Source organism: Cygnus olor, chromosome 16 (assembly GCF_009769625.2).
Source record: "Cygnus olor isolate bCygOlo1 chromosome 16, bCygOlo1.pri.v2, whole genome shotgun sequence".
Lineage (NCBI taxonomy): Eukaryota > Metazoa > Chordata > Aves > Anseriformes > Anatidae > Cygnus > Cygnus olor.
In genome coordinates this window covers 15,134,771-15,249,349 of record NC_049184.1, presented here as the reverse complement: position 1 = coordinate 15,249,349, position 114,579 = coordinate 15,134,771, and the positions used below count along the sequence as shown (strand labels likewise).

Here is a 114,579-nt window from a genome sequence, read left to right as displayed (position 1 = left end):
TGGGCTTGGGGCTAATCCGTACAAGCCATTGAGATGAGGCTGTGCAACAGCCCCTTGGCATCGCCTCATCTCCCAAGGCACAAGGGGGAGATGCAAAACCTCCTTCCCTCAGTCCCAGGCCCTTTTCCTGGTATAAAGCACCCGAATTACCCCAGCGAGGGGGCTGGAGGGGGCCAGGGCACTGCCCCTGCTCCGCTGCTCCTGGCAGGGGTCAGCACTGGGGGGGGCAGCACGGGGTCGGGGGCCAGGACAGGGCTGGCGCTCAGCCCGTGCGTCAGAGCCGCCAGTGGAAATCCCCTGCTCGCTGGCGCAGAGACCAGCACGGCTTCCTGCGCTGCTCGGCATCCCCTCCCCGGGTCCCCGAAACGCTGGCCTGGCCGGAGCAGCACCGAGCAGGACGGCTGCATGCTGCCGGGGCCAGTGGGTCCTACCTGCTGCCCCAGCCCCCTCCCCAAACCGCAACCCGCAGCGCTCAGCACCGCTGCCTCCTCCGGGGTGCAGGCAGGGCCCGGGTTAGCCACAGCCCCGAGCACACAGGCAGGGCAGGCAGGGCAGGCAGGCCTCGCTCTGCGGTGGGGAGGCCAAGGGCAGGCTCAGTGAGCAGAACAACCCCTGCCAGCGTGGCCGGCTCACGCACCCTGCGTGGCCCCACGTGCTCTGCGCCATGGGGCCGTGTCCCCGTCCCCGCGCCGTGCGGGAAAGCCCGGGGCTGGGCTCAGGCAGCAGGGGGAGGCCAGAGCCTGGCACTGTGTCACCGCTTATTCATTTCAAGGATTTCAAGCTCAGAGCAGCCTGCTGGCTCTCGGGAGCCTTGTCTGCTTCCTAGCCAAGAGGCAACTTTCTCTTACTCAGAACTGGAAAGGAAACCCACCAGGGCAGCGGTGATGGAGGAGCTACAGAGGCAGCCGCAGCACCGGGCACGCTGCCCCCCACCCTGCCCACACAGCCGTCACACTGGGGTGGGCCAGGGGAGGCTGGGGGCAAAGCGGGGTGAGATCCCCCTTAGAGGAGGCTGAAGGAATTTTAGTAGATAAGATAGGCTAATGAACATGTGAGAGGAAGCCAAAGGAATTTTAGTAAATAAGACAGGCTAAGGGACAGGTACTGTATCTTCCCCTACCTACTGTGCAAAGAAACTGAAACAGGAAATTCTGAGATTTCTCACAAAAAAACAGTTCCTGATAGAAACAGGAAACACATTTCCAGAACCAACTGAAACCGAATCTGCAGTTTAAGCAGAAGCTGAGAAGCTTATGAGTCTGCGTTGAGACGAGAGGTCAACCAGTGGTGGCGAGGAAGACTCACTAATCCTCATCCCCACGACCCCCGGCGACCACTACCAGAAAACACTGCGCAAGCGTGGATAGGAGGAATCTATGAAAATGACTCCCTGGAACTAATTTTAATACAAAGCGGGGATAGGTCATGCATCTGTACAGGCATCTCGAGAAGCTTCATGCACGTGTAGCATATAACCAAGCACATAACCAAGGCAAGTGCCGCGTTGGGGCGCGCACGACTTTGGTGGGACTACCCCTGTGCTACCCAGCGCTGAATAAACGTACCTACTTTACAATTTAACCGATTGTGGAGTTTGCTTTCCGCACGTCACCCCTTCCCCTTCCCGTGGGACGGCCGAGACGGGCTCCTCGCCGCAGGGAGGGACAGGCCCTACTACGGGCAGCGGGGAAAAATGCTCGGGAGCCAGCCGGGAGCGAAGGGGCCGCCTGGGGCCACGTGCCCCCACTCATCTCACCCGCACAAGCACCCGCACGAGAGCCAAAGCCCCCGCGAGGCTGCACGAGCACAGGAGCTGCTGCCCGGCGTGCGGGAAGAGGCACCGCGGCCACGAGCAATGCGCCCACCCGCGGGGCCGCCGGTGCCAGGAACCCCCGGGGAACCGGGCAGGCAGCGTGGGCGCGGGACGGGCCAGGCCCTTCCAACCCGGTTCCCGTCCTGCTTCCCCCCGGTTCCCCCCGGTTCCGCCCGGTCCCCCCCGGCTCAGCCCCGGGCCGGGGGGGCAGAGGTGGACGCGGCAACCGGGAGAGGGGCGACCCCGGGGGCGGCGGGGGGAGCGCCGGGGGGGCGCGGGGAGGCGCCCCGGTGCCCAGGGCAGCAGCAGGGGGCGGCGGGCAGGGCTCCCCGCAGCCCGGAGCCCCCGGGCACGGCCCCCGCGGGGGGTCCCCGGTGCTCTCCGGTGTCCCCGGTGCCGCCCCCCCGGCCGGGATCCCGGCGCTGCGGCGAACCGAAAGCGGCGGCCGGGAAAACGAAAGCGAAAGTCCCCGGCCCGCCTTCGCTTTCGCCTCCCCGGCGCGCTCCCGAGGGCACCGCGGGGCCGGGCCGGGCGCGGGGCGCGATGGCGGAGCCGGGGTCGCCCATGCGGCTGAAGGAGTGGCTGATCGCCCAGATCGACAGCGGCCGCTACCCGGGGCTGCGCTGGGAGGACGGCCGCAGGACGCTGTTCCGCATCCCCTGGAAGCACGCGGCCAAGCAGGACTACCGGCAGCAGCAGGACGCGGCGCTCTTCAGGGTACGACCCCCGCAGCCCCCGCGCGCCCCCCCCGGGCACCCCCTGCCCCGCGCCCCCCGGGGCTCCCCCGGCTCCCCGCCGCCCCCTGGCCCACGGCCGCGACCCCCCCACCCCGGCCGCCCAGCCCAGCCCCGTGGGCTCCCCACGCGTGGGCTCCCCCCTCCCCGGCCACCCTCCGGTCCCCGTCCCCCCCCCCGTCCCGGTGAGCGGAGGGCTGGGGTCCGGGCAGCCCCCGCAGCACCGAGCCCCCCCCCCCACCCCCCCCCGCAGGCTTGGGCCGTGTACAAGGGGAAGTACCACGAGGGCACGGACAAGGCCGACCCGTCCACCTGGAAGACGCGGCTCCGCTGCGCGCTCAACAAGAGCACCGACTTCCAGGAGGTGCCCGAGCGGAGCCAGCTCGACATCTCCGAGCCCTACAAGGTGTACCAGATCGTCTCCGACGGCGCCCGCGACGCAGGTACTGCCCTGCCACCCGCCGCCCGCTCAGGCTCGGGGCTCACGCCCGTGCCGTTCCCCTGCCAGCCCCGTATCCCTCAGGCATCGCCCCCCCGGGGCCCTTCCTCCCCGCTCCTCTTCCTCAGCGGTGCCCTGGGCTGCGCTCAGGCAAAGCCCTTCCCAAGACTGCGCCCTGGCCGCCCGCTGCGGGTCAGGGCTGGGTTTGCTTTCCCTGGGGAGCCAGCGCCTCCCCGGGGGCCGTTCCCGCTGTTTGTGGGGCTCAGTGGTTTTTTTTCCTCGCTCCTCACAGAGAACGATGGTGGCCCGCAGCCCCTAGCCGGCGAGGACCTGCAGGTGAGCCAGCCCTCACCTAAAAGTGTGCTGGGGGGGCGTCCGGAGCCGGCTCAGGTGCCCCCGCTGCCGGCCTGGCCCTCACCACCGCCGCTCTCATCCCCAGGGCCGTGCCGCAGGGAGCCCGGCCGAGGAGGGTGTGCGGGGCGCCGGGGGGTCCTGCCACGGGTCTGCGCTCCCCCTGCTCTCTGCCCACCCGGCTGAGCGAGGTGAGAAAAGAGCCCTGGGGGTGGGGGGGGTCACGCAGGATGGGGCTGGGGCAGGAGGGCATCGCTGCCCCGCTGGAGGCACCCCATTTTCCAGAGCCTTGTGCCCATGGGAATGGAGACCGGGGCTGGGGCTCCCCTCCTTTGAGTCCCAAAGCGAAGCTGCCTGGTCGTGCACTGACGGCTTTAACGAGGTGCAGCAACGAGCAGCAGCTGTGGGAAGCACCCGCCAGCCCTGGGGGCTGGGGCTGGGACAGGACCCCCGGGGACAGCTGCCCACATCCCTCTGCCATCTCCGTCCTGACCCAGGGTACCACATACGGGGAGTCTTCTACGGCTGGAACCCAACCCACGGCCACTTCCTCCCCAGGCCCCCGTCCTACCTCCCCGTCGAGGACGTCAACCACTCAGGTAGGAGCTGCTCTGGCCGGGCTGCAGCCCCTGGTGACCCCCAACCCCACGCTAACCCCCTCTTCACCGCAGACTGCTGGCTCCACGTCCGCCTCTACTACTGCGATGTGCTGGTGAAGGAGCTCACCACCCGCACGGCCGAGGGCTGCCGCATCGCCTCCCGCGCCGAGCCGGCCGACAGCGAGCGCCTCTACGGCCCCTCGTGCATGGAGCAGATCGAGTTCCCCCCGCCGCGGGCGCTCGGCGGCAGCAGCCGGGTGGCCGGCGTGACCGAGGTGCTGGAGCGGCTCCTGCCCCACCTGGAACGCGGGGTCCTGCTGTGGGTGGCCCCCGAGGGGGTCTTCATGAAGCGCCAGTGCCAGGGCAGGGTGTACTGGAACGGGCCGCTGGCCCCGCACCGTGACTGGCCCAACAAGCTGGAGCGGGAGAAGACCTACAAGCTGCTGGACACGCAGCAGTTCCTGCAGCGTAAGTGCCCGCCTGTGCCACGGGCACACAGGGTCCTCCGGCCCCTGCCCCGGAGCCCCTGCCACCCCTCGGGGTCCCCAGGGTGCTGGGGACAGGTCCCATCCCCGGCACGGTGTCTTGCAGAGCTGCGGAGGTACCTGAGCCAGGGGCAGCCAGCGCCGCAGTACCAGATCCACCTGTGCTTCGGCGAGGAGTACCCCACCAGCGCCAGCCACCACTTCCAGAAGCTCATCATGGCCCACGTGAGTACGCGCGGGGCTGGCGCTCACCACGGCTGCGAGCGGGGGGCCGGGGCGCCCCGGTCCCGGGCGCAGACCCCGTCCTCCCGGCGGCTCTGTGCCTCCGCAGGTGGAGCCGGTGTTCGCGCGGGAGCTCTTCCATCACGCCCAGCGCATCGGCCCCACGCTGCTGCACGACTGCCCCCAGCCCTGTGCCCCCGGCGCTCCCGGCCACATCGTCCACGTCCTCCAGCAGCTCTGCCAGCCCTGAGCGGGGCAGCCGAGGCGCGACGAAGCCTCGACCGTGCTCACCGCTGCGGAGCAAGGTGCTCAGCCTCCCCGCGGCTGCGCTCCGGCCCTGGGGACAAGCGGCCTCCCAGCAGCGATGCCGCAAGCTGCCGTGCGCGGGGCACTTGGCGCAGCGGGGACGGAGGTGGGTGGATGCTGGCCGGAGCAGGAGCTGTGTTTCTTCCCGAGAACCGCTGGGAACCATCCGGGGGGTGGCTGGGTGCTTGTTTGGTGCGCAGGGCAGCGGTCCAGGCTGGCGGGGGACAGCCAGCTCCGTCCTTGTGCTTTGCACCGCGGGGACTCGCTGGTTGTGGTATGTAGGAATAAAGGTTGTGTTTCATACTGCAGGCTGCAGCGTGGGGCTGGGGCCGTGCCAGCAGCACCGCGGGGTGCCAGGACGAGGCGGGTGCAGGCGGCCGGGGGAGCTGAGCCAGTCAGAGCCTCGTGCCGCAGGGCAGCGGGAGCTGAGCACCCTGCTGGGAGCCACGCTAGCTCAACACCCGTCCTGCCCTCTGGTTCTGGCCTCTTGGTGGGGCTGCAAGCAGAGGCAAGGTGCCTGTGAGCTGCCCTTGCAATGTGGCACCGTGCCCCAAAAGCACTCACTGCCCGTCCCTCAGTTTCCTCTGGTGACGGGTGAGGAGGGGGGGGGTCGTGGCGCACCCTGGAGGCGATGTCCCCAACCAGCTGGGCACGGTGCAGGGACACGGCGCGGCACGGGGATCTGGTGCACAGCGGGGATCCAGCACACTGCAGGGATCCAGCACCACCCCAGGGGCAGGGGGCAGCCGGGGAACCGAGGTGCAGGACAGCCCCATCCTGCACGCTGCAGCCCCCGCACCCTGCCAGCATCACCCGGGGCTCCCGGGGGATCATTGACCGGGCAGGATGAGACCCAGGCCCTGGGAACCTCCCGTGGGAAGAAGGGCTGGGGCAGCGGGGCCGTGCCCTGGGGAGGCCGTGGCGGTGCCAACCCATGGCCGCTGGCTCCCGGCCGCAGGGCTGGCCCTGGCGGCGCGTCCGGCTGCAGGGACCGGCGCTGGACGATGGGGCCCCCGCTCCGCCCTGGGCGGCCCCGCGGTCCCGGAGAGGAGGGGCCCGCCGCCCCCTCGCCGGCGGGGCGCGGGAGGCTGGGCCGCCGCGGGGTTTTAATGGGCTTGGCCGGAGCCGGACGGCAGAGCAGGAGCAGCAGCAGCGGAGCAGGACGGCTGCGGCCGGGCAGGAGGATGCAGCCGGACATCCCCGTCGGCAGCGCGGCTCTGCGCGGCCGGCCGGCCCCCGACAGCCCCTTCCCCGGCCCCTCTCCGCCAGCCGTCCCCGAGGCCACCAAGCCGCCCTACAGCTACATCGCCCTCATCACCATGGCCATCCAGAGCACGCCGGAGAAGCGCATCACGCTCAGCGGCATCTACCGCTACATCATGGGCCGCTTCACCTTCTACCGCGAGAACAAGCAGGGCTGGCAGAACAGCATCCGCCACAACCTCTCGCTCAACGAGTGCTTCGTCAAGGTGCCCCGCGACGACAAGAAGCCGGGCAAGGGCAACTACTGGACGCTGGACCCCGACTGCTACAACATGTTCGAGAACGGCAGCTTCTTGCGCCGCCGCCGGCGCTTCACCAGGAAGAGGGGCCTCCGGGACGCGCCGGGCGCCGAGGGGGACGAGGGGCGCAGAAAGCCCCCCAAGCCCCGCTCACGGGGGCCGCCCGCTGCCCTGCCAGCTGAGGAGGGGAAGGCGGAGGGCGGCTTCGCCCCGCCGGTGGCCGCCAGACGCATGCTGGGCCCCCCCGAGCTGGCCGACGATGCCGGCGGAGGGGTGTCGGGGTGCCCCGAGCCCTGCGCCCGGCGGCCCCCCCCTGGGGCCAGGCAGCCCTGCCTGTACCTGCCGGACGCGCCGCAGCCCAAGGGGCCGTTCTTCGCCAAGGAGCCGTGCTGCCCGCCGCATGGGGCCCCCCCGGAGAGCCGGCCACCGGCCCCCCCCCAGCCCAAGGAGACTGCCTTTGGGGGGCTCCCGGCGGCTCTGCAGCTGCCCCGGCCAGGTCAGTACCCGGTGCCCGGCGAGCGCCCGGCGCAGCACCGTGCCCTGCTGCCCGCCGAGCCCAGGGACCCCGCGCAGGACTCCCCGGCCCCCACCGCGTCCCCACGGGGCGAGCTGGAGTGCAAGGAGTCGGCGGCCCCCACCTTGGGGCTGGGCCAGCCCTTCGGGCAGGTGCCCCCCATGTTCCCCAGCGCCCTCCTGGGTGCGGGCAAGCCCCCCCGCGCCCTGCTTCCTTGACGGCGATGGCTACAAGCAGCCGCCCGTGCCCGTTTTCGGCTCCTTCGGCCGCTCGGGGCCCGAGGCGCTGGGCGGCAGCTACCAGTGCCGGGTGCAGGCGCTGAGCTTCTGCGTGAACGAGCGGCCCTGCGGCGCGGCGCTGGAGCATCTCCTGGCTGCGGCCCCCGCTGCGGCCCCCCCTGCCCCCCGCCAGACACCGTTCGGGGCCGCGGGGCCACGGGCAGGCGAGCAGAAGGAGTCGTGGGGCGCGGGGGGAGCGATCCCGCTGCAGGGGGGCAGCGGCTACCCCTTGGGGCTGCCCCACTGCCTCTACCGGACACCCGGCATGTTCTTCTTCGAGTGACGGACTGGTTCCCCCCCCCCCCCCCCAGCCCCCGGCACCGTGCGGGGCCCCAGCGGCGGAATAAAGCACGTTCGCCCACGCTGCCTCTGTCATCTCTGCGCCCTGCTCGGGATGGGGAGCGGGCAGGGGCGCAGCGGGGGCTGCTCTGTTCCCACCCGGGCGCTGGCTGTGGGACACGTGTCCTCGAGGCCACCCACCACGGCTCCCACCACGATGGTGCTGCCGTTGGATGGTGAGGCCACGGGGGCCAGGGTACGGGGAGGGGGTGCCCCCGTCACCCGCCTCCAGGTCCTGCATCCCTGGGAGATGCTGGGGATGAGGCCCCTCTGCGATAAAGCTCCAGGAGCCCCCAAAGCCCCATCCTGGGGGGGGGACCTCAGCCATGAGGGGCAGGGGGATGTGCTGCGCCCCAAGAGTGATCCCCGTGGCCCCTCATACCCCGCACTGCTCACTTGTGCCCGGCTTCACCCCGTGCTGGTGCCGGATATGGTGGGGGCTCCACCTGGAGAGCTGCTGGGGGGGGGGTGTAGGGGCTCTGTGGGATGGGGCGCAGGTGCTTGGCATGGTGCTGGGGGGGGGGGGGACGGGGGTCCCTGCTTGGGGCCATCCCACTGCCAGGTCCCGCAGCTCCCCGAGCAGGGGGCCCTGCAGCGCCAGGCTGTGCCAGGGCTGCCCGTGGGCACGTCTGCGGCTGCAGTGGGAACCACCGAGGAAAGCGGCTGCGTCTCGGCAGGATTCCTCCGACCTGAATCATCCCGGGCGGCTGCCGGTGAGGAGGCACCGGCTGAGTCACTGCTCCCACCAACAGGCTGGGCACGGGCTGGGCTCTGCTGGGGTGGGGTGGGGTGGGGTGGGATGGGGTCCCCACGCAGCCCTGGGCCAGGATGTGGCCACCAGCCCCTTCCCGTGGGCTGGGGCTGGCATCTCCACCACGCCGGAATGGAGCCGTCCCACTGCCTTCGCAGCCCTGAGCTGGTCCAGAGCGATGCTGGCAAAGTGGGGACCTGTGCCTGTGCCCCCACCCCCCTGCCCCTGGGAAAGGACCCCCGGGGGGGGGGGGGGCAGTGCCCCCGGGCTGGGGGATGCAGGTGCACAGGGCTGCCCCGGCTGATCCCGCTCCACCTTGGTGGGGCTGTGGGGCACAGCCAGTGCCCGTGGTGGGCACGGGAGGAGGATGCTGAGTCGCTGGGGGGGGGGGCTCTGTGATGTGTGGGGGCTGGCTGTGTGGCCAAGCCCCCGGCTCCCCAAGGCCAGCGGGACGCAGCTTGGCCAGGCCCCGGGGTCTCTGTGAGGGCTGGTGCTGGCGTCACTCGGGGACCGGGAGCACCGCCACCGCGTCAGCCCCGTTATCGGCCCAGACGGCCGCTGCCGGGCCATGGCCGCGTCCCAGCCGCGGGCAGGGCAGGAGGGGCTGCTGTTCGTCATCGCTGCAGCAGCGACGGTCACTCGTCCCTGGGCTTTGCTTTTTCTCCCTTTTTTTTTTTTTTTTTTCTCCCTCCCCTGTGGAAAACAATATTTGAGCGCCTAGATCATGCTGGCGTCTCCGGAGCCGTCTGCAGAGAGCGCGGCTGACCTCAGCCCCCTCCTTCACGCGGTCCCCGGGGGCGCGGGAGGAAGCGAGCGCCGCGGAGCCGTGCCCAGGGGCCGTCTGGTTCCCACACAGCGCGGCCGGGCCGCTCGCCCGCCCGGGCTCCCAGCCTCCGCCTGGGAACGCGCGGCCACGGCCCTGGGCAGAGCCGGGCGCGGGGCCCAGCGCCGGGAGCATGGTGGGACCCAGCCCATCGCTGCCCCCCAGGGCACAGCCCCCGGGATGGGGACCCCTCCCCGACGGACATGGGGTGCGGAGGTGCCCGGTTCAGGGCAGGGAGCTGGGGCTGCAGCAGGACGGGTGCCCCCGTGCAGGACGCACCGGGGCTGGAGCTGGGGCTGTGCGGGGGCCTGGGAGCGTGGCCCCAAGGGGAGCGGAGCCCCAGCTCTGCTGGCTGCAGCCCTCGGCATCGCCGGTCCCTGAGCTCACCAGGGTGGGACTGGGCAGAGCCCAGCCGCCTCCTCTGCCATGCGGGCCACCCGCCTCCAGGGCTCCCTTTGCCCATACCGGCCCCGCTCCCCACCACCAGCCCTGGCTCTGGCCGTGGGCCCGCTCCTCTCCCTGCCCTTCCTCCTCCCCGGCTCGCTGCCGGCTCACGGTGGGTGGCCTGGCCCCCCAGCCCGCTCACCCGCTCCCAGCGTGGGCCATGCCGTGGCTGGGGACCGCGCCGCAACGGGTGCTGGTGCAGGAGCCCGAGCCCCCAGCTCTGGGAGAGGTCCCAGTGCCGGCGGTGGTGGGCGCTGGTGTGCGGCATCGCCCGCTCGCCGTCTCTCCCCTGGGGCTCAGCCCTGCGCTGCTGGTGGGGCCACGGGGACGAGGAACCCCACGTGAGGAATGGCACCGGCTGCCGTGGGCGCGTGCTGGACTGGGACCAGCCCCATCACCATGCCCACTGCAACGATGGAGGCATGAAGGGGACCCACATGGGGTCCTTGGTTGGAGATGGGGCCGGGGAAGCCAAAGCAGGCTGCAGGGCGGGGTCCCCATCACTTCGGCCTAGGGGTGCCAGTGCCTGCATGCCCCCGTACAGCACCGTGCCCCCAGAGCGGCCACCCCGCACGGTCCCACCCCGGGGCAGCCGTGGCTCAGCCGTGCTCCCAGCCAGGCGCTGCCGCGGTGGGCTCGCTGCCCGGCTCCTGCGGGGCTGCGGCTGGGAACCGGCACCGGCACCGGGGCCGCCCTGCACTGGGCTCTGCAGCCCCCGCGGCCCAGGGCAACGCTCGGCTCCTGGGGCCCAGACAGGAAGGAGACGTCACCGCCGCGGAGCGTAACTCAAACCAGATGGGGCCGCGCTGTTTTCCAGGACCGCAGGGTGGTCACCGGCAGGAACTGGTCAAAGGCTGCCGGCAGGAAGCGGGCTGGGAGGGACGCCCTGGGCCGAGCGGTGACCCTGCCTGCGCAGCCTTAACCGCTTCGGGGCCAGCCGCGGCCGGAGGGGCACGGGACCCCGGCGGTGGACCCCACGTGCGTGGGGCTGGGGGCTCCGTGTGCAGGCTCAGCCGCTGCGGGGGCAGCGGGACCCCCCAAGCCTTTGCCTGGGCACAGAGCCTTGGGCAGTGCTGAAGCCGTGAGGACACCTCTGTCCTTCTGTCCGTCCACCCATCCGCTCCTCCATCCACCCGCCCGCCCGATCCCCCTTTCCTCCAGCTTCCCATCCCCATGTTTAGCTGCAGACCTCAGCTCCTGGCTGCCGGCCGTGCACCCCCAGGGGTTTAATGCCCCCCCCCAGCTGGTGCCCAGGACGCGGGGCTGCTCTCAGACCTGTACATTTATTTACAAGAAGCCGAGCGCGCAGGCGGCTCTCCCGCATCGGGCAGGGCCCTGCAAGCCATGCTGCTAGCCCGGGCAGGGGCCGGGGTGCCGAGCCCAAAGCCACATCCACCTGCTGCCGCCAGCGGGGCTGGGGGGCCGCTGCCTGCCCCTGTCTCTGCCCCGGGCCAAGCAGCAAGGGCTCTGCAGCAGCCACAGAGGGCACAGGCAGCCCCGGAGCGTGCACAGCCCTCACTCCATGGCAAAAAACAAAGCTGGGGGGGATCCCGGTGCCAGCCAGCACTGTGCAAGGCTGGAGGCTGCAAAGCTGGGGGCCGCCGTCCCCTGGGCGTGCTGCGAGGAGGGGGCTCACGGGAATGGAAGAGCCACGGGGAGAGGGGGCGAGGGCTGGGCGAGGAGCGGGCGCAGCACCCGCTGCCCCGGCACGGCGGCCCCGGCACGGCCCCGCTGGCGGCGGGGGGACGCTGGCGGCCGGCAGTTCCTGTGTGTTGGTGGTCAGGGCTGAAGCAATCCTTCCAGGAGCCGGGGGGGGGGAAGAGCGCGGCCCAGCTGGTCTGCATTAGGACGCCTCGCTCGCCTTTATCTGGACGGGGCGGGGGGGGGGGGGAAACGCGTGAAGGAGAGGCTGCGCTTCTCCCCCGCTGGCAGAGCGGAGGGCAGGGGTGAGGAGGAACACAAAGCCTCCTTCTTCGCTCTCTGGCTCCCAGCTGGGGACGCTCCTGGAAACGTGCTCGGCGCTTCCTCCCTTCCTGTGCGCGCCGCCCTCCCGGCGCGAGCAGCAGCGCGGGGCCGGCTCCAGCTTCCGCGCGGCGGGGAGGCGATGCCGCGGCCCCGGCTCCTGCGCCAAGTCCCCAGGGTGCGGGTCCGCACCTGCCTTCCGCCACCCCTGTGCCACAAACCCGCTCCCCACCGCGGGAGCAGAGCCCGGCACCGCACGGGGCAGGCGGGCACCTCGGGGTCCGAGAGCTATCATGCGGCAGGGCCGCGGCGTTTACGAGCGGAGTGTGCAAACCTTGTGCCCATGTGGTGGTGAGCGTGCAGGGCTGGCAGCAGCGCCGGCGTCGGGCTGCTGCGAAGTCCCAGGAAAGCAGCGCGAGCGGGGAGCGCTGCTGCAGGCCGGGGAGCGCTGCTGCGTGGTGCTGCCGTGCCAGGAACGAGCGTGGAAACCACCTCGCGGTCCATGGAAATGCAGGCGGGAGCATCGGCTCGCTGGGGACAGGGGTGGCTCAAGCCCCGAGAGCCCAGGAAGGGCGGCTGCGGGTGAGGAGCCCGCGGGGTCCAGGCCCCAAGCAACCCCGCGGTGCCCGGTGCCGGGGCAGGGCAGCGGCCGCAGGGGACGCGGCGGGGCAGGAGCGAGGCGGTGGCTTCGTGGCGAGGCGCAGCGGGGGCTGAAGCAGCCGGCTGACACAAGCAGAGCTGGGGCTGCGCGGTGCCTGCGGGGCCGCCCCTGCCCAGATCCTGCTCCTGTCCAGGGGTGAGGCCCGGGCACGGCCCCGGGATGGGGCTCGGCAGCCCCCGAGCCCTCTCTCCGAGCGGTTCCTCTGGGCTCACGGTGCTCAGCCCCCGGCCCACGCTCAGACGCCCAGCGCCGTCAGCGACCCCGAGCTGGTGATCTTCTTGAACCGGTTGGCAGCACACACCCCGATGAAGTTTTTCTGTAAAAGGGAAGAGGAGAGGCACGAGTCCAGCTGCAGGCCTCGAGGCTGAGCCCAGCGGCACTCCCAGGGCTGGTTCGGGAGCTGGGCCGGGGAGCTGGCAGCCGCCCAGGCGCTGCCTGCACCAGGTTTCACGGGAGAGACGTGCAGGGCTAACGCCAGCCCCAGGAGCTTCCCTCCCCTCCATCCATCCTGACGCCACTTCTGCCACTAAAATGTGCTCTTGGGAAGGGTTCAGGGGAGTCAAAAAGGCACCTGTGTTTGGGGAGATCCCACCCTGGGGGCACCCAAGCTCCCCCAGACAGCAGAGCGGGGTGGTGTTGACCCCCGTCCCATCCCGTCCCGTCCCGTCCCCACGCACCTTCCAGCGCCGCCGCATGACGTATTTCTTGAGCAGCACCTGGGACTTGAGGCGGCGGTTGCAGCGCTTCGCCTTCTCTGCCAGGTTGTTGAGCCAGGGATGCTTCAGGCACTGCCCTGCGCTCATCCGGCCGCTGGCGGCAAGAGGCAAGCGGGTCACCCCAGGTCCCCCGAAGCCCCTTTCCCCCATCTGACCCCTTCTTGTGCCATCCAAGAGCCCCCCATCTGTGCCCTGGCCATCAGCCCAGGGACCGGTGGGACAAGGAGGGACCGTGAGCGGTCCAGCGCGTCTAGGTTGTGGCCAGTGGCCCTGCAGGGACAGGGGCCCTGCCTGGGGACAGCCAGCATCCAGGGCAGGGCTTTGGGGACACGGCTGGCCCCGGCACAGGGGGCTGCACGCGGAATGCACGGGCTGGGCAGAGCCGAGAGCATGCAGATGGAAGGTGCCCACCCTGGGGCCACCACGGCCTCCCCCAGCATCGCACCTTTTCTCTTTGATGATGAGGTTTGAGACGAAGTCCTTGGCCTCGTCGGAGATGCCCTCGAAGGCCTCCTCGTCGAAGTACCAGTTGGCAGCCAGGACGTTGTTCAGCGTCTCGGTGTCGTTGTCGCCCAAGAAGGGGGAGAGGCCGCTGAGGCTGGGGGAGCGGAGAGGGACGGATGAGCAGGGGGTGCCCAAACTCCCCCTGCACGGGGCAAACCCAGCTTGGGGACTGCCCTGTGCCGGGGGGAGCAGCGGGGTCTCAGCCCCAGCCCCCAGAAGGGTGCTGCGAGCCCCCCGGGACCCTGACGTACAGCATGTAGGTGATGACGCCCATGCTCCACATGTCCGTGGAGTAGGAGACCTGCTCGTAGTTGACCACCTCGGGGGAGAGGAACTCGGGGGTGCCAAAGTTCACTTTCAGCTTCTCCTGGGGGTTGTACCTGTGGCCGGGGCGGGGGTTCAGCAGCAGGGTGACAGGCTGGCCGCCACCACGAGCAGCCGGCCCCGTGCTCCCCGCACCGCCCCTCATGCAGAAGTGAAGGTGGGAGCGGGAACAGCAGGAGGACGAAGCCGATGGGGACAGGGGGAGCACGGCACCTTCGAGCCAGCCCGAAGTCGATGATCTTCACCATGTGCCCGGTGGCAGCGACGCAGAGGATGTTCTCGGGCTGTGGGGACAGGGACCCCCCCAGTCAGAGCCCGGCTCCCAGGGCAAGGGCCCAGAGGGGACGTCCCAGCCACGAGGACGCGAGGAGCTGCAGTGGATCGGGAGCCACCAGCACCCCGGCCCCGCACCTTGAGGTCGAGGTGGAGGACGCGCATGTGGTGCATGAAGCGGATGCCCTCGCAGATCTGCCGGACGAACACCATGCAGTCCACCTCCGTCAGGTGGTAGTCGTCGTCGACGATCCGCTCGAAGAGCTCGCCGCCCTCAATGCTGCACGGGCATGGACGGGTCCCCGGGTCACCCGGGGTTCCCTCCCCACGCCATCCTCCTGCAGAGCCCCCGGCCCTCGGCCCAGCCTCACCGCAGGGAGGCCGCCGCGGAGGCTGCCTCGGAACAGCCACGGCAGAGCCATGGTGGGACGTGGACACAATGGGGTCGGACACCCCAGCTCCCCTCTGGGATCGCGGAGCAGAGCAGCCCCGGCCTGCCCAGGCGGGGGGAGCGGGGGCCACATGGGAAGGACCCGGTCAACCCCAGCCTCAACACAGACATGGCTGAGCAGATGCTGCCCCAGCCATAGAGAAAGACCAGGAGGTGCCCGAGGGGACGAGCAAGGCTGGGGGCATTCCCCGGGGCCAGCCACCTCTGCTCGGCCAGGGGCTGAGGCATCTGCCCCACGGCCGGAGACGGGCGCAGCCCCCCGCGATGGTGCCCCTCGCCTGGGCACTGAGCCCCGCGCAGCGCAGCCCCGGCACTCACAACTCCATGAAGAGGATGATCTCCCGGGGCGTCTCGATGGCGTCGTAGAGCTGGATGAGGTTCCGGTGGTTCAGCTGGTTCATCACGTCGATCTCCAGCAGCACCATCTCCTGCGGCAGCAGCCCCGCCGGGGGGCTGGTGTCAGACCCAGCCGAGCCACCGGCACAGGGCCGGGCTGGGTCACAGCCCCGGTGGGGGGGCGGGACAGCAGCCACCAGGCACACATGAGAGCCCGATGCTGCCACACACGTGGCCACGAGGAGCCCCCCCAGCTTGGCACCCTCAAGATCCCCCGCTCCCGCACCCATCGGTCAGACCTTGTCCTTGGCGCCCTGCTTCTTGATGACTTTGGCGGCCAGCTTGAGCCCCGTCTGCTTCTCGGTGCACGTGTGGACTTCGCCAAACTTGCCCCTGTGGAACGGGAGAGGCGTCGATGGCATCACGGCCGCCTGGGGACCCCAGCACCCACGGCAGCAGCTCCCCGCTCCCCCCACACCCATCCTGCACCAGCCCCTCCGCAGCCAGAGGGTCCTGCTGCAGGCAGGGGCATTGCTCCGAGCCGGGCGCTGGAGGCTCCCCAGGGACCCCTTCACTGCTCAGAGCTGGGGGAGAGCCAGGCATCCTCGGCCCTCCCGCAGCCCAGGACCCCTCCTTACCCCCCCAGGATCTCCTTGGAGCTGAGGCTGAACTGGGAGCTGACGCTGGCCGACCGCAGCGTGACGATGCGGTGCGCAAAGGGCGCGGGCGGCGGGGGGACGTCGTCTGCCGAGAGAGGAGGGGGTGAGAAGGGAGCTGCCCGCCGGGGTCCCCCCTGCCGGGACCCTGGGGTGCCCCGTGCTGGGAGCTCACCCAGTGCCTCCTGCAGGTCAGGGGCCCCCAGCAGCTGCCCGGCACCCCCAGCACTGCCCGCAGCATCGCCCTGCCTTGTGTCACCCTGACGTGTGTCGCCCTGCCGCGTGTCCGCTCGCCACCCGTGGGCCACCAACACGCGTGTCAAGCTCGCCCTTTCCAGGCCACGCTGCTGCGTGTCTCCCTCCGTGGCCACCATCCCGCTTGGCACACTCACCCCTCCTTGCCACCCTGCTGCACGTTTCGCTCGCTCCCTCCGTGCCACCCCCTCCGTGCCACCACGTCCTGCTCGCCCACCCAGGACAGACCCACTCCGGGGCACCCCACGCACCCGCGCTCCCCACCTCGGCAGGAGCTGGCCCTTGCGGGGACCCCCCCCAGCACCCTCCGCTCGAAGGCTTGGCGCAGCCACCCCGCCGTGCCCCCAAGGACGGCGGCGCAGGACACGGGACACGCTGTCCCTCGCCAGCGGCCAGGCGGCGGCTGTCACTCCCGCGGCAGGACAGGCTCCTCGTCCCGCCGGGCAGCCCCGGGCAGCGCCACGCGTGCCAGGCTCGGCTGGGAGAAGCCTGGGGAGGGGACACGCCGCATTTAGCCCTGTTTACAGTGAAACCGGAGCTCGAAGGCTGCCGGCGGGCGACGAGCCAGGAGCATGAGCTGGCATCCCGGGAGGGCAGCGGCGGAGACATGGCAGACCCCTGGGCTGCTTCCCCGTGCAGGGTCCCGGGGTGCCACCGCCACCGGGCTGAGGAAAAAGCACAGAGCACAGGGCTGGGGGGAGGCGCAGCCTTACCCAGTATCTCAAAAGGGTCTTCCTTCCCAAAATCGGGGGTGAGGTAGGGGCTGGGGGGTGGCTCTCCCTCCGTCGAGGACGGCTGCCCCGCGGCACCGGGGCCAGGCTGCTCCGCGTCCCCGGGAGGCTCCGAAGCGGGCTGGGGCTGCCCTGCGGCACCGGGCAACGTCCTCTCCTGCGGGATGCCAGCGCTGCCCGCGGGGTCAGGCTGCTTGGGGGGCCGCAGGTCCCCCTGGGCCAGGGCGGGCTCCACCAGACCTTCTGTTGCTGCTGCCACCGCGGTCTCCTCTGGTATCATCTCCATCGCAGCCACCTCCGCCCCGGGCCGCTCCTCCCTGGAAGCAGGAGCAGGAGGTGAGCAGCGCCCCGAGCCCCACGCCCGGCCCCCACCTCTGCCCCGTGGGACCCCAGGGAGGGGACCCCCTCCTCGGAGGGCAGCAGCTCGCTGGGCAGCCCCAGGGGGATGCTTCCCCGGGTACCTTTGGCAGGCGGCTGGGCAGCTCAGGCTCTGCAGCAGAGCCGGGCGCGCGGGCTCGGGGCCCCTCGGTGGCTGCTGCTTGCTCGTCACCTCCGCACCGGCCGCTTTCTCCCCTTCAGGCTGAGCCTCTGCAGCGGCTGGGGCCTCCTCTTTCGTGGGCTCCTTGCCCCCATCCTGGGCCGTTGCTGTTGCTGGGGCCTTTTCCTCCTTTGTGTCTTTCTTCTCTCCATCCCGAGCCTTTGCAGCAGCTGCTGTGGCTTCCTCCTTCGCAGCAGCTGTGGCTTCTTCCTTCGGAGGCTCTCCTTTGCCTCCATCCTGAGCCTTTGTCACAGCTGCGCTTTTTTCCACCTTTGCGGGAGCTGCTGTGGCTTTCTCCTTCACAGGAGCTTCTTTGCCTCCATCCTGAGTCGTCTTTGCAGCTGAGGTTTTCTCCACCTTTTCTGCTGTCTTCTCCCCATCCTGTGCCTTTGCCGCAGCTGGGGCCTTCTCCTTTGTGGGCTCTTCTTTGCCCCTGTCTTGAGCCTTTTTTGCAGCTGGGTCTTTTTCTGCCTTTGCTGCCTTCTTCTCTCCATCCTGAGCCTTTACAGCAGCAGGGGCCTTCTCCTTTGCAGGCTTTTTTGCAGCTGGGGTCTTCTCTGCCTTTGCAGCTTTCTTCCCTCCCTCCTGAGCCTTTGCAGCAGCGGGCGCCTTCTCCTTCACAGGCTCTTCCCCCGCTCCATCCCGAGCCTGTGCTGTCCCCTCTGCGGGCTCTGCCTTCCCTCCTTCAGCCTTCACCACAGCTGGAGCCTTCCCTTCCGCGGGCTCTGTTTTTCCTCCACCCTCAGCCTCTGGAACACCTCCGGCTTTCTCCGTGGTCTCTTCCTTGCCTCCATCCTGAGCCCCTGCTCCAGCCGGGCCCTTCTCCTGTGCAGGTTGTGCTGCATTCCCTGCCTGGGGCTCTGCTGCAGCCTCAGCCTTCTTGGGGGGCTCTCCCTTCCCTGCACCCCGAGCCTGGGCAGCAGCCGGCACCTTCCCCTCTGCGGGCTCTGCCGTTCCTCCTTGGGGCTCTCCCTCAGGCAGGGCTTTCCCCTTCACGGGCTCTTCCTTTCCTCCGTCCCGAGCCCCAGCAGCAGCCGGGCCCTTCTCCGAGGGCTCTGCCTCCCCTCCCTTGGGCTCCTCCTTGGCAGGCTCCTTTCTCCCCGCATCCCGAGCCTCAGCAGCCGCAGCCTTCTCCTTCCTGGGCTCTTCCTGCCCTGCACCCTGAGCCTGGGCAGCAGCCGGCCCCTTCCCCTCTGCGGGCTCTGCGTCTGGGGGGGCACGCGGGGTTGTGCTGGCCTCTGCTCCGGGGGGGGCCGTGCTCCCAGCCCCCCCGGCATCGGCCGCGCCGCCCGCCACGCCGTCCTGCTCCATGGGCACTCAGCGGCCGGAGGCGGCTGCCCCGGGTCGGCGAGGCTCCTGCGGGAGAGAAGAGGCGAGCTGGCGGCTCCGGGCACGGCGAGGCTCCCGGGGGGGCTCCTCTCCCGCAGCCCCAAGGGTTCCCTCGCTGGTGGCACGGGGACAGGCCCCGTGCGGCCCCCCCCCGGTCCCTGCACCGTCCCGTTGTGCCCCGATATTTGCTGTGCAGTGACTGATCGATGGCCTGACACCGGCACCTGTCGCCGCCACGGCGCCGCGCAGGCAGCCGGCAGGGCCGGGGTGCCAAACGAAGGCTGCGTCCCCCCGTGGGGGGCAGGGGACGCCGGGTGCCCACACGGGGGGGGGGCGAGGGGAGCATCCCCAGGAGCTGCCGGCAGAGCACGGCCCCGTCTGCTGGGGGTCCCGGCAGCTCCCACCCAAGTGGTCCCACGCCGAGGGGCTGTAGGGGGTTAGGCAGCACCCGTGGGTGCCCGTGTGCCAGCAGAGCTGCCAGGCCGGCAGCACCAGCCCCCAGCCCAGCACCGCGGCTCTGCCCTGGCCCCTGCAATCCTGACCCTGGTGGGAATAAACCCGCCGGCAACCGTTCTGGCAGTGGGGCAGCCGCTTACTGGTTTTACTGGGCTCGGAGCTGCGGGCCGCTGGCAGGGAGCAGCGTGAGGCTGAGCTGTCCCCACTCCCCGCAGCCTCGGCTCCCTGGCTTCAGGGCTTGGCTGTCCCCAGGGCCACCCCACTGCCCCTGGCACGGGACCGGTGGCTACAGGGACCCCGTTGCCCACCCGCACAGCCCCTCCTGGCCCCTTTACCTGGGGTCCCCGGGGCAGAGGGCAGTCAGGAGAGCAGCATCGGCGCTGTGGCAGCGCCTGGCCGGAGCACCCCCTTCTATACTGGGTGTAACGGAGCTGGATTAGTGCGGGCAGAGAGGAGTATCCTTTACACCAGCAGGAGCCGTCCCGCGTCGCCTTTCCCAGCACCTGTCGCTGCTGGAGCCCGTTCAAAGGACACGCCACTCTTCGTGCTCCCGCCGGCCGGCAGCGCGCACAAGCAGCGAGCGGTGCCGGAGCTGCCCGGGCACGGCTCACCGCTCACCGCCCCACCAGCACGGCAGGGAGGGCACGAGGCAGCCCCACACGGGCACCCCCAGCTCTGCGCAGGGTCCCACGCCGCTGGGGACAGCCCCTGGGGCAGCGGCTCCAGGGGACCTTCGGCTCCCCCAGCGCCACGCGGTGCCCGCGGGCACGGCCAGCACCGGGCAGCGCTGCCGGGGGCCCAAAGCAAAAGGGACGTCAGCAGGGAGCCGCAGCACCAGCCCCTGTCGCTGCTGCAGCTGCCTTTGGGAACCAGCTGAGAGGCAGTAATGGGAATCTAAATGAACATTTTGGAGGATCAGGAAGAGAAAAAAAGGACCCGGGGGTGCTGCTGGACGGGTCGGGCTGTGTGCAGGCGCACGGGCACCGAGAGCCCCTGCCAGAGGTGCAGAGCAGGGCTTTGGGGCCTGAAGATGGTTCAGTCCCAAAGGCTGCACCAGGTTTTCACCTCACTCCCCCAGCCAGCAGAGCCTTGTTTACTTTAAATCTTTGAAACTTAAGGTGAGGAAAGCATTGCTCAAGGGCACGCAGACTCTGTCTCTCGGGTTTCTGCTGGGGGTGGAGGTGGTCATTTGAGGTTTGCAGGAGGAACCCCAGGGTAACTGGACCCAGCCCTCCCCTGCCAGCCCTGCTGGGTGAAAGCACTCCAGTAATACCAACTATTAAAAACCCAGCACACCGATTTATCACACAGCGGCCGCAGGAATGCCAGGGCAGCCTGGAGGAGGAAGGGCTCAGCCCTCTCCGCCTGCATCTGTTGCTCCTTTGAGGGGGGACAGCAGAGGTCTCGGCTTGGTGACGGGCAATAAAACAGCGAGAGCAGCTCGCAGCAGGACAACAGAGATGCCCCAGGGCACCCAGGGTCAGGCATCTGCTCTCGGAGCTGCCCGGGGCTCCTGGCCGCCCTGCAGCTGCTCGGCTCCTCGCCTCCCCTGCCAGGGAGCCCCGCTCCTGAGGGGCACCATCCCACAGCACGGGGCCGGCCGAGCGCTGGCCTCACTGCCCCGCGGGCAGGCTCAGGGCCAAGAGCACCGCAGGGATCCCCTGCCACGGCCAAACGCCTCCCCCTGAGCTCCACAGCAGGGGCATCACCAAGGCTCGGGTCCTGCCGACGCCAGACCCCGGCTGCTCCGCACAGGGCTCGGCGCAGCACGGTGCGGGGATGGAGCTGGGCTGAGGCCCCCACGGGGTGACCAGGAGCCGTGCTCATCTCGTCCAGGGCACCCCAGAGAGGATGCAAGGAGTCCCTGCAGAGCACAAGGCACAGCAGGGGGAAGGGGTTTGGGTGATGATGGGGGGCAACACGAGGGGACGGTGCTTCTGCTAAGCTCTGCCTCCTGTGGGAAGGGGCCTCAGCCGCATGGGGGTTTGTGATTGTTGCACAAACCCCACTGCCAAATAAAAGCCTTAAAGCAAACCTGGACGGGGAAAGCTCCAGGATCAGCCTTGTAAAGGACCTGGCCCATCCTCTTTCCTAATCAGCTGCAGTGGAAAACAAGAGGTGACGCACGACCTGCCCACCCACCCCGCTGCCAGCTGACCCTGTGCCCTGCTTCTTAATGGAGGAACCGGGGGCCAGGCTGGAGCCCCGGGGCCGTTTCTCTTCCCGCTACACCCAGCCCTGGAGGGGGATGCGGAGCTCCGGGTAGGGCAGAGAGGTGCCCGAGGTGCCTCCCCACGTTGTCCCCAGCCGGTGTGGTCGTGGGCTGGGGTGAAGCCGGGCTGCCGTGGCCCTGCTCCAGCAGCTGCACGACCCCAGCAAGGTGCTCAGCTGGGAGGCAGCCTCCTGGCAGCAGCCTAAGGAAGTGATTATCTAGAAGAACAAACCTGGAGGGCTGGGGCTGTTGCTATTTCTGCATCCAAACTGGCCCTGCTGTCAGGGCTGGGCCCTGGGAACGCTCCTGGCAGGGCCCCATCCGAGCTCGGCCGTAACCTTTTCCTTTGTGCTCCGGCTATGAGCAGAACCAGCTGGTTTGTACAATGGAGACTTCTTTTTAAACTATTACCTACCTCCATCATGTGAGCAGCACACCCAGGGCTGCAACTGCAGCACAGGGACTCGGAAAGGGAAGAGCAGCCCCGTGCTCCCTGGAGGCAGCCCCGCTGGGAAGCCTCCCCCAGCAGCACCCAAAGCCCGAGGCTGGGCGCGCATCCTGCATGGGAGAGACGTGGCACTTGCTGGGGGCTGCAGCTGGAAAGCCTCAGGAAGGGGCTGGTGCTGCCATGCCCTGCCCCAGCTGTGGTGCTGGATAAGCCCCTTTCCACCCGCTCCCAAGGGATTTTCCACCCTGCTCCCCCTAGGAGCAGCCACAGCCCCTGCAGGGGCTCAGTCCGGTCACACAAGGAGCTCAGGGTGAGGTTTAAGCCAAGGAGAAAATGAAACGTGGGGGAAACATGGGGCTGGAGCTACTTCCCCACGGAGCCTGCCTGGTTCTGAAGGCAAACGCGGCAGCTGCTCAGCAGCAGCAGCTCAGGCAGATCCGTCAGGATCACACCACAAAAAAGCAGGGGTTGCTCTGAAGGATGCAGCGTGGGGCTCCTGAACAGCCCCTGGGCATCCCCTGCCCCCTGCAGCTCAGATCCGTGGCCTCAGCAAGCCTGGCTCAGCTCTCACCGGTCTCTGCAGCCATCAAAGGCAGGGGCAGGCATTTAGCAGAGAACCAACAGGGGTCACAAAGGAGCGGATAAGCCGCTTCCACCACCCCACAAAGTGGTGACTGGGGTGCTGGTGCAGCCGTGTACGTAGGGGTGGAGGTTGGAGAACCGCAGGTATGCGGGGCAATCAGGGAAGGGCTCCTTCACACCACGGCTGCCAGGCACCCGGAGGCCACCTCTCCATCATTTCACCACCTCTTTGCCAGCCTTCTCCTCCCTGCCCTCACGGTAAGAAAGCGCCTCCAGCCCTCGGTGAGAGAGAAGCAGCCCACATGCCACAGCCCGTAGCTCGGCAGGCCTCTGGGAGCAGCGGGTGCTGTAAGCCCTGGGAGTGACAAAAGCCACCAAGAGCACCCCCTGGAGCCCAGCGGGCTTTTCTCTGGCACTTCCAGTCTTAGACTCTTGTAAGAAGCCGCCTGAGGATGAGGTGAGGAAGCAGAGCTCCAAGAGCAGGCACAGCAGAGCTGGGAAGCCATGAGAGGGTTCTTCTAAAGGAGGGTGAAGGAAGAGGCAGTTTGGTGCTATTAGGGGAAAACATTTGCAGGCGAAGGGAAACGAGCTGGACGAAGTCAGTCCTCTCACAAGAGCTGTAGCACTGCAGGAAGGCAGCAGCTGCCCACACACCGGGATTTGGGACACGCTGGCTCAAAAAGCCCCCAGATGACCAGCCCAGAGCTCCAGGTCCCTGGGGAGCATGGAAGCAAACCAGCCCCCACAGAGGTTACTCAGGCTGTGGGGTGTTTTCCCTCCCCATTCAGCAGCTTGAGCCAGAGCCTGCGTTGCCTGCAGCTGGAAAACAGGCTGTCCTGGGGCGATCTGGCACAGCATCAAGCACGCCCGTTCCCTAGCTACGCGGTTGTCACAACTCCGGCAGCACACTTTAACCTTTACGCTCTTCATGGGTAAGGAAGGTTCTGCGCTGGGCCAAGGCCCGTCCGTTCTCCAGGAAACTCTACACCTCGGCTAAATCGAGCAGATGGGGGCCAGGCGAGAGCGACGTCCCCACCTGAGCCCCGGCCACAGGCTGTAACACAAGCCGGGCGCCCCGGCCCCACAGGGCCAACCCAGACACACAGTCAACGGCTTAACTGCTTCCATCAGCACTCCGGACTTCCCTGGGCAAGCTGTGATCCTGGGTGACAAGTCCAATCAAGGTGATGGGGAAAAGTCCTAGCAGTTAAAAGAAAACCTTCCCGGAGCAACGCAGCAGCTCGAGAGCTGGCGCTGCCCACAGCATCCCAGCCAGCAGCAGCACCAGGACATAACGAGCACAGACCCATGGAGATGGAAAGAGCAGGAATGAGTCCTGCGGCCACTCTGCCCCTGGGCACGGAGGCAGAGACAGGGTGCTTGGTGCCTGCAGAGGGCCAGCCACCAGGCCAGTGCCGACAGCCGATGAGTTACCCCGCGGAGAAGTGAATGAGAACTGAGGCTGAGGTTGAGAGTGTAATCAAGCCTTTTAATAACAATCCCGTTCACCAGCTAACAGCTTCCAGTTCTCAGCTACCCTTCAAGATGAAGTCCAGGAAATACTGCGGCTTAATTCCTGTTCTAGTCCGAGTTCAGCAAATTACTTCACAGAAACAGAACTTAGAAGAACAGCAGAGAGTTTATATTAGAAGTGAAGCTGGGCAGGGTAAAGTTCTATTTGACTATACCTGGTCCCATTCATCAGCTTTATGAGCATGCCTTGGTGACAAGTTTTGAACATATTTAAAAAACAAAAATATTTAAAAAACAAATATCACAAAATACACACAGAAAGAACACAGATTTTACATCACTTTGTCAACCTACCCCAACTCTAAAGGCACGTGCTAAAACTTGGTTAAATCCTGATCTACTGCTCCGTTCCTGTAACTTGATTCTCCCACTTCCACTCTAGTGGGACAAGCTGTCATCTGCCCATTTCATTCCTGAAGCCTTAACCAAACCCCTTTGTGACTGACATTCAGCTCCAAGACACCCCTTATTTACACATTTCCTACATTAAAGCAGTTTTTCCAAGCATGACAATGCTTCCCTCCTAGTTAAGAGGGCAGCTTACACTAGGCACACACCACCCAGCTTGTGAGAAGCTGCAGGGTGGCTGCCACCAGCCTTGCCAGAAGCCCCATACCACACACAGCATGGCTGCTTGAGGCCATCTTTCACCAAGTTTGCAGCGTATGGGGAATATAAGAGGCCCTGGCTGCAGGAAGAGGTAATATCTTTTATTAGACTCAATGATATAGCTGGAAAAAACTGACAAGCTGTCAGGCATATGAACCCTTCCTCAAGGCTGAAGCAGGAGCCATGTAAGGCCATCACGGAAATCCAGTTGCTCCATCATTCACGGATCGATATCTGCTCCAGCTCAGCAGCCTTGTTATCTTGCTTGCCTGTACATTCTTCCACTGCTCAGCAGCATTCAGGCTTTCCTCTGCCTTGCCATGAATATTTACAGCTCCTGCTGCCCACACGCTGCCTGCTTCACAGGAACTGGCATTTAAGGCTGCAGAAGTTTCCTTGACTGCACATTCAGGGTCCCGATTTCTCTGTCTAGCAGATCAGATGGAATAGCTCCACTGAGACAGCAACAAGTTTAAGGCAGACTGAGAAAAAAATCCACACACCTTTGGTCAGATCCATGCAAATCTGAGCAGTTTCCATCAGGAAGAGGATACTTACAAGTTCTTCTTGCTCCTGTCATTCTTGTAAGCTGTATGCCAGCAGAGCTGGCAGTAGCTACTTGTGACGGCCTCTTTGGCCAGGCTGTTGACAGCATCACTCCAACAAAGCTACCCTCAGTTCAGCGACATGGGGCTACTGGCAAAGTCAGTAAAGAAAAAATGACTTAAGCCATCCTGTACAACTAAGTCGATCTTTCAGGCTCAGTTCTGTCGCATACATAAGAAAGTCCTCAGGAGAGAGGGAAAAGCTAAAGCTTAGGCTAGAAGGAGCCTTGCCTTTTAGCTCTCCGCTTTGAAGAAGCTCTGCTGCTTCACCACCACTCACTTTATAGTACTAACATGCTTATACAAAATCCCTTGTTCTTGAGTTCCTTAGTCACTCACTCTCTAACTGCACAATACTTAAAGCTACACAACCAAACAAGAATCCTCATGTCCTTACACTTTAAATTTTCTTTTCTTCCTTTTTGAGGCTGGTGTTCTTTCATAGGATATCGTAGAATGGTTTGAGTTGGAAGGGACCTTATAGATCATCTAGCTCCAATCCCCCTGCCATGGGCAGGGAAACCCTCCATTAGAAGAGCTGAAGTTTAATATACTCCTACAAAACACTTTCTCACTGCTGGCAGTAGATTGCAGCTGCTGTACCCCCCCCCCAGCATTTCACTTTTCAGGGGAAATCCTGCCAAAAAAAATCTTCAGGTACAGTAAATGTTCATCTTTCAATTTAGCTCGTAAAGGGCGTTCTGCCTTTATCATCTCTCAAGATGAGGGAAAAGCCTACACAGTCTTACGAGTCTTGAAAGCCTATTACGATGCTAAGGGAAAAAATTCTTAGTGAAGTTTAATCTAGATTTGATCACCTCTTTAACAATACTGGAAGTTTTGCCCTCTAGCACATTAGAGCATTTGACCTATATTTAGCTCTACTAGCCACACTAGACTGGCTGGGAGACAATGCATCTCTAGCCAGGATAATGGTGCTAGCATGAGCCAGGGAGGCAGTGAACAGTCATTTGCCAGTTAACTGATTCCCCAAATAGAATGACTTCAGCTGTAAAACAGCTGAAGGTTTAATGCTCTAATATACACAGGAAACTACTTTAAAGTGTGGGCAAGATTAATATTAGCATTCATCTGAACATCAACAAGACAGACCTGCAATATGCTGGCTTGTGGAAGCCTCAAGTTACTCAGCACAACTCAAACTTGATATATACACTAAATGCCTAAGGGACCAACTTGAAGTCAATACTTCAATGTACAGAGACAAGGCAGCTCTTCCAGATGTGCACATCCTTGTAGCTTCAGAGCGCCTTTTACCAAAAACTCTTTTGCAGGAAGGGGATTCAAGCTGCTATCAATAGACAGCAATCAGATTATGAATTTTTATTTAGTTCAAGTACACAATGTTTGTATACAATATCAAAACCTAGCTTACCTAGTTTAGTCTTTAGAGACCAAGGTGTCTAGATGTGAAACGAGGCCACGGAGACTGTATGGCACTCTCTGTATGCTGTGCCTCAGCCACCTGTCTCAGATGGAGTTAAACCACTCAATATAACAATAATGGAGCCAAGTGTAAGAGTTGAGACTGAGAAGTCACTAAAAACAACTGTTCCCTCTCTGCCTGTCAAGAGTGTGGAGCAGGATGTGCTCTCCCTCCTACTATCACAGGGATGCACATCAGCACCGGAACCTATCTGAAAAGTTTGGAGACTTCGGCATAGTTAGCGGCTGGTCACTGGCCTTCACTTCTACGTTGCGGTATCTGCGTATGGGGTTTGCCTTGTGGACCTGTGAAAACCAAGGACAAAATGAAACAAATGGTTGCAGTTGAGATGAAGCTGAAACATGCAGGCCAGCCATCAGTGGGATGCAGGCATACATCCATCTGCAAGACCACCACTCTGCCCCAGGCACTGGAGTCAGCCACAAGGAGCTCACAAGACACTTTGGGGTTGTAGGTTTTACTAGGATTATTCTACTCCAACAGCTATGTGTTTACAGCTGAGGCAGCCGATGATTTTCAGAGCTTTTTTTTTTTTTTTTAAAAAAGAACTGCTATGACATTAGTGAGGAGTCAGTTTGTGACAGGGAAACTTGAGAATACCATCTTAAAAGCAGCTTAACATTGACATTAGCTCACTTAGTACATTCACACATCCCTTTGGGTCCCTGTTTAGAAATAGCTCACTTACCAGTTCTTGTCTTAGCTTAGCAACTTCTTCCTTTTCACGCTCTTCTTCTCGCTGTCTGGCCTCTTCTTGAAGTCTCTCCCTTCTGGCTTCTATGTTTGCCAATCGTTTTTCAAATTCCTGTCGCTCCTTAGCTCTTCTTTCTGTTGCCAGCTCAAAACTCTCAGGAACTACAGAACCAGAAAGGCTCTCTAAGTTTAGAAATAGAGGGGATAACATTGGTGCAAAGGCAGTCAGGTAAAGCAGAGCATTACTAATATCAAATTGAAGCCTCACTCTGGAGCGCTTCACCTCGCAAGGGTGGTTAGTAGACACATTTGGGATTCATTTGGGGTTCTGGGGAAAAGAAAAGCTTACGGCCAAATGCGAGCACTGTTAATGCAGATGTTACCCCTGCCACAGGTGTCCTCATAGGAGGGAGTAAGCACACAATTGTTAGTACAAACAAGTTTTTAGCTAGTTCTATACCCTATGAAGTTTCTAGCTCCACACAAACTAAGCTGGAGATGCCTTCATCTTATTACAAATGGGAGGAAAAGACTGACAGCTGCTGCAGAAATACCATCTGTCTCTACAGGGAGCTCCTTGCATATTATATACCCTTATCGCAAGCTAGTGCGCATCAACCATTTGCCAGTTGTAGCATAGCTGTTAAATACAGCTGCTGTGTTAGTGCAGGACAGTGGGGCAGTGGAGAGGAAACTCTTCCACTCCCTGGGGATACAAGCTGTTAGGGAATTAGTTGATTAAGTGCACAGCAATATTGGCTGTGCTGATAAAGAACGGCATCAGCAACTCTAAGCACCATTTAATGACATCAGTTCCGAGTTATCAACCAAGCACTTTAACTCTACCTGATACTGGCTTATTTTCCTTTTTAGGCACAAAAGGCTCCTGGTGCACCACTACATTGGGACGAGCTTTAAAACACGCTGCCTCTTTCTGCCTTTTCAAGTCTTCTTTAAGCTGCATGAGAAGAAAAGTCATCAAGTGCCAGGCATGACAAAAACACCATCTTCCCGCACCCAGAATTCAGCTCTCCTGACACTGGAAAAGCCAGTTTGACTTCTGATCAAGTCACTTGCATAGAAAATATTACCATGAAAAATATTAAAGACAAAACAATGCATTAATTCTTGCCTGCCAGATCCTAATTAAACTCAAGCAGGACACTTGCTGCAGTTGAGCTCAACTAGCTACATTAAGTCTGTTCATACCTGTTATCTTTGTTCTCCTACCTGCTGTTTCCAGCTCTGTAGCTTAGCAGCTCCCCTTTCATCAATCTGTAGATGGAACGGTTCAGGCTGAGTTGGGGTTTTGACCTTCTTTTCTGGCAGCTTAACACGGTCAAAATAAGGCAGAGGTAGCGCCTTGAACTTCGGCACCTGAAATAAAGAGCTTGAAAAATTCCTTGCCATTTCCTCAAAGGCACAAAGCTTTGGGTGTTTAACAGCCAACAGCAGAAGGCAAGTCCTGCAACACCCTTTTCACTTAAGGAGTGGAATACAAGGTAATTTTTAGCTCTTACCTCTTCCTTCTGCAATTCCTCTATTTTTTTCTCTTTTTGTATTAGCCGCTCTCTGTCACGGGAATCAAAAGAGAAAGGGCAAACTTCCACATGCCTCTGTTCTGGCATTTTAGGTTTGAAGGGCACTCCGTAATGTGGCATAGGGTTAGCTTTGATCACAGGCACCACTTCCTTTTCCTAAACAGATATTAGTGTTAGGATCTGAGACACACAGCACTAGACTTTGTATTTTTGCAGAAAAAGACTACAATTCCTACCACAAAGGCTAGAATTCCTGTAAAATAATCACAACAGCATCAATAAAACACTATCTTCTTGCAGTATCCAACCAAGTACCAATAATTTATAGGCATCCTGAACCAGAGGCAAGATTTTTCTCTTTCTAAAGAGCTACTACTTCTAGTAGTCAACCAAAATTAGACTAATTTTTAGCCTCGTCTTCACAAGAGGGAAGGGAAGAAAAGCATGAAGTATTCTGAATCCTGCACCCTACCTCTAGGGTGCTAGAGTGACTGAGGTAAGAAAGGTCACGCGCAATGTCTGCCCTTCTCAGCAACAAACGGAGGGCCAATGTCCTTTTATCATCTAGAAACCTAAGCAGGGTTTACTTCCCTCATTTGCAGCAGCAACACCTCAGCTTGGTCAGTGGCCTCATGTTTAAAAAAGTTACTTTATAAGAGAATTCATTTTTGCAAAGCAAGTAGCAGCAGCTAAGTCTTTAGCAGGGAACTGCACAGAGAAAGGTGACCACTGGGGAACTGCCCAACAGGAGGGCAGGGGCTAGCCAACCCAGAGCATCGCACCCAACTGGCAAATGCAGGACCGGCTGAGGCAGTCACCACGGTGGGAGAGGAAGGCTTGACTACAGCACACTCACAATTACCTTCTCTTCATCTCTGCTAGACATTCGGGTTCTGCTTTTCAAGGCAAAGACAGGAGACTTGGGGACTGTAACTGGAAGCACCTTCTTCTCTGGAACACCCTGTTCAGAGAAGTCAGTAAGTGGCCACCCAAGTCAACAAGAAGTGCAACAGAGAAACCATCTGATATGGCACTAGGTACAAACTGCAGTTCTTACCCGATGACAGACAACATTTACTGAAAGTTAAATGCATAATGCAACATAGCTAAGGACATTTTGAAGCTAATTGCCACCTCAGTCTGAATTCCCGGGCTGGGGTATTACTAAGCTTCTTACCACAACGTCCTCCAGGATTTTAGTTGGACACGGCCTGGAATGGAATTCGAAGTGCTCTTCTTCCTGCTGCTTCTTACTCTCACGCTCCTGAATCCTTTTCTCTATTTCCAAATCAAAGCCGACAGGCTGCGTGAGTTCCTTCACAGGGGGTTTCTTGGGCAGGACTGGTCCACCCTCTAAGATTTTGTGATCAAGCTCCCGTGCTTTGAATTTGTACCTACACAGGAATAATAGAGAGTCACCTAAGCGTTTTCGTTTTATGTGAAAAGATGCAGCTTCTAGCTACTGGCTTCTCAGTATAGGACAGCAGTAGTCAGGTACAGAAGCAGTTGTGTTGCACTGCGTCCAGCTCTTGTTAGTAACTCCTTTGCTTTTGAAACAGAAAGACTTAAGGACCACCTTACAGGTTGCTTTCTTAGAAATCCAAAACTTTGGCTACAGGAGAGTTGAGTTGTACACAGGCTGTGCTACTATACTGGGTTTGCTTTACTAATCATAAACTAAGCTCAAAGATCAGCTTCTCGTTTTTAAGACTACCTTCTGCAAAACTGGCTACCTTTACACCCCTACATTCATTGCCACAGGCTTATGCACAAAAAACCATGTTCCTCAGAAGCAGCATTACAGATGTTATTTACAGTGCAGTACAATTCTTAGAAGACTACAGTCAACCTTTACTTACTGTTGAATTTTCTCTATTTCCTCTGCTTCCAACTCCACTGCACTCTTGCAGGTGACAGGTCTGAAGCGATGCTTTGTTTGAAGCAGCGGTGTTTTAGGGTTTGTAAGCCGAGCCTTCACTGGCTTTCCTGAGACTGGGCCTAGAAATTCAAGGTACAAAGATGAGCAGTTAATGGCAAGGCCTGCAACAGACAGATTATTTGCTCAGCACAGTAACCGAAGCATCTTTTTCTACTACCACCTCTGCAGATAGCGTCCTGGCTGGACATAGCTGAGACTGCTCACCTTCATCAGATTTCCTGCTCCTCAAATGGTAACGAGAGGGTGTGCGTTTCTGGAATGCTTCGACCTGCTCAGCAAGGGACACATATTCTGACGTGGTTTCTTCAAGTTTTCTTTTGTTTCCCTGGGACAGATTGAAGGGTTTGGGGATAGTGGGTCCCTTTGGCAGTCGCACCTGGAAACAAAAAAAGTCATTATGGCCATTTAACAGAAGGATGCTTCCATAACACTTCCTTACCTCTCTGATACACAATATCTGTCCCTTCACTATAAAAAAAGAAGGCAATGCTTCACATTAGACAGACATGACTCAACTGTCTGAACTTGCACGTGACTAGTCATATCAAGAAACTGTATGAGGTAGAAGACTAAAGCATATGTGGTGACCAGTAGATCTGACATTAAAGGGACTTTTTTTTCCCCAAAAGTGTCCTTTAGTATCTTGTGGCAGTGCAGACATGCAGTAAACTAACAGTTACATATGCACAACGCTTGCCTCTATGTATCTACCAGCTAAGAGGGTTACCAGCAGCATGTGCTAAAGGAGAAAGGTGGTGGTGTGAAGAATCAGTCAGCTGACTGCTGGCAATACTGGTTCTTACCGGAGAAGGAGGATGCTTCCTCAGTACTGCTGCAAAATCCACTTCCTTGTACTCATTCTCAGGCTGGCTTTCCCCGTGTTGTTTAATTCTACTATCCGTGCAGAAGTGAAAGTCAATTGGCTTTGTTACTTGACCAACAGTTCTCTTCACAGGTTGTCCTAAGGAAGGAAGAATATGTAAGGTCTGGAAGCCTTTTAGGGTAGGATCAGGGGAGGACTTTGCAGAAGAGAGGCATTTATTTCTAATAACTTGAGCAGTTTTTGGAGAACTCATCTATTACATTTTAAGACACGACAAAATAAGACTACTCCCAGGCAGTTTAGGGGCAGGTCTACATTGAAAGCTTCCTAAATCCTAATATGTAGTACAAAGCCTGAAAGGTTTTCTTTTCAGAGGTACTTGTACAGCTCCACGCAGCACTCTCCTTGTGTTCCTGTGTACATGAGCCCAGTACAGCTTCAGCTTGCAGTTCAGCTAGAGCTCACCTGCTCCAGCAATAGCTGCTTTCAGGGACTCCTCGTTCTTCTTCCGCAGCTCCATAACCTCTCGCTGCAACTGCTGCATCTTTTCCAACTCCTGCTCTTCTGTACTCTTCAGCTTGCCAGCAAGATTAGTCCTCCTGCAGAAGCACATTGAAGACTGAGATGCGCCTTCCCGCTTCACTGGTTATTGGCATATAGGAACATGCTTATTTCTGACTTCACTGCAGAAGCACCACTCTTTATAAAAAATATATTCTTCAGAAAAGAGCTGCTGGGATTTTGTTTCCTCGGGGAAGCTGGCAGTAATGGCCATCCTACATATCCAGTTGTTGTATGCATGCTTAGTCGTTAGAGAGGAGAACTTTTTCCTCAAGTCAAGAGGAAAAGTTTTTCTTTGCACAAGAAAAGTCAAAGTGCATTTCATCCTAATATTGTTGCCTTGATTTAGTGTTTACTAAATGCAATACCATCACATGCTAAATTGACATTGAGAACATTCTAGCCAGGGCTGTCAGCTAAAGCGCCCATCATTAGCAAAGACAAGCTTCAGTCACAAAAAAGGTACGTACTTCAACATCGTTGGTGTGGAGGGCATGGTCAGTTTGCTTTTTCCTCTTCCTGGGGAATGGTCAGGATGATGCAACGGCTCTTCCTTTGGAGATACTTCTGTCAGCTTCTCTTTGCTGCCAGACCTAAGGTATTAAATCACAACAAACCACTCAAATTAACTGCTGTGCTCTAAGTGAAAAATCACCTGCAGCTCTCACCACCACCATGCATAACATCCCAACACCTGGTGAGTTCTAAGGTATGCCAGACTGGCCTTACCTCACCAAGGGCCCAGGTAAGGATCGTCTAGCTTTCCCTGGTACTCTAAGGCTGTAGAAGGGAAGATTAATTACTGAGTTTGGGAACTTCAGCTTTTTCCTCAGAGAGGGTAGGAATACTGTAGTTCATCCATGTACAACAGTATTTGAAAGATTGCCTTTTTTCATAAAATTCCTGACCTTAAGCTTGTCACCGTACAGTATCTTAGTGGTTAAGCTAATTTGAGAAATGTTTCAGCTGCAACTCCTTCATAGCTTATGACTGCCTGATGACCTCCTGATGGACAAGTTAAGCCTGATTTAAGCTAGCTGACAGACACCAAGTATGTAATAAGAAGCTTCAGAAACCCAAGCCTGTTCCATTCACACCTCCACACAGAGCACTGCCTTCACGTCTTACAGCCACTCTCTCTCGTTTATGAAACCAGTATCTGGAATCAGGTTGAGGTCACCTGCCTCTAAACCTTCTGCACTGTTCTCTGTGAGAACCCTTCAGCAAAATGAAAATCCTTTCAAAAGAAAGGGTTGTATCCCCCTTCTCAGTCCCCAACAGAAGGGCTCTGACATACATTCTCATTTTTTTCAGGGGTGGAACCTCTTCCTTGTTAGCCAATGCAGGAGCATTTTTGTCCGCTTTGACTCGTGCTGGCTGTTTGCGCTGTTGTGTTTTTCTCTGCTTCATAACCGGTCTTCTGCCCGCTCTAGAGTGGAACAGAAAAATGGAGGTTTAGCCTTCCCACGGGGTCTGAGAGTACACAATCAGTGTAACACTGTCAGAGCATTATCCAACCCCAACATGCTCTATGCGAGCTGTGTGCTTAACCTAAAGATCCAAATGCAGCACGAATTACTTCAGCTTTACAATCCACAAGCTTAATATTCTTTGGTGTATGAGTGTAGAGAGCCCCTTGCATTCATATCAAGAATGAGTTCTGCCCAACTCAGATATAAACAAAGAAACTTTATAAGCCGCTTCAGTTTCAGATATCCTCACATTCCAGAAGCTCCCAGTGCTACCAAGTCTCATTTGAGAAGTATGTGAGACGCTGCATTACATTTCCACCCCTAGAGATTGCCCCTCGTGACCAGCAAGCAGCTCAGCTATACCAATACATGATCTGTGCTGGAGAGCTCCAGTCCCTTAGGATGGCCCCAGAACAGCTAGAACTGCAAATGCTGAGAGCGAGGACCTGCTTAGTTACGCCACCAACCTGCACACAAAGTGAACACAAGTATTTCACCTTTGAGATGCCTCTGCAGGAGCAGCAGCTCTCCAGCTTGTCAGGGACCCAACAATATTCTGAGGAACCACGTTGGACTGCACATTTTCTGCTTTACCATCCTCTTCACCACAGTTTTCAGCTGAAAAGTGACAAAGGTCAGCTCATATATACGCAAAGACGTGCTAACGTGAAGCCGCAAGGGACCTTGCTAGACAACAGTATAAGAAGATGGTCCCAAAAGAGCCAGACTGAGGCCTTTTCACTACCCTAGTGAAAGACAAGTAAAGTTTACCCCCTCCTACCCATCCCATGCCAGCTTACCTATTGTTATTTCTTGTGATGTGGCAGAAGAACAAACAGTATCAGGCTTCGAAAAAGCAGGGCTGTTCTGCAAGATCTTGGCCTGATTTTCTGCAGGAGGGACATTCTCCAGATTTGCTTGTTGGTCTGCGAGGAAAGAGGCTTTCACTATACAGCCCACATTAGGGGTTTATAACATCGTAATGGTATCCAGAGGTATTGTTAACAAAGTCATCCATCAAATTACAGATGACAAAGTTTAAATACAGAAACAAAACAAAAACCAAGCATGATGAATGATGCAGTCAACAATTTGACTAATCCACTGGCACAGAAGCCAAGCCCTCATCCAAAGAGAAGTCAAATCAAGGAGCAGCAAACAACTTACCAAACCAGGAGTCTGCATTGTACACGTCATCATCGCTCAAAGTCGCAAAGTTGAGGCAAGGGTTCGGGACATCGAAGGAATAGCGAGATTCTGGGTGAGACATCTTTGCCTCCACGCTGTCCCTGGGAATCCTCCACTCGCACCGTTACAGTCCTTCAGAGAACAAGCATTGGTGAGCTGCTACAGCAAATCCCAGCAGAGGTGTCACCTACCCACCCCATTCTCCACCTCTTTCCCTCTTCATTGTTTCTAGAGACAGATACAGAGACCGTCTTTGGCACGTTCTCCTGTACCAAGACTCACAGCCTTTGGACAGAAGGGCTCACGAGCAATGCAGGTTCAAAACCCTCAGAAAGGCCATACGTTGGAGGTTTTCTTTGTACCTGTAGGTACTAGAAGTATATTTTCAGCAGGAAGCAAAATACAAAGCTTTTCCAAGTGACTGATTTGCCCTTCCCTCCCTGAGGGCACGCAGCCAAGAGGAGTCCTTACTGTTACAGAGCGCAGATTTATAGAGCAAGCGCCTGACAACGAGGTGGATTCCAGAGCACCGCAAAGCTCCGTCTTTCTCTCCCTCAAAGGGCTACAAACAAGAACTAATAACACAAGTGTGCTCTTCTGCAGAGAATATCGACTTCCAAAACAGAAGAGTTCTGCGTAGCATTGTTACCGCAAGAAGTAGGAAGGCAGCAGCACGGGGTCCTTGGTGAGTCCCCGGGCACTGCCCTGAGAGGCTGGCCAGGCTATAAACAAGCCGCGTACTACGAGAGTGTCAAGAACAGTCCCTGCAGTTAATTAGTGGAGCACTGACAGCAGAAGGAATCCCGATGTCAACAGGTGTTTTTAAACACGAGGGAACAGGAACAAAGCCAGCAGCTACGTTATAAATCTGCAATCTGCAACAAAAGCTTTCTGCAAAGGTGTTTCCACGATGCCTCACGCAGCCGCGAGGCAGAGCCCAGGAGGACATTATACAGCCCTCCTAAATGAGATCACCTGAACGCTGCTTTTTTGAGTCTGAACAATTGTAAAGCAGCACATTTGTGATGCACGAAGTCTTAGACCTCTGCCATTGGGCTAGCAGAGCATGCATGGTTCAGCTTGGACGCCATGCTCCGTAAATAAGAACACGTTTAGGAGTAAATCCGAGCAGCGTTTGGGAGGCACCGCTGCTGGTTGCAGCCGTCAGCCCTACCTCCTGAAGGTGGCCGCACAGAGAAGCCCCCAGAGCCCCAGCCCAGCAGCGCTGCTGGTAGGGGGAAGAACGCCACCACAGAAGCATCATCCGCACGGCTGAAGATGGCAGGGTAAGACCCAAAGAAGGCAAACGGAAGAATCAGAGCCAAAACCAACTGTAACCGAGCTCAAGACATGGCTGGAATCGAATGCTTTCCTACCACCCTCAATCAAGATAAGGTTTCTGTCAACACTACCCACTTTTTTAAAATCAAATGCGTCATCTGCATTCTGCCCTCGCCCTGCCCAGTCGGGCCACCGAGCCGGGGCTCCGGGCATCGTGTTTCACAGCGACTCGTGTCGCTGCCGGACTGCTGCAGAGCCGGAACGCTTCGCGTCAGCCAAATCACTTCCAACTCGTCACCGTGTAAAGTCCCTGTCCTGCCCTGGCGTGGGCAGCCCAGGTGGGACGCCTGTCGCTGAGCCCCTCGGACTGAGCCGAGGAGGCGGCCACGAGAACAGCAGGAGCGCATCGAGACCACGCTTCCACACACCACGTTTCTTGTGGGACGGTAGAAGTTATTCCGAATGAACCCCAGAGCCCGTTTCAGCCAGACGAACTCGCGGCATCCCCTCTGCAACTCCTTACCTGTCCCCCAGGTCCTGCGCTGAAGGGGAGCGGCTGGGAGGCAGCTCAGTGCTCAGCCATCGGCTGCCTGGGACAGGGCTGCCACGGGTTGGGAGAGCCCAGCGATTTGTTGCTGATACACTCGCTGCTGCGGAGCCCGAAATCAAAACGGGCTCAGCCAAGCTCAGCTGCACGCTCCCTTAACACAGTCTAAAACACCCGACCGCAGTTTGATGGCGGAATCACCGTCGTCTCGGTCCCTGCTTTGAAGACAGGAGGCAAAACTCTGCTCCCCTGTGGCACTCTTCCACAGGAGGCGAGGTGCAAGCATTTCTCCTCGTTAATAGGTATTTCACCTCATTAGCAGGCACAGACCGCGGTTACCAGACGATGGCTGCAGGCACGCTGTAATCCCGCGTTAAACCATGCCGTAACGAAGGGAACCCTGCTCCCCCCATCCCTCACCTCCCGCAGCGACACCGGCGCTCGCAGAGCGGGGAGCCCACGGCCCCCTCCTGCGGCGGGCTCAGCAGGATCAGCTCCCAGCCGGGTCGCAGCTGGCTCAAGAGGAGCACGGAGGAAGGAGCATCGAGTCCCCTCGCTTTGAAGAGCGGCCCAAATTAACGTGATGAAGGCAACCGCAGGGCTAACACCTTAGTTCTCCTCACCGAGCCAGGCAGGCCGCAGACACGGCCCCTTCGGCAGCGCCCAGCCCAGGGCTCCCCGCACACCGAGTTTCCTTTGAGTAACTCCAGCGGCACGTTCCAGAAGAGTGCCTTGGCCTGGTTTAGGTCAGTTGGCTTTGAGAAAGGATTGAGCTGAACTGGAACAAGCATTCCTATCCCAGAATAAGACTGATCCAACAGCAAGCGCAGGAGGTATTTTGGAATAACTTCGCACCTCGCTCCACTCCAAACGGGCTTTAAAACACTGACGTGATTCCACCCAGATCTGCTCGGCCTCTTTGTTTCGTTGTAGTAGCCAATTTCCTGCCAAAAACGTTTCGGCTGGACAAGGCCCGAGAGGAATAACTCCAACAAGACCTAGCACAGTCCTGGCCTAGCTGCAACACGTGAAACTCAGCACCGAGCATGTGGCGAGGGAACGCTTCAGCATAAATGTGATCTGATCAAAAGAGCCTCTTATTTTAGATCATCAGCCCAGCGGTCATCGAGCAACAGTGACAGCACCGCTGCGTGGGACAAAGGAGCCTCCCAGCCCTCGTGTCGCAGAGGGGAAGCGGAGCTGCGGGGGGAAGAAAACTGATGTCTGAAGGAGAGGGTGCGGAGGAGATCGGCGTTGGGGGAACAGCAAGGGACTGAGGGAAGATCTGCTCTTTCTTGCAATGTAGTCGGACGTGCCCCTGGTCAACCACCGTACCACCATGTCCTGCAGAAGCTCCATAAACTACGGATGTTACTTCCTTTAAGACCCTACCAGGTTTGGAAAGGGGAAAAGAATAGCACCAGATGCACAAAAAGGACATCCTGAGTTCCATCAGGAGACGGATCCGAAGCCAGGGGAATCGTGTGCCTGAAGACCCACGAGGGACGAGCAGGAGCGAGCAAGAGAAGACCTCCCTGGTGCTGAGGGAGCCGCACGGCGCCCTGCTGCAGTAATTCCAGTGCCTCCTGCCGCTGCCCTCAGCGCTGGCTGCCGTGTGAGCAAGGAACGCCGCAGCAACAAGGCGGCTCGTTTAGTTCAGCCCAGCAGCTTCTTCATCCTCCTGCAGCAGGGGCTTTCCTCCCCTCTTACAGAGGGGATGATCCGAAGTTCCCAGACGCTTTCCACTGGCTAATATATGAAGAGGACTGACTGCTATGAAGGGCTGCAGGCTGCCTCTCCAGAGACACGGCCCTGCCAAAGCCTCATAGAAGCTATCCCACCCCGAAGCTGCCACGTGAGCTTCTCCCGCATGACGCCAGCGGCATCCTCGCTTTTTCCCCCGCTGGGGTTAAGCGAACGCCCGTAACCATTCTGCGTCCGCAGCTTCTCTTTCTTCTCTGGTTCTCCTCTCCCAGTGCTCAAACACAAGCTTCTGCAGCGCAGAACCGATGCTAATTCATCGCCTGAGACGCAGCAAAGCTCCCACCGCACCGTGTGATGCCCAAACCCAGGCTGTCAGACTGCCCACAGCCAGGCAAGAGAGGAGCACGCAGAGCTCCCCGCACCACCCCGACCCACCAGCGTTTTCCTACGCCGGACGAGGAGCGAGGTGAGGAGCGAGGTGCCTGCGGCGCAGCCCCCCACGAGCGGCCTTTGTCCTGCGGAGCGGCCCCCAGAGCTGCCAGCCCGGAACAAAGAGCCCCGACACCTCGCCGAGCGCGCCGAGCTCCGGAAGGCGCGGGGACGGCGGGGGCTAAGAACGGCGGCGGGGGGCACCGCGGGCTGCTTGGAGCTGGTGCAGCCTCGGCTCGTTATTACCGAAATCGGCGCTCCTCTCGTCCAGCCAAGCGCCGCGTAGCACCGGTGAGCCCGGCGGCCTTGCCGTTCCCCCGGTTACCTTCCCCCGTCCCTTCCGTCCTCGGGGCGCTCGGTAGGAGCACGGGGCCTGCTCCCCGCAGCCCGGCCCGCCGCGAAGCCCCGGCCCACCGGGAGTCGCCCGCAGCCCCGGGGCCCCGCTCCGCGCTCGCCCCAGGCCTCCGTCCACGGTCCCGGGGCTGGCTTCGACTCCCCAGGCCCAGCTCCAGGACCCGACGGGCAACCACCGGGCCGGACCGCGGCCGGAACGGCGCGCACCGGGGCTCCCGGCCCCGTTCCTCCCGCACCACCGGGGCGCTCCCGGTCCCGCTACGGCCGGCGGCGGGGGAGAAGCTGGGGCCGGGGCCGCGTTACCGAGGCCCGAGCTCGGAACAGGGCCCAGGACTCGGGGCCAGAAGGGAGCAGCGACCTGTGAACGGGTACCGGAGACGGCACCGGGAAGCGGGGAGAGCCAAGGGAAGGCTGGGAGAGCCCCGGTCCGAGGTGCCGCGGCCGCCCCAGCCCCGCCGAGCCCCGCGGCCGCCACTCACCTCAGCGCCGCGGCCGCCCTGCGCGGCGCCCCCGCCCGCCGCCGTTAACGGATTTCAAACGGGGCTCGGCCGTCCGAACCAGCCAATCAGCGCCCGCCGCACGCCCTCGCCGCGCGCCGATTGGGCAATCCGCCGCCAGGCCGCGGGGAACCCGGATGTGCCGGCCCGCCGCGCGGAGGGTGACGGGAAGCGCAGGGCCCAAGCGCACGGCGTTGCAGGCAGGAGGCGGGAAGCAAACTACAACCCCCATAATGCACAGGGAGAGAGGAGTTTAACCAATCCGAAGGGGCGGCGCTTTGAGTGATGTCCCGAGGCAGCCTATCAGCTGCCTGGGGGCGGGCCTCCCCGCCAGGCCCCGCTCGGGGCCCGCGGCCGCCCCCTGCGGGCTCGGCAGGGTCCGGGGCGCCCGCCCGGCGGCACCGAGGACCCAGGGCGCCCCGTTGTGAGCCCAGCTCTGCCCGCAGAGCTGCCGGGACAGAGCCAGCTCCTTGCCCCGAGTGCCCCAGCTGCCGGTACCGGGGCTGCACGGCCGCGATCTCCCAACGCCCGGCTCCGGGCTCGGGGCAGACACCCGCCGGCCTCCCGCTACGGAGCCTGGCGGCGCTTCCTCCTGCTCTGCCCACGGCCGCTCATCCTTGACGAGGCGATCGGCTCGTTGGAGCGCCTGAGCGAGGCAGAAAGCTGCTGTCACCCAGCCCACTGCCTCCCGAGCCAAGGCAGGCAGGCCTCCCGCCTGTGAGGAGCCGAGCCAGGCCTCCGGCCCCCCGGGGAGAGCCCCTTCGGATCCCTCACGCACTTCAGAGCCACGGGCCCACCCGTGGCTGCAGCCCTACAGAGGCCACGCAGCAGGCAGCGGGGCGTCGAGGACCCGCAGGGCCACGCCGCCTCCTCCCGCCGCCTACGGCCCGCACGGCCCTCAGCTGGTCAGGGGCACGGGGGCCACCTCGGGCCACGTTAGGGCCCGAACGGTTGCTCGGGGGGGGGGGGGGCACGGGAGAGGCGCTGCGGGGCTGCGGGAGGGCCGGGGCTGGATCCCGGTACACCGGCACCGCGGCCCTGCTGCCACCAGGGGGCGCTCCCGCCCCGCCCTCCCGCGGCCCCGTCGCGCCTGCGCAGCGCCGCGCCCGCCCCGCCCCTCCCGCCCCCTCCCCCTCGGCGCATGCGCGCTGCTCCGCACCGGGCTCCGCGCCGCCGCGCGCATGCGCACCGCCCCCGCCCACCCCCTCCCGCCCCGTCGCACCCCCCCGGAGCGCGGCGGCCGCTGGGCGGTGATGCGGAGCGGGGCCGGGCTCTGTTGAGCGGGCCGAGGCCCGGCGGGGCTCCGGCGGCTCCCCGCGTCGCTGCCGGCCGGCCGACCCGCGGGGCTGGGGGGGGGGGGGAGGGGGCGCTACCGGCCCGGAGCCTCCGGCGAGCGCTGAGGTGAGGGGCGGAGCGGGGCGGGCCGTGAGCGACAAGCGGCTCAGCCAATGGGAGCGGCCGGGCGCTGGCCACGCCCACGCGGCGCGATCCCGGCGGGTGATTGGCTGCGGGGGGGTGGGCAGGGGGCGGGACTAGTGGCCGGCCTCGTGCGGGGGCCCCGTGCTCGCCGCCCCGCCCCGGCACCGGGGGGACTGCGGGGGGAGGGGGGGGGGGACACGGAGAGGGCTGGGCCGGGCCGGGCCCCGGGGCCCTCGTTGTAGTCTCGGGCCCCCGGGGGGTCCCCATCGCCACCCCCCCGGGCCCGTGCCACCGGCTCGTTACTGGCCCGGTGCCCACCGGAGCCGCTCCCGAGGCCGGGCCCGGCCCCGCCGTGTGCCCAGGGCTCGCCCCGGGCCCTCCGTTCACCCCCCGGTGTCGCTGCCCCCGGTGCTTGGCCCTCCCCCCAGGGCCCCGGTGACCCCGGGCTCGTTCGTCCCGGTGAATCCGGGAGTCCCGGGACCGGAACCCGGCCGCGTCCGGTTTTCAGCTGGCACCGGGGCCGAGCCGCCCGGTGACGCTCCCGGCCCCACGCACCGGGCGTTACCCGCGGCCGAGCCCTGCCCGGCGCTGAGTCACGGCCCCGGTTTGGGCAGCAAGGCCCCAGGCCTCACGCAGACGCCGTTTGCCCGGCGCACAAAGCACCGGGCGCTGCGCACGGCGCCGCTGCCAGCAGAGGAGCGGCTCCCGGCTCCTTCGTAGCCCCCCGCGTCTCGTCGTAGCCGTCCTCGGAGACACAAACCGAGTCCCGGCACGGGGATCCGCCGTGAAGCCGGGCCCCGGGGAAGGCTGACGGGACTTGGCGGAGCTCGGGGGGCACCGGAGCGGGGCACGGAGCCGCCTGGAAGCCCCGAGCAGGGTGGGCGGCCGCGGGCAGGGGCTGGGAGAAGGGCGAGGGTGGGGTGGGAGCGCCGTGGGAGGGCCGGGAGTCGCCTCCTGGCAGCGTCACGCTGCTCTAACCCAAACTCTCTCGAACGCAGCTGGTCCCGGAGCCGAGGCGAGCTGAGATTTGCCAGCCCTGAGCTTTTTTCTTTTTCTTTTTTTCTTTTTTTCTCTCTCTCCGCAGCTCTCCTCCGGGGGTGAGTACAGCAGCACCGCCGCGCTCTCCCTGCAGCCCGCGTCCTGCCCGTGGTTGGGATCCCTGCGAGAGGGGAGGCTGGGGGGGAGTGGAGCCGGGGGAAGCTGACTCCTGGTAAAAACGAGCACAGAATAAACGCCCGGAACGGAGGGTGCTGGGGCACGCGTGGGTCCTGTCGGTGGCTGAAATAGCTGGTGCCTTCGTGGGCAGAGGGAGGGCTGGCTGGGGCCTTTGCTTAAGGAGCAGAACGTTCAAAACGTGACTGTGGAGACCTCTGGCAATTTAAATAACGTTACAAATCTTATTTCCACAGCAGCGGCGGTTTCGTCTGCGCGTAGTAGCAGGAAGCATTTAAAAGACCTTTCCGGGGGTTGTTTCTGTTCCTGCCTTATTACTAGGTAGGCGTTTCAGGCTGCGCTGAAAGCCCCGCAGCGTGGCCCCGGCCCGTAACCCCCTGCGTTCCTCCTCCCCCTGCAGCCGCAGCGCCGGAGCTCCCCGGGAGGCTCCCGCTTCTCACCTGCGGCTTTTAAGGGACGCTTTGAGCCCTTTCCCCCTGCCCCTTCCCTTTGCGGGGGCAGAGGGACGCTGCCCTTTGGGGGCCTGGCAGGGGGACGGGGACGGGGACCGGGGGGGGGCTGCCCCGCGCCCCGCTCGAGCCGCTGCGGCCGTTGGGCGGCTTCCGCCGGGCCCGTTGGGCAATCCCGGGAGGGGGGGGGTAGGGGGGGCGGGGGCAAAGAACCGGGCCCTTTAACGGGCGGGGCCGGGGGCGGCGCTGCCTCCGCCTCCGCGGCGCTCCGGGACTGGCGGAGCGGGGCCGGGGCCTCCCGCAGCTCCCGAACAGCCGCGGCCGCCCGCAGCCGGTGAGCCCCCGGGGCTGCGGGGAGCGGGGGCCGGGGGAGGGCCCCCGGGGAGTGGGGGGGGCGCCGCGGTGGGATCGGGGCGGCTCTGGGGCTGGGCGGGGAGCTGAGCGGCGAGAATAAGCTGTTGATGCGGGGGGGGGGGGGGGCCGCAGCGTTAACCGTTTCTGTGCCTCCTTCCCCCGGCGTTTGTCCGTGCAAAGGTCGGATGCTCTCGCCACCCTGAGGGAGCGCGGAGGCAGGAGCTGCCGAGGGGGCTGATCTGCTTGTGCTCCGGACCATGGACTCATTGAGGGCGGCCCAGGTGTGAAAATGTCCAGCAGCAACCGGGACTTGGTGATTGACTTTGTCTCCTACAAGCTGGCGCAGAAGGGCTACAGCTGGAGCCAGCTGGAGGAAGAGGATGAGAACAGGACTGACCTCGCGGCGGAGGCCGACACGGACGGGGTGCTCAACGGGAGCCCGTCCTGGCACCCGCCCGCCAGCCAGGTAGTGAACGGCGCCGCCGTGCACCGGAGCGGCCTCGAGGTCCACGAAATCGTTCGGTCAGCCGCCGTGAGGCAGGCGCTGCGAGAGGCGGGGGACGAGTTTGAGCTGAGGTACCGCCGGGCCTTCAGCGACCTCACCTCCCAGCTCCACATCACCCCCGGCACGGCGTACCAGAGCTTCGAGCAGGTGGTGAACGAACTCTTCCGCGATGGAGTGAACTGGGGGCGCATCGTGGCTTTCTTCTCCTTCGGAGGGGCGCTGTGCGTGGAGAGCGTCGACAAGGAGATGCGGGTACTGGTGGGGCGCATTGTGGCGTGGATGACCACGTACTTGACCGACCATCTAGACCCCTGGATCCAGGAGAACGGCGGATGGGTAAGAGCTGCTCTCCGCGGGGGGGTTGGCTCCCTGCGGCCCCCTAGCTCAAGGCCGGGCGGCGTTGGTCGAACCCAGCTCCCTGTGGTGTTTGCGTTAGCGCCTGCCCGAGGCCTTGCAGGGTGACAAATGGGTGCGCGGCCTCTCCCTCTGTGTTCTTAGCGCTCTGCCGCGAGAGCGCCAGCCCGCCGCGATGAAACAAAGAGTTTGTGCTCAGATCCGTCCTTCCTCACCCTTTTTTTCCCCTCCTTCTCCCTGCCTGTTACGTAAGAGACCCATTTTCCGAGAGCCTTTGGAAACGTCGTGTCACCCAAGCTCGTTCTTCAAGCGGCAGCCCTTGCTCTCGGCACGTTCCTCGTGTCATTTAGCAGCGGGGAGCGGCGCTTCCTCCTCCTCCTCCTCCTCCCTGAGCTGCTGCTCGGGGCTGGCCTTGCGGCCTGCTGGGGTAACAGCCGCTTCTGCGTTCTGGAGACGGGACGTTCCTCCTCCTCCGCTGCGGTCGCGGTGAGGCGAATCCTCCGGCAGGTCCCCGGGGGCGGCGCCGGGGGCAGCTCCACCCGAGCCGGTGGGGTTGCGAGGCACAGCCCCGTGCCCTGCCCGGGAGCTGCCGCGTCCTCAGCTGCTTCTCGCCCGGCTCGGAGCGATGCTCCCGGCTGCCCCCGCAGCGCTTTCGGCAGTGAGGCGTTCAGGTGGATGAGCGCTTCTCCAGGAAGCGTTCCTGAGATGCCTGCTCTGGCTGCGCGCGCGGGGCTGCCGGCGGGAGGCTTAGGGCCCGCAGATGTTGGGAGCTGTCTCTCTGCTTCCACTTCTGCGTCTTAGGGGTTCCCCGCGGGGGCGACCGTTACTGGTGCCCGCTGGGAAGAGCTCCCGCTGTCAGCCGTTAGCGTCCAAACGGCGGGGAATCGGTGGGGAATCGCCCCCCGAGCGCTGGGAGCTGAGGCCTTTCAGCCCCTTTCATCCCTGCAGCCCACCCCTGCGCTGCGAGGAGGGGGCAGGAGCCCCGGAGCACCCCTTCGGCGTTGGGGAACCCCAGGAGCCCCTCGGGGCTCCCCAGCTCCCTGTGCCGGACCCCCGGGAGCACCCAGGGCGGAGCGGGAGCACCCAGGGCTCAGGAATTCCTGGAATGTGGCCGGCCTGGGGCACTGCCTGGGTGGGGCTGCTCAGGCAGCCTCGGAGGTTTCGATTCCTAACCTGGGACCCGCCGGCCGCTGGATCTGGCCCATTAGCGCTCCGTGGTCGCGCAGATAACCCCTGGCCAAACGCTGCCGAGTTCCTTCCCCGCCCCCCCCCCCCCCCTCCGGCTTTGGCTTTTAAAAAGCCCCAGATTAGTCTTGGAATTGAGTGATCAAATTGAGGTTTCCAAGCGAGCGTGGCTGTTGCTGTTAGTGACGGGTTGGGTTGTATCCTGGAGACCTAGGCGATAATGCAACCCGATTTTTTGTAAATGAACTCTCGGGGGGGGGGGGGGGGATTTAGATTAAATCACTGGTGGAAAATCACTGGTCCCTGCTTGCGGGGAATGCAATACCTCCTCCTGCCCTTCCCCACCCCCAACCAGCTATCGCAGTTAAGACTCCGCATTTTTTTTGTGCGCGCGCGCGTCTGCCTCTAAATTCATTGTTTGTAGCAAACATTTGCTCAACAGATTGCGGGAGGGTCAGGACTGCTCCCTCGCCAACCCGCCCACCCGCTCGGGCTTTGAAGATCTCCGTGAGCTGCGCTTCCCTCCCCGGGGGAGCAGCCCTGCTCCCGGCCTTGAGCGGGGCTCCTGGCTTCGCTGCCCGGGCCGTGCCGTGGCCGAAGCGGAGCCGGGTGCCGCAGCGGGGGGGGGGGGGGATTGGATCCAAACGGGGCGGGCGGCGTGGCTGCCGCCAGCCTGCTGCAATCCCTGCGCCCCCAGCCTGCTGCTTTCTGACAGCCCGGCTGCAGCGTTCGGCCGTGCTCCTTTCGGTGGGGCTCCAGGCGCAGGGGTGACGCGTCCCGGGGACGCTCCGCTTGGCTCTCGCGGGACTCCAGCTGCAGGGACAAGCCGTGGTTTGGGAGCGCGGCCGCCCTGCGCCTCCTGGGCAGCGCGTGTGGTGGGGAAGGAGCGCGGCTCCATCGCAGGTGGCGCCCAGGCGGCACGCGGAGGAAGCTCGGTTTCGTCCTGCACCGGCGGAACAGAGGAGAGCGCAGCGTGGCCGTGGGGGCGCCGGCTTGCCTTTGGGGAGGGCAGAACTGGAGAAACCATTTTGTGAGGGAGGAGGAGCGGTGAATCTCACGGCGCGGTATTAACGTGGGTATATCTCGTCGCGTCGTCTGGCCCTGCCTTGCTTTCCCCCTTCTCTCCACAGTCTGCCGCCGAGAAAGCGAAGAGGAGAGGAGCCTGAGGGGGGTTTAATGATCAGCCCTGGGCTGAAGGGAGCTGCTGCCCCGTGAGCTATCAAAACCAAGTAGGACGCTTTCTGGAGGCGGATACTTTGGCCTGGACCGAGTCCCACCGGCTGTAAACTTTAAACAGGAAGGCCAGCGGCGACCGGAGGCGTCACGGGGCGTGGAGAGCCCCGGGGAGAGGGAACGCAGGAGGCGGAAACCCGAGGTGCACGGGAGAGCGCGTGGCAGGCGGAGGTGTGCTGCCCGCGCGTCGTGTGCTCGAGGAAGGGAACCGGGCAGGGGTCCTCGCCCGGCTGTGACAGCCCTGGGTGTGCTCCTGCCTTTCCCTCCAGGCTGCGCCTGCCTTCAGAGCGGGGCTAAAAGCCGGCGGCCTGGGGCCTTGGGGCAGGTCTGTGAACGTAGAGGCGAGGGCTTTCCTCTGTGCAGAGAGGAAGAGCGAAGGCTTTGTATCGGGCCAGGACTGAAAGCGTGCAGGACCCCAGCGGGCAGCCTGCAAGGCCTGAATCCCGGCGGTCTGGGCTGGCCGAGGGGCAGGGACCCGTCAGGGGGTCCCCGGGGCTGGCCGAGGGGCAGGGACCCCTCAGGGGGTCCCCGGGGCTGGCCGAGGGGCAGGGACCGTCCCCAGGGCTGGCCCTGGGAGCCGCAGGCTGCCGGTGGTCCCGCGTGCCGGGACGGACGTGTCGCGTTGCTCTGCGGCGAGCTGGAAGCTTGCGGTTCTGTTTGGGGAAAACCCTTCGAAGATGTCAATACAGCAAACCCCTTTAGTATCTTTTTAATTTTTTTTTCGTGAATGGTAGGAAATGACTCAGCCTGTGTCATATGACAGAACGCAGCTGGGATTTCGTCCTCTGCTCTGGCTCCAGCCGTCTCAATGGTTTCAGGTTGAGAGCTAGACTTCAGCCTCCAGCTCCTGAGAAGAGCTTTCTGGCCTTGCGCGGCTTGCCCAGGTACATGGCACGCGCCTCCCCCTGCAGCCACCTCGCTCTGCTGAGCCTGGCCGCCCCGAGATCCTCGCCAGCCCGAGCTCGTCGGGCTGTGCGCGTGTAAGTCTGAATCGTGCCGCTGCGCGCAGGCGTGGCGAGGAGCCCTGGCACGAGGCGCGCACAGCACGCGTGGCGGAGGCTCAGCTGCGCCTTGTGCTCCGTGGGGGACGCGGCCGCCTCCGGCTGACGGCTGCCTCCAAAGCCCTGCTCCCCTGCCGCCGCCCGAGTGTTCACACACGGCTCTCGGGGGGGCCAGGCACTGCCGCGGCCCCGTGAGCTCTCGGCCGGCCGTCAGCGCCCCGTGTCGGCCAGCGCCTGGCGAAACTGGCTGCGGGAGGGGACTGGGGGCAGCCGGAGATGCTCTTTGCTTTCCGCTTTGTCCCGCGATTATTTTCACGGTCCGGACCCCTTGCTGCTGGCACCGTGCCCCCGTTGCCACCACCCGCCTTGGGGTGGCAAAGCGCTCTGCCCGTGTCCCTCGCCCCGTTACCGGCTGCCCGGGGGGGGGGAGGACAGCCCGGTGCGCCCCGGCGTCCCCACCAGCTGCTGGAGGTCCCTGCGGATCGCTGGCAGCTCCTCAAGCTGGCTGGGAACCGGGAGGCTTTTCTGCAGCCCTCCAGGAAATGCCATCGGAATGACTTCCACGGCCGCTTCCCGCCCGGCCGCGGCAGCGTTCCTGCCGCTAGGCCACGGGGGCCGGAAGGACGCCTGTCCAGAGCTCTGCCTCTCGCCCCCTTTGCTTGCTTCTCCTTCGGCAGGGCCCGGGCTGTTTTCCCCGCTACCCCTGGGGGCGCGTGGTGGGCTTTGCTCAGGCTCCTCGGGTCTGCGATTAGAGCTGCCGGGAGGCAGCGCTGAGCTCTGGGGCTGGCGCCGGCTGTGACCCCGAGCGCTGCAGCGCTGGGGGGGGGGGTGGGGGGGTGGCGTTTCCTCCCCCTCCCAGGGGAGGCTGTGGGAACTGGGGCTCGTAAAGCACTCCGAGATGCTTTAATCCCAAGAGCTGCGGTGCTTAAAAGACACCTGTGAAAGTCCTAACGAGCTGGTTCTCGCCGCTCTGCCTTCCCGGCCGCTCTGGGCGGCGTTCGTCCTGGTCGTCCTGCTCCCCTCCAGAAGGGAGCCGGCTCCCTCCCCGAGCGCCGCCGGGGCCCCGTCCCGTTTTGGCTGCCGTGCGGCGTCCCGGAGGGGGAGCGGGGGGGCGGCAGCGGCGGGCTCTTGGCCCTGCGGAGCTGCAGCTTTCTGTGTCTGGGTGCTGGTGTCTGGGTGAAAAGGCCGCGCGGCTCCTGCCTGTGCGTGCGGTGATACGCGCGCAGCCCGCCCGCGCCCGGCGTTCGCCCGGTCGATGCTTCGAGGCCTCCGCTCCTCGATTTTTTTTTACCGAGCCGCTGGAGGCCGGCAGTGCGGTCCCCAGCGCAAGGAGCGTGTCCCCAGCCGCTCTTTATCCCACCAGCTGCGAGCCGGAGCAGTCCCAGGAGGAGCCGGGAGAAGGGGAGGGATGGGTCTCGGCTGTGGGAGCGCAGCGGGCCGGCTGAGCACGGAGCCAGGGGACCGGCGGTGCTTTCTGCCACGGTGCTTTCTGACGGGGAAGGGAATCACAGAATCACAGAACTGTAGGGGTCGGAAGGGGCAGGGGGAGGCGGCTCTCTGCCTGCTGACCCCGCAGCGGGCGAGGGCGATTCCCTCCCGGCTGACTCAGGGCGAAGGCACGCGCCCCGCTCCCCGCTCCCCGCTCCCTGCTCCGGGCCGCGGTCTCCTCCGCCCTCCCGCAGGGATGTCGCCCTCAGACGCCGTTGTTCCCAGTGACTAAAGGCGACCGATAAGAGAGGCATGAAAGGGAAGCGGTGTCCCTCTGTGCCGGGGCACTCCTTGGCCGGCTGCTCCGGCCTTGGACGGGGGAAACCCAGCTCCTCCTCGCCGTCCCCACCTGCGGGGCCCTGCGGAGAGGCGGCTGCTGCTGCAGGAGCTCCGAGGCCGTGCTGCTGAACGCCCTGGGGATGCCCAGGACTGGGGTTTGGGGACGCACTCGTAGCCGCGTGTGAGAGCTTCCCCTCCGGGGGGGCTGCGGGGTGGCCCCGGGGGGTTGTTGGGGGCGCTCGGCCGGGGAGAGGGGTCACGCTCCGTGGCACGGGGCGAGGGCACGGGGGGCTGGCGGAGGCAGAGCCGTTAGCAGATGGCTCCAGCTGGGGTTACGGGGAGCAGGTGCGGGTTTCGGGAGGCGGCGTTTTAAGAGCGATGTTCAGTTGTGAACCCAGGAGGCTGAGCCGCGGCTCGCGTGCTGGGGAGCCGTGACCTAGTTGCGCTGTCAAAGCGCTCGTTTTTATTTATTTTTAGGTATTTTGCTTATTTTATCCTCGTGTTTAATTTGGCCAGCAAATAAAAATAAAGACGCGGGGGCTGAGCGGTGCCGGGAAGGACTGCCTCCAGGCGCGAACGCCCGACGTGCAGCCCCTCGGTGCAGCCCGCACCCCTCCGGCACCATCCCCTCGGACACGTGCTCCCGTGTACCGGCCCCGCGCCGTCTCCCAGGACCTCTGTAAGGGACACCCAGCGCGCTCAGCTGCCTGCCTGCGGGGCAGCCGGGGCGGGAGGAGCGGACGCGATGCGGAGCATTAAGCAGAGAGCTCCCCGCGGCCGCTGGGACCGCGGGAAGGCCGTGCCGTGCCCTGCCGAGGGGAGCTGGGGGAGCAGGGGGTTGAATCTTGTGTCGGCTCTGCAGCAGGAGCCGTGCTGGTCGCTGTCCCGGCAGCCGTTTGCCCGGCGTGCCCGCGGCAGGGCGATCCAGCTGCGTTTTGAGCAGGGCGAAGTTTCGGGGGGGCCGTGCGATTCCCCCGGGGAGAGCTGCTCGAGCTCATCGCGTTACCCTCCTTCCTGCTCAAGCCTGCGCCTCGGCTGTGCCTGCAGACGCAGCCCCTGCTTTAAGCAGATCCAATTAGCGGCAGGCTGCTGGCAGCAGCTCGCGGAGGTCGCCCCTGGGAACGGGGAGCCCTGGGGCAGGGAGGGCGGGCGGGCGGGCTCCCCCCGCGCCCTGGGCTGCCTGACCCGGGGTGGGGTCCCACTGGCTGCTGCCGGCCCCGCGCTCCCAGGGCTGACATCAAAAACTCCAAAGTGTGGCCGCTTGGCAGCACGCGGGGGCTCCGAGAGCCTTGCAGGGCCGAGGCAGGGGGTGCTGCAGGGCCGCGTGCCCACGTGGAGGCAGCCGCTGGAGCTGGCGTCGACCTGGTGGCTGCTCCCCGAAGGAGAACGGAGGGATTTGGGGGATTTCTCCCCCCCTCTGGAGGGCAGAGGGCTCCGTGGATGGCCACGAGGCTGCCCTGGTCTGGTCCGTACGCAGCTGGCGCTGCATTTCGTCCGTTCTCCGAGGCGATGCTGGTCCCAGCTGCACGTCGCTGGGCTTCTCTCACGACTTGGGCTGCCGAAGGCTGGGGCCCTACGAGCGCCGTGTGCGGCTGCTGCACGTGCCACTCGTGGCCAGCTGGCTCGCGGCCTGGGCCGGGACCGGGAAGTGGGGGGTGGCCCGGGGCAGTTCCTGGGCGATGCCTGAGTTGGGTGTTGAGAAAATGAGGGGGTGCTGCCTCTAAGTCAGCGACCGCAGCAGCGCCGTAAGCGCTTCCGTCCGGTAATGCTGCGGCTCGCGAGCGTATTACGCTCGCCGCAGAGCTAATGTCTTTTATTAGAGCAACCGACCTCACTTAGAAGCTGCCAGCGCACCAGCCAGTGATTGTTTCGCGCGGCAGCACGGATGGAGGAGCCCAGAGCAGAACACAAAGTCCCCTTCTCCCGCTGCGCTGCTCCGAGCCGTTTGCTGCGTCAGCTCCCTCCTCTCCTCCTTCCCCTCGAGTCAGCAAGGATTTGGCTACCAGTGACTTCAGGGCCAGAACCATTTGAGATTTCACGTGGGCTAACGGGAAGTGAAAACGGAATGAGCACATCTTCCTCCCCTTCCTGCCCCTCCGCCCTTTCCCCTTTTTCATTCAAGGGCCGTGTAAATTGCTGCAGCCTGGCGAGGCTCCGGGGCCGAAGCGGGGAGCGGGGGCCTTGGTCGGCGTTCGCCGGGGGGCTGGGGACGGGCGGCTCCCGAGGCAGAGAACCGGGGACCCGACGCCCCAGGGAGCGATCCCGCTCCTGGCCCTGCTCGTCAGGGGAGCAATCCTGCTCCCTGCCCCGCTCAGAAGAGGTCCGGTAACGCCTGCCGTGCCCCGGGAGGTGCTTCGGAGTAGGGCTCGGTGCGGTTAAAGGCTGAGGAGGGCTGTGAGGGCCGCGCTCAGCCCTGGCTAGGAGCGTGGCTGTGCGCCCGGGCACGTGTGAGCGCAGAGCGTCGTCCCCTCGGCGCAGGTTTCCCCGTGCCTACACAGGTGCTGCGACGTTCAGGAGGAGCAGTGACGAGGCGGAAGGGAGCTTTGCTCCCAGGGCGCTGCGGGACCCCGCGGAGGTCTCGGAACCGCTCGGGCTCCCGGCGGCGCAGGCGGCCGACGACCGTGAAATTGCAGCGAGAGCTTCCCCTGCCCCCGCCGAGCGCGCCCCCCGCACAAAAGGCAGGCAGGCTGCGCCGCCCGCGGGGGCTCAGACACCATCTGTCCGCTGGGGAGAAGCATCAGAGAGACCGTCTTTCCTCGGCCTCTTCCCCTTAATGCCCTTCGGAAAACGATCCCGTTCCCAGCAGGTGCTAATCCCTCGAGCGGACCCGGCTCTGCCCACGCGCTCGGGGCTGCGCCTTTGTGCCGGGAGCTCGCCGCCGGCCGCGGTCCCTGGTGGGGGACCCGGTGCGGGCCTGGGCTGCGGCACCTCTGGGAGCCCCCGGCCCGGTTCTGGGAGCGGCTCTGATGAAAGCCGGCCGCAAGCAGATCCGTCCTTCGCGCCGTCTCCTGCCTCGGTACCCACGAATGTTTCAGCAGGTTCGGGAAGCAGCGCGGTTCCCCTCTCCCCGCCTCTTGCTGCACGCAGCAGTCTCCGGGGGCGCGGAGAGGGGCCACAGCTGCCTTCCGAGCCCCTTCCGTGTGTTTGGAAAGCGCTGAAATGGTGCTGAACGGTGCTGGCTTCTCGCAGGCTCCCCGGCGCTGCTGATGGAGCCGGGGTGACAGGAGGCTGCCCTGCTGGCGAGGGTTTCCGGGCTGCAAGGAGGTGGCTGCAGCCCTCACGTACGCCGCAGCCCTGCGGGGTTTGTCAGGCTGCGGGCTAACCCCGGGGCAGCTCGGTGTGGGGCCGGGCAGGGGGGAGAGGCAGGGACGGGCCTGTTTAATGACCCCTTTGGAGTTTAACGACCCCTTTGGAGCTTACGGCCGCATCCGGGAGAGGCAGGTTGTGCCTGGGCAGCGGCAGCACCCAGGGGAGCAGAGCCGGGGTGAGGCAGGCCCGGCCTTTGTCACGGGGATGTGCCGCTGCCTCCCCGCCGGTCCCCGTTAGCGTAACAGAGCTGGGTCCCTGCGGCACCCAGCTGCGGCGCTGCGGGTCCCCGCTGCCCCTTCCCCGCCCCGATGGCCCCATCTGCCATCCCGATGGCCCCGCGTCCCGTCCCCAGCCTGCCCAGGGCTGCTGGCAGGGACCAGCACGGCCTCAGCACCAAAGCCGGGGGCTGCAGAAGCTCGGAGAGCGGCGCGGGTCCCTGCCCCGGACGGCACGGCTCCTCGGCGAGGTGAGCCTGGGTCGGGGCTCCCGCTGAGCTCCAGCCGCAGGGCCCCAGGCTCTCAGGGCTGTCGCTGCTGCCCTCCCGAGGGTCCTGGCTTGAGACCCCGCGCGGTCAGGGCCACCCACACGCGCAGCAGCCCGGGGTTGTGCTCCCGGGGGGAGCAGGGCACGGGGGGCGATTCGGAGCTGCGCGGGGTCCCGCCGGGCCGTGGGCACGGGATCCCAGCGGCAGCCTTTGGCAGCGCTCATGTTTTCAGTTCTTCTGAAAGCTCTCGGCTCTGCCTTTCCCCCCCCACCCCCCCCGACCCCGCGCTTCCTTCACCTGCGGGTTTGCACATGCCAGCGCCGTGTGGGGAGCTGGCAGCCCGCAGGGGCCCCGGGAACAGGCTGCTGCCGGCGCGCGGCTTTGTTCTGCTCGGCGCTGAGCTGCTGCCGGGCTTTCTGCGTGCCTCCCCCTCCCGGCGCAGCACCCGGCCCCGCAGCTCCCCGACAAACGCCTGCCTGCCTGTCCTGATGACTCTGCTCCCGGCCGGTGGTGGTGTTGGGCCTCTCAGCTGTGACACAGCTGTACTCACAGCTCAGGTAAACCGGGAGCGGCGAGCTTTGTTTTTGAGTGAGACATCGCCTCGTGACGAGGACGCGTGGACGGGGAGCCAGGTGCTGTGGCTCACGCTGCGGGCAGGCCACGTAACCCCGCCGCACGTCTGGGAACGGCGCGGCCTTGTCCCCAGGGAGGCTCTGGGGAGCCGGCTCCTTTTTCTGGTGGAGCGCGACAAGATTCTGGGGTGGGAGGCGAAAGCCTTTCGTACGTGCCGAGCTGCTCGCGTGGGTGCCGTGTCTCCAAAGGCGCTCGCTCCCGGAGGACAGCGCGCTCCCCGAGCGGCGCGCAGGTGGCGGAGGTGGCGTGGGGCCGGGGCGCTCGGCAGCGGGGTCTGCTCTCCTCCCCGCACACACGTCCCTGGCTCGCGGTGAGCAGGCCGCAGGCAGAGCCCCGCTCGTCTCCGCTGGCCTCCCGAGCCTCGTGCCGGCGTCCCGGTGCCTCCCGCGCAAGGGACACCCGGGGTGCCCAAACCGCTGCCGCCCCCCAGCTGCCTGTCGGGAGAGCAGATGGGGATTAGCCGCTCGCATCTGCTCCCTTCACCCGCCTTGGGGCCCGGCGTTGCTCACTGAATCCTCTTTCCCAAAGCCTCGCAGCTTATCGTGAAAGAGGAACCCGCTCTGCTCCGCCTGCCCCGAGCGGGATGCGGCGGCTCGGCCGGGGTCCGGGCGGTGCCGCTGAGCGGAGGCAGCTGGCCCGGGGCAGGGGGCTCAAACGTCGGCTCTTCCCCTTCCCGCTTTCAGGCCAGGCCACGAGGCGCCGTCTGCAGCCGGACCTCGCGGCCGCTTAACCTTGCTCTCATCCCGCCGAGACGGCGAGCCACCCCGAAACGCCTCGGGTCGGCCCTCGGCGTGCCGCGAGGCGGCCGCTCGGCGCGCGCAGGGCTGCCGCTCCCCTGGCAGGGGCTGCAGGCCGAGGCGGGCGGGTGACGGGGATGGGTCCTGGCAGCCCCGGGGCTGCTGGCACGCAGGGTCGGGGCTTGGGAGGGCCCCGGGGGTGCCCGGAGCGGGAGCCCCCAGCCTTGGGGCTGCGGCAAGGAAACCTCGCGTCCTGCCCCCGGCGCCGGGCGGGGAGAGGCGCCGCCGGGGCTTGGCCTCTGGGTAGGCGCAGCCTCCTGCCGCTTCCTCCTCGCCTCGCCAGGGCACCCTCCTCTCGGTCTGTCAGCGGGCGGGGAGGGGATGTGACGGGGCTGGGAGCGGTGGCAGAACAGCCTGTCCTCTGGGGCGGGGGCGGCCCCGGGGCGATGGAGACACCGACGTGCTGTTGCTACCATAGCCCTCCTTCGGAGCGACTCAGGAATTCCAAATATTTCCTCCCAGATAAAGGTGACCGGGGGAGGCCAGAAATATCTGGACGTGCCCGGGCAAGCCTGGGAGCCCCGAAGACGGGGCAGAACGGGGCAGAACGGGCGGAATCGGTACTCGGCGTGCTGCACGCCGGGCGCTGTGGGAACCGGCAAGCTGCCTCCCCTGACCTCCAACCCACCCCAGGCCTGGCTGCCCGCTCCCAGGGGCCACACCTGGGATCGTGCTCGTGGGGGCCCCGCTCTGGGATGGCTCCCTGCAGGGCTGCTCCCTCCCCAGGGAAGGAGAGGGGCTCCCTCCCTCCCTCCCTCCCTCGGCTCCTGCCCCGCTCCTCTCCGCCTGTAGCACCCGATAGCTCCCGGTTCACCGCCTGCGTTTATCTCTCGTTCAGCAAACGCTTACTTTTCTTAGAAACAGAGGCTCCGAACGCGCTTCTTGGAACCGCCTTTCCCCAAGCTCCGGGGCACGTACCGAAGAAGAGGTAGCGCGGAGGGACGAGGTGCTGCCCCCCCCCACCCCCCCCCCGGCCCCTCTCCTGGTGCCCACCCCACCGCGGGACCCCGGGCGGAGGCGCTGGGTGCCGGGGAGCCCCTGCTCTCCTCCGGGGACCCCCCCTGCTCAACTCCGCGTGCTCCGTGCTGCTGAGGAGCCCCGGGGGAGGCGCTGCCCCCTCCAGAAACCTCAGCCCTGTGGGGGGGATGGGGGCGCTTGGGAAGGGTCTGGCAGGAGCGGGGCTGTTTGACCCCGGCACAGCCCTCCAGGCGCAGGTGGAGGTACGGGCAAGGTGACCTTCGCCTGCCCACCCTGCTCCCTCCCCCTCTAGGAGCAAAACTCTGTGTCTCGGCTGCGTCTGGAGCAGGGGACGCCCCTGGGCTCCGCAGGGGATGCTCCTGGGCTCTGTTCCCTGCTGCCAGCGCTGCCCAGGAGCCGCCGACGCCTGCGCGGCTCCGGCCGCGCCTCGGGAGGAGCCTGCGGAGCGGGGACAGGCGGGTGCCCGGCCCTCGGCTCGGTCGGGCAGGCCCCGGGGAGCACGGAGCGACGGGGCTTTTTGCAGGGAGGACGTCGATCTCGACGTGCACGGCGTCCTTCCTCCGCCCTGAGCACGGCCACGGCATCGGGTGCTGTGGGGGCCCTGCCCGGGAGCCCCCAGCACGGGGCCGTGCTGCGGTGTGGAGCTGCTCCGCTGAGGGCGAGCCCGTGCCTCGTGTCCCGGCTCCCCCAGCCCTCCGTCCCCGCCGGCCCGCTGTCGGCTGCCTCTCGCCACGCTCTGTCACCGCGCCGCCGCTGCTCGTCACCACCTGCCAGGAGAGGGATTTCCCGTGCCCTAACTCAAAATACGGCCCCCCCCCCCCCTTGGCTTTGGGCTCTCCTCCCGCAGCGCGGCGCTGGTTATTTCTGTGGCCTTCCTCCTGGAGCGGTGGGAGCAGAGCGGGCGGCAGCGGGCAGGAGCCTCGCCTGGCCCTGCGGCCGTCACCTCTGCGTGACTGCGTGGCCGTGCTCCGCGGCTGCCTGCGCCCCAGCAACGGGGCCAGGCTGCAACGCAACGGCTCCACGGGGAGTGCGGCAGCCTTCTGCCACCCCCCGGGGCAGTTTCTGTGCCCCGGGACGAGGCTCTGGGCAGCAGCCTGCCCTGGAGCGAGCGAGCGAGCGAGGAAGGGGCCCCGTTGTCGCTGCCCCGTGGCTCTGCTGGCGTCGTCACGGTCGAGCAGCGCCTGCGGGAGGTGGAGGGCAGCCAGGGAGGCCGTGAGGTGCTGGAGGACGTTTCCTGGCAGGTCCCGAAACTCGTCGGCCCCTGCCGAGGCGCCTCGTGCCCTGCTGGGCACCTGGGGCCGTTGGCCGAGGAGGGGAGGGGAGCCAAGCCGGGCGCCTTGCTGGGCAGCGCCGCCTGTGAGCTTGCACGCGCGTGTGGCAGGGCGAGGGGGTGCCCCGCGAGCCGTGGCCACGCGGGGGTGTCCGGTGGGTTCCCCTGTGGGAGCCAGGGGACTGGGGCGGCATTCCCCGGAGGGATGGAGTGCAAGTGCCTCAAGAGCAGGGCTCGGGGCGCCCGCGGGTGCTGGGGCAGCTCCGGACCCAGCCGGGGGTGCTGCCCCTGCCCCGGGAGCCGTGGTGAGGCGTGACATCAAGGCAGCTCCAGCCTGGCTTATCTCTGCTTTCCCAGAGCAGGCGGCTTACTGGAACTGTGTCCGCTTATCAGGGAGCACGGGACCTTGCCGGGAACACGGCTCGAGGCCGGAGCCCCGCTGAAGCCGCGCTGCCGGCTCTCGAGCTGCAGGAGCTCCCCAAGGCCGGAGCTGCCGGCGCCAGCCCCCTGCAACCTTGGTGCTGCTGCCGGGCTCTGATAAACGGGGGCAGCGAAGCTCCCGGCCTCCTGCAGCCTGCCCTGGTGCTGGCCGCGGGGCCCTGCAGCGATCCTCGGGGCGGCCCGTGGCTGGGGGCGGGGGGGGGGGGGGGGGGGGGGCTAACCAGGTCCTGGGAATTCGGCTTTCCTCGTAGCTCTGTGGGGCCAGGTGTGTACGTGACACCCTTGCTGTAGGGCCAGGTGAGCTTTCTGTGCGGGACCAGCACTAAAACCTCCTGGGCCACCCGGCCGCGTTGGAAGGACGCGAAGCAGCGAGCAGCCGGCCTCGTGCTCCGCTCCCAGAGCTTGGCCCCGCAGGGCTCTGGCCGTGAGGGTCCCCTGAGGGAGCGGGGAAGCAGCACGGCACCGCGGAGCTGCTGGGGACCCTGCGGGGCTGCGCGGGGGCAGGCGGCTCTCTGAGAGCCGGCTCTGAGGCACGGAATGGTCCGGACCCGGGCTCGCTGCTCTCCTGCGGTCCAGGCCACGGCCATCTGCTGTCGAGCGGGCGAGGGGCCGGGCAGTTTGCTGCCCGCTGACGCCGTGGCAATCCGCCCGGCTCCTGCCGTTGTCGGCGGCGATGTGGGGCCGGGGAGGCCGGGCCGGGCCGGGCCGGAGCGGCTGCATTCCTGGCCGGGCTGCTGCTCGGCCCGTGTTCACCCCGGGGCAGGCTGGGGATCTCGGCCGGCGTCGCAGCGGTGACGCGAAACCCCAGCACAAAACGCAGAGCCTGCACCGGCACCGTGCGCCAGCCCTGCTGCTGCTGCTCCTTCGGACCTCGGCAGCAGGACGCGGCCCGGCCTTCCTCCTGCTGCGACGATTTCGATCGCGCTTCGATGCTAATTTTAGAGAGCCTCGAGCACGTGGTGCGCTGCCTGCCCTGCCCTCGTGGTGTTCTTCTTGCGAATCCTTTCTGGCGTCGGCTTCTCTCATGACCGGTCCCTGTGCTTCCCCCCTTGCCCTGTGTGCGTGATTCAGAGCAGGGAAGCGCCAGGCGTCTGCCGTCCGCCCTGTCCCCACCGCCACTTTCCTGCCTGCAGGAGCCCTCCCGCTCCTTCCTGCCGTCCCCTCCCCGGGCCGTGCGAAGGAAGGCGCCCAGGGAGCAGCAGCCCGGCCGTGTGGGGCTCTGCAGGGCCCCCCGGCACAGCCCCCAGGTGCTGGGAGCACCTCGCAGATCCCTGTGCACCACGTGTGGGACGTCTCGGCCCTTGCGGCCTCGTGTAGGAGAGCGTGAAGCCCCCCAGGAGGGCCTCTACCACGGGGGCAGGGGGTGGCTAGCAGAGACGAAGGAGGCCAGTGAGATTCGGGATTGAGGGGAGGGCGTTCAGGGACCGTTACTGCAGCTAGATCTGGGAGGTGAGCCCTTGTCTGCCTCTGAGCCTCGCTGCAGGCAGGGGCCATCCCCTCCTGCCCTGCTGTGCTCCCTCCGAGGAGCAGGCACGACCCGAGCACCTGCTGGGCCCGGGGGAGCAGCCCCCACCGTCCTGCTGCTTGCTGCCGGGCGCCGTGGCCCCGCTTCTCTCCCTCCCTGTGCTCACTGCTCTCCTCTCCCCCCAGGAGCGGTTTGTGGACCTCTACGGGAACGATGCTGCTGCGGAGATGAGGAAGGGCCAGGAGACCTTCAACAAATGGCTCCTGACCGGGGCGACGGTGGCCGGAGTGCTCCTGCTGGGATCCCTGCTGAGCCGCAAGTGACCCGCCGCCCCGTCCCGCCCCGTCCCGTCCCGCCCCGTCCCGCCCCGTCCGTCCCGTCCCGTCCCCAGGACGGCTGCGCCTTCACCGCCACATCCACTACACGGCTCCCGAGCGCCGCCGCTGCGGGGGCAGACCCCCCCCGCGCCTCCCGGGCAAGCGCCCTGCTCCGCGGAGCTCCCTCCCTCGCGCCGCCAGCTCCTTTTCTCGTAGCTCCTCTTATTTTACCGTTCCGTTGGGTTTGAAAGGCGCTGAGACCGATGCAGCACTTCAGCCGACAGCTCCCAGCGCTGGGGAGATCCAGGCAGCCGGGGGCGGGGGGGGGGGAGCGCTGGCTAGAAGGCGTCCCAGCCCTGCGGGGTCCTTTAGATCACTTCGAAGAGAATAAACAGACTTATTTTTGCATGTGTGAGTGCGTGCATGTGTGTAGATGTGTCACTAAGGTAAGGTTCCCCAGCCAGAGCGAGGGTCTGGGCTCCGGCCTGCGGCGTGCTCCGCTCCTGCGCCCCAGCCCTGCCCCGCTGCAGCAGCCGGGGGGGGGCACAGAGCTGAGCTTTGCCGTCCCCGCAGCGTCCCTCCCCGTCCCCTCCTCGCCCGGCGCTGCAGGAGGGCTCCTGCCCGCCGGGAGGAGGAGGAGGCTGAGGCTGAAGCCGAGGGCGAGGGGCTCCGAGCTTGCCCGCCAGCCCCCTGCTCCCCCCTGGGGGGCAGCTGCTGGGAGCTGAGGCCGCCCCGCGGGTGCTGAGGATGGTGCACCAGGCCCAGGGCTGTGCCGGGGGGAAGGGGCCTTCTCCTCCTCTGCTCCTCCTCCTCCTCCTCCTCCTCCTCCTCCTCCTCCTCCTCCTCCTCCTCCTCCTCCTCCTCCTCCTTTTCTCTCCTCTCCCTCTGCGCCGCTCGGGGTTGCTGTGTGGCACTGCATGGCCTCCCTTGTCCCCCCCCCCCCCCCCCCGTGTCCATCCCTCCCCACGCTCGCTCCGCGGCCCCGCTCTTCGCTTTGCTGTCGGATTCGGGCCAGGACGGAGGCAGGCGAGGGGGCAGAGCTCTTCCCCCGCCCGCAGGGCAGGGCAGCACGAGGGGCCGCAGCGCCCCAGCACCTTCCGGCACCTTCCAGCAAGCGCAGCAACAGAGCGGGGATGTGGAAGGGGCAGGGGGAGCAGGACCCCGCGGGGGGGCTGCCGGGACAGGACGGCGCTCCCAGCGCCGTGGCGGGGAAGGGCTGGAGCAGGCGAGGACCCGGGAGCAGCAGCCACGGGACCAACGCGGGATCCAACGCGAGGGGTGGCAGCAGGGGCAGCGCCGGGGCCGAGGGCTGGTGGCTGCTGCCCCCCCAGGTCGCTGCCGGTCCCCGCAGCGCAGGCAGAGGGGTCCCCGCCCCGCGGCGTGGCTGTGACGGGTGCGTGCGGTGCTCGAGGCGCCTGGCTTCTCCCCGCGCTGCTCCTGCCGCGGGCGTCGAGCCGCCCCGCAGGCCTCGAAGCAACCCCCGGTGCTCGGGAGACCACGGGGAGGCCCGGCTGTCCCCGCGGGCTGCTCTGTGTACATAGCGCCCGCGCTCTGCTGTACATATCCGAGTAGTTTTTATTCCTTTGTGAAGACTCTAACGCTATTTTTGTTATCTGTACGTCTGTATTTATGTGTGGTGCCGTGCTCTGCGGAGGCCCGGGCGGGCTGGGGCCGGAGGCCGGGCTCCTCCGCTAACGGAGCACCCGAGAGAGTGGGGTGAGAGCAGCGGGGGGGGGGGGGGGGCCCTTCCCCGCCCCCCCACCCCCCCCCCCCCGCCCCGGCCCCGGGGCGCTCCCCGCACGCCGCAGGGCGAGCGCCGAACGCTTCGGTTTGCAGGTGGAGGTGAGTCCACAAATAAACTCTGTCGTTGGAGCTGCTGCGGGTGCTGTGGTTTTTGGGGGCGCCGCGCTGCGGGGGTCTTCGGGGGAGGCTGAGCGGGAGCGGGACCCTCCTGTCCCCTCCCGGGGGGGGGGTCACGGCTGTCCAAGGGGGCCGGGATGGCGCTGGGCAGGGTTGGGGGCAGCCAGCTCCCCATCCCCATGGCTCCACCACGACAACCCCCTGCCCGTCCCCCTTCACTTCACGCTGGGACCGGGCTCCTGTGCCCGTCCTCGCCCCAAATCTTCGCTCCTGTGCCCGTCCCCACTTGGGGACGCGGGGACGCGGGGACAGGGCGCTGTGCCAGGCTCCGGGCTGGGGCAGGCGTTGGTTTTGGGGCCGCGGGAAGGGGACCCCCGGGGCTCAGCGGGGGCAGGGGGCTGCGGCTGGGCCGGGCGGCTGCGGAGCCCCCTCCCACAGCAGAACCCCCCCCCACCCCCCCACCCGGCACCGCCGTCCCTGGGGGGCTCATCCTGGGGAAGGGCTGGGCGCGGGGACGGGGACGGGGACGGGGACGGGGACGGGGACAGGGACAGGGACAGGGACACCCCCTCTGGGGATTCTGCAAGCCCCGGGGGTTTCGGGGGGGCTCCGAGGCCGTTCCCCGCCCGCTGCCTCCAGCTCGGGCTCCCGCTGCCGGTCCCGGGGGGCAGCGGCCGGTGCCGGCGCGGCGGAGCCGTGGCCACGGGCTCCATCCCGCGGGCGAGGCGGGAGCTGCCGCGGAACCGCAGCGGGTGCCGGGACACGGCGGGGGGGGGGGCGGCTGCGGGACCCCCGGCCCTGACACCCCCCTGCCCCCAGCCTCCAGCCCACGCAGCCCCCAGCCCGTGGGGTGGCCCCGACCCCCGGCACCGCAGAAGCCCCCCGGGGATGTCCCCGCGTGGAGCTGGGGGGGGGGAACCTCGCCTGGAGCGTGGGGACAAGGACACGGCTGCAGGGGCTGCAGGGGCTGCAGGGGCTGCAGGCTGAGCCACGGGCAGGGTGTGACCCCCGCCGGACCCCCCCCCAAAAGGGGGGATGGGGACGGGGACAGGGACGGGGTCAGGGGGTTCCCACGCAGCAGCGGGTCTCAGGGCTCGTACCGCAGGTCCGTGGCGAGGAGCATGAAGCCCTGCGTGGAAAACGGGGTGAGGGGGGGACACAGCGGCACGGGGGGGCAGGGGTGAGGAGACGGGGGTGGCACCCACCTCGTGCAGCGAGAGGCGTGGGTGCACCAGGCTGAGGCCGTGGGGGGTGGGCAGCGCGACGCCGGAACGGAGCCGCTCTGTGGGGGACAGCGGGGCCGTGAGCGGGACGGACCCGGGACAGACCCGGGACAGCCCATGGGGCAGCCGGGGTTTGGTGGAGGTGGCAAGGGGGGGGGGGCGGGGGGGGGCGCAGCACTCACTGTTTGCCCAGGGCACCCCAAAAAGCCACAGCCCGAACTTCAGCACGTTCTCCAGCTTCTTCACCTGCGGGACACGGAGCGCCCTGAGCCCAGCGGGGGGCCTTGTGCCGAGCTGTTCCCCCCCCCCCCCCCCCAGCTCCCCCAGCCCCCAGCTGTGCTGGGGTCACCCCCCCTCGCCAGCAGCCACCCCCCCCCCGTGGCCCCATCACGGCCGCTCACCTGCAGCGGGCCCACGTGCGAGGTCACCTGCGCCACGCTGAGGCTGGAGGAGAGAGCGGGGTCAGCAGCGGGCACAGGGGTGGGGGCTGTGTTCCCCCCCCCCCCAGGGCAGGGACAGGCTGAACCCGGCAGGGCTGGGAGCCCCATCCCCGCAGAGTGGCTCCAGCTGAGGACCTGGCCAGGGTCTGAGCACCAGGACGGTGGGCACGGATGAGAGCCAGTGGCAGGATGGGGACTGAGGAGGTGAAACGGCCCCAGGGAGGGAAATGGCCGGAGGTGGAGGACGGGGGCGGCTTCCCGGGGGTGTCCCAGGGGAGCGCGGACCCAGCGCGGGGCTGGGGTCTCACCTCGTCAGCCGCACGGTGCCCCCCAGCCTGTTCCCAGTGATGGTCGGCTTCCCCGTCACGTTGGCGTCCTGCAGCGAGAGGGGACGTCGGGGAGGCCGGGGCAGTGCCTGCATCACCCGGCAGGGCCCAGCACCACCCAGCAGGGCCCCAGTAAGGCCCCAGCACCCCAGTTCGGCCCCCTGGGGCCAGGCACTCACGATGTCCAGCAGGAAGGCAGGCACGCGGGTGGCGTTGGGCAGCACCACGAAGGCCTCGGCGGAGCCGAAGAGGGTCCCGTGCAGGGCGTCGGGGTGGCAGGAGAGCAGGGGCTGCTGGCGGGCCGAGAGGTGCAGCTCCATGGGCAGGTCGGGGAAGTGCTCCTGCAGCTGGAGGGGGGGGGGGGGGGGGGGCGAGGGCTGGGCTGGCACCAAGCCCCGCAGGCACCCAGCACCGCCCCGGCCAGGGCACCCCGTCACCACCCTGCCCTGGGGGGACAACGCTCCGTCCTGCCCACGTCCATCCTGCCTGCATCCGTCCTGCCCACGTCCGTCCTGCCCGTGTCCCATCCTGCCCGTGTCCCATCCTGCCCACGTCCATCCCGCCCACAATCATCCTGCCATGTCCCGTCCCACCTACGTCCCCTCCGATGTCTCCTCTGCCTCCATCTCACCCCACCCACGTCCCACCCCTCTCGTGCCCTGCCCCGTCCCATCCCACGTGCTTGACCCCCGCGTCCAAACCCTCCTGCAGCCCTCCCTGTCCCCTGTCCCTCCCCACCCCGCGCCCACCTGCGGGGAGAAGACCCCCAAGCTCTTGGTCCTCAGCTGGAGGGGGAAGCGCCGCGGGAGCTGGAAGGCAGCAGAGGGGTCGGGTGCTGGGGGAGCGGGGTAGGGGTGGGTGCAGGACCCCCCGGCCGGGGTTCTGCGGGGCAGCAGCGCCGTGCGGTGCCGGAGCCCCCCCCGTACCGCCTCGCCGGAGAAGTTCCTGCGCAGGGCCCCGGCCGTGAAGTACACGAAGGCGGCGGAGTTGGCGACGAACTCGGTGACGGCCAGCAGCAGCATGGGCTCGCGCGCCTCGGGCAGCCCCACCGGCTTGGGCGAGAAGGGGCTCTGCCAGCGCCGGTCCACCCCAAAGAACTCGCCCTGCACAGACGGACGGATGGACAGATGGACACCAGGATCAGCCTGGCCCCCCCGCCCCCCAAGCACTGCCCCCCCCCCCCGCCAGCCCCGGGCTGGCACCACCTTGAGGCTGACGTCCCCGTGCTCCGCTGTGATCGCCGGGCGGCCCAGCAAGGAGAGGTCGATGGCAGCGAAGGGGTCGAGCTGGGGGGACACTGCAGGTGGCAGGGACGTGTTGGGGACACGTTGGGGATGGGACGTCCTCCTGCCACCCCGGCCCCGCAGACATGGGGCTGAAGGGGTCCCACAGATCCCACCAGCCACCAGTCCCCAGCCCTGCTCCCCACCTCGCATGCGCTTCAGGGAGGCCTCCAGCCTGCTGATGCTCTTCTCAAGCTCGACGCAGAGCTGGAAGCGGAGCAGGGCATCAGGGAGCACCCCCAGATAGGGGGCCCCGAGCTCCTGGCTGGGCCGGGGGCACGGCGACGGGGCCGCCAGCACCAGCACCAGCAGGGCAGCGCTCACCTGCTTGTTCAGCTGCTGCCGCAGGGTTCTCTGGAGCAGCGGCACCAGGAGGTTGTAGAGCCAGCTGAGGGGCGCAGAGCGGGGTCCTCAGCTCGCCCCCCAGCCTCCCCAACCCACCACCCCCTCCCAGGGGCACGGGGGTGTCCCCGTGATGGGAGCAGGGCGCCCGGCATCACCTCTGTCCCCGGTGAAACTCCACGTGCAGGTCGGTGCCGCGGGCATCGCAGCCGGCGGCCCACACGGCGGGGCGGCCGCCCTCGTCCACGCTCAGCCCCAGCACCACCGCCACGGCCAGGTCGCCCACGCGCAGCCTCACCACGCCGCTGTCCTGGCTGGGGAACGCGGGGTGAGGACAGGGGCAGGGGCGGCCCCGTCCTCGTCCCCGCGCCCCGGCCGGGTGAGGACTCACAAGGTGCCCAGCTGCGCTCCCCAGTCGGCGCTGAGCTGGATGCGGGCGCGCTGCACCGCCAGCCGCACGCCCACGTCCTCGGCGAAGTCCACGGAGGAGTCGTTCATCTGCAGCTCGTGGATGTGGATCCTGCGCACAACGGGCAGCCGGGGCTCGTGGCTGGGCGCAGCAGGGACGGGGATGGGGACGGGGATGGGGATGGGGATGGGGATGGGGATGGGGATGGGGATGGGGACGGGGATGGGGATGGGGATGGGGATGGGGATGGGGATGGGGATGGGGATGGGGATGGGGATGGGGATGGGGATGGGGATGGGACAGGGACAGGGACGGGGACGGGGACGGGGACGGGGACGGGGATGGGGATGGGGATGGGGATGGGGATGGGGACAGGGACAGGGACGGGGACGGGGATGGGGACGGGGACGGGGATGGGGATGGGGATGGGGATGGGGACAGGGACAGGGACGGGGACGGGGATGGGGACGGGGACGGGGATGGGGATGGGGATGGGGATGGGGACAGGGACAGGGACGGGGACGGGGATGGGGACGGGGACGGGGATGGGGATGGGGACGGGGATGGGGACAGGGACGGGATGGGAATGGGGATGGGGATGGGGACGGGGATGGGATGGGGATGGGGACGGGGATGGGGATGGGGAGGGGGACAGGGACGGGGACGAGGATGGGGATGGGATGGGAATGGGGATGGGGATGGGGATGGGGATGGGGACGGGGATGGGATGGGGATGGGGATGGGGATGGGGATGGGGATGGGGACGGGGATGGGGATGGGGATGGGGATGGGGATGGGGATGGGGACGGGGATGGGGATGGGGATGGGGACGGGAATGGGGATGGGGACGGGGATGGGGATGGGGATGGGGACAGGGACGGGATGGGAATGTGGATGGGGATGGGGATGGGGATGGGATGGGGATGGGGATGGGGACGGGGACGGGGACGGGGACGGGGACGGGGATGGGATGGGGATGGAGATGAGGTCAAAGCTGGGGCTGCAGTGGTGGCTCTTACCGGGGCACGGTGTACTGGAGCTCCCCCAGGAAGGGGGGCCGGTAGGAGCCCTGCAGGTTCAGCTCGTGCTCCTTCTGCAGCAGCGACCGGAGCAGCTCCAGCCCAAAGTGCCGGCCTGGGGCAGAGCAGGGTGGCTCAGGGCTGGTGCCAGAGCATCCGGGGTGCTGCTGGGCTCAGGACATCCCTGGGATCTGGACATGGTCCCTGGGGTGCCCCACAAGCCCCCCCATCTCCCCTTCCCACCCCAGCCTGGGCAGGGGCAAGCACCCACCGTACTCCAGGGCCCTCTGGGTCACCCGGCCCTTGATGCCGGGGCTGGAGCCGGTGGCAGGCGAGCAGGCGGCCAGCAGGAGCAGGAGGCAGAGCAGCACCGGGGCTGCACCGCTCGGTGGGCGGCTGGGGGCCGAGAGCCCCTCCTCAGCCCTGGGGCAGCTGCGTGACCTGGGGGCTGGAGCAGAGGACATGGCTGAGCCCCCGACCCGCTCCCCGGCCTTATATCGGGGCGCCCCGGCTGACATCAGCCTCCCGTGCGCACGCCGGGGACACCGCGGTGCGCCGGCCGCTGAAAGCCCGACCTTGCCCAACGCGTGACTCAGAGGGGAAGCCGTTCCCCCGTTGTTCCCCGTTCGCACCCGTTCTGGGAGCGGAGGAAGGAGAGGGTCCCCCACGGCGTCACAGCCGGCCGCAGGCTGCGTGGGACCGGGGACGCCGAGCACGGCCGCGGCTCTGCCCTCGTGTCCCAGCGGGAGGGGACAGCGCGGGGCCGGCGGTACGTGGGGGGGGCTTGGTGGTGCCACAGCCCCCCCCGGGGCTCCCGCTGTGCCCAGCCTGGGGACAGCAGCGCATGGGGACAGGACGATGGCAGAGCAAGAGGATGGGACAAAGCGGAGCAGGGGGACGCGGTGGGGCTGTGTCAGGGGAGGGGGCTCAGCCCCCGTGGAGACGTTCCCACTTGGAAAGGGCTCTGGGGCCCTGTGGGGTCACACAAAGCCTCCGGGGGTAGGGGAGCGCTGGGACACGGCCAGCAGCCCCAGACCACAGGCTGACGAGAAGGCAGGGGCAGGCAGAGCAAGAGCAGAACTCTGCGGTCCCTCCAAAAGCCCCGTCCGGCGGGAAGGAGCCGTGCGGGCTGACGGCAGCCCCTGGGCTGGGGAAACCCCCAGCAGGGCCGGGCAGGGGCTGCCTGGGGAGCGGGGTCGTGGGCTGTGAGCTCAGCTGCCCGCCTGGGGACAGTCCCTGGCCAGGAGCACAGGCACGTGCCCACAGCCCTGCTCCAGGGGACGCAAGGCACCCTCCCCGGGGACCAGGGTCCCATCCCAGCACCACGGGGGACACAGGACCCACGGCCATCCCCACTGCAAGGACCACAGCCCCACACAATGAACCTTACGGACCCCTCAGGAGCAGCTGCCCACTTGCCCCAGACCCCCATGGCAGCAGCGATGTCCCCAGTGCCCAGCAGCGTCCCAAAAGCCGGCACAGCCACCAGCGCTGTCCCAGCCCCGTGCCCACCCTGACCCCTCCACCCCCGGGTGCCCCGTCCCGGGCCCAGCCTCACCGTGGCAGGCGGGTGGCGGTGTCCCCCGGCGCGGGGGACGCGGTCCCATCGCGGGTCCCGTTTCCGTCATCTCCCCCAGGGCTGCGAGTGGCAGCAGGGCCCCGTGCCGCCGATGGCCATCCCGGGGCAGACGGGCTGGTCGGACCAGAACGTCACCCAGGTCCCCGTGTCCCTAATCCCTTCCGGGATGAGTCAGGTCCCCGCCGCAGCAACCAGGGACCTGTTGGGCGCGGGTGCCCGCAGGGACCCGGCCTTCCCCGGGGCTTTCCCGCAGATGCTGGCACGGCCGCATCCGGCACACCGGCACGTGGCAGAGCTCAGCCCAGCCCCACCGGCCCCATCCTCTGCTCTCCGACCACCCCCAGTGGTGCCAGGCTCCTGCCACAGCCTCCATACACGGCCCCCCTGGGATGGAGGGCAGCGGTGCCACGTGGCGAGGGCACCGAGCTGGGGTGGGAGTAGAGATGTGGGGCAGCGGGACACGGTGCTACGCAGGGAGCCCTGCTCCCCAGGGTGCCACACACAGAGCCCAGCTCCCCAGGGTGCCACACACGGAGCCCTGCTCCCCTGGGTGCCACACACAGAGCCCTGCTCCCCTGGGTGCCACACACAGAGCCCAGCTCCCCTGGGTGCCATGCAGGGATCCCTGCTCCCCTGGGTGCCACGCACGGAGCCCTGCTCCCCTGGGGTGCCACACACAGAGCCCTGCTCCCCTGGGGTGCCACACACAGAGCCCTGCTCCCCTGGGTGCCATGCAGGGATCCCTGCTCCCCAGGGTGCCACACACAGAGCCCTGCTCCCCTGGGGTGCCACACACAGAGCCCTGCTCCCCTGGGTGCCACGCATGGAGCCCTGCTCCCCTGGGGTGCCACACACAGAGCCCTGCTCCCCTGGGTGCCACGCACGGAGCCCTGCTCCCCTGGGTGCACGCACGGAGCCCTGCTCCCCTGGGTTGCCACACACAGAGCCCTGCTCCCCGGGGTGCCACACACAGAGCCCAGCTCCCCTGGGTGCCATGCAGGATCCCTGCTCCCCTGGGTGCCACACACAGAGCCCAGCTCCCCTGGGTGCCACGCACAGAGCCCAGCTCCCCTGGGTGCCACACACAGAGCCCAGCTCCCCTGGGTGCCACGCACGGAGCCCTGCTCCCCTGGGTGCCACACACAGAGCCCTGCTCCCCTGGGTGCCATGCAGGGATCCCTGCTCCCCAGGGTGCCACGCACGGAACCCAGCTCCCCGTGGCTCCATCCCCAGGCCCCGCAACCCCCAGCGGCCCAGCCCAAGCCTGGCACGGCTGCGGCTGCTCTGCTGGAGCCCGGCACGGCCCCGCTGCCCCTTCCAGCCCCCCGGACCCCCCCGGCGAGGCCGGGCCGTGCCGTGCCCCCCCTCCCCGGGCCCGGCCGTGCAGTGCGGGCGGACACCGGGAGGGGGACCCAGCGGCACGGCCACGGCAGCGCCGCGCTCCCGGGGCTGGGACGGAGCCTGGCGGGGCTGGGGCGGCGATGGAGGGGTCCGGGGGTGCTGGGGGGGGGGTCCCGGTGGGGTGCTGGAGGGGAGCCAGGGGATGACGTGGGGGGGGGGGCGCCGGGCCGATGGATGGGTTCATCCCCAGGGGTCCGGAGCCCCCGGCACCCCCCCGGTGTGTCCCTGCTGCTGCCCCAGCCGGGACAGGGCCGGGGGGGGGCTGAGCCGGGCCGTGCCCCCACGTACCCGGCTGGGGGGGACCGGTCCGGATGGGAGCGGCGAGCACAGGCGGAGCCGTGCCCGTGCCGTGCCCGCTGGCACCGTGCAGACGCCCCCCGGGAGGGGAACCCTGCGGGACCCCCACGGCTCCCACCTCGGCCGGGAGCCCCCAGCCCGGGCAGACCCCGACCCGCTGCCACCCCCATCCCCGGGCACGCAGCACCCGGGGGGGCCGTGGCAGGAGGCCTCGGAGGCGTGCTGGCCCGGGGGGCGCAGGCAGAGCCCCCAGACCCCGCTTTGTCCCCTCGGCCCCGCGGGAAGGGCCGGGCACGGTGGCTCCGAGGAGGGCTCCTGAGTCACGGGGCAGCCTCCTGGGTGCCTCCACGGCCGCGGGGCACCCACAGCTGCGGGCTTGCACAACCCCGGCCGTGCAACTTCCTTCTGCTGCGGGCTGCTCCGTGTCCCCAGGGCCGGCACCGGCACCCCGGGGCCCTCAGGCGCTGCTGCTCTGGGCAGCCCACGGGGGGACCGTCCCGCAGGGCTGCCCACGGGGGGGGCTGTCCCACACCGTGTCCCCTGCCCAGCCGCAGCAGCGCCTGGCCGGTGGCCGTGTGCGAGTTACGGGAGGCCACGGGCAGCCCTGCGGGGAAGTGGGGCGAGGGCAGGTCCCAGAGCTGCCTCTGCGGTGGCCAGGGCTGCAGCTTGCCCCTGCACCCCCCCAGCCAGGCACGGAGCCCCACGCCCGGCCCTGTGCCCCCCCCCCCCCCCCCCCCCCTCGGCACCCACTCGTGGAGACACGTCCCAGCACCGGGTGGGAGCCAGGCGGGAAGCAGCTGCCCCCCCGTGCCTGCCCTGGGGTCCGCTCTCAGCCTCAGACCACACCGGAGCCCGGGGAGCTGGAGCTGGCTGCGCCCCCCCAGTGCCTGCTGGGGGGGCAGCAAGGGCACAGCCACCGGCTCCAGGAGCAGCCCCGTGGGCAGGGTGCTGGGACGGGGATGTGTTACCTGCGCCCCCCCCCGCCACATCGGCTCACTGCAGGGAACCCCAACCAGCCCCATCCCTGCCCCCTGAGCCCCCCAGTGCCCTACAGGGGGCGTGAGGAGACCCCCCCGGAGCCCCCAGGACCAGAGGGGAAGCACAGGGAGATGCCAGGGCATGTCCGCACCCAGGTGTGCCCCCCCCCGGGGCTCAGTGCGCACTGCCCCATCCGGGGGGGGTCACGCACACACAGCCTCTGCCCCACAGCACCCCAGTACCACCAGCACAGGGGCCGGGCCAGCCCCAGCGCTCCCTCACCGCACCCCCCCCGCCCCAGCCCAGGACGGGCTCCCACGGGACTCCTGCTGCCCGCCCAGGCTGGGGGGGGCACGCCAGGGGGATCCACCCCCCCCCCCCAAGCCCCGCACAATGCAGCCACGAAGACGACGCGTGCCTGGTAATCAGGGCTTGTTTAATAACAAAACTCCAGCTATTGTAGAACAATATTCTCCAGCATCATTGTAATATACAATACAGGGAATGCTCTCAGCAATCTGAGAAGGTTACGAGCCGCAGCCGCCGGGCCCTGGGGGGGGCCCTGGCCGCAGCCCCGCAGCCGCGGGCCCCATCCGTGCCCGGGGGTCCCATCCGGGGCGCGGCGCTGGGGGTCCGGCAGGTCCGTGGAGGTCTCAGCGGCACAGGATGCGGTCGGCAGCGGGCATGCACGGAGCCTGCGGGAAGGGGAACGAAGCGGGCGGTCAGCGCTGCTCGGGGACCGCGGCGGGGACCGGGGACGGGACAGGGGGGTGACGGGGGGGGGGCCGCCCCGGGAAGGGGGCAGCGGAGGGGGGCGGCCGGGCCGCAGCCCGGGGGGAGAAGGGGGAGAAGGGCCCGGGGCCGCCGAGGAAGGGGCGCGGGGGGCCCGGTGCAGCCCGGGGCCGGGCAGGGCTCGGAGCAGCCCCGGCGCCGCACTCACCTCGGGGGGCTCGGCGGCGGCGGGGGGCCGGGGGGGCCCGGGCTGCAGCGCGAGCTGCAGGTCCCAGATGTAGTCGATGACATGCTGCAGCAGCTCCACCTTGGAGACCCGCCGGTGCCGCGGCAGGGTGGGCACCAGCGCCCGCAGCCGCGAGTAGCAGCCCTTCATGTCGTACAGCAGCGCGGCCGCCGCCTGCTCCGCCGCGATCGCCCCCGGGCCCGGCCCCGGCCCGCAGCGGGCGGCCTCCCCGGGCCGCACCGCCTTCAGCGCCCCGCCGGGACCGGCGGGCAGCGGCGACGGGGCGACGGCGGCGACCTTCATGGCGAGGGGCGGCGGAGCGGAGAGCGGCGGGCGGCGTTAGGACCCTGCGGGCGGCCGCGGGAGCGCTGCGCCCCGCCGCGCCGCGCCGCGCCAATTATAGAGCGCCGCCGACGGGGGGCGGGGCCGCGGGGCGAGCGGCGGCCAATGGCGGCGCCGCGGGGGCGGGGCCGGCGACGCCCGTCCCATTCATGCGCCCCGAAGGGCAGAGCCTTAAAGGGGCCGCGGGGGGGAGAGCGGGCGGGAGGCTTGGGATACGGGGAGGGGGCCGGCGGGGTGCGGGGGCCGGCGGGGTGCGGGGGCGTCCGGCCCGCCGCGGATCCGCAAATGGGGTTCCCCGCAGCCCCCCGGGCTCCCCGCAGCCCCCCGGCTCCCCGCAGCCCCCGAGCTCCCCGCACCCCTCGGGGTCCCTCCACCGCCGGGCTCTCGCAGCCCAGCCGCCCCCGTTGCCCCCCCCGGGCCCTGCAGCCCCCGCAGCCCAGCTCGCCCCTCACTCCCCCCCCAGCCCTCCCAGGCCCCCCGCGCCCCCCGGCCCCGCTGCCGCCCCCGCCGCCCCCCCCCCGCCTCCCCGGCGGCTCAGACCGTTAGACGCCAGGGCCGTGACGTCACCCATTCATAAAACCCCGCGCGCTGTCAGCGCGGCGCCTCGCGGGCGGTGCCCATGGCGACGGGGGCGGGGCGGGGCGGGGGGGGGCACCTGCGGCCACCGGGGCACGGCCACGGGGCACCGGCACCCAACGGGGACACGGGGACAAGGGGACACCCCGCGGGGACCCCGCAGCCCCGGCCCTGCTCGCCAGGGCCCGGTGAGCGGCACCCTCGGGCCGCCCCCCCCCCCCCCGGACCTCCCCGGTGTGCGCGGAGCTGCGCGGCTGCGGCCCCGGGGGGGTCCCGGCTGCGAGACGGGGACGGGGACGGGGACGGGGACGGGGACGGGCAGGTCCCGCCTGGGCGGCTGCAGCCTCCGTGCGGACTCGAGCCGAAACCAAACAGGCCCTGCCCTGAAGGGCTTCCGATCCGAGCGCTAATTAGCGGTAATGATCGTTACCGGGTCCCCGCACCTGCAGGGAGGCGCAGCCGCGGCTCGGCGGGGGCCTCGGGCAGGATCCGACCCGCAGCTGCGGGCAGGGCCCCGGCGGCAGGAGCAGAGCGGCCGCGAGCGGCCTTCTGAGGCCACCTGCAGCCTCCTCGGCCACCCGCACGCTCAGGGACGTGCGTGTGTGTGTGTGTGTGTGTGTGCGTGCAGCGTGGCCACGGGCACGGGGGCACGCACGGGGGCACGCACACGTCCGTGCATGCATGCACACGCACAGGCGTGCACAAGGAAACGCACACGTGCACAGCCCCGTAGGTGCGCAGACGTGCACAAACACGGGTGCGCACAGGGGCGGTGCACGCGTGCACGCAGCGGCTGCAGAAGCAGGGCTGGACACAGGCACACCGCGGGTGTGCCCGGTGTGGGTGCACCAGGCCGTGCTCCCCCGGCCTCGTGGCAGGGATGGGCCGGGGGCCAGACCCCCCCCCATGCCTGCACCTGGCTCTGCGCAGAGCTGCAGCATCTCCCCAGGCATGGAGTGAGCCGAAGGCCTCTCCTCATCTTCCTCTGCAGGGTGGGGGCAACCCTGGAGCCCGCTGCACATGGAGGGGCTTTAACCCAACACCTCTGGGCTCTGCCCTGCCAGGGACAGCTGCATCCCTCCGTCCTCCCACCCCTCGGTCCCTCCATCCCTCTGGCTTTGTGAGCACATCCGTCCCTCTGTCCCTCCCTCTGTCCCTCTGCCCCTTCATCCCCGAGCGGTTCCCAGGGTGGGCACGGCGCTGGGGTCGCCCCCTCCATTCAGGGCCCCGCGGAGGGCCTGGTGCTGCCCGGTTCCCACCGCGGCTCTCAAAGCCGCTAATTAGCCCCCATCTGGCGGTGGCGGCCCGGCCGCGGTGGGGAGGCCGGGGACATTGTGCGCAGGAATGCCTTTCAGTGCCGCCGGCCGGCCGGGCGCCCGCCAGCTGCGCCTCCAACAATGCGCCGCGGCCGGGACGAGCCAGCCCCGCAGCCCCGAGCACCCCGGGTGGCGTGGGGACAGGGACGGGTTTCCCCCCCCCCCCCGCCCCGGTCCCGTGGGGTGCCCCAGGTTGTGGGACCCCTCCCCCCCCCCCCCCTTGGCACGTTGGGGTGCTGGAGCTGCCGGCGTGGCCCGGTGACGCTGCCCTGGCCGTAGCCGGGTGCCGGTGTCGGCCGGCAAGACGGATGGCTTCATTTCCATCTCAATTCTGGGAACGGGGAGCGCGGCGCGGTAACAGCGGCCTCGGCCATATGGCGCTGGCGGGGCGCAGCCCGGCCGGGAGAGCGGCTGCTTTGCGCCGAGCAGGGGTTGCCCAGCAGCCGAGCACATCAAAGCCCCCGGCCGTTCCCCCCCGCCCCGCACCGGCGGGACCACACAGGGCACGGCCACACCGGGCCGCCGAGGGGGCTGCCTGTGCCGTGGGGACGATGGGGACAGAGCAGGGCTGCCCTGCGTGCGTGGCTCTGCAACTCAGAGCCGGGCTGCCCAGTGGGCACTGCTGCTACGGGCATTTGGGGGGGGCTCAGGATGGGCTTTGCAGCCCCCGAAAGCAGCAGCAATGGGACGGGCTCAGCAGGACCCCGCGTCCCAGCAGCACGGAGCCAGATGCGGACGCGTGGCCGAGCGCAGGAGGGGAGCCCGTGGACCTGCAGACGCCAGGGTGCAGGCTGGGTGCCCCCCACCTGAATGGGGCCCCCCAAATTTTGTCGACTCAGCCTTGTGCATTGCCTCCCGCCCAGCCATCCCCGTGCCTATTGGGAGCCCCAACGCTGCCTGGGGCCACCAGCGCCCGTTGCACAGCTGGAGCAGGGCCGAGGCCTGAGAAAGCCCCCGCGCGTTCCCCTCCCGCCTGCTCCCTTCCCGTTCCCGGCTCCATCCGCTGCAGCCCAGACCAGCTGGAGCCAGGCGGCCCTTCCTGGGATTTATTCCAGCTTCCTGCCCCTCCTCGCCGGCAGGCCGGGGATGGGGCTGCTCTCGCCTGCTTCCTCTCCCTGCTCGCAGCCGACGGCCGGGTGCCGGCGCTCCGTGGGACCCCAGCTCTCATCAGCGGCCCCCCCACCGTGGCCGGGCGTCCCCGGCTCCAGGTGCTGCCAGCCGGGCTGGGGCACGGCACCGGGGGACAGGGCAGAAGCAGCGGGGGTGCTGCCCCCAGCACCCGTCCCTTGTGGGGAGGCTCTGCAGGGCTCCGGGGACCAGCAGTCCCCACGTGCCCCCCCCAGGCACCAGCACTTCCCACCCCACGCTCAGCGTTTGCACCCGCGGGTGCGCCCTGTGCGCCCACAGCCCACCCTACTGGGGCTGCGGGGCTGAGCTGCAGCCCCTGGCACAAGGGGAAGGTGCCCGGGGTGCCTGCGTGGCTCTCTGCGGTGCCGCAGGCAGTGCTTGGGGGGGGATCACCCCAAACCCCGCAACTGGGGCAGCGGGGATGGAGCCGTCCCCCAACCCCGCGGACGGAGGGCTCACGCTGGAGCCGGGGTGTTTTTTTCCGTGTCCCCCGCGAGCCGGAGGGGACCCCGCGGCGGGGGGAAGGTGGCCCAGACAGAGCGGAGCCGCGCTGCAGGACCCAGGTGCAGCAGGGGCAGGCGAGCCCCGGGGGCCGCCCAGGCGCTGGCTGCGCTCCCAGCTCCTTGCAGGGCCCGAGCGCTTCCTTCCTCCGGGCTCTGCCCCGCTTATCGGCCGGGCAGGGCCGGGGTGACCCCGCTCTCCCCTCTCCACGCCTTCCGCTCCCCGTGGCGCCGCCGCGGGCCCTTGGAAAGCTCCCAGCTCGCTGCCACGCTCCCGCTGCCCTGAGCTCCGCGGGCAGGAGCAGGGAGCGAGGCGGCAGAGGGCGACGCGAGGGGCACGGCTGGGGTACCGCCTGCACCCCAACACGCCGAAGGCTGAGCAGGGGGAGGCGTGAGACCCCCGTGGCTGCCCCCAGCCGAAGCTCGGGAGGACGCGGAGCCTGGCGGGACGCGGTGCCGGACCCGCAGCCTCGGGGCAGGGCGCTGCGCCCCGCGGCACCGCCCGTGTCATTTTCCATGGGGCACTGGAGCCTGGTGGAATCACATCTGGAGTCTAGACTCAGCGACTCTGTGGGCCGGGCCTGGCGGCCGCACCGTGCCCAGGCCCTGCTGCACACTGTTTGCTTAGCTGGAGGTATTTAATTGGAATTAAAGTGGCCCCTCTTGTTTTTGCGGACAGGGCTGTTGGAAAAGGAGCTGTAAGTCATAGAAAACATCTGTAGGAGACTGCGAAGGGTCATTAGATGGCAGAATGCGAGGCGCCACTTTTAGTGCTCACAGCCGACGCGGGGAATAATAGCTCAATACGGCTTTTGTGGAGGGGCTGCCAAGCCAGCAAACACTTTCTATTTATTCTGGCAGTGGGCACGGCCCGAGGGATGCGGGATCCTCCGCGCGCCTGCCCCGAGGCGGGCAGGGAGGACACTGCGGGTGCCCCGAGGCACACGGCAGACGGCCCCCAGCAGGAACCAGGAAGGGTGCTGGGGCTGCCCCTGCCCGCAGCACCCTGGCCCCAGACCCGGGCGCAGCGGCCACGGCCCTAAATCTGGGTGCTGCAGCACCGAGGCCAGCTTGGGGCTGGGCCTGGGCAAGGCAGAGCGCGGCAGGAGGGGAAGGGGACGGTCACTTGGGTGCAGAGACAAGGATCCCAGACCCCAAGGGGGGAATAAAGCTGCTGGAAGGGCCGGGACACCCACCCGTGGCTCACGCACCAGGCTCGAGCAGCCCCGATAACGCCCCGGCACGGCCCGACCCCTCCTTCCTTTGAGATGGTTTAATATGAGAGAAAGCAAATGCACAATACAAAATTTAAAAACCGGCCTGTGGTTTGCCGCCCGCCCGCTTTGCGCCCACGCAGGAGCCAAAGCGAAAAGGGAGCGCGGCTGCACGGCCCCGGGGGGCCGGCGGGAGGGGGGTGGACACGCAGCGTACATCGATGCCCCACCTGGGCGGCTGCTCCGACACACACAACACGATGCTCTGGCACAATTGTTTCGTCGTCTGTCACTTGAGGGAGGTCTGGAAGGGCCCCAGCCCAGCAGCGCCGGGCCTGGCCCACGGGCAAGGTCACTTCTCCTTCTTGTCAGCTGCTGTCGGCTCCTCTTTGGAGGCCCCCGGCGCCTCCTTGGGGGTAGAGCTCTCCTCGTAGCTGGGGACAGAGGGACAGGAGGGGCGCAATTAGCAGGGGTGAGCCCTGCTCTGGGGACAAGCACGCGCTGAGACCAGCCTGGAGCACGGGGACAGCCTGGCACGGGGGGCTAGGCCAGGTCTGTGCCTGGGAGCCCGTCCCTCCACACCGACCCTCGTTCCCAAATGCACTGCCGGGCCCCCCAGACAGCGCCGGGCTCCCCACGCGGGGCTGAGCACTGATTTGCGAGGGGGGGGGGGGGGGGGCAGGGTGCAGGAAAATCAGCAGCAACACCCCCGGGGCCCCGCTGCTCTGGCTGCAAAACCCCCACAGCACCGCCCTGGGCCCTAACGGAGGAAATCTGGGAGCACAGAGAGCAGAGACGTCAGCTCCTCGCCCCCTCCAGTCCCCCCAGAGGAGGAGAAGCCAGCGCAGAGCAGCGAGGTGAAGGCTGCTGCTGCTGCTGCTGCTCGGGGAAAGGGGAGAGCCGGGATGAGCCCCTACCTGGCCAGAGCGACAGACAAAGAAAGGGCACCGTGCGCGATTGCTACATGGCACTGGGGCTTTGCTGCCGGCGTCGGCGGGGGCAGGACAATTTCTGCTGCATGGAATCAGCAAGGCTGGCCGGCGAGCCGGACACGGTGGGGAAGTGGGTAAGTCGCGGCGTGTGCGGCAAGATTTCAGCAGAGGACTCATAGCTGCAGGAGACAGGAAGCAGGAAGGGAAAGGGGGAAGGACAGGGCAGAAGGGAGAGGGGGAGAAAGAGAGAGAGAAAGAAAAAAGCAGAAGAGTTTCCAAGTGAGGCAGCTGCAACCCCAGCACCCTGCGCAGGCAGCCCGCTGCCCCCTCCGCCGGCCCCGGCGCTGTGCCGCAGGGCAGGGGGGCGAGGGCTGAGACCCGGGGAGAAGGCAGCCCCTGGGGGCACGAGGAGGCAGCCGGCTGGAGGCCCCGGGGGAACAGAGAGTCTTTGGTGCAGCTGGAGGACAGGAGGGCCACGGCAGGTGGGAGCAGCGGAGAGGGTTTCCCACTCCCGGCAGCTGAAGGCTTTGGAGCAGCTCGGAGCCAAGGTTACAGCCCCGGGAGGCTGGGAGCCGCGGACCCGGTGGCAGCCAGCCCTGCTCCGCCAGCTCCCCATCCCCGGGCCGCAGCACTGAGCTCTGCCCACCCCGCGGCACCGAGCTGCCCGCAGACCGAAGCCCCACGTGTGCGCAGGGCCCTGCACTCGGCAGCGAGCCCAGGGAGCAACCGGGAGGAGTGGAAGCGCTGCAGAGGTGCAGGGGAGCTACACCGGGGCGGGGGGGGAATTCCTTGCAGTGAGGGACTCTGACCTGCGGGCAGGAGCCCTGCCACGTCCTGCTTCCTCCGACAGCACCTGGAGCGATCTCAAGGCGAGCCCAGGGCTCGCTGAGGGCCCCACAGCCTACCAGCCCCGCCGTTTGCTCTGGCAGAGCTCAGCTACCGGCAGCAGGCAGGACTTTGGGGGCATTTTTCCCCAGAGCCGGCTGCCAGGCTCCCCAGGGGGTGGGGATTGCTGACCCAGGGCCGGACCCGCAGCTCGTCTCCCCCCCCCCGACCCCGTGCGCTTGGTGGGGCAGGAGCAGGGAGGTGCCGCTGCGGGCGGGCGGGCGGGCGAGTGAGTCACGGCGCAGGGGAGAGCGGCTGCAGGATCCCAGGTGCGCAGGAAGGACGATCCCAGGACGCCCGGCGCCTGCAGCGGCAATCGTCAGAAGCCGACATCAAAGCAGGGGCAGGTGCTGCAGGGCTGGGGAGCCGGCCCAGCTGACAGCCCGGTGGGAACACGCATAGCTGCGGCTCCCAGGGGAGGGGAGGAGGCCAGGGCAGCCCCGCTCCCCGCTGCCCCACAGCCCGCACAGCGCTCAGGCGCTGGTTTTCCTCCGGGCAGGCTGGGGGCTCGAGCTGAGCGGCCACGGGAAGCCCAGCAGCCCCGGACGGATGCTCCCTTCCCTGCTCTGCTTCAGGTGTCCCCAGCCACGATCAGCGAACGAACGGCCCCCGGCAGCCCGGGGCTGTGCTCTGCGTGGAGCAGGAGGGGACAGCCCAGCAGGAAAAGCCTTTTTTTTTTTTTTTTTACTGCCAGCAGACAATGCCTGGAGCACGGCAGGGTGAGAAGGGCCAGAGCACAGCAAAGACTCCCTTTTCCAGCCCCCTTTTTTCCACAGCTGCAGTCCCAGGGGAGACAGCTGCAAACCGTCCCCTCTACCCCAGCGGGGAAGCCGGGATGTGCTCGAACCAGCCCCGGCTGCTCCTGCAGCTGGCTCCAGTTCCATTCTCCCCCACCCACGGGCGCTGGGACACAATGACCAAGTATCTCCGCACCAGGTGCGCGGTCCCACCCTCCCCTGCCCGCCAGCGCACGGGAAGAGCTCGTCACCCGGGCGTGCAGCGATCCCAGATGCCGCCCCGCCTGCCGGTACGGCACCGACGCTCCCAGGAGGTGGCAGGAGCCAGGGCCGGCGTGTACAAGCACAGACCCACTCCCTCCGCCTCCACACGCGCGCGTGCACGCACACCCAGGGCATGCCCAGATGAACCTGTCCCTCCAGCTGTGCCCGGGCGTGGGAACATCTGCATGCTTCGTGCGCTCCAGCGCCGTGGGCAAAACAGCTCCGACCCCCGCCGAGGCCCACCTGAACATTTCAGTTACTTCTCCCTTTGCCAGGGCCACAAGCAGCGGGAATCCGATGCACGCGGGGACCAGGTACAGCAGAGCAGGCTGCCAGCGAGAAAAACAACAGTTAAACCCGAGCACAGATCGCCCCTCGGGAGGGCACGGCCCTGTCCCCCCTGCGCCCACCACGTCGCGGCACCGCACAGAGGGGTGAAAGCCCCAGAAAGCTGCTCCGAGAGCCAAGCTGCAGCTGCAGCAGGACAAAACCCCTGCCACCAGGTCCCAAACCGGCACGCAGGCTGCCTGGCAGAGGGGTGCAAACCTCCAGGCTCGTGGTGGGGATGTGGCACCGGTGGAGGTGAGCGCTGGGGTCCCGGACAGCGCCCAACCACCACCCGTGAGCCAGGCTGCCTGCAAGGAGCAAGGGTGGCCGTGCTCACCCACGGCTCAGCGCCTTCCTGGGCACCTCCTCGAGCCCCAGGAGCATCTGGGCACCTTCTTCCCACTGCGGGCCGTGAACACGCCGAGAGCCCCCCCCCGCAGAGCGGCAACAGCGCCCGCGGCGTGCTCCTGGAGCCCCCCTGCTGTGCTCCTCGGGTGCTGAGGTGCTGCTCTTGGCCTGAAGCAGCCTCCCCCGGGCAGGGCTCAGCTCCAGCCAGACCCACGGGGCTTTGGGGGAGGGCGAGGCACAGGCAGGCACTGGGAAAGCGACGCCCAAGGAACGCAGCTGCTTTTTCCCGGCGTGCTTGGGACACTTGCGGCCAGGCCGGCGCGTCCGGCTGCGTGCCTCTGCGGGGCAGCGGGGCAGGGCTTACCTGGGCGTGCTTGAAGATGTGCATGATGAATATGGTCAGGCCCAGCCCGAAGATGTAGGCCACGAAGCTGGTGTAGAAATACGTGTGCGTGTTCTTCTTCAGGCTGCAGGGAAGGGGGCAGAGCAGACTTAGCTCGGGGTGCGGGGATGCCAGGGGCCGAAACGGAGCCGGCCCAGCTACCTGGGACATCTCCCACCAGGTCGGGGTGCGGGGAGCAGAGCTCTGCCCGGGCCCAGGGCCAGCACAGACACCGCCACCAGCGCAGCACCAGCCCCACGGGCACAGCACAGGGCCGGATGGGGTTACGCCCATGTCAGGTGGGGAAGGGGCTGTCAGATCCCGCTGCTGGGCGGCTGTGGGGTGCAGGAGTCAGCGCTGGGACCCGGGGAGAGGATCCCCCCCCCCCCCGCCCCGCTGTCCTTCCCTGGCTGCCTGCTCACTGCACGTGGTGTTCGATCGCGGGGCAGGCCGCGGGAGCTGGGATTCCCAGCAGGTGCAGGCAGGATGTGGGTGGAAACACCTGGAAGCGCTGGCACGGAGCGGAGGGGCTGTGCAACGGCGACAGGAGCGGGGCCGCGCCGCCGCAGCTGCACGAGGCGGCCCGTTCCCAGCAGCTCCCAAGCCAGAGACTGCTGGTGTGGGGCAACTGCTGGGAGCTGCGCCCTGGCAGCAGGTGCAGCCCTGCGTGGGAAGGAGCTGCCTTCCCCGACGGCCGCCCGGAGGCGGACGCACTGCCGGGCCTCCCTTGGCCTCCACGCGAGCAGCACCCCCAGGTGCCAGCACCCCAGCTCTGTCTCACGCTGTCTCCACTTCCCCTTCCCCACCACAGCAGCGCGATCCCTGCTCCTTGGGGTCAGTGAGCCTGCGAGGCCGTTAGGTGCTGCCGCCCCCTCCCAAGGCCGGCCCCTCTGCCCACGTTGCTCCCCTGAGCAACGCTCAGGAGCTCAGGACTTACCCCCGCACCCAGCCCCGCTCATCTCCGCTCTGCCAGGAGCTGCTTCTTCCAGCTGCTCTCCTGCATCCCCACCCCAAGCCCCCGATGAGAGCACGCAACCGTGCTCCTGGCTTCCCCTTCCCCTTTTTTTTTTGCCCCCCTCCAACAACTGGAGCACGCTGCAAGACCCAGCCTGTCCGGGACCCTTCCCGACCGCCCCCCTCACCTGATGTCAAAGCGCAGCAGCAAGGCGATGAAGATCCCTGCAGGGAGAAGGAGAGGATGGAGGCAGGGGAAGGCAGAGCCTCCAGCCACCCGCGGCCGTGCCTGGGCTCACAGTGCCCTCTCGTGGCACCGGGACAGCACCGGCACACGGCACCGGCCCCGCCGGGAGACCCGCGGGGCTCTGGCACCCAGCCCACGCAGCTCCCGGCCCCGGTGTGAGGCTGCGGGGCTCCGGCAGGGCCAAAAGCACAGCAGGGCGAGCGAGCCCCCTGCCTGGCACCCCACGGCTGCCTCAGACGCGGTCCTGGTGACATTCTCCCCCTTGTGTCCTCACCTGGAATGACAATGTCTCCCAGACCCAGCATGGCGAAGTTGTCGGCCTCCAGACCCTTCTCCAGCAGGTCCTGAGGGAAAACCACTGCAAGGAGAGAGAGGCAGTGAGGGGGAGCAGAGCTCAGCGCCACTGTGCCTGGTGAAATGGGACCGGAGCAAGGCAGGACCCCAGCCCCAGCCCAGGCCCCCTCCTGCTCCTTCCTGGGCCAGCCCCGGGCACCGGAGCGGGAAACCCGAGGGATTTGGGGCCAGCCCCCTGCACAGGTCTCAGCCGCAGCTCCCAGGACCCAAGCCACTGCCCGCTCCACCCCCCACAAATTCACACCTCTTTCTTTTTTTTTTTTCTTCCCCCTTTTTTTAAAGCAGCTGCAACTGCACCCCTGCTGGGGGGAGCGCGGGAGCGTCCACTCACGTTTTATCGGAGCCTCGAACGATTTGGCAACCGTCACCATCACGTTGGTGCCAAAGACCTAGGGGCAAGCAGAGGAGCGCGGGTTGACGACGGCTGCACGGGGACACGCACGCCGCAGCGTTTCCCTCCCCCGGCAGCACCCAGAGGCCACGGGCAGGGGAGCCCGGCGGTGCTCGGGGAACCCCTTGAGCACCGAGCAGGCTGCCTTCAGCCCCGGTGAGCCACCGGTACAGAGTCTGAACGGGTGCAGGGAGCTGCCTGCGGGTCCCAGGCAGCCTGAAGCGCCAGGGACGGAGCAGTTGTCAGACGGTGACGTTTGCTCCAAGGTCATCCGCGTATTGCGCTACCAGCTCCAAACACCAGCACCTCTGGGGACGGACTGTAAACACGTAGGTCAAACCCCCCTCTCTGTTCCTTTCCAGCTCCAAGCCTCCAGTCCCGGCTGCCCAGCAGAAGGCAGATCAGCCACACGCTGGTTAGCGCCTACAGCTCTCAGCTCCTTCGTTAAGAAAATCCTTAAAGCAAGCAGCTGGGCGTCAGCTCAACTCTCACGCGGTGCAGCAAGCTCTGGCCTTTGCCACGGAGCCACAACGCTCCGTGCTGGCACCAGGTGAAAGAACCCGGTACAATTTCTCCCCAAGACCACACGGGGGAACGGTACCGTCGGTGCGCCAAGCAATTCCACTTCCTTTCTGAAATTCTCCTTGGATCTCTCTGTGGTTAAATCCACGCTAAGAGCCAAGCGCCTGGTCCCTGCGGGGAGCAGCTCCACGTGGGGAAGAGCGACCTGCGGGGGAAGCCGACCTGGACGGGCAGCAGCAGAACACCAAATAGCGAGGGCTGTGTCCTGCAAAGCTCCGTGGGGACGCTCACACCCCAAACACAACGCAAGGCGCTGCGAACGCGAGGTCTGAAGGCTTGCTGCTCTCCAGCCAGGAGCACTGGAGGTGGCGCACAGACCAAAAAAGCACAGCCGAAATCCATGAAACGGGGAGCCCTGGCCAAATACAAAGACACCGCAGCCAGGCTTAAACAGGGCAGGATTCCTCAGGCATCTGCAGCGCTGCTGGACACACCTCAAGCTACACAAGCTCTAAGATACTCTGAAACAGTAATTGAGAAGGTGGAGGCAGACAGGAAAGACTGAGGAATACAGACATTACATAGGACTCAGGGGAACAGGAACCAGAGCCATTGTAGAAAGATAAGGAAAACCTCGGAATAAAGGCATCGGAGAGCTGTGCTAGCTGAGGGACAACGCCTGGAGGCGCTCCAGCATTTGGTTCTCGGTGCAGAACAGAAGGACGCTAAGGAAGCCAGCCGATGACAGAGCTGAGGCACCGATACAAGCAGGATCGGCACGGCCCAGAACAGCCTCAGCCTCCAGCCAGGCACCGGGCAGCTCCTCGGAATGCAGGTCACCAGGACGGGACGCGCTCGACACACGGGGAGCCTACAACAGCCAGGCTCCCCGACGAGATCCCCGCCAGCCCTGAGCACTCTGAGCCAGAAATTAAAAAACGCAGCCCTTTGCTGCGCCACGTTCTGCCTCCGTTTGATTCCGTCCTCATCCCCGCCGCACCCCTCTGGGCTGAGGAAGTGGAAATCCTGACTGCGAGCGTGTGTTCAGCCAGCGCGCTGCCTCCGAAGAGGCACGAGGCCACGCACATGCCTTCCGCCAACGGCTGCAACTCGCGTCCGCCCTGGGGAGCGCTCCCGTTTACCCAGAAGACGTCGTAGATGAAGAGGCCCCCAAGCAAGATGCAGCCGGTGCTGACATTGTTCAAGTGCAGCAGCTCCACCCCGTTGAGGGAAAACGCCAGCCCAAAGAGATTGTTGGCAATCCAGTGCTGAGGAGGACACAAAAGGGAGAGGTGGGTTCCACGGCACGTGCAGAGCCACACCGCAGGTGCCCGGCGAGGGAAGGGGGCCCCGGTCTGACCTAGCCCAGTCCCTGCCCCCCCCCCCCAGCAGAGCTGCGGCTCGCTCACCTTCCTCAGCAGGTACCAGACCCCGACAACACTGCTCAGGGCCAGACATACGAGGTCCTTGGTGTCGAACTCGTAATTCACTATTTCTGCAACAAAACAGAGAAGTGAGACGTGGGGCAGGCCCGGCAGCCTCCCTTCCCGCGCAGGGCGGAGGAGGGCGAGTTCACGGCGGAGCAGCACCACAGAGCACAGCGCTCGTGCCCCAGAAAGGGGAATCCTCCCGTGCAAACGGCCGTGCCCACAGCCAAACGACACGCGAGCGGCCTGCACTGCAAGCCAGACCTTCTCCTTCAGCCAGACCCCGCCACAAGGACAGCATCTGCGAGCCTTCTGTCAACAAGGAAATTGGATTCAGGCTCTCTCCTAGGGCAAGGAGGGGCAGACCTGCTCCCTCTTCCTGCACCCAGTTAACTCTTGGTGGTATCATTACAAGGTAAGGCGTTTAATACCAGCCACGAGCCCCAGTCTGTAACGCTCCGGGCGTGGGAATTCCCTGACAGGCAGGGGCAACAGGCAGGGAGAGTGCCGGTGTAAGACAACGCACGTCTGCGCGGAGCTGGCAGCGCTTACACTGGCTACGGAGGCACGGCAAGGAGCAAGAGGCAAGTCTTTGGGAAGGTTGTTCAGAAGGGCTGAAAGTCAAAACGGGTAAACGAGGAACAGAACCGTGAAGGGAGAAGACGTTCAAGAACCTAGAAGGACTGGCAGGCTAACGTACCTTCCTTGCTCTCCCCGGAGCCCTGGGTGAAGAGGAGCTGGTACTGTTTATTGGGGAAGTTTGCAGGGAAGAATCTGTTCATCATGGGGCTGGGAAAAGGGGAAAAAAAAGCTGCAGAGAAGGGCAGTTCTACAGAAACCCCACACGAGGCACTGCCCAGCACCTCCGCACGGACATCGGTCCCCTCACAGGGCAGGGAAATCCCAGGTTTTGCCACGTCAGGGACTGGACTGAGCCACAGCTCGTCACCAAGCCTGGGAGCTCGTCCTCCCCCAGGGGAGGATCCACTGGCACGTGACAGTCCCCAAAAAGCCCTAGGGCAACAGGCACAAAGCGCCTTGTATGAGAAGGGAGAACCCAGCCTTGATGCCAACACTTGCACCGCGCCCCCCCCAAAAAACCCTCTGGGCACCCAGAACTGGCCGGGCCACCAGGACACAGCTCTGCGAGGCCGAGCTGGGAGCAGGGCCGGAGCCCAGGCGGAACGGCAGCGCTGCTCTAGGGAAGGCATCTGGTCCCCAGCGCCCCGGAGCTCAGGAAACAGGAAACCAGTTTTCCTTTTCAGTTACTGAAACTGCCCGAGCTTTCAGCACCTCGCACCGACCACGAGCGCGAGGCGTTGAGGACGTTAGGGCGAGCTCCAGCCGCCCGTGCCAGCTGCTGCGGCAAGGGAACAGCGGTGCCGGGGAGCTCTGCCCTCCTCGAGGCAGTGAGGACGGCGCCAGGCCGGAGCAGCTCCTTGGGGCCGGGTGCTGGCGGCCACCTGCTGCGAGCTCGGAGCACGGGACCACCGGGACTGCGGAGCCTCGGGTCCGCCCCAGCTCCTGCAGCAGGACGGGCTCACAGCACGCCCCCGTCCTGCCTCCCCTCCAGCTCCGCCGAGGGAAAACGCCGCAGGAGCCGGGCGTTGGCTCTGCCACGCGGCGACGGTGCTTTACGCTGCCGTGCAATCAGCTCAGCACCCCGCTGCCGCTCAGCTCTCCTCCCTACCTGATGGTGTGGGACAGGGCGAGGATCCCCAGCACGAAGAAATACATGGACAGCAGGAGGTTGATGTACTCTTGAGAGAATATCTGCAAGAGAAAAACCACGGGGGGGGTCACCGCTGCGTTCCCCTCGCTGACACCGACGGGAAGCGCCTCGCTCCGTGACCGACAGCCGCCGTGGTGGTGCCCCACGGGGACGGGAAGGAGAGCTGCAATAACCCAAATTCTTGCCCTGCCGATATAAAACGCATTGGAAATAGCTGCCTGCTTGCAGAGCGGCCCTGCGAGCCGTGGCACACCCTGTGAGCTGCTCAGCTCAAAAAATAACTCCTGCGCTGCAGAAAGGAGGGCACAGCTTCCCCGCCAGGTCCCCGCAGAGCAGCCAGCGAGGCAGCAACGCCGCTCATGGGGCGGCGCCACCTCCCCCTGCCCCACGCTGGCAGCACCCGAGCGCTCCCTGCCCCTGTTCTGTGGGGTGTTATTAGAGCTCCAGCCCCGCAACGCGCACAGCTGCCCTTCGGTTCAACCCCACCCCGTGATTCAGAGCTCGCTGCACCCCTGGAGAAGTGCGCTGCCACCTCCGGAGAGCCGCGGGCCCTCGTGCTCTCCTGGGAGGAAGGACGCTGGGGCAGCAGAGCTTAGGGCGCAGCGCACATGCTAAAAAGGGAAAACCACAGACCACGGGGGCACACTGCACGTTCCTAAGCTCTTTCCTGGCACCTAAAGAGGGGGCTGGTGGATCGGGGGGCTGCCCTACTGCCCCCTCCAGCAGAGGCTTGGCAGATTTATTCCTTCGCTGCTTTCCTACCGTTAGCCTGAAGGAGGAGCTGCAAGCCCGCTACCCCACCGGCAGCTCCGGGCAGAACTCAGCTGCCAGGGGAGCAGGGTGCACCGCTGGGGAGGCCGAATCCCGCCCACCCTGCTGGCCGCTGCAGAGCCGGTCCCCGCGCAGCCTCGGTGACCTCCACGCGGGCCTTCCCCGTGGCACAGACCCGTGCACACCGGGGCACGGAGCTGCCCGGTGCGGCCGCCAGCCCGCAGAGGCTCAGGCAGGCCGGAAGCCACCTGGGCTGGCTGCTGCACGGTGCCCGCTATCAGCGGAGATAAGGCTGTAAATTCAAATATTCCCAGCTTTGCGCATTAAACCCTGCCTCCCGAGCAGCAGGCCAGGAGCAGGGCGAGGTGCCTCTCTGTGGCCCCAAACTAGCCAAAGGCTGCACAGCTCGGCGAGAACGCACGTCCCCTGCTCGGTGACACCGGGTGCCTTCTGTCCCAGCGCCAGGGAACCCAGCACCGTAAGCCAAAACGCACAGCAGCCCCGTTCCTGGAGCGTACTCACTTTAAAGAAGAGGTAGAGCCCCAGAAGGGTGCAACTGGCAACAATGGGAAATCGAGCAGCGTCTCGGCTGGTGATGGTCTCCGGCATCTCCGAGGAGTTCTGGGGAGGGAAGGAGAGGACCCGAGCGGGTTACGGTGACCTCTGCTCTGGCCTCGTACCTGGCAGACCCAACGAGGGCCCCGCAGGGCTCAGCGGCGGCACCGCGGTGGCTTCGGGGAGGAGAAGCGCAGCGGCTGGCCCCCAGTCGTCCCCAGAGGTGGGGCTGTGTCACAGGCAGAGCCCAGGATGGGAAAAGCAAACCTGCCTGCATCTGTCCTTCCTGGGCTGCTCCAACCCCCCGCGCTTTTCCCCTTGGAAAGGGAGAAGCCCTGCCTCCTGCACTGTGTTTGTCCCTCTTCTGCCCAGGGCAGAGCCGGGCACCTCGGGGCTCGTGCCCGCCCGTCTCCATCAGCCTCCCCATCTGCGCGCGCCGTATGGCGACCGCGCTCCCAGCGCCGCTGCCCTCCAATCAGCCTCTTGGTCCTCACCTCGCTCCCGGGACGCTCCTGGGGCTCGGCAGCCCCAGATTCACAAAACGTTTCATCTTCTGAAACGGCTCCGCGCAGCTCCGCCAGCCCCCTTTTAAGCCCTTTCCCAAGGGAGACCCGCAGCGCTCACCGGGACAACTGTCCCCTCCTGCTGTCGCCTCCCGCCCCAGGGCTCCCCCCGGAAGGACCGGGGGCCGCGGCCGCTCCGCCCCCAGCCCCGCTCCGTGCTCCCTGCGGGCAAACACCCGCAGGCAGCGCCGGTCGGGGCGCCCGGCCGCAGGAGCCGTTCTGCAAAGCGGCTCCACGGAGGCGCCTCGGCGAGGGCACAGCTGCTGGGAAGGGAAACCCGCAGAGGACCGCGGGGCGGCCCCGCTCACGGCCCCGGTCACCGGGCTGCTGGGAGCTCCGCGGGCACCGCCGGGAACCCCGGGGCACAGCGGCAGAGACAAATAACAGCAAGAAGCCGGGCTGGGGAAGCAGCCCCCTCCCCGAGGCGCTGCGGTGCCAGCCCCAGCTGCGGCCCGGGGCACCGGGGGGGGACCGGGAGGGGACCCGGGGCACCGGGGGAGGCACCGGGGGGGGACCGGGAGGGGACCAGGCCACCGGGCGGGGGTGGCGGCGGCAGCTCCCCGGTGCCGTCCCCGAACCCCTCGCCGCAAGGAACCGGGGCAAGGCCCCCCCCCCCGGGCCCGCCTCCCCCTCCCCGGTGCCCCCCCCCGGCGCGGGGCCGTTCCCGGGGCCGCTGCCGGTAGGCCCGCGGGTACCTTGCTCTTGGCGCAGCTGACGGAGCGCAGCGCCCCGAAGAAGATGGGCAGCAGCGCCATGAGAACGAGGCTGCCGTAGGCCAGCGCCATGCCCTCGGGGGTGGCGGGCGGCCGGGCGGGGGGGGAGGAGGCCCCGGGCCCGGCGCTGCCGTTCTGCGCCGCCGCCTCCTCCATGGCGCCCCGACACGTCCCCGTACCGGCCGGAAGTGCGTCACGCGCCGCGCGCGTCACGGGCACGGCAACCCGCCGCGCGTTGCTAGGAGGCCGGGAGCCGCCGCCTCCCCGCCCGCCATTTTTGACTCCGCCGTACCTCCGGGGGGACCTGCGAAACGCCTCCGATACAGCTCCGCGTACCTCCAAATAACTCCAGACGGACCTCCAAACTTGCCTCTAATAAACCGCCAAACTTACCTCCAAATAGCTCCGTTTTACCTCCAAATGTACCTCAAAATACACCTCCAAGCGGACCTCCAAACGCACCTCGAATACACCGAACATACCTCGAATACACCTCCAAATTTACCTCCGAATTTTTCTCCAAATGCACCTTCAATACATCTCCAAATATCCCTCCAAATACATCTCCAAATGGACCTCCAAATAACTCCAAATGGACCTCCAAACTTGCCTCTAACAAACCTCCAAATTTACCTCCAAATACTTCCAAATGTACCTCCAATACACCTCCAGATGGACCTCCAAACTTCCCTCGAATACACCTCCAAATTTATCTCCAAATGTACCTTCAATACATCTCCAAATACACCTCCAAATACATCTCCAAATGTATCTCCAAATACACCTCCAAATGGACCTCCAAACTTACCTCGAATACACCTCCAAATTTATCTCCAAATGTACCTCCAATACATCTCCGAATATACCTCCAAATACCTCAGTGTACCTCAAAATACCTCCGAATTTACTTCCAATACACCTCCAAATACACCTCCAAATACCTTCAAATGTACCTCCAAATACTTCCAAATTTACCTCCAAATACACCTCCAAATACACCTCCAAAATACCAAATACCCCAAATACACCTCCAAATGGACCTACAAACTTACTTCGAATACACCTCCAAATTTACCACCAAATTTATCTCTAAATGTACCTCCAATACATCTCCAAATATACCTCCAAATACATCTCCAGACGGACCTCCAAATACCTCCAAATGTACCTCAAAATACCTTCAAATTTACCTCCAATACACCTCCAAATACACCTCCGAATTTACCTCCAAATACCTCCATTTACCTCCTCGCTGGGGGGCAGAGGAGGCCATCGCAGCCTCTGCGGGGTGGAGGGACGGGGAGGAAGATGAGGGGCACGGGGTGGGTTGGACGCTGCGTGTGCGGGGTCCGCGGGATCCCGGGCGATGCCGGTGCCCTCCCGAGGCCGGCGGGACGGAGGGGTCGGACTCAGCCATCTCGTGGGGCCCTTCGAGCAGACAGTCCGTGATTCCGTGGCGTTTCTGGGGCTGCAGGACCCACGGCGCGAGGCGGATCCCGCTGATGGATGGCACGCGCCTGCTGGTGCTCGGACGCTGCGCTGTGTCAGCCGGGCGTTGTTTACCCCTCCGCTGAGGATCTGTGCTGACATTTTGCCTGGGAAGGGGAGAGCAGCGGTGGCTGCCTAAGTATGGACAGCATTTTTTTTGAAAGGAGAGAGAGGGACGGGACACGGGACAGAGCCGAGCAGCTCTGCAGTCCGTACCACGTGTGGCTCAGGTCTGGGGCTCGGGCTTCTCGTCCGGCCCCGGGTCTGTTGTGCTTCGTGCTTCCCGCAGAGCGCGTCCCCTGCAAGGGACTGTGCTTCTGCCCTGTTGTGCCGTCCCCTGTCCAGTCCCAGCCCACCTGCACTCAGCAAACACCCCTCCTGTAAAAATGCCTCGTAAATGAAAAAGCAAACTTTCCGCGCTGCTGGAGGGGGGCCAGGGCTCTGCTGGAAAATTGGCTGAAACGCGTGGTCCTTGTGAATATTCCTTCCCCCCAAGCTGCCGGCAGCCCGGCCGTGTCACCGAGCCTCCTCCAACTGGGTGCCCCCACGGCGGTGCTGCGCCACCGCGTCTCCTTCACCCCGTACAGGACTGTGGGAGCTGACGGCCATGTCCCGTGGTCCATCCTGGTGCCTGTGCCCATCGCCGAGGCCCCTGGCTCGCTCTGTGGATCGTGGGGCTGCTTGGGGTGGGAGAAGAGGCTGGTGCTCAGGCCTGGTACAAATGGGTTTACCTGCACGTGTCCTTTCCATCTGGCAGGAGAGGCTGCTCGGCAGCAAAGGCTAAAACACGAAGGTTAAGCGGTGCTGCCCCTGCCTTTCAGCAGGAGGAGGTCTCTCATAGTGAGTCACTGTGGGAAATGGGGTTTTACCCAGCGCAAAGCAGCAGCTCCGGGCTGCGTGCGGCAGGGTTTCACTCTTCCCGCAGCCTGTAAATTCTGTAAATTCAGCCGTTTCTGACAGTTGCATGTTTTTACGTGGTGAAATCAACCTGAACCTGCGGCGTGTCCTTGTGCCACCGCTGGGGTCCCGCCATGTCCCCACTTTCCTGCCTGCTCCCCAGGTCTCCCCTGGGGTGGCAGCAAGGGGTCCCCAGCACGGCTGGTGCAGGCATGGCCCCCCCTCGGCCAACGCCTCCGCTGGCCCGGGGACTGGCTTGGAGCCGAGCCGTGGGCAGGGGAAGGGAGCACAGCAGGGAGACAAGGCACGCTTTAACTTTTTTTTTTTAATATATTTTTCTCTTTAAAAAAAAAAAAATCTATTTCAGGACCTGGGGTGATTCATAGTTTCGTATTTCAGGCAGTGGGGAGATGAAAAGGCCTCTGGGGAGCACCGATGTGCCTTGCTCCGGGGCTGGCCTCCTGCCCGGGGTGCTGTCCTCTCGGTGTCACCGATGCTCCCACAAGGAGAAGGACGAGCACCGGGGTCAGCAGCACACAGCCACAGGGACAGTGCGCCCCGCTATGTCCCACCCTGCGGCATGGCACGGGAGGCGGTCCCCAGGTGGCCACAGCAAAGCCAGAAGCCCCCGTACCAGCCCCTCACCGATGCCTACAGGTGCCTACTCGTCCCCTAAATCAGTCCCCGCACGCCCTGGTGTCTCTCTGGGCGCTGCACGTTTTGGGGACAGCTCCCGCTGCTACCTGGAGCCCTCTGCAGGAACCCCCTCACGTCTCTCCTTCGAATCTGGTTTCTGTCAAGGAGCACAGGCAGCATCTCCACTTCTGTTCCCTGTCACCCCGGGAAGCAGTAACGTGCCCCTGCTGCTCGGATGTGTCCCCGTTGTTGAAGACTCTTTGAGCATCCCATGAGATCCCACCCAGCCAGGCACGGCCCCGGGCGCTGGTGCGGGAGGGCAGGGAGGCAAGGTGTCAAATTCTGCTCCTTTTGCACCAAACTCTGGGGATGCCTCCTTGGGGATACCCCGAGAGGAGGCAGGGAAGGTGCTGTGCCCTGTGCCCAGGAGCCCTCCGCAAGCCCCTCTTTGCAGGAAAATCTCTGCTCGTGCTATCAGATGGGCTGCGAGCTTGGTGCTGGCTCTGGGCAGGGCTGAGGTTAACGGGGGCAGCCTCTGAGCCCGGGGAGAGCCCGAACCGAAGGCTGCAGGGCCGGGAGCTGCTCCTGTCCTTCCAGCACGTTGTTAGACCAGAACCCAAAATAGCAGCAGAAATGCACTGCTGAGCCTTTTATCAAAAAAACCTTCAAAAGACCTTTACGGCCCCGCTCCAAAGCAGCCCTGAGGTTGCGAGCTTCTGCTGCGGACGCCTCAGCTCCCCGCTGGGTGCCCTCGGTCTGGTGCTGGGGCTGCAAGCGCCGGGCTCGGGGCTGGGGTCTCGGCACGGAGGCAGGGACCTGGCTGAGGGGCTGCTCCCCACGCAGCGGCCGTGGGGCTTTTCTGCACGAGCGGCTCTGGCTGGGAAAGCAGGAGGGACTTCCCAGCCGTCCTGCGGGGACCAAGGGCAGGACCTGGCCCTGTGGTGCGCGGGGAAGCGGCCGCCCTCCTCCCTTGTGCTTTTCTTGGCAGCTCCCCATGAGAAGATGCGCTGCGACACGCTCGAGCCAGCCTTTAACTCGCCCCGTGCCGGGGAGGCTGCTCCGGCCCCGGCCCCGTGGTGGCAGCAGATGGGGGCACCGGGGGGGGGGAAAAACGCTTTGGGTGCGGGCCCTTGATCCTAAAACATCCCCGGCAGCGGACCCTGGAGAAGTGGGAGATGAGCAAGAGGGCTGGTGGTCAGGCCACCGGGCACCCCGTGTGCCCCAGGGGCTGGGGACCGGCACAGGACCTGGTCCCACCGCGGCCACGTGCCGGCCACCAGCCACCGGGGTCCCCCGGCACGGGGAGGCAGCGAGCAGAGTGGCGTGCGCTGGGACGGACGGCTCTCCGGGGTGGCACCGGGGGCATGGCGCGGGGACAAACGGGGAGCAGCTCGGGCCGGGGGAGGTGGCACCGGGGACAGCGGCCATGCAGGGATGGGTGGCACCGGGACCGATGGCGCTGGGCCGGCCGGCAGGGAGGTGGCAGCCCCGAGAGTTCTTGCTGGAGGGGCCGGAGCTGCCGAGCCCTGGCAGTACCTGGCCCAGGTGGGGGCCCAGCTGGGGGCCGCAGGCAGCCCCTGGCCCCCCGCCAGCGCCTCCTTCCTTCCTTCCTCCCTTTCCCAGCTCCTCGCCGTGGCCCCCCCCTTGGCCTCTCCTCCCACCCTCCAGCGCGGCCGCATTTTTCTGGGTTTGAGCTCATTCTTTCCACTCCCCTCACTGCCGGCTGCCAACTTTCCATCCCGCAGCCCCCCCCCCCCCCTACCCCCCCCCCCCCCGCTTGCCTCCTGCTGCAGGAAATGCCGGCTGCAGCTGCAGGACGGACGGACAGGCACCGTGCAGCCCCGGAGCCCAGCATCACCCACAGCACCGCGTCCAGCAGCACCAGGGGCTGGGGCACGGGGAGCTCCAGGGCAGTGCCCGGGCAGAGGAGTCAGAGCCAGAGCAGCAGCAAGGAGAGAGCATCAGCACCGCCGTCACTGCTGGGGCGAGGAGGAGAGACAAATTTCTCACAAGCACGGGCACAGCCCCATCCTCGTGAGCCCTCGGTTCCTCCCCAGCTGCACCGTGCCCGCCACCAGCGGCTCCCCACGCTCGGGATGTGGAACGAGTGGAAACTCCTGACCCGAGCCAGGCAGGGAGGGCACCGCGGAGCCTCCCTGGCGCCGGGCCCGGGGCTGCCGAGCTGGCTCCCCCGCGGCGTCCCGGCCGCTCGCCGGCAGCGCAGCCCAAAAACAACCGGCTCCGGCGTCGCCTCCCCGGGTGCCCGGGGTCGCTCGCTGCTTGCTGCACCCCAGCACGTCCCCTCTGGTGCCTCTGCCCCTTCCCAGGGCACCGAGGGCTGCCCGGGGCCTGGCTCCCAGCCCAGGCTGTGGCTCCCGCAGGGGTTTGAATCCTGCACAGGGGCTCAAAACCTGCACCTCAGCAACGGGAGCTGGTGCTGAGCCCTTCCCAGAGGCTTTTCTGGAGCCGGCCCGGAGCAGGGAGGTGCAGGGGGCCAGGGGCTTCTGCCATTGCCGGGGGTGGTGCTGTGACCACTGGGTGAGGGACTGAGACTTGGCCAAATGGTGGCTGGAGGAAGCCTGGCCGGAGGCTGAGGCTCTCCCTGCCCCGAGCTGTTTGGGCTGACGAAGCCGGAGCTGCCCAGACCCAGCCACAGCAGCAGGCAGGGCCCCGGCCCCGGAACCGTGCTCAGCTCTGGCCACGCATCCCCAGCCCGCAGCTCCCCACGGCAGGGACCCAGCAGAGACCAGAGCGGCACATCCCAGATGGTGTTTATTCTGTGGATCCAGGGGTTTCCCCATCGCACCAGTACAAAGACAGCAGAAAAACCTCAGTCAGAAGAACGCCAGTGCTAGGGAGACGCAGCGCAAAACCCAGGCGCAGAGGGGCCGGGGGTGCCGCTGCGGTGCCCTCGCCACCCCCTGCTGCCCCACGAAGGACGGGTGCCACGACCACGACCGGCAGAGCTGCCGGCAGCCTCCAGCACGGCTCCGGCCCTGCAGGGACACGGCCTGGCCCCCCGGAGCACGGGGCAGCCGGGCTCCCACCCCCAAGGCACAGGTGCCCGTCCCACACGTGCAGCTCGGGGGACCCAGCCCCACTCAGCCCCTCTCCTGGAGGGGTAGCGGCCGGATCCAGAGCACCCCGTGTGTCCATCAGCACCAGTTAAAACAGCTCCGTGTCCTCAGCATCGCTCCGGCCCCTGCGGTCTCTCCTTGCACCCGCGGAGCTGCTGGCCACGCTGATGGCAGAGGGGAGCCCCCAGCCTCCAAGTCCGGTGGGACGGGTACGCGGCGGCTCTCAGAGCACGGACAGGTCGTGGCAGGACTTGGAGCGGACTTTGAGGGCCACCTTGCTGCTGTTCCTGGCCACCAGCCTGTCGAGGAAGCGCCGGGCCCTCTTGGTGAGGCTCTCCTTGCGCTTGTGGACAGACGCGGGGTGCGCGCCGGCCTCCTTGCCCTCGCGGCGCAGGCGCAGCTGCCGCACCACCCCCTCGAAGAGCTCGGCCACGTTGTGCTGCAGGGCCGCCGACGTCTCGATGAACTTGCAGTCGAACATCATGGCGCAGGCACGGCCCTCTGCAAGGGGAGGGCAGGGAGGGGGCACGGCCCCGCTGGCACCCCCTGGTCCGGGGACACAGTAGAAGCCGTGGCACGGGACACGGGGACGGGACAAGGGGATAGAGGTGGGACACAGAGACAGGGACGGGACACGGGGACAGGACACGGGGATAGAGGTGGGACACAGGGACGGGGACGGGACACGGGGACAGAGGTGGGATACAGGGACGGGGACGGGACACGGGGACAGGGCACGGGGATAGAGGTGGGACACAGGGACGGGGACGGGACACGGGGACAGGGCACAGGGATAGAGGTGGGACACAGGGACGGGGACGGGACACGGGGACGGGACACGCTCACCTTCAACGGAGACCTCGCGGCACCGCACCAGGTCGGATTTGTTCCCCACCAGGATGATGGGGATGTCCTCGGCCTGCCGCATGCTGCGCAGCTGGATGCGCAGCTCCGAGGCGCTCTCAAAGCTGCCGTGGTCCGTGATGGAGTAGACGATGACGTACGCGTTCCCCACCTGCAGGCAGTGGCTGCGGTGCCAGCTCTCCTCACCCTGCCACCGCATGGGGAAGGGGATGTCACCGCACTGCGGGGGCCAGTGGCATCCCCAACTGCTCTGGGGGGGCCAGCAAGGCACCCCGGCACAGATGGGGCCTGCCAGCGCACCTCAACAGCCCCCGCGTCATGGGCAGCAGACGTGTGGCCCCGTTACTAAAACAGCTTAAAAGCTCCTGGCTTTTGGGGTGGTTCAGTTTCCTCCTCTATCAGCAAGAAACTGGGGCTGTGGGCTCAGCTTGGCTCAGGGGGCTGAGGCTGCACCTCCCGGAGCTGCTTTTGGCCGCGCAATGCCAGTGTCATGGGCACAGCGCTGCGAGCCCTGCACTGGTCCTGGCTGGGCAAGCTGGGATTGAGCAACAGTGGAAATAAAAAGGCTGATCTCAGGGCGCTGTGGGGCTGGGCATCTCCGGGCAGCGCAGGCATCCACGGAAAACGCAGCCCCAGCCCACGGGGGTGCAGTGCCTGCGTGCAGCCTGGGTGCTGGCTCCCTCCCCGCTCCCAGGGACCGATCCCGACTCCTGTGGAAACCCACAGCCCCGGGGTGGCCCTCGGGGAGGAGGGCACAGGGGCGCTGGGAGGAGGCAGCGATGCTGCGCTGGGACTGCTGGCAGGGAGAAGCCTGCGCTGCGCGGGGCAGAGGGAACGCCCCGTGCCAGGCTCTCGGGGCCGCGGCTCTGCCTGCTAAGCACGTGCCCTGGCTGGCAGCGCCGCCTCACGTGGATTTGCCCGGTTGGCTCCTTCAGCCCCGCTTCCAAACCGTTTCCTTGCATTTCGCAGCGGGCTGGCACTGCGCTCCCTCCCGCAGCCCCTTCCTCCCCCCGAGGGACCCGCACGGCTCCTGCCACGCTCGGCTGCTCCTGCGCTCACGGTGCCTCACGGGAGCCCCCGGAGATGGGTGACGATGTGCTGAGCACCCTCCCAGGCCTGGGCACGGCAAGCAGAGGCAGTTAGAGGCTGTCGCTTTGGCCAGAGGGCTGACCTCAGGCTTCATCCTTCCCAGACCGAGGGGTGCCCCCATCGGGGGTCCCTTGACCCCAGCAATTTGCTTTTATGGCTGCTGACTGGGGACCCTGAGCCCCATCCTGCCCACTGGGCTTGTCCCGCTCTGCGAGCCCTGGACGCAGCCAGAGGAGCCCCAGGGAGACCTTTGCAGACCCCAGAGGCCCCGAAGCAGCAGCTGTACGCACACGGCATCCCCCACACCCTCCCCAGCCCCTCCAGCCACCCCAGCAGCAGGGGCTCGTGTGGTTCCCAGCCCGGGGAAGCGGCCCCAGCCCCGCGCACCCGCCGCTCCGGCTCCCAGGCGTCTATCACCAGCAGCGTGGTCTCCTCGCCATCCACGGACAGCGTGCGCTCGTACGCCACTTCTGCAAGACACCAGGAGAGCCGGGTCGGTGCGGAATTCCCCGGGCAGCCGAGACCCGGCGCTGGCCCCTGACCCCGCCAGGCTCCCCCGGGCCTCGCACGGGGCTCCCTCCGAGCACGGGGCGCAGCCGCACGCCGCCTCCCCTCCTCCCGGCCCCGTGGAGGGCGACCCCGCTGCAGGGGGTCCCCGCCACGCCGTGGGGCACCCACCTCCGTGCTGCTCCAGCAGGTCCCGCTCCTGGACGCCGGCGAAGGCGTTGGCCAGGCTGGTTTTGCCCACGCCGGGGTCTCCCAGCAGCACCACGCGGTACTGGGGCTCCCAGCAGCCCGACGAGCCCGAGGACTCGGAGGACCAGCTGCCCCGGGGTGCCGCAGCCCTGCCGCCCGGCTCCGACGACGAGTGGCCGAGCTGGGGGTGCCCGGGCTCGGTCCGTGGCGTCGCACCCGGTGCCCCGGGCCGCGGCAGAGGGGTGCTGGCCCTCCTCCGCAGCGGGCTCTTGCTCCCGCGCTGCGTGTTCAGGGTCATCGGCGGCGCGGGGGGCAGCGGGGTCGGGAGAGGGAGCCCCGAGGGGTCCCCGGCTCCCTGCGGTCCCCGGCAGCCCCTCTGCTCCGCCGGAGCCCCCCGGCCGTGCAGCCCCGAGGCCACGGGCACGGCCTCGCCGGTCCCGGTCTCCCGTCCCGGTCCGGTCCCAACTTTCCCCGGGCCGGGCTGACCTCCGCCGAGCTCCCGGGCACCGCCGCCCGGTCCCGGAGCGGCGAAGCTTTAAAGACCGGGAGGTGGAGCCCCCGCCGCGGCCGGTCCCTCCCCTGCCCGACCCCCCCCCGCCGCCCGCCCCGGCCCCCGCCGCCCGCACCCCCGGGGCTCTGCCCGGTCCCCGAGGCCCCCGCGGGGCTCCCGGTGCCGGAGCTCGGCGAGGTGCCCCCGGCCGCCTCCCCTCGGTCCCCGGGGAGCAGCGGGGGGAAAAGCGGCACCGGGGCTGCCCGGGAGCCCCGTCCCGTCCCGTCCCGTCCCGCCCCCGCGGCTCGGGGGCTCCGCCACGCTCCGGTCCCACCCGGGGCAGGGCCCCCCCCTGCCCCCGAGCCCCCCGCCCGGTCCCCTCCCGGCTCCATCTCGCGGCGGCCCGGGGCAGCGCACGGCCCCGCCGCTTCGCCAAGTAAGGAGCGAGCCGAGCCCGGTCCTGCCCCGGTGCCTGCCCCCCGGAGCGGGGCTGAGCCCTGCCGGGGGCTGCGGAGGCTCCGCTGCCCCTGTTTGGCAGCCGAGGCAGCGCCGTCACCCCCAGCCGGTAACGGACGGGGCCAGAGGCGTGTTTCGAACAGGGCAGCACGAGGGCTGTTTTTATTTGAACCTGAGGCAGGCCCTGGCACCCGCACCGGCGCTGGGCTGGCTCCGTGCTGGGTCCCCAGGCTGCTCCGCACCGGGATGTGCCCACCTCGGAGCACCCCAGGGCACCCCTCACGGTCGCAGCACTGGGATGGAGAGACCCCGTCTGACTTCGTCTGTGCCCCGACGGCACAGGGGGGAACCTGTCGTGCTGGGGTGTGAGGAGGGCCGGGGAGGTCTCCCGGGAAGCCGTCACCACGGGGCTTGCACCTTCCAAAAGGCCGCAGCCTGATGGTCACAACCTTGAGGTCAGGAATGATGCAGCTCCTTTCCTGAACCTTGTAACCGGGAGTCCTCGGTAAGTGGGGCTGGGATGAAGAAGCGCCGCTGGGGAAGGCTGTGCCGGCTCAGCACCGCACCCGAGCCTGGCGAGCGGCCTGCGAGCGTTAGGGGAGCGGCGCCTCCTCTGCGGGGATGCTGAGGACCACCTCGGTGTCCGGTGTGCACCTGAGCAGAGAGAGGAGAGAGTTGAGGCGCGAAGGAAAGAGCAGGAATCAGCAGCCGTGCTCCGACTGGCGTACAGGAGCCCGGCACGAGGAGGGGAAGAAGCTCCTGTGCGGCCGGGGCGAGAGGCGGGTGACTCCTCTGATGCTCTGTGCAGCCCACCCGGGGCTCAGAGGCTTCCTGCGCGCCCTACAATGGCCCCACTGTTAGAGGGCTGGAGGTGGCTGGCAGGGACGCCTGCCTGGCGTTAGCTGCGCCAGCCCTGCCCCGTGTCCCCGGGGCCCAGGACTGGTGTCAGTGGTGAGGGACCAGGTACTCGTTTGGGGACACAGCAGGACACAGCAGGCAGCTGGGGGAGCAGCGGACAAAAGCCCTTTAGCACGAGGCGAGGGTTCTGGTGCTCAGCCCGAGCTCAGCTCAAACCAGAGCGCAGCTCGACTTCCCAGCAAACGCCAGCCAGATCTTACCCTTGGGACTCTGAGAAAGAACGGAATTAGCTGCCCCTCATTGTCAGTCCTGAACGACAAACAGAAGCAGAGAAAGCCCATCAGGCAGCCAGGCACATCTGCTTTCTCGCAGAGAAAGGACAAACACAGCAAGCTGGGCTCGCTCAGAGGTGCGCTCAGCAGCCTGCGTCAGTCCGGGACAAACTGTGCGTCCGGAGCGACTCCAATGCAGGGCTCAGAGCTGCTGGTGAAATCCACCCGGGGGCCCTTGAGAAAGGAGTTTTAAAGAGGGAGAACAGAAATGCAGATACACGCGGGTGTGCAGGGGCCTCGCAGCTCCTCCGTGCTACACAGGTGCCGCGCACGGGGAGCCCAAGGAGGGCCAGCAACAACCCTGCGCTCCTGCGTGCCCTCGTACTTCCAAGCTGAGCACAGCGTACGCCTGGTTCTGCTTTCAAGAAGCCAAGGCAACGTCTGGAACCAGAGGGTTAACTGGAAAAATGAACGGCTGGTGAAGTCGTGTGAAAAGTTGCAGGGAGGTCAGTGGGAATCGGCGGGGAGATGGCGGCGAGGGCTCTGGCACAGCCTCCTGCCTGTCAGGGCGGGTAAGCACCAAATGCCTGACTTGTGATGTTACAGAAACTTTCCACTTGGGCCTTCCTGCTATTTTTAACTCCTCTCCCAGCCACCCTCAGTAACCCCAGCCCCGCCAGCTGTCGAGGCTAATTAATTCCCCTTTTTATCATTCTTTTATCGGAAAAAAATAAGTTGCGCTAATCCATCACGCAGCCACTCGCCTCCCCCACAGTCTCCTGACGCGTTCCAGGCTTTCCTCCTGCTTCGGATCACGCCTCCGCAGCGCTGCAGCCCTACCTGGCTTGCCGTTAAAACCCCTGGCAGCCCAGCACGGGAGATCCAGCCCCTTCTGCTGTTTGCAGCACCGCCGGTTTGCTGGGTGAGCATCTGCTCACGCAAGGGACTGTATTTTCACGCCACGGGAATAACCCTGTGCGCGTGTGAAGTGCGGAGAGCTGAGGGCTGGCCCACACCTGCAGCAGCGGGACCTGCTGGAAAGGAAAGCCTCCGTTAACTGATATCCGTGGGCCGTGAATAACTTGTATTTAGGCAGCTGCAGCAAATAAACGTGCATATGCACGCAGCTCCGCACAAAACTGTGGGTTTCGGGCTACACCGCACTCAAGATTTAAACATATTTGACCAACTTTTTTGTAGGTTTGTTCCCCTGGTCAGCGGACAGCTCAGGAAGCGGAGGCACCTCAGCAGCTTTAAAGCATTTGTGTTCTGGGCAGGAGCCCTCTGCCAGGGGCCTGCCGCTCGGTGGGGCGGGCTCCCCGCTGTGGGTATGGTGGAAAATAACTCGTCACAGCGGGCTGCTGGTATGCCTCAGCCTACAGACTTGGCCAGTGTGTCCCCTGTCCCTGGAGAGGAGAGCCCAGCGTTCCCGTGAGCGAGCTGGCAGGGCCTTCTCCCCATCGATGCGCGCTGGGGATTCTCCTTGCACTTCATAACGACGTCCAGTACGAGCACGGCGCGCTGGGAAGTGGGAGCGGGGATTCACCGCAACCTCTGCTCCGGGAGTCGTTAGCTACCGATGAGCTTGGGCAGAGAAAGAGTGGTAGAAAGAGAAAGTTTTGCCTTTTTGCTGCCAACCCATTCCTCTGAGGCATTTTTTTTACATATTAGGGAACTGGCTGCCCGTCTTTGTTCTCGCCGAGTGCCCGTGCCGTTTCACACAGGCAGCAAAGCAGCTTGAGACGGGTAGGACCTGCCCCGACAAGGATGCTCCACAGGAGCCTGGCCACCTCCCCTCAGTTTGGTTTCCCAGCCAGTGAGGGAAAAGAACAATAAAGTAAGACTCATCGTAGTCACAAGGGCCTTGAAAAGCTCTGCTGCTCCTGCCCCTTCCTGCAGTCGATAATTATCCCCATTTACAGGACGGACAAAAGGAAGCCCAGAAGAGAGACGTGACGTGACCGGGGCTGACAGCACACTGCTGTTAGAGAGGCTATTTCCCAGCTGCACTTAGGCAAGACCAGGAGACCTGGCAGCCATCTTCCAAGGCAGGACCCCTGTCAGCTGCGAGTTTCTATCCTGGACTGTGTGTAGGTTTGACGGTGAGATCTGCGGCAGTGCTCGGGCTGAGGTTATTAGCGCTCAGTTCCACAGACTTCTGCAGGTCAAGGCCGTAGAGAACGGCCCGTGCATGCCCGCTGACCAGCCCTACTTACTTTGGTCTGCGGAGAAAAACATCAGCAAAGATCACCTCTCTCGGGTCTCTTGCACGCTGGCGGAGCGTCTGGATGCTTCTTTGCAGCTCGCTGATCTCCTCTTCCAGGTCCTTAATAATCTGAATGAATTACATTTTTAAGTGTTCTTCATTTTGCAACAGAAGCAGTGATTAAAGTTTCTGCAACCAGCAGAGCTTGAAACCAGCCCTCATACAAGAAAGCCCCTAACAGGACACACTGAGGGCGAGCAGTCCAGCAGGCGTTTCAGGAAGCCTAACAGCTCACTGGCTCCAGTGGAAGCAGAAAGCAACATGCGCCACCGAGATGCACAAAACCCTCACTAAAGGCGAGGGCTGAGGGTGGCTGGCTCTGCTTCACCGTGGTGGTTCTCCCCCCGCCCACTCACCTCTCTTTGCCTTGTTATTTCACATCGAAGAACGTGGTTGTTTATGACCAGCTGCTTCAGGCCATCCTGGTGCAGCAACACCTCCTGTGTGGGGGAAGAGAAGAAAACCACAGTAACTGCCAGCGTGAGACCCTGCCACTGTCAGATGCCAACTCTGGTCACGTCTAGATGCATCGCTCTTCAAGGAAATAATTCCTGCTTGGATAAGGTTTTGGTTCCAGCTCATCCCATTGGGCTGATGATAGAACAAGAGAGAGGAACTCAATAAATCCAGTCGTTTCCCCGAGAAGGCTTATTAATATTGCTTGGGTTACTTATAGCACCTGTGCGTACAGATTCACCTGTAAAATTTTCTGCAGATTGAGAGCAGCCCCTGCTCTGTCGTGCTGCACACAGTTTAGTTTCCTCATGAATTTACAAACATACGTGCGTTGCCTCAGCAGTGTCACAGCTGAGCAGCTAAGTACCTACCTAAATAATGTAATAAAGCAGGGAGCATAACAGCAGGGTGAACGTTGGGTCACAGCGCACTCACCTCCACGCAGCAAGCTCTAGGAGCGAGTCTGAGAACATTTCGTCACATCAGACTAGAGCAGCAACACAGAAGTGCTTCTCGTGTACCCTTCCAGCTCGTCAGGCAGCTCCCGTTTGTCAGCCAGCGGGAGCAGCGATGCTCTGTTATTCTTTGTGTGCCGACTGCACGCTGCTGTTGCCAGTGGGCAAGAAGCCCCCGCCTTGTCCACAGCTCCCACAAACCGACTCCCCCTGCCGAGAAGTCACAGTGATTCCACGTACCTCCACGACTTTCTGCAACAGCTCCTCTCGTTCTAGCTGCGCTTTCTCTTCCAGTTCCTCCAGGACGGCCTTCCCCATTTCTTCTGTCTCGTCTATCTCATCCTGAGGGTGGCAGGAGGCAGCGCACAGAAACAGCAGGAGCATTAAGCAAGACAAACATTGCGTTCCTTCCTCCCCTGCCCTCTCCAGCCTCCCGAACAACGCTGCAGGGAAGGAGAGGTCTCAGCACCTGCTGCTGCTCCTTCAGGTTCTGGATGTCGGACAGCAGGAGGACTATCCGGAGAGCCTGTTTGGGATAATGCACGTCCGTGTAGGTCCGCAGGACGCCGAGCTCGTCCTGGAGAACCTGTACTTTTGATGTGGCTTCATCCAGCTGCTGCTGGAGCTCTGAGGGAAAGTCAAAGCAGAAAACGTCAGCCCAAGGCTTCCAGAACTTCACTTCTTAACCGAGCCGATGAGCCTGTCCTGCGTTTGGCTGAGCACACCATGTGGGAAGTGATGTGGATTACAGATCACCACGTGAGCAGTGGGAATGGCCACCCCAAATCAGACCACCTTGACCAGAACCTGCCCCAGTGGAACAGTGCAAACAGCTGCCAAGGAGGAGACTCTTCCCAGCCTCTTAGACACAGGCTGATGGGCGTCACGGGGTTCTGCCCCTCCTGACAGGAGGATTATCCCCATGCAGGAAAGGGGATTAATTTCAGAAATGGAATGGTTTGGCATTTATAACATTGACAAAATGCCTTTGACCTACCACACTGGAAAGCAAAGGTAACGCGGTTATATAGGCCACATTTCACTGTAACGACAGCAACTCACTTCCCAGATTCTTTTCCATTGCTTTTTCCATTTCCTGGAGCTCTGCCCTCGCCGTGTCCAGTCTGTTCTGACTGAAGGTCTGTGTCATTGCCTGGACCATCTGCGCAGAGAGAAATCCAGTCACTGATCAGTCTACAGAGCTCTGAAACGTCCCCCTGCAGCACCCCTAACGTTCCTCTCATGCTACTGCTTCTATTAGCAGCACAGATGAGTCCATTGCTGTGGCCGGTGCCAGCTCCTGCATGGAAGCTGCTCATGGGAATGTTTCAGTGCTTCCAGGAGCCAACTTCCCCATGGAGGGATGTATTTGGGCTGTTACAGGGGTGGCTACTGATGCGTGGGACAGTAGCCAGTCAAGAAGCTCTCGTGGCTTTAAAACACAGGCACAAAACAAGAGCACCTCACGGGGTCTTTGGGTGCCTGAGAGCTCCCCCAGCACCGGCGATGCTGCAGTGACGCTCGTTGCAGTGGAAGTGCCCACGCAGCGCCTGGCCATTCCCGAGTACTGACAGGAACAGCGGGAAGTTTTGCGTTCTGCTGGACTGGGCCTGCTAGCCAACCCTAAAACCTCACCTGAAATTGTTCGTACTGCTGCAGCAGGTCTCTGGCTTGCTCGGCAGTGCTGGCATCGGTGTGCTGGATGTCCTTCATCAGCCGGCAGTTGGCCTCTGCCAGGTGGGCGCTGCGCTGCTTCAGCTCCTCTACGGCATTTATCTTCTGCTTGGTCAGATCCTACAGCAATTTGTGGATTAAAGGGTTGCAGATTCCATCAGTCCCACCCGCCTCAAGTTTTCTCACCATCATCTGCCATTCCCAGGACGTTCCTGTCCCATGGTAACAGCACCAACAAGGCCCTGACCGTCCCAGCACCACGTACCAAGCCTCTGTCTCATTGCCAAGGCACTGACTTCCCCCCCACAGCACAGTCCTGCTCCCACACTCCTCACCACCAGCTGCATGATCGCTTGCAACCATCTTTTGCCTACTAAAAACCTGCGGTCACGTCCTCCACCTCAGCCTTCCCTTTGCTAGAATAAGAAACACTGACGTTGACAGTCTTTTCTAACGGGTCACGTTTCCTAAATCTCATTCCTCCTACTGCCACGGTCTGGGCTCTCTCTTGGTTTCTCTTCAGTTTTCTTAATAGGCAACATCAAGGTTACATTTCACCAGCACTGAGCAGAGCAGCATAATTACCTCTAGTTTATTAATAAATAAACATGTGCCATTTTGCAAGAGTGACTCAGACTGCTAGAATCTCCTCCATAAAGGCAACCTGGGTAACTGTATGGATTCGCTACCTCCATCCCAGCACCTGCTATTTGTTGCATGTACCGTGGTAATTTTGATCTCTTCCAACGTTTTAGCTAATTCAGCCTCCTTGAGCGCTGACTTCCTCTCAGTAAAACTTCTGTATTTCTCTCGGGACGACGATGTCTTCGAAGGCAAGGGTGTTTTTTTACTCAACATAAATGTAACTGGTGAAACAAAAAATAAAAAAAGCCCTGTACTTATTTCACAGTCCGGTTTCAATGCTTTCCATCTACCCTCTCCTGTTACGTGTTGCTGAGGGAAACATGAAGAACAACTGAGAGAACCGAATTCAAACCTTCTGCAGCCCCAGCACGAGCAGCGTGCAGTTACAGCCCAGGCGCAGAACCTACAAACCCTTCCCTGGTCTCTTCTAGCTCTCCCTCTTTATTCTCAGCCACCTTTCCTTTCTGCGGCTCCCAGCAGCAAGCACCGAGTTCACGCAGCAGCGGAGCCGGGGGGGCAGTGAACCAGGGGAATCTCTCCCAACCTGGCTTCTTCTTCTCCCCTTTCTTCTTGTCCTCGCTGGGGATCGGTGGCAGAGTCAGCTCGTGGGCCGCAGCTCCCCTCTCCTCCGCTTTTGCCTTGTGCCGTTTGCTGCGCCCCTGAACTCGACGTAAGGGAAAAGACTGGGGGTGAGGGAAGGTTTGTGGGCAGGGAGCTCTCCAGCCCGACCCACACCGCTCCCATCTCCGGTTCCTCCCGGGCTCTGAGGTTTCCTTTAGTGCCCTTTCCAACACCTCTGAGGGCACATTTGGGAGATGTCACGGTAACGGCCGCAGCGCCACAGCCCCGGCACCGGGCACCGGGCACGGACACGTACCGCTCCCCTCAGCTCCCCCGGGACCAGGCCCCTCGCGTCCATCCCGGGACGGGACACACGTGCCCCCAGCACGGAGGCCGGGCCCCTCGGCCCTGCCTGTCCCCGCGGGAGGCTCCGTGCCCCGCACCGGGAGCCCCGCACCGGGAGCCCCCCTCCCGTTACCGGGCCGGCTCTACGGTGCCAGCAGGCGGGGTACCGAGGCCGGGCAGCGCCCAGGCACACGGAGCGGGGCCGGTTTCACCGGGCCGGGGCAGCGGCTCCCCCCGCGGGGCTCCCCGAGCCCCCCGTGCCCGGTGCCCGGTGCCCAGCGCTCGCCCCCGGGCCAGGCCTCGGGGCTCGGGGCCGGGCCCAGGCCGCGCTCGGGCCCTGTCGCCACGGCAACTGCGGGCGGCGCCGCAGCCAATGGGATCGCGCCCTGCGGCGGGCCCGCGCCGAGGCGGCAGCCAATGGGCGCGGCCCCCGGCGGGCAGCCCGCGGTCTCCAGGGCAACAGGGCCGCGGAGCCCTGCCATTGGTGCGCGCGGCCCCGCCCCGCCCCGCCCCCGGACCGGGACCGGAACCGGGACCGGGACCGGGACCGGGTCCGGCCCGGGGCGGGTTGGGCCCCACCGGGCCTGGACGGGCCCCACCAGGCCGGGGTCCGCTGGGCCTGGCTGTGAGGGGCCGCCCCCGTGCCCCCCCTGCGGCCCGGTCCCGGTTCGGTGCCGGGCCCCGTCCCCTCCGCCGCCCCCACCGGAGGGAGGCGGCCCCGGGCCCGAGCCAGGCCCGTTGCCCTCAGCCCGTGTGGGGCGTCTCGGGCGGGGCCCGTTCACCCCTCGCTGCTGCCTCCCGCTGCCGGTGGGGCGGCTCCGGGCCCCCGGGGGTGTGTGGGGGGGTCCCGGTGTGTGTGGGGGGGGGGTCCCGGGGGGTGTAGGAGGGTCCCGGGGGTGTCCCGGGGGGCCCCGACGGGGGCTGCAGGTGGTGCCGGCAGGGCACGGGGAGGTACCGGGGGCCCGGGTTGGGGGGGCGAAAGAGCATCGGGGACCCCGGTGATCCCGGGTGGGGGTACCGGAGGGAACCGGGGATCCCGGGTGGGGCTACCGGAGGGCTGCGGGGGGCACCGGGGGCACTGGGACGCCCGTGCGGAGGCACCGGCGGTCACCGGGCAGAGCCGGGGACGTCAGCCCTGCCCATCCCGAGGCACCGGCAGGTGTCCGGGGGTGCCCGGGGGGGCACCGGGCCGTGCCCCCGGGCCGTTCTCGCCAGCAACCCCTCTCCGGTGGGCGCCCATTGGCGGCTGCCGCCGTTTCCCCCCCCGCCCCTCGGCCAATGGCCCGGGGGGGGCGGCGCCCGCCATTGACAGCACCGGCGCGGCCGTGTTTACCGGGGGCGGCGCGGGGGCGGGGCGGGGCGGCGGCGGCGGCGGCTATAAGAGCGGCACCGGGGGGCGCGGGGCGGGCGGTTCCCGGGGCTGCCCGCGCCGCCCCCGCGCACCCCCGGACCCTCCGCCGCCACCGCAGCATCACCGGAGCATCCGCGGAACCGAGCGGCGCAGCATCCCCGGTCGGCGGGGCCGGTGCGGAGCATCCCGGAGCATTCCCGGTCCGCTCCGCAGCATCCCGGAGCATCCCGGGGCCGGTCCGGAGCATCCCGGGAACCAGTGCGGAGCATCCCCGGTCGGCGGTGCCGAGCAACCGGGAGCATCCCGGGGCCGGTACGAAGCATCCCCGGCCGGTGCGGCGCCTCCCGGAGCATCCCCGAGCCGCCGCCTCCCCGTCCCGGCGCGCAGCAATTCCGGCCCCGCGGCTCCCCGGGCTCCCACCGTCTCCGGTCCCTCCCCGCCGCCCTCGCCGTGCGCCCCCGGGCCCCTCCGCGGCCCCCTGCGCCCCGCCCCGCCGCCGCCGCCCGTTCGGCACAATGGGGGCGTAGCGGCCGGCGGGGGGGCGGCGGCGGCGGCGGCGGGCGGGGAAGCAGCAGCAGCGGCGGCGGCGGCGGCGGTGGCGGAGCACCGGGGGGCCCGGTGGCGGTGCCGGTGGGCGGCATGGTGCAGCGAGCCGCGCGGGGCCGGGGAGCGGAGGGTCGGCGGGAGCCGTGCCCCCCGGTGCCCGGCGGAGCGGCGGAGCCGGGGTGGTGCAAGACGCCCAGCGGGCACATCAAGCGGCCCATGAACGCCTTCATGGTGTGGTCGCAGCACGAGCGCCGCAAGATCATGGACCAGTGGCCCGACATGCACAACGCCGAGATCTCCAAGCGCCTGGGCCGCCGCTGGCAGCTCCTGCACGACTCCGAGAAGATCCCCTTTGTCCGCGAGGCCGAGCGCCTGCGCCTCAAGCACATGGCCGACTACCCCGACTACAAGTACCGGCCACGGAAAAAGGGCAAGGTGGGCGCCGCCGCCGCTCGCCCGCGCCTCCCGGTCAAGATCAAGCCCTCGGTGCTGGGCCGCGTCCCCGCCGGGCGAAGGCAGCACGCCAAACCGGCCACCGGCCCCGAACCGGGCGCACCGCAGGAATCGGCCGCCGAGGTGCCCGCCGAGGACTGCCCCGCGGCTCCCGGCACGGCCGCCCGGCCCCCGGTGCCCGCCGGTGAGCGCAGCCCCACGGAGCCCCCCGCGCCCCCCAGCCCCGCCGCCGCGTCCGCCGCCGCCGGTCCTGAGCCGGGGACGTCCCCGGAGAGCGGGACGCCCTCGCCCATGTCGGCCGGGTCGCCGCCCTCCTCCTTCGGCTCCTCCGACGAGGAGCTGGAGGAAGAGCTGCTGGGTGTCGCGCCCGGCCGGGCCCCCGCCGGCACGGCCTGCGGCGCCCTGGACTGGTGCGGCTTCGACAAGGACCTCGACCTCTTCCCGCGGGGAGGCTCCTCGCACTTCGAGTTCCCGGACTATTGCACGCCCGAGGTGACGGAGATGATCGCGGGGGACTGGCTCATGTCCAGCATCTCGGACTTGGTCTTTACCTACTGAGTCCCGCGCTCTGCAGGTAACTCTCCTTTCCCGCCCCAACCCCCCCCCCCCCCCCCCCCCCGCCCCCGATCAGGTCGTATCAAAAAAAAAAAAAAAAAAAAAAAAAAGGAAAAAAAAAAAAAACCAACGAAACCAGCTGTTTACATGCAGGAATCAGGTATTTTGCCTTGAAGCTGCTGGAAGGCAGAGCTCCCTGCTCCCCCCATCCCCCCCCGGCACACACCCACTCCTCTTCCTCCCTCTCCTCCCTCTCCTCCTCCGCCCGCCGCGGTGCAGGGCTGCAGCCCCGCTGCTCCTCGCCCCGCGACCCCTCGCCGTGTGGCCGTGCGGCTCGCCGCCGCGTCCGCCTGCCCGCGAAAGGCGAGGGCCCGACGGGGGTTTCATTGTCAGCGGCTGCCGCGGCGCCGGCCATGGCTGCTCCCGGTGCTCCCGGCATCCCCACCTCGCTGCCCCGTCTCCCTCCCGCTCTCGGGCAGCAGGAGCACCCACGCCAGCCTCGGTCCTCCCTGCCCACCTTTCCTCGACCCCCGCCGTGCACCTCGGGGAACAGCCGATTTTTATTTTAATTTTATTTTAATTTTTTTTTTTGCTTTTTGGCTGCATTTAAAGCATGTCTTCAATTTTCTCCTCCTCCTTGTAGCGGCCCTTGGGGAGGGCTCCCGCTGGCCACGCCGCGCCCGGGGCTTTCCGGGGTGGCAGAGCCCATGCAGGGCAGGGCCCTCCCTGGGGTGCCCCGTTCCGGGGGGGTCCCCAGCTTTGGGGTTTGGGGGGGTCCCCCGGGACCGGCGCTCTCTCTGCGATTTTGCTGCGGCGCGCGCGCTCCCCGCCACTCAGTTTGGGGAAGAGCGAAGTTGCACGCACGTGATCCGCACGTGGAGCGGGGAGGCTGAGTTATTCCTCTCTCCAGACATTCGTGCGGAGGCGCCTGTGCCGCGGGGGAGCCCGTGCCCGGAGCCACCCCATGCCCTGGTGCCAGCGGCGAGCCCGGGCCGGGGCCGAGCCGTGCCCGGGGCAGCCCAGCTGGGATTTAGCACCCGTGGGGCACCCTTGGAGCCTGCAACCGTGCCAGACTCGCTCCCTGTGGCCAAGCAGAGCCGGGTCCCGCCGTGCCCAGCTGCCGTGTGCCGTGCCAGCAGGGAGCGTGCAGGCAGGGCTCTGGGAAGGGCTGCTGCAGGGGATCTGCCTTGAGCGAGCACCCGAACGGGGCCGCCGGCAGCGATGCTGGCGGGTTTGCGGGGTGCGTGCGGGCAGCGCTCCGGCACGGCGACGCTCCCCGATGCGCCCCGGTGTCGGCCATGCCGCCAGCACGGGCTTCACCGCAGAGCACCGCCGCGGAGCTTCCCAGCAGGGCAGGTCCTGCCGCAGAGGCTCCCCCAGCCGGGTTTTTCTTTGCTTTTCCTAATGGCTCCTTCTGCAGCGATCCGCCTCCTGCCGCTGCCTGCGAGCACGTGGCCGCGGTGCCGGCTGGCGGCAGGGTGGGCTGCATGGGGGGGCTGCGCGGGCAGGGGGCTGCGCTCAGGTAGGGCTGGGCTGCTCGGGGTGGCGGTGAGGGCCCCGGGCGTTCAAACCCCAGGGACAAGGGCTGGCAGCGCCCAGAGGAGCTGCACTGGGCTCAGCGCCCTGTCCCACATCGGCACGGCAGGGACCGCGGCGTGAAGCCACCTCTCGGGTCCCCAGTTCCCAAGTGGGGCTCTGGGGCGCCTGGGAGCCCCCCTGGCCCTATCCAGGCAGCGGCGTGCCAGGGGCAGTGGGGCTCCCTCCCCGTTTTGGGGCTCCCTCCCCGTTTTGGGGCTCCCTCCCCGTTTTGGGGCTCCCTCCCCGTTTTGGGGCTGCCCCTTCCTCCGGCTGTGTGCTTTGTGCCCACCCGTTGCAGCTCAGCCCCCCGGCGTCCCCCTCCATGGGGAGCGACGGGGGGCTGCTCGGAGGGGACCCCCCCCGTCCCCGGTGCCGGTGGGCACGGGCACGGCCCCGCGGCGCTGGGAGGAGCTGCAGGGAGCGCCGCGTCCCCGTCCCTGCTCAAGGGCGCCCGGTGTCCTCCAGCCCCGGTGCCCGGTGGCCGCGGGGGGCTCTGCTCCAGCCTCCTCCCGTGAGCCCGCCGGCCATCGGCATTCTCGATGTGTAGGTGTGTAGAGGTAGCCGTGCGTGTGTGTGTGTCTGGCGTCGCGTTACCCACGGTGTTTTAAGTAAGCCCCGGTGTGGGTGTGAGCCTGCCGAGGCAGGCGGGCACCGCGCACCAGCCGCGTGTTCCCCGTGTAGAGCGCGTCCCTGTCCCCCCCCCCCCCCCCCCAGCCCAGGGCACCCCCTCCAGGCCGTTCCCACCAAACCCAGTAAAGCCAAATACCGGGGGGCAGCGGTGCCACCAGCCCGCTCCTGCCCGCCCCGGGGCTCCCCGTCACGAGCCGGGTTTGGGGTTCGCGGGCGCCCGCGGCTCCGCTCAAGGGCTTCCCGGCGCACAGCTCTCGCCCAGCACCTCGCTGCCTTCTCAGGGTGCTCGTGCCCTGCCCGGAGCCCCCCCAGTGCCCCTCCCGTGGTGGAGCTGAAGCCCCCCCCCCCCGGTACCGTCAGGGCCCGAGGGCACGGTGAGGGGCTGGCATCCTGCGTCTGCTCGGCCGGGGCAGGGCGGCGGGGGCCGCGTCCCCGGGGCGCTGCCGGGCGTTTCCTCAGGAGCAGGCTCTGGCTCAGCACCGCGAGCCGGAGCCCGGCCTCAAGCACAACACCATTTGCTTCGTCCCCGTCTCCCCCTTTCCCCTGCCTCGCGGGGTGCGTCCGGCGGGGCGAGCGCGTCGTGGCCGTGGTGGATTTTTTTCTGTGCCGTGTGGTTGTAGTGCTTAGAGCCCCCGCGTCCGTCCCGCCGAGCCCCCCCGCTGCCCGGTGCTGGCTGGCGCGCGTGTGCGAGCGAGTGTGCCTGCGCCATCCCTCATCACTAGCGACAAATAATAATAATAAATTAATAATAAAAATTTAAAAAAAAAAAAAAAAAAAAAAACCAAACCTCTCTCAGGAAGAAGCCGCCTGGGCGGCGGCCGAGCGGGCCGGAGCCGCGGCGAGCGCTCGGGGTTTCCGTTGGTGCTGTGTTCGTGAGGGGTCCTGTACCTGGTGTCCTGGGGCGCCGGCCTGGCGGAGCGGGGCACGGCCCGAGCCGCGGCCGGGGCCGGTTATGTGGAAGCTCGGCTAATGGTTATCCTGGTGTTGTGACTATGGAATAAAGTGTGGTGGTCTGCTCCGCGCGCCTCCGGCTCCTGCTGCGCCGCCTCGCGCCTCCCTGCCCGCGCCGGGGGTACCGGGGGCCAGCACCCGGGTCCCGGCCCCAGCCCGGGCACGGCGGCTCCCCCAGCACCCTGTGGGATCCCCACGCGGCCCCATGGCCCCGCGCCCACCCAGGGGCCCCCAAAATGACCCCCAGCGCCCCTCTGTTCCCACCCTGACCCACCGGAGCCCACAGGCTCAGGAGCTTCACCCTGCCCGGACACAGGCAGAGGGGGAGCGTGTGTGTAGTGTGTGTGTGCACGTGTGTGTGTGTGTGCACGTGTGTGTGTGCACGTGTGTTTATGCATGTGTATGTGTGCACACGTGTGTGGTCACGCATGTGAGCGTGTGTTCACGCCTGCTCTGTGTGCGCGCTCCATGCCCCCAGCTACCCACACAACCCCCGTAGGGTCCCCACCCGTCCGGGCGGGCCCTGATCCGGCCCCAAAAGGGGTCCACGGGGGGGGGGGGGGGGCACACGGTGCTTGCGTCACCCCCCCAGCAGTTGCCATGGTAACAAGGGAGAGCCCGGAGCATCCCTGGGTACCGCCTGCCCTCCCCTCCCATCCCTGCCCATCCCCTCCCCACCCCGGGCGGATGGCAGCGGGCGGGTACCGGGGGGGGGGGGGGGGGGGGGGGGGGCCATGCTGCTGTGCCCCCCCCGACCCATGGGGCAGCACCCGCTGTGGGACTGCACCAGCACCGGGGGCCTCCAGCCGTGATCCCGGTGGCACCGGGGCCCTGGCACGGCAGCCCCTTCCCCTCCTTTCCCCCCTCCCCCCCCCCCCCCAGCCCACGGGTCCGGGTTCCTGCGTGGGGGGGTCCAGGTTCCTGCGTGGGGTCCGGGGCCAGCACAGGGGGGGAGCCGGGTGCCCGTGGGCCCGTCCTGACCTCGCCGAGCGGCCGGTGCTGCCGCGCAGCCACGTGCCCCCGCCGCCGGCCCTGCTCTGACTCACGCGGCGGTGGCGGCAGCTCCCGGCCACGCAGCAGGGACCCGTGCTCCCTGCGCCCCCCCTCCCTGACACCCCAACCCCCCCCGGGAGCTGTGCGGTGCCCGGCGCTGCCTCGAAGCCCTGGGTCCAGCTGCGGGGTCCCTGCCGGCCACGGGGACAGCAGGGCGAGCGCTGCTGGTGACGGCACCGGGACGGGGAAGGATGTGCTGAAGCCCCCCCAGAGGTAAGAGGGGAGTGGGGGGGGGGGGGGGGGTGTGGGCAGGGGTGAGGCTATGTGGGGGTGCATGGGAGGGGTGCAGGACGAGGGTAAACCCCCCCCCTCCAACCCCGGCAGCACCCCCTGCATGCACGAAGGACCCCACTGCTGCGTGGGGCGGTGGCACCAGAATGTCCCCAGCGATGGGGGCAGCCGGCCCCCCCCCCCCCCCCCCCCCCCCCCCCCAAGCCCTCTCCAGCTCAGGGCTTTGTTCAGCTCGCAGCCGGCACCGAAAGGGTCCCAGCGTCCCCCCCCACCCCACCCCTCCCCGCACACGCTGCGGGGACGCGGTGACGAAGGGCTGAGCAGGCGGTTCCCATGGCAATGCCCCATTGGGGTGGCGGGAGGGACGTGGTGGCCCGAGCGTGGTGGCCGTGTCCCTGCGAGGTGGCAGCGCTCCGGTCACCCCAAAGGGGCTGCCGTGCCTTTTGGGGGCACAGCGGTGGCCGTGTCCCCCCCCCCCCCCCCGTCCCCCCCTGCCAGCGCCCCTCCTTCCCCATCACCAGCGATTGGGTGGCTGCCGATGGCCTGACGCAGGGCCTGATCCTGCCGGCACGGGGCTGTGCCAGGGCTGGAGCCACCCCAGGACGGGGCAGGGGACAGTCATCAGTCACCCCCCCCCCCCCCCCCCACCTCCCCCCCAAACTCCATCCCTTGGGAAAGCCCCGTGGGGATAAGCGCGAGGATGCTCCCGGTACCCCCGAGGACGTGGTCTTGCAGTCCTGAGCATGGACAGGAGGCTTTTGGGGGTCCCCTCTTGGTGCTCCCCGAAATGAGCCAGGAGCACGCATCCGTCACCAGCACCCCGTCCCCTGCCCGGTGCCCCAGGTGGGGGCAGGACCTGGCTCAGCCCCGCGGGTGCTGTGGCTGCGGGGAGGGCTCTGGCTGCGGGTTGCCCCCCCCCCCCCCCCGCCTTGCCCCCCATTTGCCCCCCCCCAGGCCCGATGCCCGCCCGTGGGGCTGCCTGCAGCTGCGGCCGCGGACCCAGCGTGGCGCAGGGGCGGTGGTACGGGGTGCGCTCCTACCTCCACCTCTTCTACGAGGACTGCACCAGGGCCAGCCCGGATGGGGATGGGGCCGAGTCCTCGTCTGCCCGGCCCCCCGGCACCTGGCCCTCCATTATCTGGAAGGTAAGAGACGCCCCCACACCCCCGCATCCTCCTTCCCACCCTGTCCTGCGTGGGGTGCATCCATCCCCGGCACCCCGCGCCCTTTTGGGTGTCCCGTCCCCATCCCGCACCGACCCCGAGCCCTGTGCCCCTGTCCCCAGGTGAGCCTCTCCACGGGGACCCTGTTCCTGCTGGCGGGGGCGGCCGCCCTGGCCACCGGCTCGCTGGTGCCCCCCAGGCTGGAGGGCATCGGGGAGGAGGACTTCGTGGTGCTGGACCCGCAGGCAGCGCGCTACAACCGGGCGCTGGGCGCGTGCCGGCTGCTGGGCCTGGCGCTGTGCGCGGCCGCCGGGGTGCTGAGCGCCGTGGGGCTCCTCTCGTGCCTGCTGGGCCGTGCCGGGGGGGCCCCGCGACGCCCCCAGGAAGAGGAGCAGCAGCTCTCGCCCATCCTGCGCGACAGCCCCGTGGCCCCGGCGGTGCCGTTCGGTGTCTCCTGCGTCCACGGCGTCCAGCCCCGGCGGGAGGCGTGAGGCTGGGGTCAGCAGGGGACGCCCCCCCCCCCGTGTCCCAGCTGCTGAAGCGCCCAGTAAAGATGCTGAGAAACCCCCTCGCTCGGGTGCCGTGGCTGTGGCTGTGTCAAACCCCGGAGCAGGGGAGGGAGCGGGGAGGCTGCTTGGGGTGGGATGGGACGGGGGTGGGATGGAAGCAGCCCCCCGGCACAGACTGGATCCCGGCTGGGCCCAATCCCCGTCAGATCCCACCCTTGACCCGTGGCAGCCCCACCCTGGATCCCGGGGGCTCGCTGCGCCCAGCGCCATCCCCTGCCTGCGAGGGACCCGCGTGCCGATGGGTTGGAGCCACCTGAACCCCAGCCCCTCGCTGCTCAGCACCAGAGGGGCGCTTTTCTTTCTCTCAAAGACAAGCGAGTCCATCTCCTCCTCCGCCAGGCCGCAGTCGGGCCGGGAGCGGCCCCTCTGCAAGCACCAAGGACCGAGCCCACCGAGGGGTCCCCACCCCGGGGCCCCCAACGCGTCCCCCAAGCCCTGGGGGAAGGGGCAGCGGGGCAGCCAGCGCCGTGGGGCCTCTGCCAGCCCTTCCTCCACCAGGGCCGCGAGCACTATTAAGAAAATCGCTTCTCGAGAGGAAGTCGGAGCAAGATAAAAATAACCCCGGCC

At 66.2% G+C, this 114,579-nt stretch overlaps 14 protein-coding genes across 44 annotated transcripts; 5 read left to right on the top strand and 9 right to left on the bottom strand.

The window, feature by feature from the left end:
• Positions 1–2,151: 2,151 nt before the first annotated feature.
• Positions 2,152–5,250, top strand: LOC121079282 (interferon regulatory factor 4-like). 3 transcript variants are annotated; one of them, XM_040576323.1, is made up of 8 exons: positions 2,163–2,530; positions 2,801–2,990; positions 3,279–3,322; positions 3,426–3,528; positions 3,835–3,936; positions 4,009–4,404; positions 4,528–4,646; positions 4,753–5,250. In XM_040576323.1, exons 1-8 carry the CDS (start codon positions 2,357–2,359, stop codon positions 4,891–4,893), a joined length of 1,269 nt encoding a protein of 422 aa, XP_040432257.1. In that variant the 5' UTR covers positions 2,163–2,356; the 3' UTR covers positions 4,894–5,250. The 3 variants fall into 3 exon arrangements, with proteins under 3 accessions (XP_040432255.1, XP_040432256.1, XP_040432257.1); XM_040576321.1 differs by having other exon boundaries at positions 2,152–2,530; positions 3,426–3,936; XM_040576322.1 differs by having other exon boundaries at positions 2,157–2,530; positions 3,835–4,404.
• A 703-nt stretch (positions 5,251–5,953) lies between these two features.
• Positions 5,954–7,604, top strand: FOXS1 (forkhead box S1). The gene is given in 2 exon segments (XM_040576320.1): positions 5,954–7,171; positions 7,173–7,604. Coding segments are annotated over 2 exon segments (1,572 nt in total). The 3' UTR covers positions 7,527–7,604.
• A 4,735-nt stretch (positions 7,605–12,339) lies between these two features.
• On the bottom strand, positions 12,340–19,219 carry MYLK2 (myosin light chain kinase 2). The gene is made up of 13 exons (XM_040576319.1): positions 19,128–19,219; positions 17,509–18,363; positions 16,931–17,331; positions 16,452–16,786; positions 15,466–15,571; positions 15,127–15,220; positions 14,810–14,919; positions 14,179–14,320; positions 13,981–14,051; positions 13,695–13,823; positions 13,385–13,537; positions 12,901–13,033; positions 12,340–12,539 (listed from the first exon to the last, which is right to left on the bottom strand). The coding sequence occupies exons 2-13, from the start codon at positions 18,316–18,318 to the stop codon at positions 12,459–12,461; spliced, it is 2,565 nt and encodes an 854-aa protein (XP_040432253.1). The 5' UTR covers positions 18,319–18,363; positions 19,128–19,219; the 3' UTR covers positions 12,340–12,458.
• Positions 19,220–23,502: 4,283 nt separating this feature from the next.
• Positions 23,503–39,508, bottom strand: TPX2 (TPX2 microtubule nucleation factor). Of its 5 annotated transcripts, none has more exons than XM_040576315.1 (18): positions 39,261–39,414; positions 34,446–34,598; positions 34,079–34,204; positions 33,776–33,896; positions 33,104–33,235; positions 32,536–32,586; positions 32,277–32,399; positions 31,711–31,844; positions 31,226–31,383; positions 30,627–30,798; positions 30,343–30,481; positions 29,661–29,877; positions 29,346–29,444; positions 28,463–28,639; positions 28,173–28,319; positions 27,789–27,900; positions 26,938–27,125; positions 23,503–26,533 (listed from the first exon to the last, which is right to left on the bottom strand). In XM_040576315.1, exons 2-18 carry the CDS (start codon positions 34,546–34,548, stop codon positions 26,423–26,425), a joined length of 2,310 nt encoding a protein of 769 aa, XP_040432249.1. In that variant the 5' UTR covers positions 34,549–34,598; positions 39,261–39,414; the 3' UTR covers positions 23,503–26,422. The 5 variants fall into 5 exon arrangements, with proteins under 5 accessions (XP_040432249.1, XP_040432248.1, XP_040432250.1 ...); XM_040576314.1 differs by lacking the exon at positions 39,261–39,414 and adding an exon at positions 36,271–36,405; XM_040576316.1 differs by lacking the exon at positions 39,261–39,414 and adding an exon at positions 36,271–36,405 and having other exon boundaries at positions 26,938–27,104.
• A 972-nt stretch (positions 39,509–40,480) lies between these two features.
• BCL2L1 (BCL2 like 1) lies at positions 40,481–60,284 on the top strand. 8 transcript variants are annotated; one of them, XM_040576310.1, is made up of 5 exons: positions 40,481–40,679; positions 41,782–41,794; positions 42,107–42,191; positions 42,854–43,514; positions 58,281–60,284. In XM_040576310.1, exons 4-5 carry the CDS (start codon positions 42,963–42,965, stop codon positions 58,416–58,418), a joined length of 690 nt encoding a protein of 229 aa, XP_040432244.1. In that variant the 5' UTR covers positions 40,481–40,679; positions 41,782–41,794; positions 42,107–42,191; positions 42,854–42,962; the 3' UTR covers positions 58,419–60,284. The 8 variants fall into 8 exon arrangements, with proteins under 8 accessions (XP_040432244.1, XP_040432242.1, XP_040432241.1 ...); XM_040576308.1 differs by having other exon boundaries at positions 41,696–41,794; positions 42,110–42,191; XM_040576307.1 differs by having other exon boundaries at positions 41,696–41,794.
• Positions 58,821–59,951, bottom strand: LOC121079276 (translation initiation factor IF-2-like). Of its 3 annotated transcripts, none has more exons than XM_040576302.1 (2): positions 59,287–59,951; positions 58,821–59,256 (listed from the first exon to the last, which is right to left on the bottom strand). In XM_040576302.1, exons 1-2 carry the CDS (start codon positions 59,949–59,951, stop codon positions 58,854–58,856), a joined length of 1,068 nt encoding a protein of 355 aa, XP_040432236.1. In that variant the 3' UTR covers positions 58,821–58,853. The 3 variants fall into 3 exon arrangements, with proteins under 3 accessions (XP_040432236.1, XP_040432237.1, XP_040432238.1); XM_040576303.1 differs by having other exon boundaries at positions 58,821–59,253; XM_040576304.1 differs by having other exon boundaries at positions 58,821–59,250.
• A 486-nt stretch (positions 60,285–60,770) lies between the features above and the next one.
• LOC121079275 (bactericidal permeability-increasing protein-like) lies at positions 60,771–67,071 on the bottom strand. Its single transcript, XM_040576299.1, has 16 exons — positions 66,873–67,071; positions 65,586–65,762; positions 65,315–65,429; positions 64,278–64,406; positions 64,045–64,200; positions 63,869–63,932; positions 63,691–63,751; positions 63,467–63,558; positions 63,188–63,364; positions 63,011–63,070; positions 62,441–62,608; positions 62,244–62,311; positions 61,897–61,939; positions 61,678–61,741; positions 61,478–61,554; positions 60,771–61,401 (listed from the first exon to the last, which is right to left on the bottom strand). Exons 1-16 carry the CDS (start codon positions 66,940–66,942, stop codon positions 61,360–61,362), a joined length of 1,563 nt encoding a protein of 520 aa, XP_040432233.1. The 5' UTR covers positions 66,943–67,071; the 3' UTR covers positions 60,771–61,359.
• Positions 67,072–69,986: 2,915 nt separating this feature from the next.
• On the bottom strand, positions 69,987–70,858 carry ID1 (inhibitor of DNA binding 1, HLH protein). Its single transcript, XM_040576298.1, has 2 exons — positions 70,510–70,858; positions 69,987–70,264 (listed from the first exon to the last, which is right to left on the bottom strand). Exons 1-2 carry the CDS (start codon positions 70,828–70,830, stop codon positions 70,223–70,225), a joined length of 363 nt encoding a protein of 120 aa, XP_040432232.1. The 5' UTR covers positions 70,831–70,858; the 3' UTR covers positions 69,987–70,222.
• Positions 70,859–75,647: 4,789 nt separating this feature from the next.
• Positions 75,648–87,908, bottom strand: HM13 (histocompatibility minor 13). 4 transcript variants are annotated; one of them, XM_040576281.1, is made up of 13 exons: positions 87,690–87,903; positions 86,399–86,497; positions 85,064–85,146; positions 84,074–84,162; positions 83,356–83,441; positions 83,089–83,214; positions 81,365–81,422; positions 80,954–81,037; positions 80,621–80,657; positions 79,461–79,563; positions 78,569–78,750; positions 76,521–76,714; positions 75,648–76,037 (listed from the first exon to the last, which is right to left on the bottom strand). In XM_040576281.1, the coding sequence occupies exons 1-12, from the start codon at positions 87,861–87,863 to the stop codon at positions 76,564–76,566; spliced, it is 1,272 nt and encodes a 423-aa protein (XP_040432215.1). In that variant the 5' UTR covers positions 87,864–87,903; the 3' UTR covers positions 75,648–76,037; positions 76,521–76,563. The 4 variants fall into 4 exon arrangements, with proteins under 4 accessions (XP_040432215.1, XP_040432217.1, XP_040432218.1 ...); XM_040576283.1 differs by having other exon boundaries at positions 78,665–78,750; XM_040576284.1 differs by lacking the exon at positions 76,521–76,714 and having other exon boundaries at positions 78,665–78,750; positions 87,690–87,908.
• A 674-nt stretch (positions 87,909–88,582) lies between these two features.
• On the bottom strand, positions 88,583–92,305 carry LOC121079271 (translation initiation factor IF-2-like). The gene is made up of 2 exons (XM_040576296.1): positions 89,412–92,305; positions 88,583–89,302 (listed from the first exon to the last, which is right to left on the bottom strand). The coding sequence occupies exon 1, from the start codon at positions 92,154–92,156 to the stop codon at positions 91,248–91,250; it is 909 nt and encodes a 302-aa protein (XP_040432230.1). The 5' UTR covers positions 92,157–92,305; the 3' UTR covers positions 88,583–89,302; positions 89,412–91,247.
• Positions 92,306–93,763: 1,458 nt separating this feature from the next.
• Positions 93,764–96,925, bottom strand: REM1 (RRAD and GEM like GTPase 1). Its single transcript, XM_040576297.1, has 4 exons — positions 96,437–96,925; positions 96,146–96,228; positions 94,652–94,856; positions 93,764–94,306 (listed from the first exon to the last, which is right to left on the bottom strand). Exons 1-4 carry the CDS (start codon positions 96,750–96,752, stop codon positions 94,029–94,031), a joined length of 882 nt encoding a protein of 293 aa, XP_040432231.1. The 5' UTR covers positions 96,753–96,925; the 3' UTR covers positions 93,764–94,028.
• Positions 96,926–97,533: 608 nt separating this feature from the next.
• C16H20orf96 (chromosome 16 C20orf96 homolog) lies at positions 97,534–105,255 on the bottom strand. 13 transcript variants are annotated; one of them, XR_005824962.1, is made up of 11 exons: positions 104,904–105,255; positions 104,571–104,685; positions 104,105–104,247; positions 103,343–103,501; positions 102,770–102,869; positions 102,177–102,334; positions 101,948–102,049; positions 101,153–101,236; positions 100,782–100,865; positions 98,519–99,564; positions 97,900–98,400 (listed from the first exon to the last, which is right to left on the bottom strand). XR_005824962.1 is itself a non-coding variant. In XM_040576287.1 (11 exons), the coding sequence occupies exons 1-10, from the start codon at positions 104,943–104,945 to the stop codon at positions 99,382–99,384; spliced, it is 1,170 nt and encodes a 389-aa protein (XP_040432221.1). In that variant the 5' UTR covers positions 104,946–105,255; the 3' UTR covers positions 97,923–98,054; positions 99,371–99,381. The 13 variants fall into 13 exon arrangements, 10 of the variants coding, with proteins under 10 accessions (XP_040432219.1, XP_040432226.1, XP_040432227.1 ...); XR_005824963.1 differs by having other exon boundaries at positions 97,923–98,054; positions 99,371–99,564; positions 100,747–100,865; positions 104,904–105,254; XM_040576287.1 differs by having other exon boundaries at positions 97,923–98,054; positions 99,371–99,564.
• Positions 105,256–106,875: 1,620 nt separating this feature from the next.
• SOX12 (SRY-box transcription factor 12) lies at positions 106,876–107,863 on the top strand. Its single transcript, XM_040576280.1, has one exon. It carries the CDS (start codon positions 106,923–106,925, stop codon positions 107,838–107,840), a length of 918 nt encoding a protein of 305 aa, XP_040432214.1. The 5' UTR covers positions 106,876–106,922; the 3' UTR covers positions 107,841–107,863.
• Positions 107,864–111,711: 3,848 nt separating this feature from the next.
• On the top strand, positions 111,712–114,011 carry NRSN2 (neurensin 2). Its single transcript, XM_040576278.1, has 3 exons — positions 111,712–112,262; positions 113,235–113,425; positions 113,566–114,011. Exons 2-3 carry the CDS (start codon positions 113,240–113,242, stop codon positions 113,932–113,934), a joined length of 555 nt encoding a protein of 184 aa, XP_040432212.1. The 5' UTR covers positions 111,712–112,262; positions 113,235–113,239; the 3' UTR covers positions 113,935–114,011.
• Positions 114,012–114,579: the final 568 nt, after the last annotated feature.

Coding starts and splice junctions, on each gene's coding strand:
- C16H20orf96 (XM_040576285.1), bottom strand. CDS start 104,945: ATGGACGCGAGGGGCCTGGTCCCGGGGGAGCTGAGGGGAGCG. Junction 103,502..104,104: donor AAGAGATCAAAATTACCACG/GTACATGCAACA, acceptor AAATTGCTGTAG/GATCTGACCAAGCAGAAGAT. Junction 102,335..102,769: donor AATGGAAAAGAATCTGGGAA/GTGAGTTGCTGT, acceptor ACTTTCCCTCAG/AGCTCCAGCAGCAGCTGGAT.
- MYLK2 (XM_040576319.1), bottom strand. CDS start 18,318: ATGGAGCAGGACGGCGTGGCGGGCGGCGCGGCCGATGCCGGGGGGGCT. Junction 15,572..16,451: donor AGACCCTTTTGAGATACTGG/GTAAGGCTGCGC, acceptor CTCTCTCGGCAG/ACGACGTCCCCCCGCCGCCC. Junction 12,540..12,900: donor TCATGCGGCGGCGCTGGAAG/GTGCGTGGGGAC, acceptor TCCCTTTTACAG/AAAAACTTCATCGGGGTGTG.
- LOC121079282 (XM_040576321.1), top strand. CDS start 2,357: ATGGCGGAGCCGGGGTCGCCCATGCGGCTGAAGGAGTGGCTGATCGCC. Junction 2,531..2,800: donor AGGACGCGGCGCTCTTCAGG/GTACGACCCCCG, acceptor CCCCCCCCGCAG/GCTTGGGCCGTGTACAAGGG. Junction 3,937..4,008: donor CGAGGACGTCAACCACTCAG/GTAGGAGCTGCT, acceptor TCTTCACCGCAG/ACTGCTGGCTCCACGTCCGC.
- BCL2L1 (XM_040576310.1), top strand. CDS start 42,963: ATGTCCAGCAGCAACCGGGACTTGGTGATTGACTTTGTCTCCTACAAG. Junction 43,515..58,280: donor TCCAGGAGAACGGCGGATGG/GTAAGAGCTGCT, acceptor CTCTCCCCCCAG/GAGCGGTTTGTGGACCTCTA.
- SOX12 (XM_040576280.1), top strand. CDS start 106,923: ATGGTGCAGCGAGCCGCGCGGGGCCGGGGAGCGGAGGGTCGGCGGGAG.
- TPX2 (XM_040576315.1), bottom strand. CDS start 34,548: ATGTCTCACCCAGAATCTCGCTATTCCTTCGATGTCCCGAACCCTTGC. Junction 32,587..33,103: donor CCCCTGAAAAAAATGAGAAT/GTATGTCAGAGC, acceptor TCCCTTCTACAG/CCTTAGAGTACCAGGGAAAG. Junction 32,400..32,535: donor TTACCTGGGCCCTTGGTGAG/GTAAGGCCAGTC, acceptor TTAATACCTTAG/GTCTGGCAGCAAAGAGAAGC.
- ID1 (XM_040576298.1), bottom strand. CDS start 70,830: ATGAAGGTCGCCGCCGTCGCCCCGTCGCCGCTGCCCGCCGGTCCCGGC. Junction 70,265..70,509: donor CCGCCGCCGAGCCCCCCGAG/GTGAGTGCGGCG, acceptor CCCTTCCCGCAG/GCTCCGTGCATGCCCGCTGC.
- LOC121079276 (XM_040576302.1), bottom strand. CDS start 59,951: ATGTACACAGAGCAGCCCGCGGGGACAGCCGGGCCTCCCCGTGGTCTC. Junction 59,257..59,286: donor GCGGCGCAGAGGGAGAGGAG/AGAAAAGGAGGA, acceptor GGAGGAGGAGGA/GGAGGAGGAGGAGGAGGAGG.
- NRSN2 (XM_040576278.1), top strand. CDS start 113,240: ATGCCCGCCCGTGGGGCTGCCTGCAGCTGCGGCCGCGGACCCAGCGTG. Junction 113,426..113,565: donor GGCCCTCCATTATCTGGAAG/GTAAGAGACGCC, acceptor CCCTGTCCCCAG/GTGAGCCTCTCCACGGGGAC.
- LOC121079271 (XM_040576296.1), bottom strand. CDS start 92,156: ATGGCCGCTGTCCCCGGTGCCACCTCCCCCGGCCCGAGCTGCTCCCCG.
- HM13 (XM_040576281.1), bottom strand. CDS start 87,863: ATGGAGGAGGCGGCGGCGCAGAACGGCAGCGCCGGGCCCGGGGCCTCC. Junction 84,163..85,063: donor GCCCTGTCCCACACCATCAG/GTAGGGAGGAGA, acceptor CCCTTTTCCCAG/CCCCATGATGAACAGATTCT. Junction 83,215..83,355: donor TCTGGTACCTGCTGAGGAAG/GTGAGCGAGCCG, acceptor TGTCCTCCTCAG/CACTGGATTGCCAACAATCT.
- LOC121079275 (XM_040576299.1), bottom strand. CDS start 66,942: ATGACGGAAACGGGACCCGCGATGGGACCGCGTCCCCCGCGCCGGGGG. Junction 62,312..62,440: donor CTGCCTTCCTGCTGGACATC/GTGAGTGCCTGG, acceptor CTCTCGCTGCAG/GACGCCAACGTGACGGGGAA. Junction 61,402..61,477: donor CACGCCTCTCGCTGCACGAG/GTGGGTGCCACC, acceptor TTTTCCACGCAG/GGCTTCATGCTCCTCGCCAC.
- REM1 (XM_040576297.1), bottom strand. CDS start 96,752: ATGACCCTGAACACGCAGCGCGGGAGCAAGAGCCCGCTGCGGAGGAGG. Junction 96,229..96,436: donor CCTGCTGGAGCAGCACGGAG/GTGGGTGCCCCA, acceptor GGTGTCTTGCAG/AAGTGGCGTACGAGCGCACG. Junction 94,857..96,145: donor CCTGGGAGCCGGAGCGGCGG/GTGCGCGGGGCT, acceptor ATGCGGTGGCAG/GGTGAGGAGAGCTGGCACCG.